The sequence below is a fragment of the Camelus bactrianus genome, chromosome 23 (genome assembly GCF_048773025.1).
Source record: "Camelus bactrianus isolate YW-2024 breed Bactrian camel chromosome 23, ASM4877302v1, whole genome shotgun sequence".
NCBI classification, from domain to species: Eukaryota; Metazoa; Chordata; class Mammalia; order Artiodactyla; family Camelidae; genus Camelus; species Camelus bactrianus.
This window is the reverse complement of record NC_133561.1, coordinates 13454609-13598787: the sequence shown is the minus strand read 5'-3', so window position 1 is coordinate 13598787 and position 144179 is coordinate 13454609. Positions and strand designations below refer to the sequence as shown.

At 40.1% G+C, this 144179-nt stretch overlaps 2 protein-coding genes and 1 long non-coding RNA gene across 5 annotated transcripts; 1 reads left to right on the top strand and 2 right to left on the bottom strand.

The window, feature by feature from the left end:
* Window positions 1-17438: 17438 nt before the first annotated feature.
* Window positions 17439-28355, bottom strand: C23H1orf115 (chromosome 23 C1orf115 homolog). The gene is made up of 2 exons (XM_010973999.3): window positions 27962-28355; window positions 17439-19904 (listed from the first exon to the last, which is right to left on the bottom strand). The coding sequence occupies exons 1-2, from the start codon at window positions 28256-28258 to the stop codon at window positions 19785-19787; spliced, it is 417 nt and encodes a 138-aa protein (XP_010972301.1). The 5' UTR covers window positions 28259-28355; the 3' UTR covers window positions 17439-19784.
* Window positions 28356-40725: 12370 nt separating this feature from the next.
* On the bottom strand, window positions 40726-138009 carry MARK1 (microtubule affinity regulating kinase 1). Of its 3 annotated transcripts, XM_074351639.1 has the most exons (18): window positions 137606-138009; window positions 92697-92900; window positions 91193-91246; window positions 80683-80731; window positions 79383-79448; window positions 75661-75731; window positions 70885-70941; window positions 65675-65911; window positions 65468-65587; window positions 59647-59746; window positions 58492-58604; window positions 55571-55724; window positions 55077-55270; window positions 53380-53480; window positions 52618-52782; window positions 51437-51688; window positions 46474-46518; window positions 40726-42843 (listed from the first exon to the last, which is right to left on the bottom strand). In XM_074351639.1, the coding sequence occupies exons 1-18, from the start codon at window positions 137654-137656 to the stop codon at window positions 42489-42491; spliced, it is 2388 nt and encodes a 795-aa protein (XP_074207740.1). In that variant the 5' UTR covers window positions 137657-138009; the 3' UTR covers window positions 40726-42488. The 3 variants fall into 3 exon arrangements, with proteins under 3 accessions (XP_074207740.1, XP_074207739.1, XP_074207741.1); XM_074351638.1 differs by lacking the exon at window positions 46474-46518 and having other exon boundaries at window positions 137606-137793; XM_074351640.1 differs by lacking the exons at window positions 40726-42843; window positions 46474-46518; window positions 51437-51688; ... (5 more) ...; window positions 59647-59746; window positions 65468-65587 and having other exon boundaries at window positions 65715-65852; window positions 137606-137801.
* On the top strand, window positions 43676-44545 carry LOC123613997 (uncharacterized). Its single transcript, XR_006721452.2, has 3 exons — window positions 43676-43876; window positions 43974-44027; window positions 44293-44545. It is a non-coding gene; the product is annotated as an uncharacterized LOC123613997 (long non-coding RNA).
* Window positions 138010-144179: the final 6170 nt, after the last annotated feature.

The window sequence follows — 144179 nt, the reverse complement described above, 5'->3', positions numbered from 1 at the left end:
CAAAGAGGCATGATCAGACTTGGGTGTCAGAAGGTCACTCTGGCTGCTCTGGGAAGGAATAATGCCAGAGGTGGTTATCTGAGAGGCAAATGTCCTCTAGGTCAAGTGGAAGTAATCCTGAATCAGGGAGAAACAACAATGGAGATGGAGGTCCATTCTTGGCTGTGGATAGGAGAAATAGGAGACAATTAGCAAGAGGTGGTGACAGATGGAACTCTGAGACTAAGGGTGAGACGGAGTTTGTGGTGACTCCCAGCTCTCTGGTGTAGCTATATGGGTAGGTCACAGGTGCCAGTCTCTGAGATAAAGAATTCAGGAGAAGCTGGTCTGGGAAGAAAAATGATGAGCTCTTTTGTGGACAGTGAGTGTGCGTTATTCGTGGGATATCAAAGAAGAAATAATTATTGGACAGGTAACATGCCCTTTCTGTACCTCTGTCTTCTCAACTGTAAAATGATAGAGACAGATCTCTAAGATACCAGTCTAAATTCTGTGTTTCCTAAATCTATGCCGGCTGGCATCAGGCTATTCTGTCCGTTCTCGATAAGAAATATCTCTGCATGGTCGTAAGCTTGTTCAGCAGTGTGACCAACACTTCTTCCCAACAGATACTGAATCCGAACAACCAGCTCACAGGGTCACTTGCGTGTTAGCCAGGCGCCCCCTTCAGGCTGCAAGGAGGAGACGCACCCAGACTACATTAGAGTTGGGGGAACTGGGGGAGTTGGGGTAGGGACACCCAGGGAGGTTAGGCCTCACCTGCCAAACGTGAACCCCAGAACTTGCAGAAGCTGAGGAATCACAAGTCCTGGAGAACCAGCGGCCGATTGTGGTTGGAAGGAAGGCAGCTTTAATTGCAGCCCTGCTGTGCTAGACCCTGGCCGTTAGTCTTTAATGACTGAGAAGTCTCAGATCTCAAGGGGCCAGGAGACAAGGATACACATGAGTAAATAGGCAATTAGGTTACCAGGTGAGAAGAATTAGAGAAGGCGAGGAGGGAGGGCGCTTGGAGCCCACTGGACACCAGGCACCCACTGCCAACACAGAAACTGAGGCCAGACTGCTCAGGAATATTTTGCTAAATGAAGAAAGGGTGACCCAGGGCACAGCGTTTTGAGGAGCTAAACTCAGCACAGTCTGGAAAGCAGAGGACGAAGTCTGGCTGGAGGGAGAGGGCCGGGAAGATAAGCCACCCCGGGTGGTAGAAAGACTTACCCTGTGTGTAGAGGAATGTGGTCTTTAGCCAGAGGATATAAACAATAAGCAACATCATTTACCGACCGAAGGGAAACTGGGTGGCTGGAAACACAGGAGAGATGGAAGCTTTTCACTTGTACACTCATTTCTACTTTTTGCATTTTGAACAATGAAAATTATTACTTTTTCAAAATATTTAGGAATAAAAGCATTTTAAAATACATTTTTCAATTATCTTGCTTGCAGTGAATCTAGCTGTGTACAAGGCCCTGGTGAGCCAAAGTTGCCCCAGTCAGCTTCTAATCTACAAGGTGTTTTGAAAGAGATACAGCCACCTGTGGATAGATTCCCAATGTCCAAGATGTATAAACAAATAATTATAATATAAGCAAAATAATTGTTATAATAGGGTAATAAGCCAGTGAATAGTACCTTTAGGATAATTAATTTTTTCCTAAATAGCTTGGGGGGGGACCTATTGAAAGGAATTTTTTTCTCTTTTGTATTTTTCCTCACAAAATTTTTACTGAAATCTCCTAGTTTCTGCTGGTTAATATAAGAAGTAAAGAAAAAAACTCAGTATAACAAGCAAATATAAATGGGGAACCTCAGAAGCAAATGAATAAGCTTGTTCTTTTTTTCTCTTTGTCAAATATATTTATAGTTATGATTTTCCTATTTTATATAAAATATTTCTATTTTCAAGATTGTTCCTTGTTTATGTGTTGGGATTAAACATTATCAACGGTTTTCATCTTTTCCATAGAAATCAAGGCTTCCTCATGATTTGCAAGCCCAAACTCTCACTGACAGCTTATTCTCTTTGCCTTATACAGTTGGTTTTGGTTTTGTTTTTTTTTCCAATGAAGACGTTTCTAGTTTGTCTTGAAAAGTCAAAATATCTAGTAATGCGTGGTCTATAATCAGCTGGACCTGACTGGAGCCTGTCCCCTGGAGTCACGTGGTGCCCCAGCTCCTACCCTCCCCGAGTTCAACCCCACTCCTCTGGGCCTTTGGATTTGCCCTGGGTCTACGGGGCAATTGCTCCAGATTTCCACCAGAGGGCGCTGGGATCAGCGTTTAGGAGAGAAGGGCGGGGAGGAAGTGCATGGCGCTGGTTCCACGGGTCAGGGAAAGGAAGCCCTCCTTTCCTTCCTGGAGAGTAAGTCCCAAGCACAACTTCCTTTGACCCAACTCGGTGAAGAGTCAGGACCAGGAGCTACTTGCAAGCCAAGAATTTTGAAACAGAAGGTGGAGAAACAAAGCTGCACTTTCTGTTACCCCGGACACTCGTGTACTCCTCTGCAGTCCATGCAGCCGGTCAGAGACAGAAGGTTATTCCGTCTGCACAGTCACGCTGTGTCGGAAACAGGACATGGTATCTACCCTTGGACCCCTGAGACACTCAGAATCCCTTGTCTGCCCTGAGCGAGCCCAGCCAGCGAGAAAGAGGCAGGTCCCCACCATGGTTGTTTGCTCACATGTTCCCTTTGGTGGAGAGACAGAAGCCCTGGGCGGAGACAAGGTACCAAGATTATGCTGCTGGAGGAAGGGAGCAAGGAATGCTCCAGAGAAAGAAGCTGAGAGGTGTCTGTCTCAGCCAGCTTCCTCACATCCTTCCATCGGCTGGGACTGTGTCTACCTGTGTATCCTGGGCACAGCAAAATCTGTTTGTATTTGGTGAATAAATAGATACTCCAAGGAATTCACTGGCCCTCTTCCTCTACAGGAAGGGCACTGAGATCCCACTGATGTCAAAGGCAAAATTGCAGGGTGTTGGCCAATGACCCTGAAGTTCAGGGACCTTCTCTTTTCTGGCAAACCTGGTCCCGTGTATCCCCCAACCTCCTCCAATGACTGGGGCCGCGTGTCTTTGTGGCTTTGATTTTGAGGATGTTATCAGCCAGGATGCAGAATCCTGCTTCCTCACCCAGTTTTCAGTTGCTTTTTCTCTGTGTTTGTTTTCTTTGGCTGCTATAGGGAGAGTTGCTTTTATCTGAGCAGCATGTCGTCTGCTTGGAGTAATGGATATGGAGGTCTGGAAAGGGAAGAAACCCTCCTTGCTTGGACTGTCCTGCCTGAAACACAGCCCCTCTGCAGTACATGCCTGTTGGGGTGTCTCTCCAACCTCCCTTTCTCCCCTTATTCCCCCAAGAAAAAAATATGCAAAGTGCCTCCTCACCTATGGTTAGTCACAAAATAACCTCTATTCTATCCTAGTTACTTATTTATTTTACCTGCCAAAGTCGTGAACATCTTACTAAGTATGACCGGAAAATAATGGCAATACTTGAGTCCTGAGCATTGCCGTGTTAGTTTTTGAAACAGATGCAATTCACACGACATAAAGTCCATCATTTTAAAGTGTGCACTTTGGTAGAAGTTAGGAACCTCACTACATTGGGCAATCATCACCTCGGTCTCATTCCAGACCATTTCTGTCACCACCGAAAGAAACCCCATATGTGTAAGGAGTCAGTTTCAACTCCCTCCTCATCCCCCTGGAAACCACTAATCTGCTTTCTGCCTTCATGGATTTGCCTATACTGGACATTTCATATAAATGGGATCATACAACATGTGGCTTTGTGTGTTTGGTGTCTTTCACGTAATGTAATGTTTTCAGGGTCCATCCATGTTGCAGCGTGTGTTAGCACTTCATTCCTTCTTGTGATTGTGTGTATGTCTGCATCCTTGCTTGTGTGCACCACATTTTGTTTATCTATTAATCAGTTTCCACTTTGGGCTATTATTAATAATGCTGCTATGGCATGGATGGACCTTGAGATTGGCGTACTAAATGAAGAGTCAGACAGAGAAAGACAAGTGTATGATGTCACTTATATGTGGAACCTAAAAAATAGTACAAATAATCTTATTTACGAAACAGAAACAGACTCACAGACATAGAAAACAAATTTATAGTTACCAAGGGAGAGGAGGGGAGGGATAAATTAAGAGTATGGGATTAACAGATACACACTACTAGCTATAAATAGATAAGCAACAAGGATTTATGTATAGCTCAGGGAATTCAGTGTCTTGTAATAACCTATAATGGAAAAGAATCAAAAGAATAGATATACATTTATATGTATAACCAAATCACTTTGCTGTACACCTGAAACTAACACAATATTATAAATTAACAATACTTCAATTTAAATTTCTTTAATAAAATAAAATAATTCTGCTATGACTATTCCTGTACAAGTTTTGTGAGAATGTTTGTTTTCAACTCACTTGTGTCTATGCTGGGGTGGAACTGGGGACTCACACGGTAACTCTATGTTTGAATTTTGGGGGAACTACTAAACAGTTTTCCACCAGGGCTACACCATTTTACATTCCCACCAACAATATATGAATTTCCCTTCCACTTTTTCCCAGTTTTATTGAGATATAATTGGCTGTAACATTGTATAAGTTTAAAATGTACAGCATAATGATTTTTTAAACATTTTTATTGAGTTACAGTTATTTTACAATGTTGTGTAAGCATAATGATTTGACATGTGCATACATTTGCAAAATGATCACTACAGTCCGTTTAGTGAACATCCACCACCTCACATAGTTCTAGTTTTTTTGCTGTTGTTACTTGTGATGAGAACTTCCAAGATCTACTCTCTTAGCAGCTTTCAAAATACAACACAGTCCTGTTAACTAGAGCCGCCGTGCCGCACAGCACACCCCCAGGACTCACTTGTCTTATGACTGAGCTTTGTACTTTCTGACCTTTCAATCTTACCTCTTATCATTCAACATCCCTTTCATTCTTAAGCCAAGCAGTTAAGGGATCATTTAGATGATCTCACGTGAACCTGCGTTGCTAAAGAGGTTAAACAAAGTTGGACACTAGTTGAATGGACAGATTTTAATCAGTAACGGCTGTTACAATGAGGAAAAGAGTCCATCATGAACTGAGTTCAGCTTCGATCGATTGGTAGGAGGTGACTGGGTGTTTTGAGAAGAGGAGGAGACAGTAGGGCAGGGAGTGAGTGGGGCTCAGAAGAGCCAAGGAAGTAACAGCGCACAGAGTGGGAAGGAGGGTAAGGCTCTGGAAACCCCTCCGGGCTGCTAACTGGGGCTTACCGAAGTTAGGTTCTGCCCTCCCACAGAGGCTGGGAGACAGGCCTTATCTTTAGATATTGGCCGGAACAAACGGTCAGTTTTTTTGCAGCCTTGAGTTTCTCAGGCAGGCACTTTAAGCGGAGCCAGGGCCAGCCTAGGTATTCAGCCTTGAGCTGTTGGAATCTATATTAATGTTTCCAGTCTTTTCAGGCCAAGGTGGAGGCCCAGAGGCCAAGGAGAAATCTGGCTAGGGTTTGGTCAAAGACAGAATGAAGAAATGTGAGGAGATCTTTCTTTAGAACTCTCCTCTTTTCATGTTCCCCTCAAAGTATACAATGAAACATAACAGTGATATTGTCAACTAATTCATTAAAACAATATGTCCAATGCATCCTACTATAGAAAATCCATCCCCTCGCTGGAGCTCACACAACAGCACAGCTCACTTACTGAGAAGGAGCCAGAGTTGCATGTTTTAGTGGACATGGGTTGGGAAGACAGAGCTGAATTCTTTATCAGTCCAGAGCAGGAACACTGTGTGTGTGTGTGTGTGTGTGTGTGTGTGTGTGTGTGTGTGTGTGTGAGAGAGAGAGAGAGAGAGAGAGAGAGAGAGAGAGAGTGAGAGAGAGAGAGATGGGGGTAGTGTCAATCTGAGACCATCCTGGAATCTCCAGTGAAACACAGCAGGAAATAAATTTGCCTGAACAATGTGTGAAAACATTTGTTAACATTAACAGAAGGAATCCCAGATGATTTGAGATTAAAACTTCTAACAAAGAAGCTTTGGAGAAAGAATGTTTTTGGGTGGAGAACGCTGCTTTATAACTAAAATCCACAACTGCTACCACTGAAAGAATTTTTCCTGACAAATAAAAAACCAAATAAACTCTTCTTGATTTGAGCAAGAGCCTCTGACAGCTTGAAAATCTCTCCGTCTCTCTTTTTCAGTAATGAGAACGGGGAGCCAGTAGATTTAGTAATGTCTCTCCACCCTGACCCCACCCCATCTCTTTTCGCATGCCCTGGCCCACGGCTGTACTTTCTAAGGAGAAACATCAGAGGCTACACACCATGGGGGAAACAGACATCAGTGAAATAGTCCAGCCTGGTTATGAAGCAAGCAAACAACAACAAGCCAAGAAGGGGGAGTTGCTAAATGTATCATTTTTAAATGTCTAGTTTTGAACACAAAAATTCAGACTTGCCAAAAAAATGGGAAAGTGTGACCTCTACACAGGGAAAAAAAAAGTGGGCAACAGAAATTGCCTTTGAAAGGGTTCTGATGTCAGACTTACCAGATATTAAACATGTGTTCAAAGAACTAAAAGAAAAGATGCTTAAAGAAATAAAGGAAGGTGTGATGACATCATCTCGTTAAATAGAAAACACCAATAATGAGACAGGTTTTTTGCTTTTTTTTATTTTTTTGAAGTATAATTGACCTACAACACTATGTTAGTTCCTGTTACACAATAGTGATTCTATATTTCAATAAGTCTAGTTATGATATGTCACCATACTGAGGTGGGAAGCCCCATGAAAAAGACAGGCAGGATCCCCAGGCAGGGCCACTGCTCTCCTGCCAGCACCATCCAGTTTCCTGGCCTGGTGGCATTATCTTGCTTTTTGCCTCTGAAACAACTTGCTTCTAGGAAAGTGGAACTTACCTCTAAGATTCTATTAGTCCATTTGTAGCACCTCATTTGCATATGGTTGGTCCATTTCTATCACTCCTGATTGGTCCATTTCTATTACTCCTGATTGGCCCAGTTCTACAAAGCTCGTTCCTAATTAGTCAACTTCGTTACACCTTATTTGCATATGATGTTGCAAAGTGTAGGCTGGCAGCCTATAAAAACCTGTGTAAACCTCCAGACGGGGTCTAGGGCTTGGAGTGTTAACTCCTCTGGGCCTGTTGGTGTAATAAACCTGAGTTCTCCAACCCTCCGAGTGCTGCTTGGTCTCTCCTGGATCCACGATGCTGTCACAACTGAGCTGTAACACTGAGCTGTAACACACTTTGCTGAAACAATACAAAGATGCTACACAGTTATTGACTATTTTCCCCACACTGTTCATTTCATACCTATAACTCACTTATTTTACAACCTATAGTTTGTACCTCTTAATGTCCCTTGCCTATTTCTTTCCTTCCCCCTCTTCCCTGGCAATCATCTGTTTGCTCACTGTATCTGTAACTCTGTTTTGTTATGTCTGTTCATTTGTTTTGTTTTGTTTTGTTAGAGTCCACTTGTAAGTGAAATCATGCAGTATTTGTCTTTCTCTGTCTGACTTATTTCACTTAGCATAATACCCTCCAGGTCCATCCATGTTCTCACAGATGGCAAGATATCCCTCTTTTTATGGCTAAATAATATTCCACATATCTTCTTCATCCATTAATTTACTGATGGGCTCTACTGTGACTAAAATATACAGAAGATTAACAATAAATGTTAATAAAACAAAAACCCTTTCAAGAATTTAAATCCTTGAGGATTTAAAACAAATACACAGGTATGTCTGGGTCCAGCACACAGTTATGTCAGGTTTGGCAAAGTTGTTCAGGCAAAAGCCCGCATGGTGGGTTCCCCCAGGGAGATCATCCCTAGAGCCCTGAGGTCCACCCATCCTGATCCACCTAAACCCTACTTTCCACAACTGGTACTCCCCTCTCCTCCTTCGCCTGAGACAACACCGGGGGAATCATCCATCCATTGCATAACAAGGGCAACTAGGCAGGTAGAAAGCACTGCACACCTTTCCCCAGGGAGAGGGGAGTCCACAGAACCCCCCTATTGGTGAGAGCCAATTATTTTGGAAGTCACACAAAGTAGCTTCTGCCCTGAGCTTGGGGGAAACCAACATGGTAACCTGCATACAATCCAATGGGAAGACAGGTGCCTGGGGGTGGTGACACTTACTGTGAAGACCACTTGGACTTCCAGGGTCAGGTATGGGGGGGGTGGGAAGGGGACCAGGGCAGAAAAAGTGGTTCAGTCTCCACCCGGAAGGAGAGCCTGACCAAGTAGGTGGGGTTGGGATTCACGGGACCTGAGCAGCGTCCCGGAGGGCTTGGTGCACTTGTGGGGCCTCTCTGCCTCTGCTTCCTGGTTTAAATAAAGGAGATAAGAATGCCTATGTCATTAAATGACATGTGATATTAAGCACCTGGTAGCACCTGAGTTTCATTGAGGCATGTGTGTTACTTTCCTCCACGCGGCCCTGCCTCCCATGCGTGCACATGTGGCCTTCCTCCCTGGCCCCCAGGGCCTGTCACATCGTGTCTTTAAGCAGACCCTGGTGCCAGCAGAGACCCTCAAGCAGAATGCACAGTAAGTCCCTGGCTGCCCCCGGGAGGCCAAGGTCAGGGACGGGCCAGTCATGGGACTGCCCAGGCTCCAAGGTAAAAATGACAACACTGCGCAGGAAATACCGGGACTGCAGCAGAAGACCTTCGGGCTTGTTTTTGTATATTGTATTTCTGGCCCAGCAGAGAGGCATTGTGCCGATTAAACAAATAAACAGCAGTCTTGGCCTTGGGCTCAAAAGGCTTTTGGCATTCTCCTGTTTCTCCCCGCAGCTGGTGCCGCTCCTGTCGCTCAGGCCAGAAGCCAAGAGAGTTCTTTGATTCCACTCTCTCCTGCATCCCTGCACCCACCTCAGCGTGTCCTGCCACTTCTGTTTTCTGAATCGGCCTCTCAGGAGCTCTCTCCTTCCCACAGCCCTGGCCACAGGCTCTCTCTGCAGAACTACTCAGAAGCCCCTCACGTCGACCCTGTCCACCTGAGCCCACACTGTCCCCAGTGCAGCTAGGACGGTCTTACAAACCGTGGAATGGATTCCACTGCCACCTCCCTCACCCGCTTCACTTACCTCCACTGCTGAGGCCCATGGGGAAGAGGAGGGGTTCAGGCAAGTTCTTCCCCTGCTCTGCTTCAGTCTCCTCTACTTTGAAGTGGGCTGATGACTATCCCTTCTCATAGGACACCATCAGCCCACAAGTCAGGTCCCACCTCCGTCTGTTCAAAGCTAGCAGTAGTGCCTCCTGCTGTGGTCAGTGATTAGGTTCCTGTCTCATAGCAGAAAGAATTCAGAGACAAGACATAGAGGTTAAGGAAGTAAAGTGAGGATTTATTATGTGATAGGATGCTCTCAAGGGGGGAGTGGGCAGACTCAGGTGAGTAGCTGTGCTGAGTTTCTTTGGCCAGCTGGTTACATAGGGCGTAAAAATGCATGGGTGAAATATTCATTGGGGAGGAGGAGGGTTTGGGGTCGTATTCCCTGATTTTCATCCCAGCTCCACCTGCTCGAGGGGAGGAGATGTTTTTGTCCTTATTTAGTCTGGATCAGAAATGTTATGGCATCGGTTCATGATGGGTACTTCTAATCTGCAAGGCTAATTTTATTGTAATGAGTGCATAATGAGCACAAGGTTTCACTGCGATACTGGAGGTCTCTGCCTTTTCCCATCTTTCTTTGCCTGCCTCTAGGACCCTGTCACCCCAAAATGTGTGATCTCTTATCAGTCCCAAGCTTCCTGCTTTCCTCTGTCTGCCCAAGGGACCCTGTTGTTCACATGGGATATGGTTTCCTGCCGTTTGACCTGTGCCCCCGTTTCTCTGCTCATATCTAGCTATCTGCCTGCTTTAACACTGTCACTGAGTAAGAGCCATGTCTTTGCCAGAGCCCACAGGCTCTGTGTGATGTCCCCATCACCAGCTCCATGCCTCCCCAACCCTCACCTCCCTAAACGCATAACCCCACCACACCCCCAACTCCCTCTGAGTGTCCTGCTGCTCCTCAGCCAGGCCAGGCAGCACATGGAACACACTCCACTCCCTTCCAGAGCAGTCCTGGGGCAGCCGCAGGACCAGACCTCTGAACTGAAACTCAGGGTCTCACCCTCCCCCCATCTCATGAACATTTTCCATAAGCTCAGGGTGAGAGGCAGCCAAGGGCAGCCACAGGTTCATTTCAAGTGACCTTTCTAGTGCTGTCAGCAGTTCCACAAGGAAAGCTTAATGACAGCTTGCTTCCTTCTTCCTCAGCCGGGTTATCCGACTGAGGTGGCTGGAGCCCATGGGCCCCGTGCTGATTTTTGTTTTATGTCGCCATAAAACAATAAACAGGGACCAGTTTTGCTCCAGATGCACCACCAAGCCCCCTTATAGAGATCTGTGCTGTTCCCGTCCTTTTCTTCCTTCATTCTCTCCCTCCTTCCCCCTATCCATGGCAAACACTTCTCCAGTACCGACTCTATACAAACTTGAGGCTGGGGACGGCTTGGGGGAATCACCTGTGTTAACGATTTCTAACAGAGAGCAGAATAAAATGGGATGACTTGTGGCTGTGTGCAGAAGAATGGCTTCATTCTAGCCACAGAGATTAGGGAAGGCTTCATGGAGGAGGGGGCCATGAGCTGAACCATGGGAGAGAAGCAGAATTCCAAGGGTGGAACTGGGAGGCAGCTGACAGGAATGGGCAAAGGACAGGGGGTGGCCTCTCCTGGCCAATCCTGGCAGTCCTCCACCCCGGGGAACCTTGGTCTAGAGGGAGCGTGGGCAGAGAGTGTGGTGGGGGCTGGGGAGAACAGCAGTGGTGCCAGAAAAACAACCTGGATGCCTCTCATCGGCAGGGCACGGAGGCTGCTGGGGAAGTGGTTCCCATTGTCTCTGTTTCCTCTGTGGGGGGCACTTTGAGAGGAGGCGGCAGGTCTCTGTTGGTGGCCTTGAGGGCTCTTTAAGATCTCAAGAGTAAGGCAGACCAGGAAACAGCCCCCTTGAAGAAATAAAAGCTAAGCAAGGATCAAACAACGGCAGCCGTGATTTTGTGAGAAGCAGGCTGCGAGAAACTTCCTCAGACTCAGCACACCAGGCAAAGAAGGACTTGTGGGCCATCCACTTCAACCTCATTATTTTACAGAAGAGGATGCTCATGCCCAGGGAGGTGAAGTGGCTGGTTCAAGGCTGCATGGCCCATTGCTTTCCTGACTCCTCGTACAGAGCCCAGATTACTTCCAGGGGCTGAGAGCAAGCGGAAGGGAGGACCCAGGTCCCTACTCCCTCCCTCCTGAGTTAGCAGGGGAGGGTTCCCAGTTCCCAACCAGGCAGGACAGCCCCTGCCCAAGTGTCACAGGGAGGGCCTCAGCACGGCTCCCCGGCAGGGACTGCTGCTCCCCACCCCCTGTACATCAACCTCCTTGGCTCTAAGGCCCAGGATGTCTGCAAGGCCTGGTTCCAGCTCCAGGCAATCAGGAGAGCAAGAGGGGCCGGCCACGCTCACAGCAGAAGGCAGCTCCTCATTTGCCAAGGTCAGTGACACAGACAGGGCTGCTGCCTTCTTCCCACCACCCCCGGCCTTCTCTCACCTCTGGGCCTTTGCACATGCAGATCTCACTGCCTGAAGCCCTTCCGTCCCCCTGTGCCTGGGCAGCTCCTGCTTATCCCGCAGGCCTCCGCTTTGACATCCCTACTTTTTGGGAAGCCTTCCCAAGACGGGGTGAAGGGCCCCTCATATGGGCCCCTGGGTACCCCCACCCCACACACACACACACATACATGCACACATCACACAGGATTGTCTGAAACTACAATTGATTGCAAGTTCCCTCAGGACCAAACCTTACCTTGTTTATCCCAGAAATAATAACACAGTGACACATACTGAGTTCCTCCTGGGGCTTTCAGTGCCTCGAGAACTAACTCACTCTGTCCTCTTGCTAACTCTACGAAGTGAGTAGAGTTATCACCCCCATTTGTCGGACGGGCAAACCCTGGTCCAGAGAGGCCGAGACTCTTGCCCAAGGTCACACAGGCAGTGAGCTGCAGGGACGGATTTCTCCAGGGCAGTGAACACGACCACATGCCGCCCAGGTGTGTCTGTTAGGAGTGCTGTGTGTGGACATCTTTTCTGAGAAGAGCCCTTTCAAGATTGTATCAGCCTCTGAGAGCAGGTTCAGCTAAAGGCACAGCCCTTCCCAGGGCAGCCCACATCCACTGACTGATCAATGTTGGGTATCAAGGCCTGGCCTTCCCCCGACAGGCCGAGTCAAGCCTGCAGGGCTTTTCCAGCATCAGCGCTCCGGTGGGTGGGCTGAGGGCTGGGCTGGGCCTGCACTGCAGCCCAGCTTCTCCCTCTATTCAGTTGTGCCTCCTTCTCCTTGGGGTTTGATCCCAAAGCATCCCAGTAACCACCTGCACACTAATCTCCAACCTCCAACAGTCCGTCTGACACCAGGACACATGGCTGTAACCATCCGTCCTGTTGTCTTCCAGGGGAGCGGCGCCCCCAACCAGCCGGGTGCTGGCAGACAACAGGTGCTCAGAATTTATTTGTGATAAAGAAGAGGTGGTGTATTCACACAATGGAATATTATTCTGCCACAAGAAAGAAGGAATTCCTGCCATTTGTGACATGGATGGAAGCTGATGGCATGATGCTAAGTGAGACAGGTCAGAGGAAGACAGATACTGTATGATCTCACCAGTCTTACAGCGGAATCTAAAAAGGCCAACCTTGTGAAAACCAAGAGCAAAATGATGGTCTGCAGGGCACAGGGATGGGAGAGATGCTGTTTAAGGGCACAGACTTGCAACGAATAGATGAATAAGTCCTGAAGACCCAACCCACAGTACAGTGAATAAAGGCAACAGTATTGTACTGGAATCATCAAGCTTGCTAAGAGACCGGATCTTAATTACTCCCACCAAATGCGCACATAAAAAAGATAATTACCTGACACGCCGGAGGTGCTCACTGGGGCTACAGCGGCAATCACATTACTATACCCAAATGTAGCAGATTAACACATTGTACACCTTACATGTACACAATGTTATATATCAAATATATTTCAATTAAAAATGTTGTTTGAATAAACAAATGAACATAAACAAAGAGACTCCATGGGTGATTCCCTAAAAGTGCATTTTTGCCTTCCTGGTCCTCACTATTGTTAACACCAGGCCAGCAGTTTCCCTGCATGTTTATGGTCAGGGGGATGGAGGCCCCCGCCCACCACTCCTTCCCCATCGATCTCAGGCTGCCTGTTTGTCCTGTGAACACTCTGTGCCCGGGGCGGGGGTCAGTGGGGGGGGGGGCATTGACAGGCTCATTGCAGATAAGGCCGGTCTGGTGTCCAGACACAAGGCCACTGGCACACCAGACCAAAGTCCAGGCTGAAAGTGCAGAGTCCTTCCTCGTGGGTGGTAGAGACTAAAAGCTACAAACAAACCCTTTCCTGCCACCTCGGGCACTGCCTGGGTAGGTTGTCCCCGTCAGCCCCCTGCAGCCCTTGATCCTGTCCCGGCTGCTCACCCCCAGCCCCGCTCCCCGGCAGCGGCGGCTCCGGCTGGGTTTGTCTTCCAGCAAAGGGAAAGGTGGGGCTCTCATCTGACCGTGACCCTGGAAGCCACTCGCAGGGATAAAGGAGAAGTTTAGGGGAAAAGAGGATGGGGAGGCAGGCTGTGTCTTCTTCCCCGCCACCCCCACCCCCAGCTCCCCTCCACTCTGCCGGGTTCCTGCCCTCGCACTCTCCCCCTCACCCCATTCCTCAGGCTTCTTTCCCTTCCTTCCCACAGGTCAGGGCAAATGGAGAGCTGAGCTGGGGCCCCTGGGGAAGGTGAACACTTAATACCCTGCATGCTCCGTCCTGAATACACCCCATATGTCATCTTCCAAATAAGCCTCTGAAGTAGATACAATTTACTCTACTGTTCAAAGAACCCAAACCAAGCCCTGAAATTCAAAGAAGTTGAGGAACTTGTCCGAGGTCACACGGCTGGAGGATTGGAAGCCAGGATGTGGATGCCAGCGCTGATCCAGTCCTCCAGGGTGGCTTCCTGCTAGCCTTGGGGCTTTGGCACATGGCCCTGGGGCCCCTGGGGCGAACAGGGGCGGGCCGGCTCCGGGAGGCACAGTGACCTGTCAGTAGGAATAGTTACTGTGGCAGCAGAAACCACACCAAGGAAGCATGGCAAACTTCAGTAAACTCAGCCTCACGGGCTTGGGGTCCCAGACCCCATCCCCAGCCCTGCCCCACGTCCTCCCTTCTGTGCCTTGACCATGCCAAAGCGGCAGCTAAGAATCTCAGCATTTCAAAAACCAAGAGTGTGCTGAGCAGGTAAGCACCTTGAGTCTTTCTAACTACTTGCATCACAACCTTGGAGCCAGGAGCCCATGTTGAATGTGATTCTCATTTGAAGCATCACCCTTCCTCATGGTCGCTGGTGGTAACAGGAACCTGAGAGGAAAGGAAATGGAGAGGCAGTGGAACTGGCAGAAAAATGGAAGATGTGGGTTCTGGTTTCAGGCCTGTTGGCCAAGGCTTCGGAGCGGAATTCCCTGCCTTCCCTGGGCTTTAGTTTCCTCAGCTACAAAATCCCCAAAATGATAACAATAGTATCTCTCTCGCTGACTTTTTTGATGAGAAAGAGATGAAACTGAGAATTAAATTGATGCCTTTAAGCCACCCAGCACAGTGCCTTGTTGACTGATAGAAAAAGGCAAAACATAAAGGCTGTGAGTTAAGTTTTATTGGGGGATCTCATTGAGGACTGGAGCCCAGCCTCTCAGGTAGCTCCGAGGTGTGCGAGCACAGGAGAAACTGAGCTAGGCCTCTTTGCTATTTTGAGTGATTCCCTGCTACCAGTGGCTTGATCTGAAATTCTTTCACCTAGAGATAATGCATAAGAACTCCTGATTCTCATGTTGCTATTTATGTACATAATTAAAGTCTGAGTTAAAAAACAAACAAAAACTATATGTACTTTTTCTGTGCAGTGGTGGGGGGACGGGACATGTAGTCAAGCATAAAAAATTACCGCTAATCACAAAGAACAGACGTTTCAAGTTAATGACAAGTGCTTTTCTGTGTATGGGCAGGTGCAATGATCTTGGGTCATTGAGATCTTTCCTATATGCATCTTAACAATCTAGGGCCAGTGTATCCAAAGCACCATAGCTCCTTGTTTTCTTCCATCCTGAATTCCCCTCGGGACCCTGGAGGTGGGCGATGGGGGTGTCTGATGGCTTGATCCTTGTAGAACTGGACCCACAGGCAGCATTGTTTTCATCTCAGCCTCATATCTAGGAGATGCCTTGCTGCATCTTGGTTCTCCTCTCCGGTCCTGCTGTGCAGCTGAGTCATGTCTGGGGGAGCAGGGCCAATCAGAGGAATGGCTCACTGACTTACTGAAACGAAAACACTGAAAGACAAACTCAAGTCTGACTTTGTACGGAAACATGATGGTGATAAAGAAAAGTTCATAAATCACTTTTATGCCCTTTTCTCCTCAACTTTGAAGAGCTCAAAATACACAAACCATCACCCACAACATAATCTCTGCTTCCTGGCTCCATGACCTCAGGCGTGATAATACCTAACTCAGGATGCTTTCAATGATTAAAGAAGATAAACATGTAAAGGGTTTTTTCCAATGGGTAAGTCCCCCTGCCTAAAAAAAAAAGAAAGAAAGAAAGAGAAAGAAAAGAAAAAGGTTATGTCACCACTATCTACTTCTACTGCAATTCTAAACATCTGTAGGAAGCAAAATAAAAACAAAAACAAAACAAATGATCTCTCTCCATTTTATAAGAAGAAAGCAAGTTTGGGTGGCAGGTTTTAACTCTGGAATTAAAGGGCAAGTGATGGGAAGTGTGAGCTCTCAGCTCTGTCTTTGAGCACGTCTGCCCTGATTCTTCTGTCTGCTTTGAACCAGATACATCTGCTTAGAGCCTTGTCAACAGATTATGCAAGAGGCATCACCTGAGAAACACCTTTTAAAAAAAGCAGAGCCGGTGCTGGGAGGTGTTGAATTTTGATCCTCATTTCTATCTCTGGACGGAGCTGCAGGATGCAGGGCACTGTGCACTCCTGGGACATCCGGCGAGCAAGCCCCTTTCTCCCCTCCAACCCCCTCCTGTCTCTGCCCACCCCCCAACTCCGTGCCTGTGTGGCTTGTGCAGCCACTGGGCTCCAGCACTGAGCCTTCTAGAAAATCTAAAGAGACCTTCTTTCCCCTTGGCAAGGATGCTCGGTGGAGTGGTTTGGCTCAAAAACAACTTTGCCTGAACAACAACAAAAATTCCATGTATTATGAATTTGTCCCCATTTCCCCATGAACGTGTTGACTGAAAAAAAAAAAAAGGCACAACCTGAAAGTTGAGTTACGTTTTACATTCGCAAATGGTCAAGGGAGTTTGAGATTTTTTTTATTCAGGAACCATCTGGGCTTTTGGCAAAATCACAGAGCCTGTCAAATGCAGCCTGTACAAGGATGCTGACGGCATTAGTTTATTTTTTTGTCCTTAACTTTGTGTAGAATTTGTGTTACAAAATAAGTTTACAGGGAGATCTATAAAGTTTTCACAACATTTCAGGGATGATGGCATCACAAAGTTAAATTCAGTTCATCTCTGCTCCTGCAGGAAGACAGGGGACATCATAGGTGCTGGAAGTGCATTGATGGCTTCCCACTCCCACGACCACTCTCCGCCGAAGGCACTGCCATGCCCGGGAGGACTATTGGTGGGTGCGGGGGGAGGTCTGAGTTCAAGTCCTGCTCCTGGGTGCTTCTTGGTCATGGACACTGGTTGGAAATTCTGTGCAAAGCACAGGTGCTGGGCAGGAGTCGGCAGGGGTGATTCCAAGGTGGCTGAAGACATCAAGGACCTGGCTTCTGCTCTGCTTTAAGCCTAAAGGTATAGGGACACACATGGCCCCAACCCCGCCTGTGTGGCTTATCTGACAGCTGCCCAGCAGCTTTCCTCTCAGTCCCACCTTCCTGACCACCACCCAGACCTTTCCCAATGCTTCCGCAGGGCTCAGTGAGCGGGTGTGCCACGCGGGCTGGCACATGGAGCCCACTGGCCAATGCGACCTGCAGCAGCCCCTGGGGGCCAGCGTTTCCCAGCTCAGGCAGAGCAACAGCTACCTCAGAACCTTCTAGGCTGCTTGTGGAAAATGCAGCTTCCTGGCCCCTGGCTTCTTGTTCTGCTGGGGCTTCTGGAGAATGGCCTCCCTTTGACACCCAAGTGGAGTCCCCAGTGAATCAGGGCCCCTCTCCCGCCCCTTGGTCTCGGGGACAGCGTTGGGTTCCTCCTGGGGGCCTCAGGGAGGGGTCCGCCACTGTATGAGGGGGAGAAAAACTCTTCACACACAGAAACACTAGACAAATTGGGATTTTATTTACATAATAGGGCAAGAAAAAGATATAAAAGAAGCCTCTTGGTCGGGCATTGAAAGGAAAGTTCTAAAACTCAGTTTTTAGGAAGGTGTGGACCCTGATATATATATATATATTTAAAAATTGCAGAGAAAGAAAAGGCAAAAAGGTAATCAACCTGTAGCATGGGTGCCCTGTCTCAGGGGGAAATGACTATTCAGCTGAGCAACAATCAAGGGAAGTGCATTTTCTGTGCACACGAATCTGGCTCCCAGGTTCTGACTTTTGAAATTTCTGGGTTAATTCTTAACCAGAATTCAAAAATGTTAGGGCCACATGTGCTTGGCCTTACAGTTATGTCTCTAATTTGGCGGGGAGGGGTCTTCCTTGGACAGGCCTCAGCCACTCTTGTCCCTCCCAGGTCACTATTCCACGTCCCCCAGGAGACTCAACGGGCCTCTCTGGGGCTGGTCAGTGGCACTGGGCCACCAGGGAGGTGCCCCCCAACCCACCACAGGTCCCCTTCCTCCTGCCTGCCTTTCCCGGGACCAGCAGGCCACACAGGCCTGACTCTGTCCCACTAAACACTTTGCTTTTTCTCCTCTTTTCCCCGACACCCCACGCAGCCAGGCAAGTGACAATTATCTCACGTGTGTGAAAATGCGCCATTATCGACTTGCGTCATTTCAGCTAAAGCAAGGCCATTTGTTTCCTCTTTCCCTCATGAATAAGAATGATGCAGGAACAGGGTCCAAGTTCACCTTCCACACGAGCCTCCAGAACTTGAAGCTCATCTTGCTTCGCGGTTACAACGCTCTCCTCCACTCATTATTCTTTCTGTCTGTCTGTCCATCTGTCTTCCCACCTTCTCCATTTCCCAGCACCATCTGGTTGGATTTGATGGGTCAAGCATGAGCACTGCAGCCTCCTTTGATGGGACCCGGCAACTTCTTGGGGCAACAAAGAGGCATGGCCACCGACCCTGTGGACTGGTCAGCAATAACTATTTTGGATTTCTGGAAACCAGGTCAGAACAGTGGCCTGTCGTGGGGGCTGGCCTCGGGCACCTCCCTATCCAATGGTCCAATGGCAGTCCACAGGTCACCCTCCAGGAGTGTTAGGACAGGATCCTGGCCCACTCTAACTGAACCCAGCTGAGATGATGTCAAGCTGGCCGTACAGAGGGGGCAGGCTGCTATAAAGGCAGCCAGTGTGAGCTCACAGGCCTCCGAGGGTCTGGAAGCATTGACATGGCGCCTCTGGCCTCCCCTGGCCCCACCCAGACCCTAAGGTTTTCCAGCATTGATAACCCAGGCCTGGTTCCTGTACGTCCCCTTCTCTCATCCAACATCCTTCTTCTGCTTCTTCGTACCTGTCTCCTACTTTCCAGTTCCTTCTCTAAATCATGCACTGTCATTTCCAGGTGTAGTGTCTCCCTCTCTCCCAAGCCAGGGCTCCCTTCGTCCAGCTGGGTGTAGAGGATGAGGGAGCTGATGGTACCAGGAAGCTGAGTCATGGGGACCCACAACCCGACCTCAGCCAGTCATCTGCCTGCAGGTGAGTCTGGCTGGACCGGACTGGGCTGGACTGGTCACAGCAGCCCTCAGGAGCGGTCCCTCCCTCAAACAACCTGCCCTTGCTCTTCCTCCTTCTCTCGTCGCCCCCTATATGTTTATGTCAGAGAAGGGTGAGGAAAATGACAAGCCTTCATCTAGTTTCGACAGTCATGACATGTCATCAACAGTTTTCAAAGCATCGTAGCCTTCAAAGAGATTTTTCTTCCTTCCTTCTTCTCAAGGCTGTAATTAAACTCCGGGTGGCAAAGGGGTGCAGGAAGGAGATGACTTCAGAAACAAGCAGTTCCTTTGGTGCCCTCAGAATCGAGGCAGCCGGGGGCTGAGAGCCCTGTCAGCCTGCGAGCTTTCCAGAATAGAGCAAATCATCTCACTCCAGATCAAAAGCCCCCACCCCCTGCCCCATCCCTAATCACCACTCTGCTGCCCACCCAGACTGCTGGCTTCTGTCAAGTGTTTGCCTCCGCACCCCCCACCCCCACCCCGTCACCTTCACGGGAAGCTCCGGTTTTAGCAAATTAATTCTAATCCCAAACCTGATCTCAGCCTAATTCTCTGCGGGATTGTCCATCAGGGCCACCTGTGTCCAAGAGACATGAAGTGCTCAGCAGATGGGCAGGGATGACTCATTCATAACACTCATCCAATTCGACCAAGACGTTTTTCTTCCTCCAGAGTATTTTGTGGGTTCAAGTCTGAAATGTTCCTGGATTCATACTGTTCCCAGAACACAGGCGTCCATTCCTTCCTGTGGGAGCCCAGGCAGCTCCCACTAGCGGACAAAGGACACCACGCTGGTGGCCACTCCGAAAGGGGCGGAGTAGGCGGCGGCGAATCCCTGCAGGCCAATGACGATGTAGCGGCATCCTTTGGTGAGAACCTTCCCAACATTCTATTTTTAGGAACAGAAGAGAAAAGCAACGAGTTAGGAGAGGCAGCTCTGTCATCTTTCATGCACAATGGGGACATACGTAAAGAATCGTTTTGCCTCATTTCCCCAGGGCAAATCAGCAAGTTAGCATTCTCCCACGTCTCTGCTGTCCCACACCCAACCCCTTCTCGAGAACACGCGGGGGCTCAGAACAGACATCAGCGCCTTGAAAAGGGCTTTCAAGCCCCACTTAGTTCCAGATAATCCAGAAATCCTCCTGGAAACATCAGTGAAGCTGCTAGTTCGAAAACCAAACCTGTTTTGTTGTATTGTTTTAATCAAAGTCCACTCTTCTCTGTTCCAGCTAAGCTACTGGATCGTCTGAAGTCTAGGTCAAGTTCTCTTTCATTCACCTGATCTGATCAGTCCTCCCTTTACCTCCAGGGCACTCTCCTGTCTGACCCACATCTGGCTCTTTAAAGTCTCCCGCTGCCCTCTCATTGCTGCATCTGGGGAAGTCTCAGGTTCCAGATACAACTCTAAACTCCTTGAAAGTAAGGGCTGGGCCTCGCTTTCTTGGTATACACTCTTTCTCCTCCTCCTCCTCAAGGTCTGGTGCTAGACTGAGGGCATCCAAAGGATTCAAGTGGAGCCGCCACAGAAAAATTAAGACCACCACCATCGACTAACGTTGACTGTGCTGTTGCCCCTCCCCCTTTCTCTCCCCATCCCCGACTTTGGTCACCATTCTCCATGACGTCAGCATCCATATAGGTGACTGGACCTCATCACACATTTTGTCTCTCTGCCCTCTAACTTTTCCAACTCCAGTTACTACTTAAGACCCCTGATCACGATCACAAACCTCACGCTGACGTCCGACGCTGCCTGGCAAACCTCCCCTGTCGGTCTAGCAGGCTGACTTTCTCTCTCTCCCCCAGACACTATTTCTTACTTTCTCCTTTCTCCACGAGCCTCCCTGCCCCCAGGGCACACAGGCAAACGCACACAGTGTCCATACCTTCATTTGATGATCCCACTTCGTCTTTCACTGAAAGACTCAGAAGTCTGTCTACACCTGCCCCAGCTTCTCCTCCAACCTTGCCCATATTCCAGTGGAGAAAATGGCCTTTCCCCCCCCAAAGTCATTCCCTTGACCCTTGCTGTTGGTACTCTCTCTCACTTTGCCCTCAGATTTCCATTCTCCAACTTCATCATCCTCTTCCACCCCATTGGATCCTTTCCATTAGCTTACACATATGCTCAGGCATCCCCTTGACTCTACATCTTCTCTAGGTCATGACTCAGGTCTCTGCTCTCCTTCATGCCAAACCAAAAGAAAGAGCCATCCACACATTCTGCCTCCACTTCCTCCCTTCTCATCCCCTCTTACTCTGGCTCCTTCCCAAACCCGTCCAGGACTGCTTGGTCATGGACATCCACCACCGCCATGTTGCCTGATCCAGTGGACACTTTTCTGTCTCCCTCCACCCCCTAACCTCTCAGCAGCTTTGGACATACTTCATGAAACAATCATTTGGCCTCTTGGACTCCACATCTCTGGTTTCCCCTACTTCACATGCAGCCCCTCCTCAGCTTTCTTTACTGGAGTATCCCTTCTACCATGCTTTAAAATGTTGGAGTTCTTCAATACCATTCTCTATTTTTCATTTTTTAAAAAAAAATTTGGCTTACAATCTCTCCATAGGTGGTCTCATCCAATTCCAATCACATTATTTCCTGTAGGCTGATAAATCCCAAATTTGTATCTTTGGCTCAGCCTCAAATATTCAGCTCTCTACTTGAGGTCTCTACTTTGTGAAACCTCACGATTCCTCTGGGATACACTCTCCCTTACTGCAACAAACAGATAAACTTGACTTGGACTGGCTACCAGTATGTTCCTGCAGGTCTCTGGCTACCAGGCTTCAACAAGAAAGACACACCAAGGAGTTAAATTTATCCATGATTACACAGCTGGGAAGAGGCAAAGCTGAAGTCCAATCCCAAAGAAATCTCATCTCAGGGCCTGTGTCCTGAATCCCCACACAGACTTCCCCTCTTTAATGAAGGCAGTATGTACCCTCGCAATTGACTGCTTGCAGCCTGGGCTTAAACTCCAGCCCAGTCACTTACTAAACTTTCCTTGGCCTCAGTTTCTTCATCTATAAAATGGGAATATTTAGTTACCACCTGATCAGGTGAAGAGGATTAGATGGGTTTATGCAAGGAAAGCGCTTAGAACTGTGCCTGGCACCCAGTGCAGGTGGTCTAAGTGCCTTCACACGTCAGCTGTCTTAGTTGAAAAATAACCTCATTTTATTCTATAGTAATTTAGGTTGGGGTGGTCATTTTGAAATCTAAGGTATGTTGTTATCTGTTCAGGAAAGTTTCTTAAGACTGTCTTTTCTTATGATTTCTGGCTTACTTACTTCAGCTTTCATAGTCCTCAGAATAATGGAATAAGGTTGTCCTCAGCACTGTATCCCCTGTACCAGAAAGATTTCCTTGGGTTGCTTTCAGGCCAAATGAGGAGTTCTGGGAGAGGAAGGTAACCCTGACTGCTTCTTTACATACTCATGTTTGAGACACTGCCTGGTCTACTTCTCAATGAGACATTAGGGTGTGTGTCAGTGGGTGGGGGCTGGTGTTGCTAAGAGATACATCTCTATAGAAGTGTAATAAAATTCAGTGGGAGAGTTTTACTTGCCTATTTGAAAAAATAACAACAATAAAAATTGTTTTCTGGGAGCCAGTATAAAAATCAAGAGCATCCTTTTTAAGCCATGCCCCTAGCATCATGGATGGCCCTGCATTCAACTTGACATTTTGGGTGTTTGCATATTCATTTTATGCTGCCTGCTATTTTTTTTAAATGTTATTTTATTTATTTATTTCATATTTTGGGGGGTAATTAGGTTTATGTATTTACTTATTTTTAGAGTTGATACTGGGGATTGAACCCAGGACCTCATGCATGCTAAGCACGTGCTCTACCAATTGAGCTGTACCCCCCCCCCCGCTATTTTTAAAAACTGCTTGTCCCTTCATCTTTGCAGTTGAGAAAAAAAACCTACTAAAATAGCTCATTAGGTAGAACACAATCAAAACACAGATTTGAGAAATGTGATGCAAAGAAATGTAAAATATCGACTATTTCAGTGTCATTAGAGGGAGGAGATTTGGAAATCTTTGATCTGAGTAGAGCTTTCAACCCAAATAATCTCTCAGAGCAGCAGAGGGGTCTAGCGGAGCACGGGACAGTGTGGCAGGCTGAATAATGCCCTCACGCCAAGATGCCCATGTCCTAATCCCAGAATCTATGAATCTGTTACCTTATATGGCAAAAGGAACTTTGCAGAAGTGATTTAATTAAGGGTTTTGAAATGGGGAAACTCTCATGGATTATCTGGAGGGGGCCCAATCCTTTTAAGGATTCTTATATCTTTATAAGGAACCCAATAAGGACAACCATCCTTAAAAAAGGGATGCAGGAGGAGTCAGGCAGGAGGCAGTGCACTGACAGAAGCAGAGGGACAGAGAGAAAGAGATTTGCAGATGCTATGCCAGTGGCCTTGCAGATGGAGGAGGGGACCTCTGGAAGCTGGAGCCTCCAGAAGGAACCAGCCTGCTGACTGCAGCTCAGGGAGGCTGACTTTGGACTTACGGCTTCCAGAACTGTAGGAGATTAAATCTGTGTTGTCTTAATCATGATATCCATGTGTAATCTGCGACAGAGGAACTAATGCAGAAAGTGATGCTTTTCTGGGGGGTCCGAGGTATTCCACTAACCCCAAAGATGTCGGGGTTTCCCTGCCCCCTCCACTTTCAAGAATAGAACTAGTTCTTAACAAAGACCCCTGTCCCTGGAGTACAAAATCAAATCTTTAGTTGTGAAATTTGGTCAGGACCCAGGCACAAAGCTGAGGTGGGCGGTCAACTACAGAAGCTGTTTTTTTTTTTTTTTTTCTCTGAGTTAGAGCTCATTAAAAACGAATCAGATGAGATGGGGTACGTTCAGGGAGCTCGTCATACTAAGTAAAGTAAGCCAGACAGAGAAAGACAAATACCATACGATATCACTCACATGTGGAATCTAAAAAAAAATGACAAATATGAACTTATTTACAAAACAGACATAGACTCACAGACATAGAAAACAGACTTACGGTTACCAGTGGGGAAGGGGGGTATGGAGGGATAAAGTGGGAGTTTGGGATTTGCAGATACTGACTACTATATATAAAATAGATAAACAACAAGGTCCCACTGTATAGCACAGGGAACTATATTCAATATCTTGTAATAGCCTACAATGAAAAAGAACATGAAAAAGAATATATATATATAAGGGTATATATTATATATAAACACACACACATAACTGAATCACTATGCTGAACACCAGAAATTAATGAAACATTGTAAACCAACTATACTTCAATTAAAAAAAACTAATTAGAGAAGAAACAGTCATACGGGGCCTCTCTTCCACCCCTTAGATATAAGCCAACAAATTACAGAACCTGCCACGTGCCAGGTGCGTTCTAAGACCTCTATGTGGATTAACTCATTTGCTCCTTACGATAGCCCTAGTAGCATCTCATGTGACAGAGGAGGAAACCGAGGCAGAGAGAGGATAGCACAGCCCAAGGTCACGGCTCAGCCTGGCAGTCTGGCTCCAGGGCCCATGTCCTAACTCCATTCTTGGAAGGTGGGGACATTTTTCTTCCTCTCGAGCTACAGGTTATTCCACACCCTGTATTTCCCCTCCAGCCTCTTCCTAGCTGCCCAATTAACAAAATTTAATAACCTTCCTGACCTGCATCTGTCCCTGTGGCTTTTGAGGCACCCGGGAAAGGCTATCTCTTATAATAAGCTAAGTGTTGGGTTTGGTTCCCTCACCCCAGCTCCTCCCTCCACCCTAACTGCTTCTGACACCTGACTGCGGGCTCTGCTATTCTCTAGCTGTGCAGACTCGAACAAAGAGCTTAACTTCCTGAAACTCCAGTTTCCTTCCCTGCAAAATGGGGGATCCACAGCCTTCCAAGGTCATTGAGAAGATTCAGGGATGCGGCACATCCAATATGTGTCAGAGCTCCCAGCATCTCATAAGAGCAAACGGAAGTCCCTTTCCCGCACCCAGGAACCAGCCCTCTCACAGCCACTAATGCACCATAGGAACATGCCTGTCATGACTCAAAAATCAGCTGGGATCACTGACTGCCAAGAGTCCCAGGTGCCCAGACTGCCAAGCTCTGAGCCTCCAGCCAGAGGCTGGACCAGCGAGCGCAGCCCTGGGTCCACCCTGCTTGGGGCCACGGGGCAGAATGGGAGGGGGAGTCTATCCTAGTACCGTTCACAAAAGCCAAATACTTTCCTGTAAATAGAAGCAGGAAGGGACTTGGTGAAGGATTTGAGCGGCTAAGATAAAAAGGAACTTTAATCACCTTTCCTTGAAGGAAAAACCATTCCTTAATCACGTGGTGCTATTTGCAGGCCACTCCTTATTCTACTGGCCCATGTGAGATAAAATTTCTCCTGGGGACTAAAGCAAGGAAAGTCACTTCCCCACATTCCTAGCCAGGCCATGGCTATTCTCAGGGATTTTCAAAAAAGAGGGGTAGGTCATCTTCTTCTGTGTTGGAGCCTAGCTGGTCACCTCCTCAGGCACCTCCAAGAAACAGCAAGTTGAAGGGCAGGCAGGAAGGGCACGTCCACCTCCTTCCAACATGACAGGGGTCCTCCTGCCTGGCCTGCTGGTCTACTGAACTAGCGTGTGACACTCTAGAGCGTTCACCTGTCTCACCTCTGCTAGTGCTGCTCCCTCCACCTTGGATGCCACCTCTTCTCGATCTGGAGAATTTCTCTCTTTTTTTCTCAGGTGAGGTGAAATTTATATCATGTAAAAATTAACCACTGTAAAGTGAATAACTCCGTGGCACTGAGCACATTCACAGTGTTGTGCAACCACCACTTCTATCTGCTTCCAAAATATGTTCATCATCCCCTAAAGGCAAACCCATCCACATTAAGCAATCTCTCTGCATTTCTCCTTCCCTCCAGTCCCTGGCAACCGCCAATCTGCTTTCCACCTTCTCTGGATTTGCCTATTCTGGATATTTTATATAAATGGAATCATACATATGATATGTGACCTTGTGTGTCTAGCTTCTTTCAATTAGCACTATGTTTTATCCACAAAATAGCATGCACTTCATCCCTTTTTATGGCTGAATAATATTCCATTGTATGTATGGACCACCTGTCATTTATCCATTTATCAACTGATGGACATCTGGGTGGTTTCCACTCTGGCTATTGTGAATAATGCTGCTGTGAACGTGTATACATTATACTTGTTTGAGTCCCTATTTTCAATTCTCTTGGGCATATACCTAGGAGTGAGATTGCTGGATCATATAGTAGTTCAATGTTTATTTTTTTGAGAAACTGCCAAATTGTTTTCCACAGCAGCTGCACCATTTTACATTTCCACCAGCAATTCACAAGAATTCCAATTACTCCACATCCTCAACACTTATTATTTTCTGGATTTTGTTGTTGTTGTTGTTGTTGTAGTTTTAATAATAGCCATGGTAGTGCGTGTGAACTAGTAACCTCGTCATTAACCTGTGCAACCTTGACTCATCCTTCTGCACCAAGGTTTCATGCCACCACTGATTTGAAAACTTCCCTGACTTTATAACCTCACCCCTAAAGATTAACTACCCAGGTTCTGTGGTCATGCCCCGTATGCTGGCATCTCCCTGAGAGGCTGTAAACTCCTCGAGGGCAGGACTGCATCGTATCCATTTTTGTATCTCTAGTCTCAGCACGAGGCCTGGCACACAGTGGGCACCCCAAAAACATCTTCAGCTCAGCCAGCCTCCAAGCTGAGATTTCCACATTAACAGCTCACCAGCTGAGAGGCAAAAGATGGCTTTTTTGTACTCCACTGGGACCAGGAAGAGAGATGATTCTTCCAAGCATGACTCTAAGCCTGAAAGTCCCAACGTCATAGTTTCTATTAATCTATTTTACCACTGCCTGCTTGCGTTCTGCTCCCAAAGCTGCTGACATACCTTTACGGAAGATGATAAACCTGAGTTTCTAGGTATGGAGACTGGTCAGTTTCAGCTATGGTAAGAGGCCACTGGAGGACACAGAAACCGGACACTATATCAGATGGGGCCCCTGGCCTTTGGCCGAGACAGAATTAGTTTTGTGATTTTCTGCTGGGTGGCCTTGTCCAGCCTCAGGGACCAGAGGCAGCAGTAGCTTCAAGTGTTTCTGGGCAGGAGCATCTGGGAACTGCTTTTGGGCCTCCATCTCTGAGGAGGAAACTGCCATTTTATCCCATATTCATACTCCCTCTCTTTCTTCCTCTGTCTGTCTCTCCCCTGCCCCACTCCTCCCCACCCCTCAATGCAAATGACAGTGTTTGCCGGGCCCAGAGCACAAAGATAGCCTCTTGGGAGAAAAGTAGATTCCACAAGTGCATATTTACGGATTGTTGAGCTTCCAGGCCCTGGAGATCACCTTGGGGATATTTGGGGAAATAATTCAAACATTTCTCAGCTAGTGGGATAATGTTGCTCAGAAATAGATAAACTGGGCTTCAATTCCCTATACTTTCCAACTGGGTCACCTTCTACAAGTCACCTATCCACACTAATCCCTCAGTATTCCCATCTGTAAAACAGAGACACTGATTTCCGTCCCACCAACTACACAAGGGAGTAAGACATATCTAGAAGAAGAACCACCTTGATAAGCGACCCTTGGGAAAGTTACTAACCCGCCAGCACCGCGGTAGCAGTTTGGAGCGGCGCGCAGGGAAGCCGATGTAGTTTCTATCACTCCCCGCAACTTACTTTGCCCCCCTTCCCCAGTTGACAGAGTGAACAGTTTCAGGGCTCTCGGAGCGAATGCCACCCGGCGAGGGGGTGGGCGTGGGAGGCCGCAGGGGCGCAGGGCAGCGTGGAGAGACTGAGACAGACCGTGGGGACCCGGCTCCAGGTCCCGGGAGGGCGCCGCGAGTTCCCTGATCCCCAGGGGCAGTGGGGAGCGCCTACCTTGCCGTACTTCTTCAGCTTCTGCCGGTACCTCTTCTTGGGCTTCTCGCCCGGCGCCGACTCCTCCAACGGCTCGTAGCGCTCGGGCAGGACGGCGAGGTGCACCCTCCGCGAGCCCCGGGCCCCCGGGCGCGGAGCCCGCTTCCCGGTCTCCGCCGCCTCCGCCCCGCTCTCCAGATGTTCCAGGATAGCGGTCGCCTCCTCGTCCCCCTCTGTCCGCCCTCGCCCCCGGGCGAGGGGCCCGCAGCGCCGGAGGCTGCTCGCCGCCTGGCTTCGGAGCCTGGCTCCCACCGTCATGACGCCGCGGGCCCTCCGGCTGAGGTCGGTGCGCGGAGAAGCCAACCTTTACTCCCCGCCAGCGCCTCCACCCCCGCCGCCCCTCCAGGCCAGGCCAGGCCAGCCCAGCCCAGCCCAGCCCAGCCCAGCCCAGCCCAGCCCAGCCCAACCCAGACCGGACGGGGCGGGGGACTTGGGGTCGCAGCGCCCAATGGCCGTGGGGCCCTGGAGGGTGGCGGCTCCACCAGGGTCTGGCCTTCGGGCGGCCAGCCCCAGCCGCTGGCATCCCGCTGACCAAAGGGGTGAGGAACACCCTGAAAGCTCAACGCACAATGATCACGCAAAGCACGTTCAACTGCACTCGCGACGAAGTAAGTGAACCCCAAATAGTGAGACTTCATTTGCCCACGTGCAGACTGGCAGAGATGATACCAATGATGATGATGGTGGTGGTGATCGTAAAAGATTATACCCAGTGCTGCTGAGGATATGGTGAGATAATGGTTATAATACAGTGTTCATCGGATGCAGACTGGAGACAAGCTTTTGGATAGGCAATCAGGAAATATTTATCAAAAGTTCTGAAAAACAGCTATAGTTTTCCGTGTGCCTCTGCTGAGGAAACATTCAGAAACACAAAGCAGTGTGTCCACAGTGTTAATCGCAGTCTGACTCCAGGCAGAAAGTGAAGCAAACCAATAGGGGTGGGCAAGCTAAATTCTGGTGCAAGAATATGACATCATATGATGGAAACATTAAAAATCACGATTTTCAAGAATATCGCTCTAGTAGATATGCATTCTCAGATATGTGAATCTCTGTTCAGAATGCCTTGCTTTCTTATGTGACTAAATATCTTTTAAAGTATTAATATGTCCTTAAGTATACTTTAAAGCAGTAATATTATAATAATACTTTAATACTATAAAAATGTGTGATACATTTAAGAATAATTTGGATATATTGCAATAAGTACATAAAATATTCTTAATTTAGCACATTAGAATATCAAAAATTAGTTTTGTGATTCCAACTTAAAGTGTAAAATCAAATAGTAGATTGGGACTTACAAGTTTTACTTGAAAGGGATACAAACTTTAGTCGAATTTACTGTAAGAAGTTCATAGTCTTAGGAGTTTGAAATTTATAGATACTGACAGGTATATACAGAATAGATAAACAAGTTTATACTCTATAGCATAGGGAAATATATAGAAGATCTTGTGGTAGCTCATGTGAAAAAGAATGTGAAAATGAATATATGTATATTCATGTATGACTGAAAAATTGTGCTCTACACCAGAAATTGACACAACATTGTAAACTTATTATAACTCAATAAAATTAAAAAAAAAAAAAGAATTTCACAGTCTTGTACATAGTTGAAGTACTTGAAAAGCAAATCACATAAATTAAATTTATAAAAGTCACTTAAAATGTTTAAGATAATTAAAGTAAGTGAATAATAAAAACCCCTTACAGTGACTGTTAAATTTTATTAGATTTATACATAAAATGAAACAATACTGAATTTAAAAGGTGATGGGGAGCCTGATTTGTGGATTTGTAACTTTACTAAAATAGCAATTAATTTATAAACAAAAGCAGATCCTAACTGTCCCTTTTCTGAGTACAAAACTGACCTCAGAGACCCTCCTCCCCGACTACATATCAAATGGAGACATAGGTGGAATGTTTTGGGATTGAAAGTGTACATTTTTGTCCATAGAAATACTTTTTAAATATCACAACAACATTTGGCTTTACTGTTAAAGACCAAACACTAGAGCAACTGAAAATTGACCCCCCCCCCCCGGTTAAGTCTCTATAAGCAGTGAGCAAGCAGGACTCAAGGAGATGTCATCAGACTCCGTCTGTATGTAGCTCACCATTGTCTCTTTAGAAATTATTCAGGGCAGGGAGTGCTTCCCTTGCTCCTGCGTGAAAACTGAGGCAGTCCTGTCATTTTTGTGATTGCACAGTAGTAATCAAAAATCCCAAAGTTGCAAATATGTTCACAGTCTATATAATTGCAAATCTTACAATGTCCAATTCCTTGTAATACCCAGAGACTTGACCTTAATTTAAAAGTGATCCTTTTTACTCCCACAGAAAAAAAAAGCCAACACCTGCAGGACTGTGCTGACTAGTAGAAGCAACAAAAACAGAAGCATGGCTTCACCCCAGTAGGCCTTTCAAAGCTCTTTGGAGTGCACTCGGTTATAAGCTAACTTGTTAAATTCCCTCCCGGACCCGAGGAACTCTGGAACGAGTTCATCTCCTAACCTCTGCACACCAGAAAGAGAGCAGAAAGGGCTGAATGCCAATCCATAGGACTCTTTCCTTCCTGGTGAGAATTTAGGAACCTGTGCTCCAAAGGAGCACAACACTGGAGGGCTAAGATTCATGAATATCTACCATCAGTTGAGTTAAAAAAAATGCTTAGAGACCTCATAGTCTTAAAAATAATTGCTTATTTGGAATAACTTGCATAAAACAGTTACAGATATTTAATTGAAAGCAAAGTTTGCTTGTAGACATATAAAAGCTTAATATTTTAATCTTTTGTTTTGAAACAAATGTGTGAATTTGGAAAGAAACAAGGAGAGAGGAGGGATCTGTATGGACCTGAAGTTTTATGAATTAAAGTTGCTTAAGATGATTAGTTTATTTGGATAGGCTTAGACACAAGAAGAAACATATTTCTGGAGCTGAAGAGAACTTTATAAACAACAAAACAGACATAACTGGTTTAATTTTCCAAAGACTGCAGCTTAGAGTGAGAGGGGGAACAGTTTTGAATCCAAACTAAGTCTCAGTTTTAGGGCAGCCCCAAAAGGGAGGATGGTCACCACCCCCCACCTCTTCTCACGCTAATAATTTCTTTTTTTAAAAGATTACTTTTAATTTGGGAACTTCGATGTTAAATATCTTTTAGTTCAAAAAGGTGGTCAAAATAGATAGCATAATAGGAGGGGGGAAATTAAACATTTGCATTTAAGTATTTTCTTAAACAATGTATCTGTGGTAGATCTGTGGGAGTCCCATTCATGCAGATGCCAATGAATGCCAAGTTGGGAATTTCAGGCATAGGACATTTTTGTTTCATGTAAGGAGTTGGATTTCTGCAACAAAGATAAGGATCAAAGACTGGAGGTAAATGCAGTGTAAGCCTGGGGCTGCAGTTAAAGGAAATGTGCTACAATTGCAAAATGAGGGTCTTCCAGAAATTGTTTCTCCTGAAATCTAAAGGTTGTTTTTTTTTCTCTTTCCCAGAGAGAGTAAGCATTTTCCTGTCTTGTGTTTACTTCATGGGGCTGACAGTTAGGAGCCCACCGAGAGTCAGCTGAGCAGGAATTAGACCGAGCTCCCCTCTGGGCAGCCCAAACCTCAAACTTCTGGGCCATCACCGTCAAGGGGCCCAAGTGTTTGATCTTGTCAGCACTGGGGCCGGAAGGGAGCTGGAGCACAGAGTCAGCATCCGTTCGCGGCTGGCTTCTACACCAGCAGGGCCCTGGCATCAACCATGCTGGGAAAGTTCCAGAAAGCCTCCATGCTTCCCAGGGCTACCCTTCTGCCGCTTTCTCAGCACAATTCTGGGATAAGGGGGCCATGGTAGGGCCGAATGATTTGTTTATTTTTTATCTGGGGCTCTTCCAGATTCCAGTCTAGCTGCCAGCCTGCACGCCACTAAAAGCTTGGCTCTGTCCTGCTCACCCGCAGGAGTTCCCCTGCACCCAGCTCGGCGCCTGGGCCGGGGAATGCGGGCTGCACGGCTGGCTGCCCACCCATGAGAGGCTCGTCCTTCCCTGGAATTCCCTTCACCAAGGCTTCCCTGCGCCCGCCACCAGTGGATCGATCATGCGACATCAGAAGCAGAATCAGAAGTCTCCTGTGGATCAAGCTTTAAAGTGTAATGTATAACATTCAAAATCATTCTTCGACACTAGAACGGAATTATATCTTACTTGGTTGTATTTATCCAAAAGCAGCTGAAGATTTGGGAAGCAACTGAGCTGTTTGCATCTAATATTGATAATAGAAGAATGTTATGTGTAGAGAAATAAGGTCACAATTATGAGCTTATGAGTTAAAAGAATATTTCTGACAAAATCTGAAAAACCTGCATTGATATGTATTCTCCTTTGCCAACCATAGGCCATTCTAATATGTTCTAATATAATTAAAAAAAAGTCTTTTTCCCTGAAGGTTAAGATGTCTTAATAGCTGGTACTGTGTTTAGAAAACAGCAACATGGAAAATTATCCTGGTTTACATGTACTGTAAAACTAAATAATTATTTAGACCTGTATTTTGATATGACAACAGAATAGAGAAAAGAAATTTTTGAAGCTGATGGGGGGTAGGGGAAAAAGATCATTAAAAAGATCTCATGTTAGGATAGAATTTAGTACAATAAAAATTTAATTGGAGACGTGAAACTGTAGATTCTAAACACATTAAGAGAATTGAATAGGAGAAGTCAGAGTGTGTTTGTCTGGATTTAGCCAGAATGTGCAGACATAAATCTCACACATATAGCTGTGCACGAAGTCATTGTAGGTGAGCCAGACAGCGACTAAATGAAATTCCTGTTCAGTACACAGAAGGTGGAACTGCTGAGGTTTTTCTATTTACTGTCATGATGTGAAACAATGAAACTGACTTATCCTTTTGCCAGTGGCTGAATACAGCCCAAAGTAGAAAGCAGAAACTAAAACAGGAATAACTCAGAACTGTCAAATGCTTACCCCTGTAAACTGAAAATGAATGGAAACATTTGGACAGAACTTCACTAACAGAGAAAGTTACTTCAGAGCTCTCTAGACCAAAGAAATTTCACTCTATATCCTTTGGCTCACTCTAAGGACAAAGGCAAGAACAAACAAACTTGAATTTCATTTAAGAGTTTAATAATTACTATTAACACTGGTATCACTATTTTGGATCTGTTTCTTGTATTGGCAAGTAAAATAAATCAGTGATTCTATTAGCTTTGCATCAAGAGCTTCAGAGTGACAATTGTACGAGTCACTTATGATAAAACAAAAGAAGATACAGTTATAGCTTGAATATAAGATTAAAAATTTAAATATGGTTGTGGGTAATATTAGGACTAAATTGAAAATTACTATGAACTTATTACATATGTGTGTCTATACATATGTGCAGATAGATAGATAAATGGGTAAATAGATATTTTTTTTCCATCTCTATCCACCAAAATGGCCTATAGGTCACATCGTCCTAGGAGCACAAAGTCAAATAAGCACTTCTAGTGCTCACAGTTTGGTCTCTGATATCAATTTCCACTGAAAGGAAATGGGGCTTAGAAAAATGGGCTGATTGCAGATCTGTGATGGGGAAAGTATAAGATGGCCTTTGTTACTAGAAAGCAAATACTTTAAAAAAAATTGTGCATTTAGGCTACATGGACCAGTTAAAGGATTGCTTTGGCTAACAGCATTTTGGCCAAAACATACACATGTGCGCATACACACACACACACACATACACAAAACTAATGACCACAAATAATTGAAACAAATTTAGTCAATGAAAAGCCATTCTAAGAGGAAAAAAAAATGTACAGTATATAAAGAATGTGGTTATAAAAGACTGGCTTTTGGATGTTATTTTTATCTCTCTAGGTTTTTGGCCCTGTTAGATTCACACAGTATGAAAACAATGTTGAATTCCATCAAGCTTCAGAGAACTTATGAAAGCATTACATTTTGATATGAGGGATCCAATGGAATGAAACCGAGGTGCTTTTCTAGCCAGATAAAAAGACATTTAAACAACCTGAGTGAATCAAAAACGTGCAAAATTCAACTGAAGCAGTAAAGGGCGTTAGTCATATCTGTGAGCTCTCAGAAGAAACAAACATGCTCTTAGATAAATCTAGAGAATATGGGCCACGAGACCAAGTGCTTTTCAGGGGCAATGGGGTGTCTGCTTGTATAGACAGGACACAAGTGAATCCTGGACAGGGATTTCTCTGACCCCTAGTGGTTCTCTCTGGTAATAACTGGAACTAACAACAATTTCAATGTGTCAAAAATTTTGAAAAGATCTCAGCTTTTCACTGTTGAGTATAATGTTAGCTGTGGGCTTGTCACACATGGCCTTTATTATGTTGAGGTATGTTCCTTCTATGACTACTTTTTGCAAAGTTCTTACCATAAATGGATGTTGAATTTTGTCAAAAGATTTTTCTCCATCTATTGAGATGATCATGATTTTTATTCTTCAGTTTGTTAATATAGTGTATCATATTGATTGATTTGCAGATATTGAACTATCCTTGTATCCTTGGGTTAAAATCCACTTGATCATGCTGTATGATCATTTTAATATATTGTGGAATTTGGTTTGCTAATATTTTGTTGAGGATTTTTACATCTATGGTCATTAGTGTGACTGGCCTGTAATTTTCCTTTTCTGTGGTGTCTTTGTCTGGTTTTGGTATCAGGCAGATGCTGGCCTCGTAAACTGTATTTGAACATGTTTCTTCCTCTTCAAATTGTTGGAATAGTTTGAGGATAGGTGTTACCTCTTCTTGAAATGTTTGATGGAATTCACCTGTGAAGCTGTCTGGTCCTGGACTTTTTTTGTTTTTTTGGGAAGTTCGTTTGTTTGTTTGTTTGTTTTATTACTAATTCAATTTCATTACTGGTAATTTTATGTTCATATTTTCTATTTCTTCCTGATTTGGTCTTGGGAGATTGTATCTATATAGGATTCTATCCATTCGTTCTAGGTTGCCCACTTTATTGACATATAATTGTTTGTAGTAATCTAATGATCTTTTGTATTTCTGTGCTGTCAGCTTTAACTTCTGCTTCATTTCTGATTTTATTTATTTGGGGCCGCTCTATTTTTCTTTGTGAGTCTGGCGAAAGACTTACCCATTTTGCTTGTCTTTTCAGAGAACTAGCTATTAGCTTCATTGATTTTTTCTATTTTTTAAAAATCTCCATTTCATTCATTTCTGCTCTGATCTTTATTATTTCTTTCCTTCTACTATCTTTGAGTCTTTGTTGTTGTTGTTCATCTTTTTCTAGATCCTTTAGGTGTAAGTTTAGGTTGTTTGAGATTTTTCTTGTTCCCTGAGATAAGTTTGTATTGCCATTAACCTCCCTCTTAAAACTGCTTTTGCTACGTCCCATAGATTTTGGATTTTTTCATTTTTATTTGTCTCCAGTTATTTTTTGATTTCTTCTTTAATTTCTTCAGTGACCCATTTGATTGTCTATTAGCATATTGTTTAGCCTCAGCATATTTGTCTTTTTTGCAGTGTTTTTCTTGTAGCTGATTTCTAGGCCATAGTGTTGTGGTTTGAAAAATGCCTGCTTTCAATTTTTAAAAATTTATTGAGACTTGTTTTCTGGCTTAGTTTGTGATCTGTCCCAGAGAATGTTCCATGTGTACTTGAAAAGAATGTGTTTTCTGCTGCTTTGGGATGGAATGTTCTATATGTGTCATTTAAGGCGTGTTTCCTTGTTGATTTTGTCTGAATGATCTGTTCACTAATGTAAATGGAGTGTTAAAGTTCCTTATTCTTATTGCGTCCCTGTCAATGTCAGGGGGTTTCTGGGCCTGGTCCTGGACCACTGATGTGCATGTCCAGGTTCTGGGGTGGCTGGCTGCATGTCTCTGGAGGTCCAGCACTGCTGCTGGCCTGCTGCTGTGTAAGGTCAGGTCGCAGGACTGGTGTTGACCAGCTGGTGGGTAGGTAAGTCTCCAGGGCTAACAAGCTACAAGGAGGACTCCAGTATGGTGCTTGTCAGCACCACTGTTCTCCTGGTAGAACAAGCTCCCAGGAGTGGTTGCCATCAGTGTCCCTGTCCACAGGGGGAGTTCCAGTTGCCTTCTCTCTAGGAGGCTCTCTAATATCAGCAAGTGGGTTTTACCCAGGCTCCTTTCAAATAACAACTCTGCAACTGGGTCTCAGAGCATGTGAGATTTTTCACGTGCCCTTTAAGAGTGAGGTCTGTTTCCTATAGCCCTTCTCAACACAAGCCCCACTGGCCTTCAAAGCCACACATTCTAGGGGCTCATCTTCCCAGTGCAGGACCCCCAGGCTGGGGAGCCTGTTGTGGGACTTGGACCCTTCACTCCTTGGGAAGAAGCTCTGCTTTGTGATTATCCTTCTGTTTGTGGGTTGCCTACAAGGGGTGTGGGCCTTGCTTATACCACATCTTCGCCCCTCCTATCCATCTCATTTTGGTTCCTTCTTCCTATCTTTAGTTGGGGGAGATCTTTTCTGCTAGTCTCTAGCCTGTTCTCATCAATAGTTGCTCTGTAAATAGTTGTAATTTTGATGTGCCTGTGAGAAGTGCTCAGGCTCTTCCTACTCCACTATCTTAATCACCCTCTCCCCATCACCTCTTCTTTATTCATTCATTCATCAATGGATTCTTAGGTTGTTTCCATGGCTTGGATATTGTGAATAATGCTCCAATGAAAACAAGGGTGCAGATATATTTTCAAGTTAGTGTTTTGTTTCCTTTAGACAAATACCCAGAAGTGAAATTGCTGAATCATATGGTAGTTCTATTTTTTTGAGCAATTTCCATACTGTTCTCCATAGTGGCTGCACCAATTTACATTCCCACCAACGTTGCACAAGTGTTCCCTTTTTCCCACATATTTTTTTTTTTGCCAGCATTTGTTATCTCATCTTTTTGGTAACAGCCATTCTAACTGGTGTTAGGTAGTATCTCACTGTGGTTCAGATGCCCCTTTCCCTGGTGGTTAGTGATGTCAAGTACCTTTTCATGAACTTACTGGCCATCTATGTATGTTCTTTGGTAAGATGTTTATTCAGATCCTTGGTCCATTTTTTAAATTGGATTTTTAAAATTTAAAATTTTCTGCTATTGAGTAGGATGAGTTCTTTATATATTTTACATCTTAATCCCTTATCAGATACATGATTTGTAAATATTTTCTCTAATTCTGTAGGTTGCCCTTTCATTTTGTTAATGGCTTCCTTGGCTGTGCAGCTTTTTAGTTTAGTGTCGTAAATCCACTTGATTGCTTTTGCTTTTGTTGTCTTTGCTTTTGGTGTCAAATGAAAGAAATCATTGCCAAAAGTCAAGGAGCTTACCATCTGTTTTCTTCTAGGACTTCTATCGTCTCAGGTCCTAAAAGTTGGCACGCCAGATGAGAGGGTCAAACTCTTTGCTTCTCAGGTAGCTGGGAGTCAAGTTCCCTCTTGATTAAGATGCTGAGCCGTGGAGTGGGGTTTACTGTCGGGTTGTGTCTTAGCCTCTCCTACCCATTTTGATGTGAGGTTTTGTTTTGTTTTTCCTCAGTCCAATGCGGTTCAAACTATGAGTTGCTAGTTTTTGGATTTCTTTCAGAGGAAACTGTTTCATATGCAGTTGTAGATTCAGTGTATCCATGGAAGTTGGTGAGTTCAGGATCCTTCCACATCACCACCTTGAACAAGAACGAGCTTATCTATAGTTTTAAAAATTTTTGAACATGCATTGTTTCTGACCAAAAAGTCTGCTGTCATTCTTATAATTGTTCCTCCTTCCGTAATGTCTTTTTTTCCTGTGGTTGATTTTAAGTTGCTTTTGTGGTTTTTAATCACTAGTTTTAAAGCAATTAGATGGCTATGTCTTGGTATATTTTCTTCATGTTCCTTGACTCTGTAACTTGCTAAACATTTTGGGTCTGTGGGTTTATAATTTTCAGCAAATTCAGAAAAACTTTGGCCATTACACCTTCAAGTGTTTTTTTCCTCTGCTCTCTTCTTTTCCTCAGACTTTACACATACATTAGGCTGGTTAGGGTTGTCCAAAAGTTCTCTGATGCAGTCCTCTTTTTGCTGTTTCATTTTGGATAGCTTCTATTGCTATGTCTTCAAGTTCACGGCCTTTTTCTTATCTGCTAATCCCATCCAGCATGTTTTTCTTCTCAGAAATTGTAATTTTCATTTCTAGATGTCTGAACTATGTTTTTTTTTAATACCACTCGTGTCTCTACTTAATATATTTGATCTTTTCTCTATCTCTTTAAACAAATAAAATACAGTTACAATTATTTTTAGTGTCCTTGGAACAGTTACAGTAACTTGTAGTGTCCCTGTCTACTAATTCTATCATTTTTATTTCTGGGTCAATGGCAACTGGTTTTTTTCTCCTCACTGTGAGTTGTATTTTCCTACATGTTTGCATGCAGGAAAACTTTTGAGTGGACGCTAAACACAGTGAATATTACCATGTTGGGTGATGCACATTTTGTATTCGTATTAATATTCTTGTGGTCTGTTCTGGAACATATTTAGAAATAGTTATCCTGGATATTACTTATTAAACTCTGCTAAGCAGGACCAATGCAGTATTTAATCTAGGGCTACTTAGTTCCCACCACTGAGGCAGAACTTTTGAGTACTCTACCCACTGACCCAGGAATTATGAGGTTTCCCACTATGGCAGGTGGAAACAGGCACTACTTCTGTATGAGGTTTGATGGTTGTTCCCTCTAATGCTTTTGGGTAGGTCTTTCGCTGGCCTCATGTATTTTTCTCACAAACATGTGCCGATCTCTGCATATCTCTGGAGTTTTGCTATAGCTCTCTTCCCTCCAGACTTTAGCTGTCTTGGTCTCCTGGTCTCTCAGCTCTGACTCCTCAATGAGGATGCACACCAGGTTCCACGTGGGTTCCCCCTCTGTATGTCACAGTGAGACGTTCTCTCAAGGCAGGTGTCTGAGTCAATCACAGGGCTCACTTCACTTGTTTCCTCTTGGGGATCACTGTCCTTCACTGACTGATACCCCGTGCCTCAAAAGTATTTCATGAAAATGAACACACTGTATGAATCTGCTGTTTCACATATTTTGTGCTTTTTTCGTATTTTACGTGGAAGGATAACTCCAGTACTTGTTATCCACGGTAAATGAAAGTGGAAGTCTTCACAAGCAAGCTGAAAACTTGAATCATATGCCAGGAAGCTCTCCCTGCCACCCACTCACGCTTTTTATAGTCCACAACCTACTAGCGATATCTTGTTGATACATCTTTTGCAATCTCTCAAATATACCCCACTTTGATCCTGTGTTAACCAGTTCTATCTAGACTATTTCATACATGTTTTATTGCTAATACTTCTGAAAAGATCTTCGTGGCCCTAGCCTTAGATCATCCCACACGTTTTTATTAGATTCAGATTTTTTTTTTTTTTTACTGTTTTCCGAGAACCTAAAATCTGATGTATACTGGCACTTGCCAGAATTGCTAAATTAGCAAATTGCTCCTCTTTTTACAACCAATCTGTTAAGCATTTCCTGGCCTTGAAGAGCCCTAATTGCTCCCCTCTACCCACAGATCAAGTCCAAGCTGAGGCTGCCAATCAATGCTTTACATAACCTTCTATTCATCAACTTAGGTGAACCCTGTCATTCCCTAGAATAAATGGTTCATTTCTGACGTGTGTCACTCTGCCTTTTAAATTTTATTCATACTCAAACCCCTCAAAAGCCTCTCCTTTCTCATGTTCATACAGAACTCACCCTTCTCTGAACGCCGATAGCATCTCCTGTTTGCGCTTGTTTGAGCACTTTTGCTTTTATCTGGGTGCGGTTTTTTGGGTTTTATGTGTGTTTACATTTTGTCTTCCCAAGTGGACCAAAATCTTGAAGCAGGAACCCTCTTTCACAATTCCTGTACATGTCTTAAGACACAGTAAGTACCTCAATAGATATTTTTTAAATGAAGGCAGATATCTTGATTAATTTACACATGCTGATGGAACCACTTATTTAACACTAAATTGGTGTCTCAGTCATTAAATGTTATTTTTGTTGCCTACACTGTGAAATGATACCATTGGTGAAAATCATTCCACAATAAAGTCTTTTGGGTTTTAAATCAAATCCTACCTTAGAAAATATTATTGGGTCAAGATTCTGGAGTATGTTTCGTCTTATTATTTATCAAAATTTTATTTATCAAATTAAATACTGTGCCCCAGTCTCTACAAAATAATTTAATATTAGGGGTGTTATATCAAATAATACTTAAACAGAAATGAAGGAAATCCTATCACAATAGCCAGTGAACATAAACTGGTATTTATTTATGCAAACATAGTGTAAAATTCCTCTGAATCTTCAAAAAAAAGTTATGTTGTCATATAAAGTGGGGAAATCTAAAGTGAATATCAAGGTTTCATTTTTAGTTCATAAAAAATATTTAAGTAAAATTCCTTGCCACAAACACAGAAGAGTTAACCAGAGTGAGAAGATGTCAAAAAAACGTCAGTTTCTACCTTGGAAAAGACACAGCTATTTTTTAAAAAGTGTTTCAACTGATAGGAATTCCAATAAGAAAGGTTAAATTTTTCTTGTCATAATGACATCTTCAAAGTCTATGTAGCTTCACACCCTGCCAACTAGCTTTAGAACACACAAAATAAACACCCCGTACAGAATACTTCGGCACTAGAAAACAGGTAATTCACATTCTGACAAAGAGCAAAAGACAAGTGCTTTATTATGAGAACTGTTCAAGTAAAATTTCAGTGTGCACCAGTGAAAGTGAATAAAGATTTGCATCGATTTTTTTTTGAATGAACACTAGGTTAAAAAGGGGCTACATAGTTGTTTTTTTTTTTCCTTCCCCAAACACCATCCTTTGCTAAGGCAAAAATACACTTCATTTTAGAACAGAACTGTTACAGAAGAAAGCTACGTCACAGTACAGCACAGATCACCCTAGTCTGGGAGCCACCATGGGATGGCACGTCACCTCCACTTAGAGCTTTCCACTGTAGGCTAGAATTACAGTATTCATCACAGCTTTATTTCTCTGGAAACTGATAAAGTTTGAATACACTTTCTATTTCTCAGGAGTGTGCAGATGGGGCCCATATGTTGATATTACAGCAATTACAACATTAAATAACATTGCACAGTCAACCTCCAAGGCTAATTCAGTATAAAATAACAAGTATGAAAACATACCTTTACTAGTGGTTTTTACATCACATACGTCACTAATTAGGAAAGGAAAGTGGGCAAATGCCCGATTACAACGCTGCACATTGTTGGCATTAACGATGTGGAATAAATACAAGAAATCTGGCAAAATATTAAAAACAAACAGGTTACAGGGAAACAAACTGAATGACCACATAAGCGCAAATCAATAATACACTGCTATAAATAGTATGTTCTGCTCAGAAGTCTCCTAAGCACTTACAGGTATTACTCGGTCGGGGGGGGATGAAGAGGCTGGAGGAACATGAGGCAAACATTCCCAGTGCCAGTTGATTCCTGAGGAGGCATTACTTCCTAGCTGATGCATTGACCAACACTGTCAAGGTGAGTCTGTGCTATGAAACAGTCCCAGTATTACTGTATTTCCGCAATTAACGCCGTGGGATTTGGAAGGCAGCAAACCTAAGTGACAGTTTACGTTATAATAGCAGACGAAGTTTTGATTCTTTTTCATTTTGCTGCTACAATTAGCAGTGGGCCAGAAAATACTTCAACATTCAAAAGAAATCTGATGGAGGTTTAACTTCTTCTTCCCCAGTACTTCTTAGGTAGCTCAAGGCAAAGCTATTATTATTTTCATGTACTTTATTTTAAAAACTCTAAGTGCCAACACTGTAAACATTTTGCATCTTTTCAACTAAACCTTGTCTGATAACAAGGATGAGCGCAGAGATAAGCAGGAATAATTCTGTAGATAATAAAGCTGATCTATTTATCAGCTTCTGGTTTAAATTTAAATATGGTTTAAAAATAATCTTTAAAAGTCCATGCTACAATTGTAAAGACTCTTTCTGCGCACTTGTAATTCTGGACACAATTTTCAAAATTGCATGATGGAGGTAAGAATTTTAAAACCCACCAGAATGTAAATAACAGAAAGAACATTTTCAACTCAAAGCATCAAACGTACATTTACGTGCAGAAATCTAGACAACTATACAAGTTTTTAAGCAATCATCTGTTTTATTATACAACTCTATAAACAGAAAATGAACAGAAATACACAATATACTTACCTGTACATGTGAACCTACTTTTTTAGCTACAGATATTTATTATAGTTCATACTGACTTTAATTTTACAGTTCATAACTATGTATAACCTTATTGCAATAAAGGCCAATTTCTACATGGGGAGATTCACAGGCCAATCACATTAGGCATTACCAGTACATTCAAAAACTGTACCTCATGTACGGATGTATCTTCCCTGATCCTGCAAATTTGAGTTTCTTTACAGCTTAAGCTCATTTGCTATTTTAGATGCAATGTTCTTAAAGGCAATAGATGTCCCAGATATTCGCTTGAAGCGGACCCCATTGAGTGACAGCCGTGGCAACTTGCAGACTTCCATCTCCCACTGCACGAGGCTATCCTGCCTGGCATCTCCATGGACACAGAAAAGCAGAAACCTCTCCTTCTGTTCATAATCACAGTTATTTGCATCTAACACTTTCCGGATTTCTCTCATCATGTCATTGGGGTCCATTGAACTAGTGGTCTTCATACTCCACGTGAACCGCAAAGAACGGGGCTTGGAATCTTTACCTTCCTCCTTGTCTCTTTCTTTTGGTTCCCCTGTTGTACTTCTGGAAGAAGAGGGCAAGGGGGAAAATGGAAACAAAAATTCCATTCAGCAAAGAAATCAAAACACATGTAAAATCTAAGTGGTCATAGTTCAGTGCTAATAAAACTACCCAATTTGCAGACTACCCTCAAATAGAGACAAGGATTTACATCATCTTGCTGTTACAAAAATCAGGCCCCAGGACACCATCTGTTTTGACTCTTATTAATATCTTTGATTTAAAATAGCATATTAAATGTGCTTGTTTGTGGGAATTAAATTTGGTTCTGAAAGTGAAGAACTAAATACTTTTTTTCTCCATACTCTGTTTAAGTTTGCAAATGCAGATCCTCCAATTTCTGTATATTTATACAAAATGGAGACTACTAGCATTCTGCTTATCAATGCACATTTTTGAAATATAAAGAAAAATTTCCTTTTCTCTACTCTTTTTGGGTAGGAGGAGGACTGGGGACAGGGATAGCAGTAAGGGCTACAGATTATTTACACCTGATAATGTTGAGGAATAACACTGTGCTACAACGGAGTAAAGCCACCAGGTCATACCACACATAGGGGTGCAGACCTCAGTTCTTCTAATGATTTCAGCACTTTCCTAAAGACATCCTTAAAACAGTCTACAAGACTCCACATGACAGACACTCCAACTCTTACCTCCTATTATTTCCCTCCTTGCTTACTCCCATCAAGGCACATTGACTTCCAGACTATTCTTTGAGCATACAGGGTATGTTTTTGCTTTAAAGCTTTAACAGAGGCTGTTCCCTCTGCCATGAATGCTTTTCCCTCAGATAGCTGCATGACTTCTTTCAAATTTCTGCTCACTTTCTCCTTGTGATCTACCCTTACCACCCTACTGCACCCCCAACTCCTACCCTGGCAGGGCCAACCTCCTTACCTTGCTCTATTTCCCCTTCTAGAGTGCTCATATTCTTTTGTACTATTTAATTCATTTACTTATGTTTATTATTTATTATCTGTCTCCACCACTAGATTGTAAATTCCAGGAGGACAAGGAGTTCTGTTTTGTTCAGGTATGTCTCACGCATCTAGAACTGTGCTGGGCAAATAGTAGGTGATTAACACATATCTGTTAAGTGAGTCAAGCTTATTGTATTTTCCTTATTGTAGGTCTGCCGTAAATAATACAGAACCAGAAAACCTACTTCAAATAATCAAAGAAAGGTAAAATTCATAAATTATTTATGATTCAGAAGGCCCTATCATTAAATTTGTTGAGTAATTATCCAAACATAGATGCTGCAATTTTAACTTGTTAATCTAGCTCACTTATATGTGATTTGAAGAAATGATACATTTGAAAGTTTGTATTCTACTATATAAATATTTCATATCAATATTATCATATAACGTATATTCATGTATACAGTTATATGTATATATAAATCTTTATGTATACATTTATGCATGTTTTCCTTCTCATTCCTAGATATCTGAGCTGATAAAGTTCTGCCAACCACGCAAGCTTAGAAAATCAGGAAAGGAGTAAGCAGAGAAAATAAATTTCCAAAGACTATTAAATAAGTATGGAGACGCTTTATCTCAGTGTCTCCTCTATCGTTCTCTTTCAGCTCCCTGAATCTGGGCCACAGCATCACAGGCCTCTGGGAGTGCAGATCTGACCAGAGTCATTCACCAGGACCACACGGACAGTGGGGGCTATGGAATTAGCTGCTAGGGTAGGAAGGCACCCAAAGACCCTTTGATGGAACACTCCTTTAAAAACAGAACTGTTGACTAGGGAATTTAAATTGCTTCTCTGAGGTAATCAAGCTAATGAGTTGAAAAGTGAAGACCAGAAATTAGGTGTTTCATTCCAAGTCTAGTTTTTCTTTCATTCCACCAAGGAAGCCCAGTAACCTTAAGACAACAGGCACATACCAAGATATTTTTCTACACGTCTCTCAGGGGCATCACCACTGGGAACACTAACTGTAAAAGAGCCTGGAAATGCTGACAGCAGTAACACTGATGGATTCCTACTAGGTACCAGGAGCGGGTCTAGGTGCCTGACCTGTATCACTCACTCATCTGCCCCTCACAACAACCCTGGGAGGCAGTCAGAAGGAGGAAACAGGGGCACGAGCGTTAGAGTAACCTCCTTAAAGTTACACAGCTAGGTAGGTGGTACAACACAGCTCAGACCCACACGGTCTGGCTCGAAGCCCGTGCTGTTCCCCATCAAGCCCACGCATCTCTCTGAAGTGACAGACCCTCACTAACTGGTTCGGTCCCACTGATGCTCCTTACTGCTCCTTCATCTGTAAAACGGATACTCTTCACTTGGCTGTTATGAGGATTAAATGACCAGCCCATACCTTACAGACAGTAGGTACTCAGTAAGTTTGTTCAAAAGCAAAAAAAGAAAACAAAACAATGACCAAACAAAAGAGACATTTAGTCACACTGAAAAGATAAAGTGCATGCAGATTAATCACACCATCATCAGCCACTTGGGACATTACACACTATTAAATGTCTCAGAGGAAAATCGAGTAGAAAGATAGGATGAGATGCAAGAAGGGGGCTCAAGAGTGATGCCCAGGTGAGGGAGGGGCTAAAACAAAGTCCTACACGTTTATTTAACAGGCAGAAGAGTTAAAATATCTGTCCTGCCTCTCTTTGGCTCCCTACTACGGTGACTCAGATGCCTCATTCAATGAAGAAAATATTTCAGCTGTTATGACTACACACATACCTGGCACGGTCTGTACAAAAGACTACACAGGAATGCTCAATAAAGTTTTTCCCCAGCGCCCTGTGTTTTACACTTCAAATAATTTTAAAAAGGAGAAAATACATGGAGGCTTGTGTTCAGCTGGTCAAATTTAATGCCTGAAATGAAGGCAGGCCTCTGCCTTGCCGAGGAACTGCTTGTCAAGGTTCTGAGATTTATATTGGACTCTTAATGCTGATGTACATTCAAGATAACTGAATGCCTTCAATTCTTAAATTTCCCATTTATAAATACGAACACAAGTACTAACATGTCATTAACGTGGCCCCAGCCCAGAGGCATCAGTGCCACCCACCCCCCGATCACAAACCCTGGGGTGAGGGGCCCAGCCACCTGTTTTATCAATCACCTGGTTCTGACTGTGCTCAAGTTGGAGACCCACTGCTAAAACGAGCACACAGCCAGCATTAATGCCAAAAAACCCATAAAATATGGTGAGGTGAGAGTTTTAAAATGTGGTCGGCCACTGAAGAGCCACCTAAGATACATTACTAATATCAGATCTTCCTGTATCTTTGGATTCCTCCATGTTCTGGGTTATTCGACTAAGTCTAATTTTATTTACATCATTTTAGTGAGAAAAGGATCAGTATATTTTAATCTACTAATTCTTCTGCTAAGATATGTTTTGTAGGACAGAAAGGCTATAAAGCACACAATTCAAAATAATGTTTAGAAAACACAAAAGTTGATTAACTTAAACTTAATAAATGCTCGGCAACATTAGGAAAACCCATACCAATATAAAAATGTTGAATACACATACTATCTAGTTATTAGTTCTAGGCATGTTTATTAAGTGCTGTAAGAATTTCAAGAGGCCGTCTTCATACACAGGGACCTAGCAGCCAAGTATTGATAGTGGCTCCTCACCTTGGGGTGTCGGCTCTGCCACTGGCTTCGCCTTCACTTGGATCCCTCAAAACAAAGTGAAGGTTGAGATTTAATGATAAAAGTGAAAAATATATCAAGAAAACCTACATCTAAAATGATTTTAAAATTAACTTGTTGAGCAAACTTCTAGCATGACAGATTTCTGTTACTTGTCAGTCTAATACTATTTCTTACTGTTTTTCACCATAACCAACACTTAACTATCATTTATTGAGCGTCTACTGGGTATTGCCATAGAGGAGATGCTAGGTGAGAGTTTAGGATTTTTTTTTTTAATGGGATCTTCCAATTCCCAGCCACATTTTTAAAGTCATAATTTATCTTTTGATTTAGTTTAGTTCAATCTAAAGTTAAAACTATTTAATAATTATCAACAGCAAGAATCAACTTCTTATTGGTTATTAAACATAATTCTAGTAGTCGCTCAATTTAGAAAAATATAAATTAACCTTGTAGTTAGAAATGAAGCTCAACACATATATAAGTATTTCCAAAAATAAATACTGATTTTTTAATATACAAGTAATTTACTTCAGATGTTATGCTAATGAGTCATGCACATGATAAAAAAAAATATTACAGCAAACCAAAGCCTTTCCAAGCAGGTGAGTCTAGAAACATGAATTCAACCTTAAACAGAAGCATTGATCTTACCTGGATATCCACCTGTGAAATAAAATCAGGAAAACTCTACTAATTGTTCTTTTGTTGAATGTCATTAATATTTTTAAGTCTACCAAAATTTTCATTATTTGTCATTTTCAAAGGTAATTAAGTATCTACATAGGAGTATCAAGATACAAACCAGTTTAAATATGTTAAGAGATGGCTTGTGATAGCAAAACACTATTAAACAGCTAGGAAAAATATCAACTTGAACCCTTAAGTTAACATTTTCTTAATGTTTTAACTAGTCCAGAAACATTTATATTATTTATGTAAAATGAGTGCAACAGGGAAAAAAATCAGTGCCACCGTCCTCACCTCCCACATTAATAAAACAACTGGTGGTTAAAAATACATGTTTTTCAAGGTCTTTAACCACAGGGCTTCCTTTTGACAAACATATTGTGTAAAAAACATTTTCCTATCTGAATTAAAAAGGATAATAAGGTGTATTTTCACATTCAAATGAGGTTTCTTAAATTTCTGTCTTTAATAACTGACATTTTCATTGGGAAGTATAATAGAAATTCAACGCCATCTATACAAACCTATTTTTATTATAGCACACTGAAATAAATAAAACATTTTCTGAGCAGGCTCAAAGGGAAATGCATATTTCAAGTTACATGTGGATGTACTGAACATGCTGAAGGGCAGCCTATCAACTGGGTAAGAAAGATAATGATGTTGATTCCTTTAGCAGGAAGGGACATGTCTCACCGGACTTTTCTGTACTATTTATACTTTGCCTTTGAATCACTGCTAGCAGACCACAGCCGAACTGTCAGCGTCAGGAATGAAACACCCCTTGGACCCCACTTCCCCTGCTGTAACTATTGAAAGCAACTGATTCGCCACATCCTTTCCCATACCCTGTTCCACAGCCTTCCTGGATGCCACTAGGAAACTGCCTGCAAGAATTTCTGCTATTTGGCAATGATTTCACAGTCTAGTAAGTCAGCTCCAAGTAGCCACAGGGGGATGTGGAACACGCAGCTGGCTGCAGAGCAGCATGGCTCTCCACTGCTCAAAACTTAAAAACAAGCCAAATATATTACACATACTCAGCTGAACGAATCAGGTTATTCCCTATATAAGAAATATGATTAAAAAATCATGAGGTTTGATATGATCTCCAGTTCATACGGTAGATATACAGAACAGATCCAAAGCAAATCATTCTAAATGCTATTTAAAAGACATTTGAAATAGCACATCTACACCCTCCCCTGATAGATGACTCTAGTGTAAATCACTTTCCTGATTACAAAGTTCTTTCCTAAGACCAGAAAGCAACTCTCTCACATGGTCCTTTGGGCATCCAGCTTTCTGACGGCCCAAGCAGAACTACTCAATGGCTTCTCTGTGATAATGGTTTTCAAATTCATGAATAATAGAACTATTCTCCATCTTTTTCTTAAGGCTTACTAACCCAAATTCCTTTACTTTTCCCCCTAAAAATCCCATTTTTCCATCTTTTTAAGCCTTTAGTGGTACAATGACTTTGTTAGTCCCAGAGCCTGCGAGGTGTCCTGGCCCCCGAATTGCGCTCAGGGCCAGGCCTGCCTGGCACACACCCCAGTTGGGTGTGGGCCCCACAGCGGGTGGTCAGAGTGCGGCCCCATTTCTTCAGGCTTCAGGTAGAGTGAAGTGAGGAGGGCAAAGGGAACAGAGGGAAAGGTTGGCCTTGAGCCCACGATGGACTTAAGATGAGGCAAGTGGGAAGGATGATAATCTGAGAGCTGAGCTGAGAAGATTAACTAACAAGGCACTGAGAGGTTCTCCGGGGTATCTCCAAGCCTCCAAGCCTCCCCCAAGTTCAACACGCTGCATGTGCAGAAAGTTCAGCTGCATTGCAGCCTGCCAGCTGCTAAGGAACTCAGCAGGTTCCTTCCTGGTACTGAAACCAACGCCGGCTTGTCCTCCTGCATGAAGTCCTCTGGGGTGTATCCGATGGCCCCTCTTCAAGCTACAAAGGGCTACCGTGAACACAGACAGATCTGCAGAGCCAAAGCTGTTCACATGGTGACAGATGACCTCGGAGCAGAACTGAGAATTGCTTCTCTTCTCTAACCAAATCCAGAATTAATTAAAATATGTTAAAAATCAAAGCGTTAAAAAACCCTACCTAATTTCTGAGAAAGAATAGCAAACAACCTCTCCCCTCCCTTCTTTTCCCTCTGCCCAAAAAAGCCCTTTACTAAATGACACTGCTCAAAATTTAATAAGGGCCCGGTGGAACTTTAGAAGCTTCCATGCTAGCTCCCCTCAGAGGCTGCCTCTAAACACTCTTTTCCCGCAGCTTCTTCTCTATTTCAGGACCTGCTTCCTTCATGGCACTGATCAGAATGTACTATAACCTTGCCTACTTTTTAAATTGTCTTCCACACTATTCATCCACCCAATCGATGAATGTTTACTGGATGCCATACTACATGTCAGACGTGGCACTCACTGTTCGGCAGAAGATTCAACACAAGACAAAGCGAGCAGACAAGCCAGCGACAACCCCCTGCTCTCACGGAGCGGAGCACACCTTCCCCTTGGGAGAGAGAGACGATGAACAAATAAGTAAAGCGAATACATTATTTCAGGTGGTATTCAGTGCTAAGGAGAAAAATAAAGCAGGAAAAGGGAGTGTTGGGAGGAACAGGCTGTGATTTTCAACAGGGGGATGAGGAAGGCCTCGCTGAGGGAGTGACGCTTGAGCAGAGACCTGGAGGAGGTGGAGAAGCCAGCGTGCAGGTCTCAGGGGAGGAGGGTTCCAGGCAGGACGAGCATAGGAAACCCTCACCAGGTGTGCGCAGTGAGCTTGAGGACAGGAGGGCCTGTGTGGCTGGTGGGGAACAAGCAAGAGGGAGGGTCGGAGAAGACGACGTCAGAGCAGGAAGGGGTGGCCAGACCATGGGGTCACTGTGATGGTTCTGAGGTGTCCTCTGAGGAAGATGAAAAGCAAGCTGAGGACTTATATCGTTGGGACAGAACAGGAGGACAAGGGCAGAAGCAAGGAGACCTGAGAGGGGGCTGGAAGATGCAAGTCGTTCAGGCTGGGAAAGCAGTGGTAGGAAAGCTGGAAGCAGTTAAATCCTGGAAATAACGTCAAGGCGGAGCCAGCACAACCACTGGGGGAACTGATGTGTGGTAAGAAGAAAGCAGGGCTCACGGATAATCAAGGCTCCCAGTTCCAACAACCAGAAGGACAGTGCTGCTGTTACTGAAAATGGCAAAGAATGAGGAGGGACAGGTTCGGGAAAGAGAGCTGGGAGCTGAATTTTGGAAGGTTCTGTTGGAGTTTATTGTAACACATCCAAGCGGAGAGGCTCGGCAGACAACTGGATACATGAGCCTGTCCTCCAGAGGAGAGACCCGGGCTAAAGATGCATATCGGGGTCATTAATGTAAGATGGAATTTAATGTCCTGGGCCTGAATGAGGTCACCGAGAGTGAGGATAACCAGAGAAGAGAATGTGTCTTGGGGCCGTCTGATATTTAGAGGTCAGAGGAAGGGCAAGGGGACCTAAAAGAACCAGCAGAGGAGCCTGAGAAGGGGCGGGCAGCCTGAGAGGGAGGAGGAAAACCAGAAGCCAAGTGAGGAAAATGCTAACTATGTGGAATGCTGCAAGACAATAAGCTGTTGCCAGAAGGGGGCTGTGCCATCTCACCGCTATATCAAGAGCTCCTGGTAGAGGGCCCCGCACACAGTAGGTCCTCAAAAAGAGTACAATTTCACTGTTGTACTGGATTACATTACTATACTTGTATTCATTTTGTGGTTACCATATTTTGATGTTAAGATTTTGGGATGTTAAATTACAGAATCTCTGTGACTCCAGTAATAGGCTTTTTACAAGGAAGAATAAAAGGTAAACTATCATTAGTGAGCAATTTAAAGTATTCTTAAGAAATGTTATCCGAAGGAGAAATGGAAAGTCATATTCAATTCCTCTTTCTAACTCCAGGCTTTCAAGCAGGGGATACTCTTTGTTAAAACACACATTTTTGATGTCAGGTTTTGTTTTTTCCGCCCTATTTTTATAGAATTTTTAGATTCTCATTTTGTTCATTTTTTCCCCCTGTCTCTTTCTTAAGGGAAAAGGCTTTACGTCTTCCTTGATTTTTTTTCCTTCAATCTTTTGTAAAAGATCAGCTCTACTGAAATCTCATAAAACCATTCTGGAAAATCACTGCACAGATTAAAGAAAACAACAAAAACAAAAAACAAATATCCGTCATAATTCCTAGAGGAAACGGAACGCCGCAGTACACTGGTACTGACCTGCGAACGAACTTGGACGTTATTTTGCTGATTATGCCGGTGGACGTGCCCCTCCGGGCGTGCGCAAAGGCGCCCGGCTCGTGGGAAGGGGAGGCGGGCGGCCCGTTGTAGGCGGCGCTGCGGCGCTCCCGGAGCTGCTCGCCGTGGAAGGTGCTGCGGCTGGAGCTGCCCCGCGGGAAGCGCGTGCGGTCCGGGGTGGCGGCGCTGATGCTGTGCGCGGACGGGGACGCAGCCGGCACGCGCTGGGTTGTGCTGTTGGGACACGTGGAAACGTGCTCTTCAGAATCAGGACAGAGAAAGCTTTCCCTCTGGCTAAAATCCAGAAGGAAATGAACAGCTACGGCTACTTTTAGTCGACCGTGTTCTGTCGGGACAGTAGAGATGTGGTGCTTGCAGAGGGATACAATTTCAGGTTCAAACTAGATGCCTCTATAAAAATGTAATTACTAGAGATTAAGAAATCCCTGAAACGGGGATACAAAGCTAATACTCTTCAATATCAGCAATGCCTGGCAAGGGGCCCTGCATACAATTTTTTCTTTTTTACTATTTTCTTAAGCCATTCAGTAATGTGGAATATGAATTTTATTATCAAAAAGCCTTTATCTAGGCTTCAGTGACAGTGAATGCTGTAACACCCATATAATCAACAAATCTAACTATCAAACATGTTCCTGAATTTGAGAAGTCTTAACATACAGAAATACCAGAAAAATAGTCATTTAACTTTATACCAGAAAGGGCTCTTCGAGACCATCCGTGTCACTGGTAGGAAAACTAAAAATACAGTTTCATTAAGACTAAGTGATGCTGGAGCCAGGAAGATGACCCAGGTTTCCACCTCCAGTTTCGTGGGGGGTTTTTTGGTTTGTTTTTAAATCATAAAACCTCAGTTACCTAAATGATAAATTAGGCAACAACCCTTCACTTTACAGATGGATTTAATGGAGAATCCACAAAGAAAATTCCCCCAGAAGATGATTTAAGTTATAAGCAACCTTCCCGAAAACAGCTGGGGGATGCAGTGAGCTTATGTAATAATTCAGCTTTACCTCTGCCGCAGACACTGAATCTTTTCATAACAACTCATAATGTGATGGCTATCATGTGTTTTTATACAGTGCTGTATTTTTTTTTAAACTCTTAGCAACAAACAAAATGAAATGCAGCCAGCACGTTACCCGGGCCTGTAAGCTTCGGCGCTGTCTTTAATGGTGGGCAGTGTAACTTTAATAGGGTGACCAGAAGCAGACATGGACTTCTGGTGGCGCGGCCGCGCTGACGGGACGGCAGAAATCACGGCAGGGCCTGCAGAGGATATGCTACTCGCCGACATCTCCGTGAGGCTTGACATGAAACAGTTGAGAAGACCGTGGAAATGTAAAACAGAAGAAAAACTATAGTTTATTAAAATTTAAGACCTCGGTTTTTTCAAAGTCTGAATTGACTGATACCTTTTATGACTGAAACACTTAAATCAACATTAGTGGCATTATTAGTGACTGACAAACCAACATTCTTGTTAAAGTGTACAGGGTGAATTTATCACCACCTTCCATGGAAAAGCCCTCATTATTTAGATATAACGATGACCTGAATTGCGGGGGGTGGCGGGAAGGAAGAAGGTAAAAAGGAAGCAGCAGGTATATATAAGAGTCAGATTCAAATTATGAAGATCAGATTAGGGCAGTACAATAGGCTTTTTGCTAGAGGGAATTAGTTACTATCAGATTTTACTCAGACAATTGCAGGTTAAGAGACTTACCTCCTGCTTCCTCTAAATATTTTCCTATCGTTCCCTTCTGGCACAGAGATGCCTTAGTAAGAATGGTTGCTGCAATCGAACTAGCCATTTTGCGCTTCCTCTCTTGACCCACTCAGCTACGGGAGTTTTACCAAGAGCACTAACGCGAAGCCACGACAAAGGCACTCTGACGTTTTACCTGCTGTCTTTTCCATTCTGCAATGCTGTGTATCGATCTGTGGTCCTCTCACAGACATACGTATTCCTTCTTGCCATGCTACCCCCAGGATACACATTGTTCTTTAAGAAGGAAAAAAAAAATTCTAGCTGCAGTTGTGGAAAGTCAAACAAATGAATTTAAGCTGCAAATAACTCTGAAAGAATACGTGGTAGAATTTTAATTTATCAGAATCTAATATTAACAAGCTCCACCTCCCACCTCTCTCTTGCAAGAATGAAGGGCGAAGCCCAGCAAGGCCCTCACTGTTTCTCAGTTTATTGTCCTACAGCAGCAGCGAGCAGTTGTTTGGAAGCAACAGAAAAGCTGGGTTTTATTCACATCTTTGTAAGCTGGTGATGGGGAGAAGGCCAGGAGTGGTTCAGGAAGCTTGAGGGGTGCTATGCACGAGAGATACCCCCACACTAAACACCATCATGTCCTGAACTCATGTTTGCCTACCACTACAGCGGTCCCTTGGGATCCACTGGGCATTGGTTGCAGGAGCGCCTGCTTCTGTGGACGCTCAAGTCTCTTATATAAAATGACCGAGTACAGTTGGCCCTCAGTGTCTGCGGGTCCCATGCCCACAGATTCAACTAGCTGCGGATCGAAAGGAGGGGCCGACCGTACTGATTTCTTAAATTTCTATCTTCCCTTCCAAGGCATACACTTTTTCCTTTAATTTCTATCCCAATCCTCACTTCCTGGATATTGTCCAGAATTTTGGTTCTAAATTTTCATTACTTTTTTCTTTTTTTTGTATATGTTACCACATACATACTTTACTAAGTTAGTTGATTGTTTTCAACTTCCATATACCTCACAGCAAAATTCTAGATTTATGTCTCTTCCTATAAGAATACGTCCTCAAGCAGGACAGTGTTTTCAAATGGGTCCCTGTATCATGACTCAGACACTCTATTCAGAAGAGTATGTTTGTCACACCTTGACATTTCAATGACAACTTGGTTGGAAATAAAATTCTGGGTTCAATGGGCTTTTCTTTTGATACGTTAAAAAATACATATTTTTATCCATTTATCTTCCTGCATTCATATTACTGCTGAGAAATCTGATGTCAGTCTTTTACTGTTATTATTTCTTCAAATATTTCCTTGCCTTCATTTTGCCCCTTTTCCTTTCTAAACTCCTATTCCCTAAATGTCACCAATTCTGTGTCTCCCCTTTGTATACCTTGGTTTTCTTTTATATTTTCGCTTTACTCTTTCCTGCTGCCTTAAGGGGGATGTCTCTATCTGTCTTCTAGCTCCCATTATGTCATTTCTACAGTTAGCTGTTCTAAGTGAATAATGTGAGCTAACTTTATAAATTATTACTGTAGTCTGCCTTCACTCAAGTTTACTTGTAAACAAAATTAAATGCACTAATATAATGTAATATTAGGTACATATTACAAACATGCAAAATGAGGCAGGAATGTTTAATGTATCATTTGGTGGTAAGGTTAAATGTTATTTTAAGAATTCATATTTTCTGTTCTTAAACTGCACTTATGAGAAGCTTGGCCCCCCATTTTTTTTTTTTTTTGCATGTTCTTTAAATGCATGATTCACTTTAAAATTTTGAAACTGAAAAGATAAAGCTTAAAGCACTTAAAAAAAATTCTGACAACAGATAACTACAGCGTATTGCACTACAGCTGAATGTTGACTCACACTTGGAATGGTTGAAGACTTCTTCCTTTCCGGCCCCACCAGGGGGCTTGCGGTCATCTCGCTTTTTGATCCAACCGTCGTGCTCCCGAGTTTACGCACCACATCTTTGTCCCACTCCTCTTTCTGCTCACTCTCCACGCTGTTGGCCTGAGGCCTTTTGGTGTATGATACGGCAGGCGGAATGGATGGACCGGCTGTAATGTGAAAACAAACATTAGTAGATGAAAAACAACTGACATATTTTCTTCTCACCAACAAAAACTGTATTTGAAATATCTTTATTTGCATATTTTATACGCTGAAGTAAGATTGAACTGATTAGAAAAATTAGGTCAGCCCCTAAAAATAGGATTATAGTTATTATTCAGGAAGATAAATCTGTGATAATTGGCAGTGACACAAGAACATAAAGATGTGAATGTACAGTGCTTAAAAGAAACCCAAGTTTGGGTAGACCCGGTCTGTCTTTCCACTTATTTGGACGTTTCCCCCACCATGATCACTAAAGCGCCGCTGCTTCTGATTGGCTGAGATGCTTCGCTGGACCTTCAGGTGAGCAGGGGACTGCAGAGTGCTGTTGTTCAAGTCACTGCTGGGCCGGGACCGCTGACACAGGCTTCCACTGGACAATGATTCACCACCTTCAAACTATAAGAAGACAGACCACCAAACTTTTAAAACTTTTGGTTTAAAACCAAAAAAGTTCATAGAAACAATATGCACTCTTGATTATCTAATTTATTCCAAGTCATATAAGGAGTAATCAGAACTTAAAAAAAAAAAGTTTGGAGACAGAACTGCAAGTTGGCAAACAGGAGGGGAGAGAACTGGATAGAACATCCTTCCACAAGTAGGTGCCATCTTCTGTTCCCTTGTACAAATGGCTTTGGGTCCTTAGTCAAAACACCAAGTAACAACTACCAATTATTAGATGGTTATTATTAAATACCAGGTGCTATGCATGCTAAACTCTATATATATGTTACTCTCTTTAACCATTACAACAAACCTGTGATCTACCAACCTACACCTTATAGATGGAAAAAACTGCAGCTAAGAGATTCAAGAGACATCTCTGGGATTCAAACTCAGGCCCAGCTGGGATTCAAACTCAGGCCCAGCTGGGATTCAAATTGTGGAGAAAGTCTAAAATTTTAACTTTATACACACACAGACACACACATTTTTTGTTTTGATTTGCTTTCTCCACCACATTTACAGAACAAAATTTGATTTCTTGGCCCTGCTCAACAACTTGCATCAACTTAGAACTAAGCGTGGTAAACTGGGGACTGGTACCCTGTCCCTCTCTCTGTCACACAACAGTTGTTTGCGGCCAGCAATCTTCGGACTGAATCACTGGCATTCCAACGGGGAATCGAATCTGTGTGTAAAGCCGCTAATGACAAAGAGCGGAGTCATACTGATGATGAGCATTTTAACAGATAAGAGCTAACACAGGGCACCGAGTAATGTGCCTGCAACTGTTCTGAAGACTGGAGAGGTATTAATTCATTTAAGTCCTCTCAATGACCTTGAGAGGTAGCTACTATTATCACCCTCATTTTATAGAACAGGACACTGAGGCAAAGAGAGAATAAGTAAATTGCATAACTTAAGTACATATAACTGCATCATAATTAAGTTAAGTCACAGAGCTGAGGAGTGGCTGTGCTGGGGTGGGGATTTACACCCAGCGAGCCTGGCTCTGAAGTTCAGGCTCTTCCTACTTAACAGTAGTCTCGTTAGTTTATAATACAATCCAAACTTCATTTTAATTTATGCATGGGCTAAGTTGTGTGCCTGCTAAATTAGTGCTTCCTTTATATTTAAATTAACAGAAAAACTAAAGATCTTAGGAATGAAATTTGAAATCAAAGTAGAAACAGTTGGAAGACTTTAGAAATAACCATTTGTACTATTTCTCACTTCTTAAAATTCTCTTGGCTTGGCTTCTTTTGACACCACTTTCCCAGCTCTTAGTGTCTCTACTGAAGATCCTCTCCCCACTATAATAACAGTACCTACCTGGCAGGGATGCTGAGAGGACTAGATGAATTAATACACTGAAAGTCCCTATGTTCCTGGCACATTACTGTGCACCCCTCTGATGACGACTCTCAAATCTATTAATACTATTCAGCTGTTCCCCTTCAGCTCCAGATCTTATATTCAAATGTCTACTCAATGGCTCCATCCAACAGGAATCTCAAATTCAACCACCCCAAACTGAACAAACCTCCTATCTTCCCCCTGATATTCACTCTTTTCCTACCTTGGCAAATACATCTTACAAAACCAGCCACCTATGCTAGAAATTTGAGTCTCTTATGCCTCATTTCCAACAGGTTATCAAATACTGTTAATTCTACCTGTTACATGTCTTGGCCTGCTGTGGGCGCCTGTCCTCTTCTATGTCCCAGAGTGTCCTGTACATCCCCCTAATCAGAGCATAGACCACACTGTGGATGGCTTCTCTCCCCTCCAGAGTGAGGGCTCCTTGAGACTACAGACCTTCTAATCTTTCTACTCACAGTACTTAGCATAGTTTCTGGTACAGAGTAGGTTCAGTAAATGCCAGCTGAGTGTACTGCTTCACTAACAGTTACTATCTAATTATAAATAATTTCAGCCGATTCTATAAAATGCCTCCCACAGATGTCTAATTTTCAACCAACTGTCAATGCTCTGGGATGTTCTTAACTCTCAATTTCTACCTTTATATCTGCTGTCCTAAAGGATCATTTGCTTTTCATTGTTCAATCACCACTGACTTCCTGACTCTCTCCTATTACAGACTGCACACGGCTTTGAGAATCCCCAACTAAAAGTATCAAAACACTTGACACTCTATAAGGCAGAATATCAGCAAACAACCTTTTCCTGGGTTCCCATATTTTGTTTTAAATGCTGTCACTTCCTTTTGTTTCACAGTTACTATCTTTTCTGCACAACTAGAATAACCATACTACCTTTGGCAGGGCTGTTGCATTTGGATGCTCAAGTCTGGGGGATGCCATTATCAAAGACCTGACTGTGAATGACGCCTCTTAGAGCTAAGCAAGGCACGAGGCCTGTTCTTTCATAACAGAACCTCTTTTGCTATTTGGAAATAAGATCGGTTCATAACTCAGCATCTTGTGGAAGGGGACGATGTAGTTCAGTGGTAGAACATGAGCTTAGCACACATGAGGTCCTGGGTTCAATCCCTAGTACCTCCATTAAAAAATAATAATAATAAAAATTTTTTTTAATTCTTAGTATCTCGAATTTTGAATTCTAATAAATAAGAATGTTTGGGTCTTTATATTATTTTTGATATCATATAGAATGTATTTACTGATATTATACCTATAATTAGCTGTCACTTAGCTCAATAATTAATTCACAATAATCTGAAAAGGTGAAAACTTACTTCAGGTGGTTTTCTACCTAGAAGAATGTAAGTAGCCATGACTTCATCGTATTTCTGATTTATTAAGGCGTCATTTATCTCATCTCGTGCAAAACCCATGGTGATCATGATGTCTAGAAATAAAAAACAAAAAAATGCAAATTTTCTGAAAATGGATTTTAGTAAACAAAGCAACAAAAATAGGCAAGTCTGTCAACATTCAGTATACAAACTAAATTCTGAAATTTTAAAGTGTAATTTTAATTACAAAAACTTCTGGATTATTAATATACACTGTATATTCACAGACACTGTATACCCATCCACAGTTTTTCATGCAGAAATTACCTGTATCATGAGTTAATACATTCATGGGCCTACCCCACTGCCTTGCACATTCTTGAGCTGAGCTCCTCTGTCCAGGTAGACACAGGCTCTGTCTGTCCGTGACACACACGAAATGCACAACACACCTCTCTCTTTCAACACACCCTCAGCTACTCATGGAGTGGTTTCTCTTCTCTCTTAACAAGTTCCACTTTCTGATCTGAAGGCAGGTTGATCCTTCTTTGGAAGGCCTGCATTCCAGAGTTCTTCTGATCAGATTCCTAACACCCTAGAACGCTCCTCCTTCGCCACTCTGCCCTCAAGCCAGAGAGAAGCACAGCTGAGATGACTCAGCTGTGAGTTTCTGACGGCTTTGGGGACGAAAAGAGAAGCAAGCAAAGAGCACAGGTTGGAAGGAGAGCGCTGACTGGGCAGGGGAGGAGGGACCCCGCTGAGAGGGTGGGGAACAAAGCGGGAGGTGGAGTGTCTCTCTTCTCACTCAGCACACATGCCTCTACATTTCTGGTTAAGACACATGCTGTGTTTTGCTGGTATTTATAGTCTGATCAGTGCTGATACTTAAATTCAGTCATTCCTCCTGTTAGGGATTGCTGAAAGAAAAGAATGAGGTTTGTCTACATTATTTTAATTTTTATATCACTGTTGACAACAACTGAATTAGAAGATAATATATGAGAACAAAATAAGGAACTTGAATTTTGTAATTGTAGTGTATATCTGGGAAAGAAAAGATAATGCAAGTATTTTTCAAATAAAAATTGCTCCCTATTTGGACTGAAGGACTCTGACTTTTAGCCTAGGGACAGCGCCTCTCATTTAAATACTCACCTATTCTCTTTGTGTCATTGAAATCTGGTTCAGGCTCAGCATATGGCTTTAGTTCTTCTTCTTCATGACCAACATTCATCCACCGATCTTTCATTATTTGCTAGGAAATAAACTCTACATTATGTTTGGCCAATCAGGACATTCAACCACTTATATCAGCTCTACTTTACTCAGTGTGAAATTCATTGGTTCAGTCAACAAGGAATCATGTGACACTTTCCAATAAAGCCACTGTTCCTACTTTGATTAGCAGGCCAACAGGAGATGTAAGTAAGACCTTGGGCCATATTCTGTATCTTAGGACAACTACAACTGTCATCCCACACACTCACCAAATGAATCGATTCAAAACATGCTACCTGCTGCCAATGCTCCTCTAGAAGAAGTATTTTCACATTTGAAAATTTTAACACAAAAACCTACTGATTTTAACCTCTGCTTCATACTTTTACATTTAAGATTATTGAAGAGATCTTTTTCTGGTCTTCTACCAAATATTTACCTGTGTCTTAATATCATCACTTAACTAACACATTAGGAAAGAAGAAGAGATCATAGAAACGGAAATCAGGGTTATCAGTGAAGACAGCTCAGAGCACATGGGAAAAGAAAATGGTCAAGAGTTAAGCCCACAATTAGGAATCAGTAAGAATCAGGGTGAAAACAGGGGATGGTGTGCATTACCAGAGTAAAGTTTAAGCTGAGGCTGTGAAACAACAGTCAGTCCTGGGCTGTTAAAAGGCCACCTAGAGGGGGCAGCCTATGGAATGAGGAAAATATCTGCAAACCATGTATCAGACAAGGGTTTATATCCAGAACATATAAAGAGCTCCTATGACTCAACAACAACAAAAACTGTCTGATTAAAAAATTGACAAAGGACTTGAATAGATATTTCTCCAAGGAATATATACAAATAGCCAATAAGTATATGATAAGATGCTCAGACTCACTAATCATAAGGGAAATCAAAACCACCGTGAGATACCACCTCCTATCTGTCAGGAGGGGCCACTGTCGAAAAAAATGAAAGTGACAAGTGTTGGTGAGAATGTGAAGAAACTGGACCTCTTGTGCACTGCTGGTATGACTATAAAATGGTGTTGCTGCTGCGGTAAACAGTATGAAGGTTCCTCAATAAAGTAAAAAGAGGACTACTATATGATCTGGCAATTCCACTTCTGGGTATATATCCAAAAGAACTGAAAACAGGATCTTGGAAAAAAAAAAAAAAGCTCTTTAGACGAGGATAAAGGCTGAGGGAAAGGAGTCAGTAGAAAGGAGCTGTGGATGGTACAGAAGAGAAAGCTTTACTGAAGGAGGAAGGTACTGAGAAAGCACATTTATGCTAAATCCAGCACAGGAAGGAATGGCGAAGTCTTGGACAAGAAAAAAGACACCTCTCCACTGCGACAGGGACGTACGGAGCTGGCTGGGGTTCAGACAGTAACATTACGAGTATGGTAGTAGTGGGGGGGAAGAACTCATGAATAGAAACCAGTGGGTTTCTATTTTCTCAGCAGAGCAAAAGATACGGACACTTCCCTAGAATGGTTTTCTCTATTTTCTCTACCTAAGTTCCCTTTTATCTGTTTTACAACTTCCACACAAAATCTGGGCTGCTTCTGTTACTCTTTCATGGTACTCTGACCTCTGCCTACAATTTAATGCAACTTGTCATTTTGTAATTATTCTGTGCTTACCAGTTAATTGTCTCTGCTATTAGACCATCAATCCAAATAAAGAATGACCCGTGTCTGATCTGCTCAGTATTGCATATCTAGCACTTAAATGTACCCGGCACTTAAATGCTCAAAGCATCATTTGTAGACTGAAAGAGTACAACCTCCTATCTGCGTTACTCATCTGCTCTTCCTCTGTGTTCCCGTGAACTCTGTTTACATCCTACAGTGGCAGTTATATCACATCCTACTTTATATTACAGCTCATGGTGTGTAGGTCCGTCTCCTTCACTATATTTAAAGTCCTTGAGGATAAAGACTGGGCCTTATACTGTCTTTCTCGGCACAAATGCTTGTTTGCTGCTTTTAAACAGGGCAGTGGTTTAAAATAAGGCTGGACAGAAGCCTTGGGTAAGATTAAATGCAGAGAAGAGATCAGCAACAAGACAGTTTAGGAAGCTGTTAAAATGCCCAGGAGAGAGACAACAGAGAACTGAGCTGAACATGAGGAAACAGAAGAAGGAAAACCTACAGAGGTACAATCTATAGTACGTGATGACAAAATTCATTTTGGGAATGAGGGAAGGATGAAATCCGAGAGGGTTCTGAGGATTTTAACTGAGGGGCCTGGTGGAACAAAGCAGCCATGAATTAAGTAAGAAATACAAGAGCAGGAAGAGATTTGGTAGTTGGAAGATAAACAATTAAAAGCAAAATAACAATAATCCAAAATTTCTGATATTTCTCAGTTCAACTGTGTTTATTTGGTGCTCATTTCATAACCATTATTATCTGTCCACATCATGGACAAACATGTATGTGGACAAAACCAATTTTTTCTGGAAAAAAAAAAAAAAAAGATCAAAGACGACAGAGAAAGGACAATAAGGAGCTTCGCTTGAGGCTCAGATTTTGAAAGGTAATAGTCTATCTTGGTTAAGGACTGGAAAATGAAAGCATATACAAAGAGGGGATAGCAGAAAAAATGTTTAGTTTCTTTCTAAAAAAAAAAATCCAGACACACCAAAATGCCAATAAATAGGAAAAAAAAACCCAGCATACAACATAAAACACAAATCCTTTCAACATTATATGTGATAGCGTCCTTTCCATTATGAGTGCAATTAGGAAGAGTTGACAGCATCCATAAACACAACCTGAAAAAACTGTACAACTGTTTAGATCTAGAAACAACTACAGGTCAGGTAAGTAGAATGTGAAATTAATTTCATTAATTTTATCTTCATGGAGGATGAGGTACATAACTTATAAGACCTTATGAAATACTTTAATGAAGTACACAGTCATATGTGAGAAGCAACAGGAAGATGTGTCAGTTAAATAAGTTTAATGAGACAATAAGCAGCAGATTACTTAAATCAAGATTCCTTATATCAAATTTCAATATTAGTGAATTAGATACTCAACTAACATGGAAAAAATACATTAAGTTCCATTTTTTTAAAATATGGGAATTAACAGGGAACTATTTCGTATCAAAATGTACAAAGCTAATACAAGTCTATGAGGCTGATTAACCAGACTCCTTTAGACAAGCAGTTAAGGAACACAGAGAGCTTAGACATGAAGAAGCACACAACCTATTCATTAAAAATATTGAGCATTATCTCTGATGAAAGAAATACAAATCAAAGCAATTATGACAGACTGTATTACTACCATAAGGGCATCAAATACTAGAAATTATTCTATCCAATAATACTCGAAACAAGCTGCGGAGAATAGGTACCTTCAAATGCCTTAGGTCACATACTATCTTTTGGCAATGACACATAGGACCTAGCAGACTATTTATACTGTTTGACCCCATAATTATGGTCTGGAGAATTTATCTCAGCACATATCCCAAAGTGCAAAAGTATATCTCATCATTTTTAGCAAAAACTACTCATATGTGCAACAAGCAGAGAAGAATTTAATAAACTTTTATTCATAATTCAAGGAGAACAATATTGCTACTGACAGGGAAGGTCACTCACGATAAAGCAAAAAGTATGTACTAAAAACATTTAAGTTAAAAAAAAAAAGAGAATGCGATATGACACGAAAGCATTTTTACTATATAAAAATTTGTTTATACTCTGAAAATTGGTGTTTTGAAAATAGTTGTTTTTATAGTCTATGGTTTTTTTGTTGTAAAGTTGATAATAAAGTTGGTATGAATAAATAAAAGTGAAGACTAGTAAATTTCATCATCGCTATTTCAAGGGGAGTTTCTTAAGATACGGTTTAAGAAATCTTTTTCTTTTTTCAGGAGCGTCAGGTTTCTCTGGAAAGTCATTTCTGGGACTCTGAAGCAAACCAGCTTTTGTATGGTAGTATCTGCAATATTATGATTGTATTTCCAATGGGGACTCATGGTTCTGTGGCTGGAAAACTTAGTTTTGACAAGCTGGAACAATAGATTCCAGACTATATTCGAATACATCAGGTTTAGCTTCTGATGAGCAAATGTTTTAATAATAATTTGGCTTTTAAATTCAACTCAGAGAATTCTAATACTTTGATCTTTCATATCTTAATGCTAAGGATAAAAGACTTAAATATTTGGCTACTATAAATTAATCATCATTAAGATACCAAGTACATCTTATCAATTGTCCATAGAGACTTGTAGCATCCATTCCTCCAAAATATCTTTTGAATGGTCTTTTTGTTCTGCTCGTTAGCTGGGCCAATGCCCCAAGTCTGAACATTTTATTAAGTGACAATCAGGTAAACTGGGCTCCAATGATAAAAGTGGGTCATAAAGCAGGATTAAGAGAGCCTCATGTTCCAATAAAATTTTAGAACTGATATGACAGTCAACAATTTTGACTTTTTAAATATTTCACATAATGTTCTACTAAAATGGTTGAAAGTGAATTTACAAAAGTAATAATATGAAAGCGGGCTTTTTTACTGCACAAGTTTCTCTGTTAAAACATTATTAACATATCCTCTTACCCTCAAAGGAAAAAAAATACCACAAAAATCATAGGAAGGAACTAATCACATTTAAACAAATAATAAAGTAAAAAAACCTGATAACTTATTCACCGATATAAAGCACTGAAAATATTTCCCAGTGGAAGTCACCATCCCTTAACTTCCATCAACACATATGGTATCTTTTAGTGAAAAGTACTTTGGAAATAAAATTACAAAGCCCAGACTAACCTGAGAGCTCTGTACACAGGGATGGCTCACTATAAGGCTGCCTCCTAACCAGCATGGAGTCCGTGCCAGAAGGCCCCATTGCTACACTAAAAAAGTACAGTTTAAATGAGGTTAATTCTCTGAATTTTCTACCCTCTCTATTAAGGCAAATAAATGAAGACAAAAAAGTATTAGCGAACAATACATGCTGAATCTCTGAAATTATCTTAGCACAGGCTAAAATATTCTTGAGAACAGATGGGCAAAATACTTAAGAAATAAGTTGTCCTGATTGCAGTGTCAGAAGGAAAAAAAGTTAGACATTTTGGTTATGTGAACCTCTGATGTTACAGGCTGTAACATACTTAACACTTTTATAATAGTGTCTGTCACTGTAAATAATCTCACACATGGAATGTATGTAGGCAACACAACAGTGTGTTCAGAAATGAAATACCTGTTTCCAATGTGTTCAACTTAAACATCTACAAGTTTTCTGTAACTCATGTTGAAAGGGTTCTATTAAGTTTTTTTACTATCAGATACTAATTTCAGATACAGACAGGAAGTACTCACTGGATTAGAATTTTCACTATCTTCTCTTATCCTTGAAATATTTGTACTTACTAAATACAAGGTTTCTGTATTGGACCAAGCAATTTCTGACACAAGCCAAGTTTTCCTCCTTCAGCTAAGTCAAATTTAACCCTATTTTGATGATGTTTTTAAATTTAACTGTAGGACAAAGAAGAAATAAGTCTTTAGAGAAATCTACTGTACAATTTTGAGTAGTGAAAGCATCACGACACTTTCTCTCGCTCTAAACAAAAGGCAAATTAGATGATTTGGCAATTTTCCTAAAAAAAAAAAACAAAAAAAACAAAAAACAACCCTGGGAAAAAAATTACTGAAAATGCTCTTCAGTTCCTCGAATGTTTTAATTGTTAAACTTTAGATCTGGAGTAGAAAGAATTACTTACTTCCAAGCTGCCTCTCTTTATTGGATTCAGCACTAATAACTTCTTCAGAAGGTTTTCACAGTCGGTGGACATATAGAAGGGAATACGGTACTTCCCTCGTAAGACCCGCTCCCGCAGTTCCTTACAAAGAAAAAGGAAGCGCTTACAACCGGCTTTGGAAATCATCGGGCTTGGGGAGAGGACATTCATCCGAAATTTGGCTGATACCTTTAAGTTCTGGCCATCGAAAGGCAACGAGCCACTGACTAGCGTGTAGAGGATGACGCCGAGGCTCCACACGTCCACTTCGGGCCCGTCGTACTTCTTGCCTTGGAAAAGCTCGGGAGCGGCATAGGGGGGGCTTCCGCAAAACGTGTCCAACTTGTTCCCGACTGTAAATTCATTACTAAAACCAAAGTCAGCAATTTTAATATTCATATCACCATCAAGGAGAAGGTTTTCAGCCTAAGAGGAAAATAATAAAAAGGACAATGTAAAGAGCCTACATAAAATAAAACGTTCATTGTAATTGCTTCAGATCTCAAACACGTATTTCTTGTCTCTCATTTTTAAGTCTAACACCAAATTCAGAAGCCCAGGAGAGTACTTCAGTGCACAGATGTTCAGAATTACATCTATATAAGACCGAATTTTAACACCATATAGGAAAGCTCTCATATGTGTGCATGTATATAACTGTTAAAGAAAGGTTATTTAAAAACAGTTTTCTTCCATAGGTTATTTTAAACTTTTTTTTTCCTCCATGTTGTAAGAAACATCCTGGAATTGACCTATTTTAAAGAATGTAAGTCAACATAACACTAATCCATCTTGGGCTTAAAGCAACAAATTTACCCAAATGTGCTCTGGTTTAACAGAGTATCATTGGTTGATGCAAGACTTGAGCGTACATCTAAACCAACTGCCAGTCAAGTTCTGTGACCACTGAATTCATCCTTCAAGCTCTCTTGAAGAATGCTTCCTCAACAAAGTTCTGTTCTTTCAGTAAAACAAAACACCACCATACAGCTTCCATTAGATCTTATCTGGTTTAAGCCACCTTTCAGTTTTCTAAAACTAGATTCTCTTCTGGAGGTTTATTATGGTAGAAAGAAGTGATTCCCCCTCCATGTTTTGAAATGCTGGTTTTCTAAAATCTTCCTAAATCAGAATGATTCAATGAAAAACTTTAAATGTACCTTTTAAAATGCAAGGAATTCAGTAAAGGCTTTGCTTTTGAATGTGTTTTGTTTCAAACTCTATATTGCAACTGATAGACTAACAGAGTTACAGCTTACTTCATAGGTGCGTTTTATCAGGTTACAAAAAGGCGTAAAATTTGACTAAGATGAAAATCAGAGTTCTTTAAATCACTGGAAGGTCCAACAGTCAGCAGAGCCAGGTACTCTGTCCATCATACATATCCCCGCCGCCCCCCTCTTCTTTCTTTCTTTTTTTTTTTTTAAGGTATACTGGGTTGGAATATTTGTTTTCATCTTGTTTTAGAAAATGGATACATCTAACACCCATAAATATGCAAAAAATATGGTATCACTTATGACATAAATATAACACCACATACATTTGGGAGATTCGTATTAGATCGTAATATTATGGACTGTGTGGGAAAAAACAGGTTATTTTGATGTTCTGATGTAAGGACCCGGTCACTGTAAATTTCTGAGGCTATCTGGGAGCAAGCAGACTTTTCCCAGTCTCTGAAGATGTCTGGATGGGTGGCAAAGTACCCAGGCTGCCTGAGAAGAGGAGACCGGAGAGGATTTTGAGGTCTCCTTCCCTCCACTGGACTGGAGGGAAAACACAGGGTACTGAACATGATTTTTTGCAGATTTTTTTCATATAAGAAATGAGATGAAAAACTGGGAGTCAAGCATACAGGCAGGTAAATAGTCCTCTTCTTTTTCTTTGTGGCAGTGATTTCCCTTAAAATAGCTGAGGGAGGAAACTGAGAAATGGAGATATTTGGAGCAGCAGAAAATCCATAGCTCAGAAAAATGGAGCCAAAACATGGGATTACTGAACAATTGTTCTAAAACAATTGTTTAGGACAGTATATTCATATTTAACAGAAACCAGAGCTAGTAACTGACAGGGGCAAGGGAAAACAAGTTAAAAAAAAAAAAAGACTCCTAGGTAAGAACATACAAGTTAAATTTGGAAAAATAGAGAAAAAGGAAAAAAAACCTTTTTTACACAAGGACCTTCCTACCTTCATTTAAAAAAAAAAAATCAACCTGGCCCCAAACATTTTTTTTTAAAAAAAAATTGTTATTTTTAAATAACAAATGTATATATTCATGGTATATAACATGATAATTTGATACATATATGTATACACATAATGAAATAATTACTTAAGTCAAAATAATTGTCATAGTTCCTCAGTTACCTTTTTTTTTTTTGGCATGTGTGATAAGAACACTTGAAATCTACTCTCTTAGCAAATTTCCAGCATTCAAAACAGTATATTAATTTTTTGGATTAGACATCAAAAGCTCAGGCAACAAAAGCAAACATAAACAAGTGAGACTACATCAAATAAAGAAACTTCTGCACAGCAAAGAAAGCCATCAACAAAATGACAAGACAACCCATAGAATGGGAGACAATATTTGCCAACCATATCTGATAAGGGGTTAATATCCAAAACATGCAAGGAACACATATAACTCAATAATAAAACAAAAAATACCCAAATAGATTAAAAAATAGGCAAAACATCTGAACAGACATTTTTCCAAAGAAGATATACAGAGATCAACGCGTATCTAAAAAGTTCCTCAACGTCACTAGTCATTAGGGAAATGCAAATCAAAACCACACTGAGATATTATCTCACACCTGTCAGGATCAAAAAAAATAAAAGATAAGAAGTGTCGCCAAGAACATAGGGAAATTGGAACCATTGTGCACTGTTGGGACGACTGCAAATTGGTACAGCCATTCTGAAAAAGAGTACGAGGTTCCTCAAAAACTGAAAATAGAACTACCACATGATCCAACAGCCCCTCTTCTGGGTATACCCGGAGGAAATGAAATCATTTCCTCTGAGAGGTATTTGTGCTCCCATGTTCATTGTCACAGCCATTTCTTGACTATTACACACTTCTTATTCCAAAGTATGCTAGGTTATACTACTTGCATGCATTTGATTTTCACAAAAACATTTAAAACTTCCCTTATTTTCTTTGAACCTTAACATGAGAATGAGCACTGGCTCTTACATCAGACAAACCTGAATCTGTGCCCTGACCTTATTTCTGACTGAATGGGGCCTCAGGCATTTTTAATTAAGGACAAAGTCCTACATTTCCGTATTAAAACAATAATAATGGAAACAAATCTTCTAGCTTTTAATGCTAGATAACTTCATGTGCATATTTCCTTCATTTGCTCAGTGAAAACATTGCCTTTTAAGAAAATATAGCTATAATTTATGTCAGAGAATGCTTTTTCTCTGTTCTCTTCTAGGACTTTTATGGTGTCATGCCTTATATTTAGGTCTTTAAACCATTTTGAGTTTATTTTTGTGTATGGTGTAAGGCAGTGGTCTAATTTTGTTGATTTACATGCGGCTGTTCAGCTTTCTCAACACCACTTGCTGAAGAGACTGTCTTATCTCCATTGCCTATTCTTGCCTCCTTTGTCACTGATTGATTGAGCACAGATTTGTGGGTTTATTTCTGGGCTCTCATCTGTTCCACTGATTTATATATATCTGTTTTTGTGCCAATACAATGCTGTTTGATTACTGTAGCTTTGTAGTATTGTCTGAAGTTTGGGAGGGTTATGCCTTCAGCTTTGTGTTTTCTCTCAGGATTGCTCTGGCAATTCTAGGTCTTTTGTGATTTCATACAAATTTTAGAATTATTTGTTCTAGTTCTGTGAAAAATGTCATTGGTTTTTGATAGAGATCACATTAAATCTATAGATTGCTTTAAGTAGTACGATCATCTTTAACAATATTAATTCTTTCAATCCAAGAGCATGGGATATCTTTCCATTTCTTTGAATCATCTTCAATTTCCTTTATCGATGTTTTATAGTTTTCAGTGTATAGGTCTTTCAGATCCTTGGTTAAGTTTATTCCCCAAGGCGAAAGAAATAAAAGAAAAAATAAACAAATGGGATTGAATTAAACTTATAAGCTTTTGCACAGCAAAGGAAACCATCAACAAAATAAAAGGACAATCAAAGAAATGGGAGAAAATATTTGCAACCGATGTGACCGACAAGGGGTTAACATCCAAAATATACAAACAGCTCATACAATTCAATAGAAAACAAACCAAAACAAAACAAAACAAAAATAGCCCAATAAAAAAATAGGCAGAAGACCTAAACAGACATTCCTCCAAAGAAGACAAACAGATGGCCAACAGGCACATGAAAGGATGCTCAACATATCTAATTATTAGAGAAATGATAATTAAAACCACAATGACGTATCACCTCACACTGGTCAGAATGACCATCACCAAAAAGTCTACAAATAATAAATGCTAGAGAGGGTGTGGATAAAAGGGAACCCTCCTACACTGTTGGTGGGAATGTAAATTGGTGTAGCCACTATGGAAAAGAGTATGGAGGTTCTTGAAAAATTAAAGATAGAGCTATTATATGATCCAGCAATCCAACTCCTAGGCATATATCTGGAAAATATAAAAACTCTAATTCAAAAAGATACATGCACCCCACTGTTCACAGCAGCACTATTTATAATAGCCAAGACATGGAAACAACCCAAGTGCCCACCAACAGATGACTGGCTTAAGATCTGGGGTGTGTGTCTGTGTGGAATAATATTCAGTCATAAAAAGAATGAAATACTGCCATTTGCAGCAGCATGGATGAACCTACATAATATCATACTAAGTGAAGTAAGTCAGACAGAGGAAGAAAAATATTATGCGGTATCACTTATGTGTGGAATCTAAAGAATAATACAATGAATCTATATACAAAACAGAAACAGACTCACAGACATTGAAAACAAACTTATGGCCACCGAAGGGGAAAGGGAGGTGGGGAGGGATAAATTAGGATTATGAAATTAACAAATACAAACTACTACACAGAAAACAGATAAGCAACAGGATTTACTCTATAGCACAGAAAACTATATCCAGTATCTTGTAATAACCTATAATGGAAAATAATCTAAAAAAATATACATATATAACTAAATCACTTCACTGTACACCTGAAACTAACACAATATTGTAAATCAACTATACTTCAATTTTTTTTTAAAAGAAAAGAAATACTGCCTTTTATAAAAAGTTGCTATGAGAATTAAATGAAAACTAAGTACCCTGCATACTGCCTGGCAGAATTAGGCAATCAGAAAGATAGCTCTAATAGTACAAATATCTGTTAATAATTAAGAAATTTTTGTTATAAAATCAATGGCTTACCTTAAGATCACGGTGAACAATGCACTTCTGATGACAATACTGTACAGCAGACACAATCTGAAATAAATATTTGAATAGATTCAAAATCATTTTATGGTTAAAAAAATCTCAATTTTTCCCCAATTATAATTCCAATTTTGAGAAATTACTAACTTAGATTTCAAAGTTACATTTAGTAATTTTACTGTTTCTTTAGTTCAGAAAACTATACAGAGTGATGAAACTTCGACTTTTAAATTGGATAATGTGGAAAAGTAGTATTCTCTTGCTTAAATACACTAAAATATTTGTCAGAGTCCATGAAGATTTTGTATGCGCTGTTATATTTTTCTGTTTACATGATCAAATGTGTACAATTTATAAGTTTTGGTCAAATGGTTTATTCCAGTGTTGGAATAAGAGTTTTTTGGCACACATGGATCAGTATTCTAAGCTAGATGGCTCAAGTTCAAAATGCAAAACTCTCTTTTAGGAATTATATTAAATGTGTTCAAGGCATGCTGCTTTCAGGAAGCCAAGTGACTAAGAACTTATCAACAGGGTATTTAGCAACATACTATTTTTGTCTGTTGATATATAAAGAAATGAGAAAAATTTTGAGCCTTAAAAGGAAACGTACTTATCAAAAGAAAAGAGATAAAAATGAAATTCAATCTTAAAGCTGCTGCTAATTCAACTGGGCAAAGTAGTCTATCCTCATAACTAGATTTTGTGTGCAGTCTTAATTTTTAACTATTATCTAGGGCTTTTGGTGACAAGGGTGAAACAGGAAGGAATTTAATAATTTAAGGGCCCAAAATACAAATGAGAAATAGGTTATAAACAATCCTATGACAGTTATGTACTTTATTACATAAAATACAGGAAAAGAATGAATCAGATAGCAGTCAAGCAGGAGCTCTTTTATACATATATCTGATACATAGGATGGCCATTTTAATGCACAGCAGAACATTCAATTCTGTGGATTCAGTTAAATGCAAACACAGTTTGAATGTTGAATATTGGTTAGGCATTTACAAATGGGGATAGAAATGAGATTTTTTAAAAGTCTAAAGGAGATGCAAAGTATGACCATGCTAATAGGATACTGGTTAGGAAAAAAAAAAGCTTCAAAGTAGTACAAGTGAAAGCAATATTTCAGTATTATAAAATTATTCTAATGTATATTAAAATGGTTCAAAGACAGAGAAGACATGAATTCAAAACAAAATCAACACACAATGAGTAAGATGCAATTCAATTAAATTCATTTTGATTCAACAGTCAGTTTATTGAGTACCTGCTATGTGCAAGAAAATGTGCTGGTTGCTAAGGGAATATAACAAATGAACACTACACATGAACCCTGCCTTTAAGGAGCTTATAGACTGATTAGGAGGAAAGGAGGGAAAAATAGGTATATGAGTAACTACATATAATACAGATAGTATCATAGAAGAAGAGGTACAAAGAAGTGAAGGAATAATAAAAAATGAAGAATAATTTCAGTTAGTAGGTGATGTTTGATCTGAGCCATCCATGAAGGACAGTGGTGATTTGGGGATGGGGAGGCAGAGGGTGAGGTGGTGAAATGCACTGATGTTGAGGCAATACAACATATTTGAAAAACAGGTGGGAAAATGGTAATACTGGGAGTTAAACCTTGATAGGCAGGTTGGTAAAAAAAAAAAAAAAAAAAAAGCCTCTGAATTCCAAAGTAGGCAGGTACTACGGAACCATAAAATGTTTTTGAGCAGAGCAATTGCAAGTAATCATAATCAATGAAGTGTGTCCCCCCAGATAAAGCAGAATCCTACAATGAATTTATGTAGTGTTAGTTTTCTTAAGCAACATGCTTCTAAATTCCAATCTCCAATTTTCACTAAAATATGTTCATTAATTAAGAGATACACATTTGTATGTAAACATTAATACACCTTATTGAACATACTATATAGGCTACAGTGTGTTCATACTTAGGGCTGTTTTTGTATCATGGATGACAGAAATGTGCTGATAACAGTATCATTCTTTTCAAGTCACCGTCTCTTGGTACAGTGAAGGCATGCTATAGATAACGACTTGGTTACCATGAACAAGCATCTCACATCAGACAGAATGGTCCCTACGAAAGCAACTCTATAGGCACTTCTGGAATAAAAATCTCCCAAATTTTCAGGCCTTATGAAGGGGAAGATAATTAAAGACAATGCTCTGAATTAGGTATTCCTTCCCCCCAAACTCTATGACCTCTGACCTCTAGCAGACAAACACGGTAGTTCATAATATTACCACTCTTATCTTCTAGGGTTCACTGTCTTCTGGGAAAGAGAAGTTCTGGCTTCTGATTCACTGACATCCACAAGCCCAAGTTTTACTGCATTATTCTATGGCCGGACCCTCCCATCTCAAAACTTTCTGTACATCCATTAATTGGATATAGGAACTTCCCTATGATCCTTTTGTTATGAATCTTGAAAAATGATTGACAATCAGGCCTGCAGTGACCCTAAGACCAGACATGTCAATGTTTTTTCACGAAGAGCAATTGTGGGGGCTGATTTGCAATTATTTTTAAGTGGGTCAGGAATTCCTAAATTTTTAGTAGTAGTCTTGATATTGGAAAAGCTAAATCAATATTATGCTTTTCTTGTAGGCCTTGAAATCTTAAGGAATGCAGAGCATGATATGGGCTAAATTGGTCTTAAACTATCCTAGTGTCTGATACATTTAGTAGTAGGGTCAAGGATACATATATATACACATATATATATATATGTATATATATATATATCCTTACCAATACAGTACATTCTCCTTCACTGTTAAACTTTTTAAAAGTAATTTTATGAAATAAAGAGCAAATAAAAATAAAAGTAAATATACATTTATTAGAGTTTTAGTTAAACCTATAAAGAAACATAAACTTATCAAAAATAAATTTAAAAACAAATGTAACTTTTTGCCAAATAATTATAAAACAATATGTGAGTGTATCTCTGGTTTTTAAAAATGTGAATTCATTATCTATTTAATTTGAGGGGAACACATAAAGATAGCAAATACATTTAATATTTATAATAAATACATAATTATTTTAAAATTTCCATTGTTTTACATCTTAAATAGCATTCAACACTCAACTTTTGATTTCAAAGTAACTCAGACTTAATTTTTAAAAAGAGCTAATTAGGAATTATTTGGATCTTTATGAAAATATCTGCGTCCCAGCCTCCCCTCCTGCTGGGCAAAGATGAGCAACCTCTTTAAAACAGCAGCTGTTTTCACCTTCTCTGATTTCATATGGTACCTAGTACAATTTTTGAACACAAGATGTTTCCAATAAATAAATAAAACCAACTGACTAAAAAGAATAAGAGTGAGTAGTAACAGTCTCCTTAAAAAATATATTAAGATCCCAATGGGAAGACTGAATGTTAACTGGAATTTTCCTCCTAGTTGGCTACTAACTAACATTAGGGTGACTGAGGTGGAAAGAACAAGGTTATCCAAGGTGATGACTATACCGCTTTACTTAAGTAAGTGTGGATTTTCAATACAGGATAGAAAAGAATTTAACCTTATGTGGCTGAACACCATCCAGTTTCTCAGTGTTGCTTCCTCATTACCAGTTGTCTTTAGATTCAGCTATTTTAAGATGAATGTTGCTAGGAATCTATCCTAAATATAAGGACTATGCACATTTTTGGTTTAAAGAATTTCATATACTGTATTCCAAAAAGTAATGATTCTGTGAGATATTAATCACAGAGGTTTCACAAAATAAACTCACTCCACGATCAGTTAGGAGAACGCTATGTCAAAAAAAAACCAAACCAAAAACCAAAAAACACCGAACAGGTTTTTTTCCTCCTCTCTTCTTTAGGACTTCTCCAATTGTTTATATGTCAACATAGATGCAAAATCTCTCAGAGGAAGATCTCATATCAGTAGTCAGTGTTTCCCAATCGTACTGATTACAGCATCCCTTTAATTGCAGAATTAGGTGTACAAAAGACATACTGGACTATTTTTTAATGAAATATTTTAAATTCACCTAGGTAAAGTTTGGGGTATAGTAAGTTGTCTGCTAAAACTTTACTTCAGTAAATTTTATAAACAATTTACAATTCATTGATTTGTCATTTCTACAGTATGTATACTAATTTTAATTATATCACTCCTCAGAATTAAAAACAAAATCCTAGATGAACTTAAAGTATTTTTCCTTATTTTAACATTTCTGTAACGAATCATATTCAAGTTGACCTGGCAATATAAATATCTTACCATATTCTTCTCCGCACTGGCCAGGTTCCTTGCCTACTTGACTAAATAAAATTGATTGGAGTCTTTAAATCCACAAAAATACGAGTTCTAACACCAAGAAATTTAAAATTATTTTTAAAAATATAATAACCTCTTTAAACACCACACATTTATACTGTATAAAGCTAATTATACTTGATAATATTATTGGATAAAGGATTAAGTATTTTCTTCTATCTCAAGTCTAGTTTGTATTTCTAAGACTATCAGAGTTACTAATAAGATGAGTCTCACCTATAAACATTTTGCTATTTATATGATCTAAAAACAACCAACTGCAACTATTTTAAATTTAAATTCAGGAAGAACAGATTTCTTTTTCAGTTTTTCCATTCTTAAAAAGTGTAAGAAAGTAGGAATTTTTCTTTTTAAAGTACCATGTACTCTGAATCGCGGTTTGTGACAGTGTCCACTGTACATCACTAAAAATATCAACAAAACAAAGTTGAAAACTACTTTCCATACCTGCCTAAATTTTGCACGGGCCTCTTTTTCTTTCATTCTTCCATGGGCAACTAAGTAATCAAATACTTCACCTGAATCAGAAAAGTAAAGCAGGCAGTAAAATATACATAGATTTTCAATGAACAATATATGCAATGTCAAGTTTTTGCCTTGTTTTTAAAAACGCTTTTGCCCACACTTTTCTGACAGCTCAATATAAATTGCAAACTATAACATAAATAGAAAAAAAAAGAAAAAATACATATAAAATTGAGTATCTGTAGCAGCTTATGATTTAGCAAAACTATTAAAAACATAAGAAAACTTTCTTTCTGCTTTCAAGTATTATGTAAAAATACAGTCAACTCTTTATTATCCATTCTAATAAAGGGAAGCCCCGGCGTGGGCAATCAAAAATTACGTATGACTTTGTATTTGGGGCATATATTTTGAGTAACAAAGTTGTATTATGTTGGCTGTCTCCCTCTCTTAAAGTCATACAGTCTTGGTCAAATTCCATCTCACTCCTTCCATCCACATTGATTTCTTTCTTCTAAGGTCTATACCAATATGCTCATTCTCACTGTACTCATTTCATCCGTTTTGTTACTTAACTATTTATTATACAGAATTAAGTCATCCTCGTGTGCATCTCCTATTACCCCAAGTGAACTGCAGACTCCTTGAACATTGTCATCATATCCATATTTTATTTGTATTCCCCAACCCCATGACAGAACACAAAGTGGACAGACAATACATATTGAAATAATTTAAAGATAACTAGATACTATAAACATTCTCTAATAGATCATTTACATGTCTGTTTTTCATTTTTCTCTAGTCAATAATATTTTTAAAAACCCCACAAACCAATGTTTACTTATATTATTAAAAATAAAATATCCTAGTGTAAGGGGTAAAATTTTTGTATTCTTATAATGTGAACCATATAGAGACACATGTGTATTAAAGACTCAAAGCCACTTAAAGAGTTCTTCTAAAGTACAGTGAAGTGGTTAAAAACTCAGGTTTTAGAATCAGACCAATGTTGGTATGAGTCCTAATTTAGCCCTAAGTAGCTACTGGGAGACATCAGAAAGATTTCTTAACTTTATCAGGACCCAGTTTCTCCCTGTTACCTGTCTCACGTGGCTACTGTGAAGATTAAATGAAATAATGCATGTGCTTATTTAGCACAGTGACTGGCATATAGTAAGCACTCAATAAATTATATATTTGTATCTAGGTATATGTAATGATGTATGTCAGATGAAACTAAGACATCTACAATGTTAGACAGCATATTATATCAAGCATACATAAATGATTAAATGGGATGATGAAAACAGAGAAATGAATAAATGCTCTATTGACCCATCATAGTAGTTAATTCTAGATATGTGAACTTAGGCTGGGAAAGACATGGTGAGTTCAAAAATCTGGACTACTCTCCAGTTCTGCGTGGGACACTCATACCCTGGATGTTTACATGACTCAGTCCTTTACTCATTACATATTATTTGTTTATGATTTGCTTCCCCAACTAGAATGTAATCTTTCTGAGGGCAGAGACTTCATCTTTGCATATCCATGTGTTCCTAGCACCTAGAATATCACTAAATACATAGTAAACATTTAATAAATATTGTATGCATGAACAAAAGAAGGAATAAACACACCATTCCAGAGTAGCCCTGATATCTATTTTTAATAGACTCCTTTGAATGAAACATGGTTCAAAATCATAAAGGAGTTCCCCACCCTTCTAATCACTGAAGATCTTCTGCCCCATTAGTGACCCAGAATCAACAGATCTACTCCTGGCAAAGAGGCAGTTGTCTGACTCAACTAACCCTTGTTCAGCTTAGGATTCTAGTGTGCATGTCAGGTTCAATCCTAAATTATCTAGAAATTTCAAAGTGTTCTATTTTCCAGAGTCCCCTTGACATTTATAGATTAAAAAGGCAAGAAGATGATTCTAGATATACTGCTACAGAACCATGATGGTTTTGTTACAGGATCACTGACTGGCGAGAGCCAAAGAAAACCTACCAGGAGGAATCAGAATTGAGTAAGGGACCACCTGGTTTTGGCCGAGCTGCAGTGCACATCTCTCTACACTACACCCCACTGCCCTTCCCAGGCCACTGAAGGAGAGCACTGATGGCCCCATGTGCTGTCTATGACTCCAGCCATTGCTCCCCTTCATAAGCACCAATAGAGAGTTGACTGTACTTACCATTAATCGTTAAAGCAGTATACATATTAACACAGCCTTTGGTGGACCTTCATAAAAATAGAACAGTGTCCACAGACCTTTAGCAGTCTATAATTTCTCACATAAGTATGTCTAGCCCCATTCTCTAGACTTCAGATCACGAAAAGGAAAAAAGTCAACTGAACTAAACACTCAGGGTTCCCACACTGATGAACTGTTATTTAAATGTAACTAAAGGATAGAAAAACAGAGAAATAGTCCATTATGTGGTATTTGTAGGTTCATTAATTTTATTATAGACTGATATTCTATGCAAATTTGCACGGCTGTATTAATATTTTTTAAAATCCTATAATAACAAACATTAATGACATAGGTTTTGGGGTTAAAAATCTACATTGCAATATTTTAAGTATGAAAAAAAGCTCTGTAAAAAACCAAATCTATTAAAACTTTCAATTTGCACAAAAATCTGAAAAAAGCAACTAAAATGTCTAATATTTGTAGTAAATTTTTTTAGAAATCTAAGAGCCATTATAAAAATACACAGCATAGATGATATAGACTAAAATTAATCATCTTTATTCTAGTTACAGAAAATCTGAATCACCATAAAAATCTACACACTTTATTACCTAAAAAGATTCAAAACTAAATTCAATATTATTTTTTTCTACTGATTAGCAAAAAAGTTAATTAGCCAAAGTGGCTGAAATAATTTCTACTGCCCTCCTGCTTCTTCAATTGCTTAAATTCTCTAAGCCCTTAAAACCTTCAAGTATTCTCATTTTATTTATGAAATGATTTAACTCCATAAACTTTAAACTTGTTTCTGAGGAAGTTAAGGCTTATGCCTAAAAGAACAGTGATTCTCATTTGAAGGAAAGTGCAGGAGATGAAAATGACTTATATTTCAGTGTTTAAAAATCATTCCTATTTTTGACACTATATAGTCAAAATATACTTTATATTCTAACAGAAATGTATCTTACTATTTCCCTGTCAACTCAGTCTTCTAACTTATAAAATATATAGATCAATATTTGTTTAAATTAAAAGATTTTATGGATTATCTTGAAAATGTATGTATATTGAGAATCTGTCCTTTATAAACAATTAGTGAAATAAAACATTAGACCTAGAACATACTTTTACTATAAACTTTATTAAATATATTCTGAATCTGAGACTTTCTGCTTATAGTCAACAGCTTCTAATAATAACATCATGATATATTATAATATTTAGATAAGAGAATTGAAACATTCACAGATAATGCAAATTTAGAGTTTTGAAAAATGTGCCTAAGTAACTTTCAAATAAGCCAAAATCCAACTTTTAAATGTAGGATCAATAGGTCTTGAAGGCAAATACTGAATTTTCAATTTAGAGATATCATTTAAAGGCATTTTACTAAAACTATAGATTTACTAACAATGAGAACACGAAGGTTATCATGAACATTTAGATGTTAACAATCTGTATGTCTCATAAAGGTAACTTTCATTCCCCTCATCCTTACCCCCACTCGCGTATTCCATGACTAAATAGAGGGTCTTCTCTGTTTCTATAACTTCAAACAATTTTACTGAAAAAAAGAAATTAGAGATAAAATGCTATAATTGTTAGCACATATTGGATATGTGTTAAGAAAATTAAGGTAACACTAAACCAGTGGAAAATTTGAGTATTTACTAAAAATTATTAATTACCACTTAAAATTTCTCTCAAGTTATTACTAGCATGGAAGAAAATCATTTACCATGAAGTGATTTGGAATCAACTGCTCGGTCAAAAGACAGTTACGTTTCTGGGATTAAAAAATCAATCCTTAAAAAAAAAATTCTTTTTCTAATTAGAGTAAGGTAATAAAAAGGAAAAATTTAAAATCACAATAATAAAATTTTAATTATAGCTTAAAAAGGTACTATTATTATAATGAGCCTATCAGAAAATGTTAAATGGGGGTGGGAGTACAGGTCAGAGGTAGGGTAAATGCTTAGCACGCATGAGGTCCTGGGTTCAATCTCCAGTACTTCTGTTAAAAAAATAAATAAATACACCTAATTACCCCCTCCCCCTCAAAAAAATCAAAAAATAAAAAACGTTAAATAATCTTTGGTACAGAAACAAAAAAAATTTATAATTATGTGATATTTTTAAGTTTCTGTTTAAAAAACTACTAAATTATCATACTTGTGTGGCTAAAATTATAAACCACAAGTAATTGCATTAGTATCTCTAATAAACAAAGGATTTTTTAATGTGGAAAAAACATGAGTTTCAAAAATAAATAGATCAAGAGAAGAATTGCTTTTTAACTTCTTAAAAGCCAATGACTTTGTATAATACATGCAATCAATAAACTTATTTGTAAATATGGGGGAAAAACAGAACTTAAGAAAAAAATTCACTAAAGTTGAAATCAACTATTTTCTTTAAAAGCCAAATTACTTATTTTGCTTATAAACTATGATCAAACCCAAATGCATATTATCAAGTTATCTAGAATTATTTTTTATAAATACCTAGAGAAATTTAGAGATCTCTCTTTAGAGAACTTTAGTAAGAAGATACAAAAGCCATTTGTATGCATTAACTCCAAGTCACATATGTTATTTTAGTGGAGAGCAGAAGGTAGCAAGGCAGTAGAAAACAGCAATGTGTAGCCTTCAGTTTAACTTCTTTATAATCTGTTTTCACCCAAAGTATCACTTTCTCAGGTTATCACTTTTCTTCTTTTTATTTAAAACTGTATCTTTTCAAATTGTCTCAAATTAAGGAAAATACTTCATCATTAATTGTATGTATAAATTTCATACCTATGTTAGGGTGATTTAATATCTTCATTATTCGTACTTCTCGAAACAACTGTTGAAGAAAACAAGTAAACATATTTCTGTTAAAAGTTACACTCAAGCAGAGAACAATCAAAACATCTATTTGAAGAAATTCATTTGCTTACAAGCCACTACAGGATCCTGGTCAAGTAAGAGGTTTATTTCACAGTCCCAACTCTAACCTTGCTGAGACTTGGGTTCCAGGACAACTTTAACTAGATAAACTCAAATGGTTGTGTGTGTGTGTGAATATATCATATATAATAAAATAAAACATTTATTCAAATATTCTTCATTACTAGGAATAAAAGAAAAATACTGTGGAAATGAAACTAAATGATTAATCACATGATTTTTATCCAAAAACATCCATCCCTGGGGGGTCTGACTCTTTAGTCATCTCTACTGGTTGATCAGACATTTTATAAAAGATTAAATGATCTAAATCTACATTTAAATAAAACCAGACAAAAGAAACAAACTACCTTTAGTAGCATTTTTTAGGGAGACTTGTATAATAATATTAAAAATAATAAAAATATATTTACCACTTTCTATAAAACCAAAATAAAATAAGTTACTTGAAATATAAATGTTAAAATTTCCCTTCCTTTTATTTTACCTTTTATAAACAATGTATGACCCATTTTTCAAAAGCACCTACTTTTCAAAAGCATTCCTACCAGCAATGAGAGTTTCTGTTGCTCCACATCCCTGCCAGCACTTGGTGTTGTCTGTGTTTGGGATTTTCACCATTCTAATAGGTGTGTAGTGGTATCTCATTGTCGTTTTAATTTGCAACTCCTAACAATGTATGGTGCTGATCTTTTTATATGCCTCTTTGCCATCTATATATTTTCTTGGATGAGTTGTCTGTTCAGACCATTTGACCATTTCTTAATCAGCTGTTCATTTTCTAAACTCTTGCCAGTTCTCAACAATACCAGACGCCAGTGGACAGTAGGAAGCATGGACTACTCATCAGATACCACGCAGATTCTAATCTGTAACACCAGAGGATGAGTCTTTCCCATGAGCAGCCCTGGAGGTCCTGGGCAGAGGGAGCCAGGAGTCACATACCCTTACTTCCTCCTCACAGGTCTCACAGGGGTGAAGGCGTTGGTCTGAGCTGGGTGGACTCAGATTAGCAGAGGGCACAGTGGAACCTGGGTGGGATAACAAGAGGGAGGATTGAGGGGACCTATTACCCCAAGATGGGAGATGCTGCCCCTGCCCAGGGCTTCTCAGGACTGGTAGCAGGGACAGAGCTCTGCAGGGTCTCCTGTGTTCCTGGGAGAGAGCGGTAGTCCACTCAGAACACACGCAGTGTTTTTATCTGGGCTCCTGACACCACCTGGGCCTCCTTACTCTGCTCACCTGGTGCTCCCCCTCAGAGTAAGGCCCTCACCTCCTTGAGAACCCTAAAGAGGAAGTAAGGGAGGCAGCTCATCCGATGACCACTGCCCAGGGAGTCCTTGGGCTGTAGGCAGTGCTAGGGCTCTGTGGCTTAGATTTTCAGAGGCTCTGTACTTCTGGTTTCAACTTTTTTTTTCTTATTATAACACATTAGCGGATACAATTCACATATGACATGGGCAGAGTAAATTCACATATAACTATAAAATCACAACTCACAAATTTGATGATCCTCCATTTTACTGTAAGCAGAGTTTTTCCTCCAGAAAAACAAGTCAAATATCATGCCTGCTCTTGATTTTTGAATGGCTTTCATAAGCCCATTTTATAAGCACTGAGTAATAAAATCACCCATTTAAACATCTGAAATATAATTTTATAAGGAAACATACCTATTTGTAACTAAAGTAATTTTTTAGATAGTAACATTTTCTTTTTAAAAAAATTGCCTTTTCCCCCGAACTTCCACCCACAAAGCAAGAATGTATTATAAAAAATAAATACAAATAGTCCCTATTTGGTTTTGCTATACTATACAGATTTTAAAGTTTTTGGACTTGTTAATAATATGAGTAGCATTGTTGTAAGTTACATTTGCATTCATCCATGTTATCACTATTGTGTGCTTCTAATAATGTCCCTGATACCAATGCTGTTCTCTTACACTTACATGTAAGTAAATAATCTGTTTTCTTCATCTATTCTTGCTTTCTTATTTAAACTTTATTCATCTATTAAGTTGTTAGGTACAGCTGTACATTTTTGTGCTTTTGTAACTGGCCTCCACAAAACCAAGTGTTCCTCAGTCTCTCCTCTGCAAAACCTGCTGAGTGACGCCTGTGCACCCTCAGTGCTGCTCCAGGTGCTCCCTGCACCCTATGATCCACAGTTAAGCAGCAAGCTTACCAAAGGTTATGGAGGCTTCAGACACATCTGTCAGTTAGAGTTGTTACTGCAAATAGATAATTTAACTAATATATTAGTTTTCTATTGCTGAATAACAAATTACCACTCCCTAGCAGCTTCTAACAACACACATTTATCATCTCATAGTTTGTGTGTGTCAGTCATGGTGCATCAGGGTCACAGATGAACTGGGTCCTCTGCTCAGGGTCTCGCAAGGCTGCCATCCAGGTGTTCTCCAGGCTGCGCTCTCATCTAGAGGTGTGACTTGGGAAGAACCGTCCACTTCCAAGCTAACCCTGCTAATTCTGTGGGCAGAATTCATTTCCTTACAGCCAGAGGGCTGAAGACCTGGCTCCGTCTCCATGCTGGCTCTCCAATGGAGGCTGCTCTTGCCTCCGAGAGACTGCTCATTGGTCTTGCCAAGCAAGCTTCTCCAACGTGACCCTTTACTTTAAGAAGCTAGCCAGGATACTCTCCAGAGCAAGTAGGCTGGCGAGACAGTCTTACATAACATAATGTAGTCATGGGAGGGAAAACCCATCCCCTCTTCCTAATTCTATTGGTTAGAACAACTCACAGGTCCTGCTCATGCTCAAGGGGAAGGGACTATTTGAAGGTGTGAACACCAGAAGGCAGTGATCTCTGGGGGCTGCCTTAAGGTCAGTCCAACAGGATTAAATTTTACATAAACCAATGAATTATAAATTTCCTGCTTAACAAAACAAAGCAAATTGAACACCTTGTAAATACTAGATAAGAGTTGTTAAAGAATTTTAAAAATTCTATCTGTATCCCTGCAGCAGTTTGCTGGTCTAGTAACATGAAGTGTGGGTGCTGCTTTCCCCTGCAGGTGATGCTCAGTTCCAAGGGACTGTCAGGACCCTGTTTAGACTTTCTCAGAGATGTTAGGCATTGAGGGATTTCATATATATGATATGCCTATGTTAACAAAACCCTACAGATTAAACTTTCAGCTTTTTACTTTCCAGGATCATCATTTTGCTCTTTTTAGCTTCCAGACATCTGAATGGAACATTAAATATTTTACAAAGTTATTGCTAGTAGCAGTGTAACAACTTAGGCTGACTTCTTAAGTTCTTCCCAAGAAATAGTAGTTCAGAAAAATCTGAATACAATAAGTATATATTACATGATTCCTAACTTTAAAAAAAGATTGTTTAGTATTACTTCCCAAACTGGACAACTTATAGTCAATTCACTGCTAAATAATAGAAGGGAATATGCTGATAATCTGTGCCACCTTGTCAAAATTTTATCTTCCTAAATAAATGATAAGACTCTTATTTTTTTATGAACTAGTACCAATTTTATATTGCTAATGTCTTTCCCAAGGCCTTGTACAATGTTGGGCTCAAGTTGGTGCTAAGTAAATACAGTTGTTTGAGGTATCAAGTCAAATCATTTTAGAGAGAAGGTACTAAGTATAAAATAGATTAAGCTTGAAAAGATGTCCAACCTCACTAGATAAAAATCATGGAAATTAAAACTAGATACATTTTGCTTCTATAAGGTTGGCAAAAATTAAGAAATCCGATAATCTAAAGTGCTGACAAAAATGTGGAGCAACAGCAAACTTCATACAATATTAGCTGAAGTAGAAATTGGTACAACCATTTTGAAGAACAATTTGACATTATTTAGTAAAGCTGAGGATATGCAAGCCCTTCAACCTTGCAATCCTACTTGGAGAGCTATGCCATTCTACACATCTTTACAAAAAGGTATACACAATAATCATCATTGCAGCATTGTCTTTAATAGCAAAAACAAAAAGCTAACTAGAAAAAGAAACATTAAAACCATAGGTACAATCTAAATATAAACCAACAGAAAAATAGACAAACTGTAGTATTTATCTATTGATAAGAGAATGAGTAAACCCTGGCTTATTCATACAATGGCATACAATAACAGTGAAAATAAATGAACTAAACTATATAGACTAACATAAATAAAACTGTTAAGACTACAGTAAATAAAAAAACAAGCTGCAGAACAATAGGAAGTTTAAAAAATAAATAATATATAGCATTTTATGTACAGAAACACACACGTGGAAATTTTTTTTTAAAAATTAAATGGGAATAAGAAAGACCAAATGCAGGACAGTAGTTATTTTTAAGTAGAAAAAGACAGGACTAGAACCAAGAAATGACATACAGGGTTTCAACTGTATCTGTAATGTTCTATCTAGTAAAAAAAAAAAAAGATTAGAAACATTTTATTCTAATAAACATTTTATTCCAATAAATAAATAGCATGAGAAAGCGACTTTTTTTTAATGGGAAAGATGTTTTGAAGTCTCCATCTAAAAATTAAAAATAGACTAGTATACAATGTCAACAAACTGCCCAACTTAGAAAAAAATAGGAGTATGACTCCTATTATTAAACTATTAAATAACTAAATGAGAATATGATTTTTAAAACAGCCAGAGAGTAACTCTAAATTTCATAAGTGATTTAAAGATTCCTAGCTTCCTCCATTTCCAAGAGAAAATTCTTCCATATCTGTTTCAGTAACTATGACATAATTTCCTGAGAACATAGAAATAGATGTATGCTTGGCAAATAAAGGCCAAGCAATTAAAACAGAGATCTTAAGAGTCAGAGGCAGAAAACAAACATCAAAAACAAAATCCAAACAGAACCACTACCAAAATCAAAGCAAACACTAAAGAGATTGTTTACGATGAATAATTCTTGGTTACGAGTGTTTAATTTTAAGAAGGGCAGGTGGACTTAACAGTGTTGTGGAGACAGGAAGAGTTTCCCTGAAGAAATGACTCTAAGGCTGAAATGTGAGAAATGAGTAAGAGTTGACTAAGTGAAGAGGGGGTGATAAAGGCTTACACACAGGGTGGGGTGAAAAGCTACAAAGACCTGGTGACTTGAATAAAGAGTATGAATAGGAGCAGATGAAAAAGAGTCACTGAAGTCAGGGGAGCAGGGGATGAGGAGAGCGGGGAGAAGCTTGGGGTGTTGGGGGACCATGAGGTGAAAAAGAAGGTAGGGCCTTGTATACCATATTAATGAATTTGATGTCTATACTACCAAAAATGGAATGCCATCTAAAAGTTTAAATAGAAGGATGACATAATTAGACATACTTTGCATTCTTGATGACTTTTTAAAGTGTATGCGTGTGTGTGTGTGTGTGTGTGTGTGTGTGTGTGTGTGTAGGATGCAAAATGAATGCATAAAGACTGGTTAGAAGGCTCCTAGGGTAGTCCAAGGGAGAGAGAATGGTAGCTTTGTCTGGAGGGTTGTGCCGGAAAAAAAGACAAAAGCAGACATTCTCAAAAGATATGTAAGCAATAAAAGAAGCACAACTCAAGGATGAATTAGATGGTGAGAATGAGGAAGAGGCAGGAGTCAAGGACAGTTCTGAGGTTGCTGGCTTGCACAACCTGGAGACAGTGTCATTCACTGAGAAAGGACGCTGAAGAGCACCCGGTGGGCAAGGTATCGAGCAGGTGGGGCAGAAATCATGAGTTCACTTTCAGACATGACGAGTTTGGCCTAACTTTGAGGGATTACAAGCAAATGTAATATACAGATTTGTGAGTTTGCTTACAGGTGATAATTTAAACCAGTTACCTTTGAGACAGCCTACAAAGAACACAGGGAGAGAAGTCTTAGGACCATGCCTTGTAAAGCTCCAACATTGAGTGGCGAACAAAAAGGACAATGACTCCATTTAAAGGAAACAGAAAAGGAGGAGCCAAAAATGCAGAAGAAAACATAAGGAGAAATATAACCTTCTTTCAATAAATATTTGGTAGATTAAGAATTAATTAATGAACACATGTATTTGGTTCAATGACATACAGCTTGAACCATAAGACAGTTTCCATTTCTAGCTTTACTTTTTTTTTTTAACTTTTTATTTCTTCTAAATTTAAAAAAAACTTAAGTCACAATCACAGATTGATTGGAGAAAAAAACAAAGCATTGGGTAATGTGTCAGACATTCAGATTAATTACCAGATCCAACCTTATAAAAGCATTTCTCCGAGAAGACTGCACACAGCTCTCAGAAGAGATTCTAGGCTGCTGATTTAATCACACTCAAAAGCTTGAAGACTGGAAGTTTCAATTTGAGGGATAATAGCAAATGGATTCTTAATATGCTCTTTGCGTGCACTTGCTCTGGAAGGCATTCTGCATATCTGCATAATAGTATGTCACTGAACTCTTTGTCTAATAACTAAGAGGGCCCTTTTTTAACCAGGTTTAGAAAAGTCAGATTTTTGGTCAGTGAACTGCTTGAAATACAGTTTGGTGTTTACAGAAAATCTGGTTATCTTATCTTCAACATGTAAACCATTGATATTTCAGCTAGACATTAACATTACTGATATCACCTTTTAAAAGAAAATTGTTTGTACACCTTCTCCTTCAAATCCATTGTATTTCAGTGTGAAAGATATACTTCCTACCAATTCTTCACACTGTTTGCTAGAGACATCTTTCAATAGCCAAGATTTGATGATAGTCTCTGTTTTCAGTATCCCTTTAAAACCAAATCAAGATCAGATGTATGTTAGTGACCAGAAATTTCATGGACTATGAAGCAATGAATGACTGGGCATTAGGTATGATCTTACTTATTCAGGTAGAAGTATCATTCCTTGCAGTATATATAAAAAAAAATCAGTAATGATTCAAAGACAACTTTTGCAGTCAAAACCCAGCTTACTAAATGCTAACTCTTATCATTTAGGTTTTCATCGACCCACAAAAGAACTTGTCAAAACTCTTCCTTCAAATGATCCACACACATGAAAAGAACTGTATGGAAGAAGTACTTAGCACAGAGTGGTTTTGTGCAGCTACAAAGTGAAATGTGCTACACAGCATGCGTATGTGAGAGTAACTACTATTTCAATCTGTGTCCAACAGAGATTTGTTAGAATATTATTACCAAGGATCTTCTGCTGTGTCCTTGATCAAAAATCTTTGTCAATAATTTCATGATTGCTTTTACAGATTTGGTTTCTTGGTAATTTGCTAAAAGAAATGTAATTCTGAAATGCTTCCATGGTTGTGTCCTCCTCTCTACCTTTAGTGACTAGATTCATCAAAATGCTGAACATTATTTTGCAGATGTTCTGGACAACTTAACTAGCGTACCAGAGAGGTCTCTGGAGTTTATCTGAAAACTCACTGCAGTATAAGTGGCTTAGGGCACCACCTGCAGCGTTTTACACAAGTAGCACACTAGACACTAGCTGCAAGTGGACTATTCATTGAATAAGTCTGATTTCCAGATGTCAGTTGTTGACATTTTTTCACCCTTGCCCTGCTTATGCAGAGTCACTGCCCTGGCACAGAGATGCCCGATCCAGACACCCAGGACGCAGCCCTCCTCTGAATTATTTAATAAGTTGTAAGAGTCCTGTTTCCACTTTCATTGCAGGTTTTACTACTCAGCAAATCACTTCTGAACCACTGAGCTATTTTTGTGACTTTGAAATATAATGCAACATAGTAAGACAACAGAAAATGCAAATTAACAAGCAACACACAGAAGACAGATAAACTGCACTCTGGTGACACGCTAACACGAACTTTGTCATTGGTGTATAAACTAATGTGTCCAAGTTTCAAAACATAGTGGAATTTCAGAGGAAATGGTAACTAATCTTACACTTCAAGTATGTGAATTATGAATAAAGCTGCTTCATTGTTCGGCTTTTCCCCCAGCATTAGCAGGCTGCTTACAAGATCCCCAGGAATCACCAGTGTAGTTCATAGGTCCTACTCTAAAAAAACACTAATATGTCAGGTGGGACTCATGCTCCAAAGAGGAAGAAGTAAATATAGCATCTATGTCAAACGGTTTTTAAATGATGAAAATTTATTAATTTGGATTCCATTAATTTAAAATATGTAATACAAATAACATGACAAATTACATAACATATTATGTAAACAGTGTAGAAGCCAGAGATGCTTAACAATTCCAAAGACCAAACTGTCTTTAAGAACTTTATGTTTTAGAAGTTTGGAACAGTTTGGGTATCGAATTTAGATTACTTTTATCTATCACTGACGTTGGAAAGGAAGTAATATTTCCTATAAATATCTTATACACAAAAGAGAATCAAGGAGGAGAACCAGATGAAATTCAGATCACGTCCAGGATAAGACTTAACTGAACACTTTTGGAGAAGAGATTAAAATGAATCATTGAAAATAAATGTGCTGTCATTATTTGCCTTTTAACAAGCACGCCTAAGACACGGAGAACCATTTTGCTATTTTTTTACCTACAGGACTTGACTGTCAATGCTAAGGGGAAAAACTGATTATTTTTAATTCCATTTTTTATTTCTTAGGTATGAGTGACTGGAAGATGCTCCCAGCATTCAATGGGTAAGACAAATGCTGAATATTCTACAGGACATGAAAACTAAGCAAGCCTTGATCTGCTTTTTTCTCCAAAACTTGTAACAGAAAGTAAATCTATGAACATAAAAGAAATTATTTTGAAAACAACAAAATACACATACTATACTGGCTACACTTAGTAAATTTCAATCTTTCTTTGTTTCTATTTTCACAGATTGAAGAAAATAAAATTGCCATCATTCTTTATATGCCTGTTTGGAAAAACAACACTTTATCAGCAAGATTAGCAGAATTTGTAATAGAAATTCATAGCAGAAATTATATGAACAAGTACATTTTTTATCCGAGTAACAGTCCTTCTTTATGTTTGCATTTCTGCATGTTTCAACAAGCATGACTTTGGTTATACAACCTTCTCTGGGCCCCCCTGGGAAAAACAAAGTGGGGGTCACATTACCGTTCATCCAACTAACACAACAGGCCTAGACTAGTTCTAAACGTCACTTAAAGTCACTTAACTTACTAGAGTAACCCACATATTAATCCAGGAAAAGTAAAAAGGCTAGGTGGGCAATGGACAGGGCCACTGGGCACAGTAATGCAGTCTGTGCATTTTAAAAGGGTTCCCAGTAGAAGGGTGGGCAAAAATTTGCCCCACTATGGCTCTAGCCTGGAAAAAAAGAAAAAACAAAAAAACAGCATCTTAGGATAATTTGTCTGCTCAGGGAAGATGCCTTTTTGTAACTCATAAAACTAAATCATGATTAGCTGAAAGGTGGGTGCCAGACGTTCCTGCCAAAAGACTTCCAGTAAGGTGCATTATCTTACATTCACAGGGGAGAAAATCCAGCAAAACTTTCATGTTCTAACAGATGAGAAATACCAGTGCTGTGAAAAGTTATATTGGCTGTCAAGTTTGAAAGGAATCTCAGTAAGCAGAAACAGCTCTCCAAGTAGAAATACATAAAACAAGCTGAGTTATCTGGCACGGACATAAGTGGAGAGTCTTAATATCACAGACCCAAAATTTTAATTTAATGTTAGAATCACAGCAGGTGTAGGTAAACACACCATACTAAAATTTTCTTATCAAATTCTGCCTTAGGAACCCAAAGTTATTTACATCACACTTACATGTGTGACCATGACCCCATTATATTCTAATAAAAATCATAATGTACAGTGTCTCACTGTATATAAACATGTATGGCATAAATGTTAAAACATCTGCTTCACTGTTGAAGTGCTAAAATGTGTATCTGACGAAGTTTTCTCACATGAGTGACTAATGATGCAACATGGAACAGCTTTACCAGGTCAGTTTCCACCCTAACTACTTCTTTTTCTCCTCTTGCTGCTTTATATTTTCACTCTTCGAAGAAATGTTCATATTTTTTACTGTAAGTTAGCTGAAAGGCTAGTTTCGTAGGGAAGAAGGAAGAAAAGCAAGTGAAGCAAAAAAAGGACTCACCAATGGACAGTATTACCTCACAAGCTGATTTTTAACAAAGCAGAATCCTAACTACTTCAAAATATTTGATACAAAGTTTTATTCTACTGAATTAAAAGATGTAAGTTCCTTTCATATGGTAGATATTTTTCAAATAACCACCTGACAAATATTATTTAAATACTGAACAAATATTATGTTTTGTATCAAGTTTTTTCTTCATATATTGATGAAATGTCATATTGTACCTAACAGGAAGTTTAGGATAACTGACTTTACAGAATACCATATATTAATTAGTGAACTTGCATTCTAATTACTTACTACTAAAATAATTAAATACCTTTTGTAGACTGGTAGGATTTAGCTGAGTTTTGTCTATTATTTTCACAGCAACCTAAAAAAGAGAATTATTAAACTATATTTGAGAATACATATTTTAATGAATAAAACTTATAAAGAAAACAGCTTTTGTTTCATTTCTAACTAGGTATAAATTTGGTGTTCATATAACTAGATGGCAAAGTTCTGATAATGGGGCAGCCCTGTAATATAATCTGTTGACCCAAGTCTTTAACCAATTTGATTCCAAGTTAATGAAATTACACCTTTGTTATTTCTTCCAAGTCTCCTCTTTTAAAGTAAAAATCATCTGTATCTTAATCTTTTACTCATGATCTTGATGATAAATTACAATCATCCGAGGGGAAAGGCTTATAAACTTTCAGTACGTTATGTGTTATGTGGGTAGAGCGATCATACACTCAGACTTATTAATAGCAAACTAACAAAACGGACTTCAGTGTCCTCTAAGTCTCTAATACAGCCTATGTCCCGACAGTTCCAGGGGTCAGAATGGACGGAGAGGACTACATTCATCTATTAGTGACAATAATATGTACAGAGCAAAATGGAAGCTTAACAAAAATATTTTTTTTCGTACGAGGCCCCAGGACTCTATTTCTGGGAAGCTCCCAGGTGATACCACTGGTCCTCGGAACACACTTTGACTTGCAAGGTTATAAGCCTCTGTTCTCCCACCTTCTTTCCAAAGGGCTCTGGTGAAAATGGAGAGAGCCCTGAGGGGTTCATCCTTCACCAACAAATATATTTTTTGGCAGATTTTCATAATGTCCTAATCGGATCCAAATAAACATTACGTAATGTAGAATGTTAGATGTTTAACTATTTTTAGTCTTTAATATATAGATTAGTAAATACATTAGTAATTATTCTTTTAAAAATATAAATTTTGCTATATAAATACACACAATTTAAAATACATGGGATTTTAGAAACCCAATTCTCTTATTATCTGAGAAAAACATCTGTGTAACACTTGCTCAATGTGGTCTCTAAATAGATAAAAATTAGTGGGCGACTTTCTAACACATTTACACCTAATTTACCTTAAGCAGTAATCTTATAAATTTATCTTTTATTGAGTTAACATTGTCTTATAACATTATGTAAGTTTCCTATCTACAACCTTATATTTCTACCTCTGTATACCCTACAGTTTAAGGAGTAATTAATAATAAGTTACCCTAGCTCTGCTCCTGGGATGGGTAGCAAAGGTAATCAGAAACGTCTACAGAAACCATATAATGAAAGACAGAAGTCTGAGAAAATCTCATGTGCAGCACACTGATTCGCAAGAGATGCTAACACGTAGGCACGATTCTTCTGTGCCACGTACAGCTCTGTCTACGTATGCTCCGTTACACATATGCCAGTGGTTATCATGTTGCAACTGTCACTTACTCCCAGAGTTCGCTATAGGAAAGCTTTTAAATAAGGCTCTGGAGAGGTCCAAGTAAACACTGAAAGGCATCATGAAAACTTACCTCTCTACCAGTTAGAACATGTCTTGCCAGTTTCACTTTGGCAAAATTTCCCTTCCCTATTGTTTTTTGTAAACGATAATTTCCAATGTGAGGCTGCTCATCTGCTGCTGACGTAATGGAGTTTCTGCACCGAGGGATGTTCTGTCTGCTGCTTGACTTGGGAGGCTGGATATGTGGTTCAGTATATCCATCCACAGATGTATGCTAAGAGAAAGGTTACAAGATTTCATTGTTAATTAAACTGTATTACAAAAGGACAGTTAAAAACAACAAACAGTTTTCATGACTAATTCATCTCCAGTGAAAACAGATTATACTACAGATTGTAAAGTTTGAGCATTCTGTTTATAACTTCTGCTTGACTTTAGCTCCCTTTGCCAGGGGGAATATGACTCCTTAAAGAGACATGTTTTGCATAGCTTTAGGTACATGCTTTGGATTAAAAAAATACATGAATGGTTAGATAGCCAGGAGCCCTACAGACCATTACTCCTCTAAGGGTGTTACCCTGTAGGCTGAGATGACAACACAATCCCAGATCGCTTCATGAAAATGGCAGAAGGTCTTGCGAATGCCAAGATGACCTCATGAGCACAGTCCCGTCTCTCCAAACGAGTCCAGTTACTTGTCATGTTCACTCTTTCATTTGCTGGGAACATAACTCAGCCAAACTGACCAAGCAGCTTCTCACTACAGACATCCCTCTAATCAACTCCTGTCCAGTCCCCTACTCAGCTTACCACGCCCAAGCACGAGCTATCAAGAGCTCGGACCCGTGACCATTAATAGCATCTGCTCATCCCTCTTCAGTGCCGTTCTCAGGGCAAGGATGTCACTTAGCCTCACGCCAGCCCACAACGGCGGCGAGCAGCTGACTCTGTTCACCTGCAGAACTCAGAGCCTCGAGTCCAGGTAAAGCTGCCTCACCAACTTTGTTTCATCAGCTCTGACTGTCTCTGCTCTTGTCTAGTTTTGTCTGCATTCAGACATAAATACAATTTCTAGCAGTTTTTTGTGAAAAGACAGAATCATGGATGATAAACATACATCTTTATATAATTGGCATCTTAAGTACAGCTGAAGATGGGTAGAACACATTAGCACAAGAAGGGGATATCTCTTACATTCGCAAAGTAACTAATTCAGACTTATGTTGTCCTACCTACACCACCAAAAGCTTGTCGAAAAAACTGTCATCAGAAATTTCTTAAAGGCAACTTTAAATACAACTCCATTTACCAATCTCATGCAAAGCGTGACTCAAGTCATTTTTCTATTTGTTATTAGTTTCTGACATTTTTTTTTCTTTTAACTCAGCTCAGGATTAAAGGATTTTCTGTGCGTCTAACACACACTGGCAGCCTCTGGCCTCAATCTGGGTTAGTGCCCCTCTGGTGTATTTGCACAGCAAACTCTACCTGCATGGACCTCAGCATCCATTCCAGTGCACTGTCATTATACACTCACTTTTCAGTCTCTGCCACCCCACCATGGGCAATGTGAGGGCAGGGATGTTTTCTTCCCACCTTTATATACTCACCACACTGCAGAGTGCCAGCTACTTGGGAAAGACTCAACAAATCAATAGTTCCCAGTGTTGTCCCTGGACCAGGACCATCAGCGTCATCTGGGCACATGTTAGAAATGCAAATTCTCTGACCCTGTTCCAGAACTACTAATTAAGAAACTCTGGGGGTGGAACCCAGCAATCTGTCTTTTAACAAGTCCTCCAGGTGATTCTGAAGCAGGTCAAAGTTTGAAAACTACTGCAATAAATTATGTAAGAAGGTGGTAAATACAAAGTTATTCACTAGCTCTCAGAGACTTCTCTATTATCTGAGCATAAATAAGAGATTTTAATTATAACCAATTTCTAGGAATTAACCAATTGCTATAACATTTCCTACAAATAGGAACTTGTTCTGTCGGAAATGTGGACTTGTCCATCCTTCAAGATTTAATTTTCTCTCCTCCTCAGTAAAGCTTTTTACATCTTTTCGCAAAGCACAGTTGATTATCCCTCTCTTCTGTTGCTATCTTTATATCCAGTAAAAACTTCTTCTATTGAACTATTACACTATCTTCTAAGTATCTGTCTATGGTCTGTTTTCACTGTTAGACTGAAAGCTCCTTAAGCCCCATAAGTTAACATGGCGTTAGGCAAAAAAAAGACACTAAATATACATTAGCTAAATTAAAGAAATTTAGGGTCCTTGTGCTCCTGACGCCTATACTCAGAATGACTTAATGCGGAATGATTCCTTGTTGTCTAGATCTTTGATGTATAAAACAGCAGGATGAGTTTAAATATTTGAGTTGTAACCCAGCTCCCAGGGCTGGTTGCAGGGTATATCTTGGCCCTAAACCAAACTATGACAGACTGAATTAGTAGCTCCAAATTTTCACACCTTTTGCCACGTAGCTTTCCAAAGTCTTCCCACTGAGGGTAGAGCATTTAGTCCTGGGCATTCAGTCCTATGGTTTGCTTTGGCCAAGAGAATGAGCTGAAAGTGATGGTATATGACAGTCCCACACTAGTAATCAAGAGGCCGCGCTGTGTTTCAGCTTACTCTCCAACTTCTGCCATTACCATGAGAAGGACCTGCCCAGGCTGATACCAGAAGGAAGATGAGAAATACAGAGCAGAACCACTCCCAGCTGAGGTCAGATTCAATCAGCTGATCCCCCAGATGACCCCTGACTCATGAGAATATATGCTTGTTAGTTTAAGCCACTGAGTGTTGGGATGATTTGTTACATAGCAATGTCAGCTGATACACAAAAGCTATCACTGTTTTGTAATTAAGAGGTAAACATAAGGGAAAATGAATTTGAACATGTTCTTACCAGACACGTAGAAATTCTAGCTGAGATGCAAACGACAAAAGAGAGGGCTCTATAATCAATTCCTTAAGGAGAATGAGAATCTCTTTTATCAGGTAACCTCTATAGGGCCAGCGTCCTTGACTATTCTGTATCCCCAAGAGGGCGGTCAGCAACTTTTCTGTAAAAAGCTAGATAGTAGATATTTTAGGCTTTGTGGACTGTATATTATCCTTGATGGACATTCATTTTTCCAGAAACTTTTTTAGCTCAGGGCCATACAAAAACACACCAAAAGGCTGTATTTCACCTATAGGATGCAGCTGGCTGACCCCCAAGGTCACACATCCTATTTTGGAACGTGGGACTAAATTGTTTCTGGCTGATCCTACCAACAGAGTGGGGAGACTCTAGGAAAAGCACAGGAATGGCTGTGTCTGCACTTGGAGAGCAGAGGAGAGGACAGACGGCTCTTACAAAAACACTATTCCTTCTTGCCACCCCCACCAGAATTGGGAAGGGTAGTATATGCCCCCAGATCCTTTTAAGAAATAACTTTCTTTTATTTATTTTAAAAATAACCTCCTAACTTTCAACTTTAGGAGAATGTTGAAACTTACACAGAATGCATTTATGTTAGTCTTAAGTTAGAAATCAAAATAGAATATATAGCACATTTTATATTATATAATTCTAATTATAAATTATAACGCACCTAAACAAATACTCCTGCCCCTTACCCCAAATCTTTCTTAGGATTGCCACAGCACCACTCAGGAGCAGAATCTTTCCTTGAAGAAACTTAAAAAAAAACTTTAATTTTTAGAGTTAATGTTTGTTTGTTTGTTTGTTTTCAACAGAGGTACTGGGGCCTGAACCCGGCTTTACCACTGAGCTATTTCCCCACCCCACCCCACAACCGCTGCCTCGAAGAAACTTTTTGAAAAATCATTTGGGATAACTGATGTCACTCCATCCTGATCAAAAGGTTAACACTCAAATGAGAAACCTGGAAAAAATATGAATTCAGCTCATGCTGGATTAAACTGTGAGTTTAAGTCAGAACTATTTCAGCCCTATGGCTGACAGATAGAAGAATTTATGTTCACTCAATTATATAATGTCTGTAAGTCTTAGTCCCTATGTTAAACTGAAAATACAAATTCAGATCTTGTCATTTTCTTTCTTCAAGCTGTCCACTCAATCCAGCAGACAATGAATTCCTTCATTTTTCTGCAGCAGTGGCAACATGACCCTAAAGCTTGCCCTGAGTATGTTACGTATTCAAAGTAATTACTGGTAATAGTTTCATTAGCTCTTCAAAGCTGCATCCCGTGGTTACCAAACTTCAATTTCTGAGTAATAACAGAATTTTCCCTGCCTTCAGTACCAACGGAATGAAATTTTTCTACTAACTATGCATCCTTGGGCAAGTTGTTCAACCTTTATGTGCCTGTTTTCTTATCTGTAAAATGGAACTAATAAAAAAGCCTACATCATAGTCATTCTGAGAATTAGGTAATTTCTGTAAAGGTGCTTAGAATAGTACACAATAAGAACTATTTAAGTGTTTGTTAATTGAAACTACACTAACAAATAAAGAAACAAAAATTACCCATCTCTTACACCAGAAAACCAATCCCAAATTTCTGCCATTTTCCTGAGTGTCTGTTGCCTGCAACCACTTCTGGCACCAATTTCTGCATCAGTTAGGTTTCTTGTCTGTAAGCAACAGAAACCAACTCAGGCTAAATCAAGTAGCAAAGGAATTTTTTGAAGTCTACTGGTAGCCTGAAAAAATCCTGAAGGATGAAACTTGTACTCTAGTGAAAGAAGACAAAAATATGCAAATAGCCAAAATTAAATAAGATAATTATACTTGGTTGATCATAGCGGGTAAAAAGGAAATAAAATGAGGTGATGTGACAAGAGAGACTGGGGGCGGGAGAGTTGGGGTGGGTGCTACTTTGGATAGAATGGATGGAGTAACTGACGTCTGAGCTGGACCTAAAGGATCACAAGGAGCTAGACAACTAGGGGAAGAGAAGCCCAGGCCATGAAATGAATAAACAGAAAAATCCCAAGGTGAGGTCATACTTTGTAAATTCAAAGGAAAAAGCTACCTAAGAAAATGGTACATTAAATAGGATATCTTCTTCAAAGGCCTACATCTTGAAAATTCAGTTGTCCAAAAGGGAAAACTACAACTTTATACCATTAGAACTCAAACACAAGTTATGGATATAAAGCCCTGTACATTTGACCATACTGAGTCAGATGTGAAAGACAAAAGAAGGTGCAGCTCGGCTAACTAATAGGTAATAAATGAATAAATGAATGCACGAATGACTGAATAACAAACAAATGATACAGAAAAAAAAAAATCTATTAAAGATAAGCCACAACTCTGTCTCACAATCTAATTTCATCCTAAGAATTCTTCTCTTTTGCCGGAAACAAATTTTTAAATCAGAAGAAAACCTGGCTGGGACCAGGATTTCTGTTTTCATAATATTTTACTAAATGAGAATTGCAATTATCTTTGTTATCTAGAGGGAAAATGGTAAAAAAAAAAAAAAAGCTGTCTATTAGTGAAGGTTACTGCGTGCTAGGAGCTGTCTTAGATGCTTTATATGCACTACCTATTCTAATCTTCATAACAACTCTGTCAAGAAGCGTAACATGACGCCCACTGTTTTACAGATATGAAAAGTAACAGCTCAGAGAGGATATGTACCATTAGACTCTGACCTTCCTAGTGTTAATGCTAGGTTCTACACAAATATCAATTAAAGTGCATATGTGTGTATGTTGGGGTGGACCGTGATCCTTATGGAACTTACATCTCCATGTCCTTCTCTCTGGATATGAGTGTCAAAAACTTTTAAACAGCAGAAAGAGAATACTTAATGAAAATGGAAGGCCATTGGAGTCTCTTCCTTTGTGTTCCTACGGCACTTGGTAGGCATACCCCGGAGATCTTATGGGTTTGGGTCCAGCCAACTACAATAAAGCGAATATTGCAATGAAGCAAGTGACTGTCCTCTGAGCTTTCAGTGAACTGTAATATTTTTGCTGGCGGAGGGCTTGAAATATTTCAAAAATTATCAAAATACGACAGAGACAAGACGTGAGCAAATTCTGTTGGAAAAATTAGCCTTGCTTGACTCAGGGTCGCCATAAACCTTCAATTTGTAAAAAATGTATTATCTGTGAAGAACAATAAAGCAAAGTGCAATCAGAAAAAGAGGTATGCCTGTACCTTCTTTGATACAACAATTAATATTGTATGATACAATTGCCTTTTCTTTGTAAACTATCTCCTACTAAATTGTGAGCTTCAAAGTTGCCAAGCACTGTGTCTTTTACATTTCTTATCATTCAAATAGAGGGTGCTGCATGAATGGACCCAGTGAATATGTTATCTTTTGTTATCATTACTCCACCTAAATTACAATTTTAAAGAATCAATTTTATCTTATATATTAAAGTTTCTCTCAGTGAGGTGCCAATAGGTCTGACCAGTCATATACCAATTCCTAGAAAGATAAACCACAAAAAAATGAAGTCAAACAATGAAGACCAGAAAGTTATTAACATAAATGACCACCAAAACCTTCCAACAGCTACCAAACCATGCACAGCATAAATCGAAGCGGCAAAGCCTCTCAATGCAGTGATCCTGCCTGTCTGTAGTAAGTAACTGCGTAATTTTACAAATATATTATAAGTGATCTTTGATCTGATCTGTTTTTAGGAGCCAGAATGGGTTTGATTTTAGTAACTAAAAAGTATGATACTAATGAAAAAAACGTGGCCAATACAGTTTGCAGGCATACCTTGTTTTATTGCACTCTGCAGATACTGCTTTTTTTCCTTTTCTTTCTTTTTTTTTTTTTTAAACAAATTGAAGGTCTGTGGCAACCTTGAATTGAGCAAGTCTATTGGCACCATATTTTTCCAAAGTATTCGCTTATATTGTGTCTCTATGTCACTCTTTGGTAATTCTAACAATATTTCAAATACTTTTTCATTATTACTAGATTGGTTACAGAGCTCTGTGACCTGTGATCATTCATGTTGCTATCGCAAGACAATGACGACTCACTGGAGGTTCAGATGACAATTAGTGTAATTTAGCAACAAAGCATTTTTAAATTAAAATATGTACTTTGTTTTTTAGACATAAGGTCCATTGCACAATTTATAATAGACTACAGTGTCATGTAAATGTAACTTTCTATGCGCTGGGAAACCAAAACTTCACATGGTTCACTTTATTGCTATGCTCGCTTTATTGCAGTGGTCTGGAACCAAACCTGCAATATCTCCGAGGTATCCCTGTACTAACAGAGATCCAAGAAACCTAAAGAAAATCCTCATCAAATCACTCAACAACATATTAAAGAATTATCATTACAATTATTTAGGTATATGACCTAAGGAGGCAAAAGTTAACTCTATACAAGAAGAATATTACAATTTATCACTTCAATTTGAAAAACATGGAGTAGCACTGAGTGATAAACTGTAACAACAGAAACAAGATGAGAATATCCCATTGAACACTCTCATTCAACATTACAGTGGTGCTAGATAGACCAGCAATGCTTTTTAAGAAGAAAAATACACCGGGGAAAGACTTATTTGTATCATCTTTCTACTGCTGACCTGAACATAAACCTAGAAAAAGCAAGTGAATTAATAAAATAATCTTTTGGAAGTACTACTTGAGTTTGACAAAGTTACAAGAGGGATGAAACATCCTTAAAAATCAATTATATTCTGAGAGAATCATTGGTGAAGTCTTAACACATCCTTTCATATTCAGCTTAGACTCTGGGTCCCAGGAAAAACCATACATCATATCAGAGCTTCTATTCCCCCATCACTAAGCTGGCTTCCATGCCCATTTTTGGTCTCTCTATTGTTATTTCTAGCAGTGCACTGCCCCAAATTTTAAAATTAATTTTTATTAAAATGATATACGCAATGGTCAAAAATGCCAACTAACTCTAATAGGCTGCTAACAAAAAAACACCAGTCCCCTGTACCACCCTTCCAGACATCGAGCCTGCTCCCCAGAGCAGTTTCCTTTAGCTTTTTCTTCTAATATTGGCTTAAATGTTTTGAAACAAAATGCTTTTATTGCTAATTCTTAGTTTATCAGTCTCAGACATTCTCTCAATTTCCTACTACTGCCAATTAGGATTAAGATCTTTTAGCTTCCCCTTCTCCTCCTCTCAACTCCCTAATGTAATATAATTAAATTTTCAATTAAAAAGTATTGTGTTTACATGATTATGACTTGTAAATACTTACTCACTGGAAGCCAAATAGCATATCATGATGCTTCTACTAAGCTTTCTTTATGTCAGCTTCATTGTGAAATAAATAACATAATGAAATTCACCAAATTTAAGTATACAATATAAGCTGTGACAAACATATAAAGTCACCATACACGACAACGATGAACATATAAAACATTTCATCACGCCAAAAAGCTCCCGGTGCCCCGTTGCCGTCAATGCCCTCCTCTCACTGATCTGCTTTCTGACACTATACTCTTACCTTTTCCAGAATGTTAGATAAATAGGTAACATCACACAGAATTTAACCTGTTTCGTTCATAGTAATTACTGACATGTTTGGGCTTATTTCTGCATTTTGTTTAGTGTTTTACTTTAAGTGTTTTCTCTTTTCTTTATTTTCCCCTATATTCACTGGATTTTCTTCGTTTCTTTTTTTCTCCTCTAGTGATTTGGAAGCTCTACCTCCTGTGTCTATTCTACTCATTATTTTTTAAAAATTTAAGGGTGAAAGTCAAGGTGCAGTGGGCTGGGAGAAAGTCAAAAATGAGGAAACGGAGGCTGCTAGGGCAGAAGAGGACCCTGAGAATTCTGACGGTGAAGAAGAGGCGGAATGTGACAGCTGGGGAAGTAACAGGGGTGTGGAATTGAGGGCGGTTATTGTTCATTGGCTTGTTTTAAGATAGAGGAGACCTGAGGATGCTTAAATCCCCAGGGAAGGATCTGGTAGAGCAGGAGACACTGATGAGACAGGAGAAGGAAGAGATAAGTGAAGTTCCTGGGAAGGTGGACAGTGAGAAGATTCAGAGCACAGATGGAGGGACTGCCCTCATGCAGGAAGAAAGACACCTCTTATCCTGTAACCAGCAGAAAGGAAGAGAAATTAGGTCTAGATGTAGAAAGGGGGATACATTTGATAGGAGGAAGCTGAGGGGGTTCCGATCTGATGGCTCTCACTGTCTCTGGGTGGTTGGAGGTAAGGTCACCCGCTGACAGTGAAGAGAGGCCACAGAGGTTTGCAGAGAGTAAAAAAGATTTCAAACAATCTCTTTAGAAAAAGGAAAAATTAGTTAACCAAAGAAACCTCGCAACGCTGAGAAACCCAGTAGGGCTGCTGGGCAGGGCTGACGGTCTAGCTGAGATGGGTGGCCACAAATTTATTACAGCCCTAATCTGTCCAGTTGGGTCATTTTTCCCAGTAATACTCAAATGCCCACAGATTACTGAGGAAGCAGATATATGAGTTCACCGCGGCCCGGAGATTGTCAAGCAGGTACCACCAAAGAGGAAGCGGCAAGACAAGTTAGGTTAATTGTAAAGGAGTTTGGCAATATCTATCAAAGAAATTCCTACCATTATTAGACTAGAAATTTTCTAGTAATTTATTCTATAGACATAATCACAAATGAGCTAAAAAGATGAATGCATACAAAGAAATGTATTGCAGCACTTTTTGTGATAGCAAAAGGTAAAGCAAGCATAAACGTCCGTCAATAGGGAACTGGTTACGTGTGTGTGGTAGGTACGCTCTTTGTAAACGCTTGTGTGTGCCCGCGTACAAGCATCCCCGAGCTTCGATCAGCAGAGGGCATCTCCAGAAGATTACACAGGAGACAGAAGCGTAAGTAGTTCTCTCCTGGGAGGGGATCTAGGGGACTGGGAATCAGGGAAACAGGAATAGAGGGAACACTTTCTTTTTCTAATGTATCTTTTAACTGTTTGGAATGTTGTTCTATCCATTTAACTATTCAGTATAATGAAACAAGTGATTTTTTAAAAATTTACCTAAGAGAACAGGCAAGGGAAGAGGGAACAAGCGTTTATGGAATGTCCACCATGTACCATATGTTATGAGTATTTTACCCAAATTCAGTCCAATAATTAGTCCCATTATTGGAATTCAAACTCAGATGTTTCTTGCTATAAATATAGCTGGAGATATTTTTAAAAGTTAAAATTTGAAGTAGGGCTCCTGGGGGCAAATGGCAGGTGACAGCACATCCGCACAACTCCTCCTGACTAACCCACCAACATCAGGAACGCAGGAAAGGAACAAGTCATAGTGTCATAGTAAGGCAGCCACAAGCCCTTCAGCTTAAATAAGAAATGGTGAGTGAAGAGTTTCAGAGGGGCCTTGCTTCAGCCCCGCCCAGGAGGGATGAGGACCACAGGCTAGCTGATACCTGAGAAGAACCATGCGATAAAGTCATCTTAACTTTCTCCAGCTCAACTTCCTAACTAGGAGAAAGGATTGTAATCTGCTCATTCTGGAAAGATCAAAATCAAAGGAGTGTTCCCCTCTGGGTTTGATGTGACTCCAAAAACCTTAAAATTCAGTGAAACTTTGTTCTAAGAAAATACGACTTACATGAGGTTACCTGATCCCTTCTGCCTGACCTCCACCACAATCTGGATCCCCTTACCACTCACCACTTCCCCCAAGCTCCTGGAGAGCTGAAAAGAGGCTGTGAACCTAGGTACACCCAAACCCAGCAGTCAGCTCAAGTTCTGTTTCCCCTACATGGGGAAGTAAATCAAGGAGAATCCATCTACATTATTCTTGAAGCAAATAGCAAGTCTAGATAAAATTCCTCACTCAGAGGATGAACTGTCTGTAAAAGATTCCCACACTGGACCTCTGCACAGACCCTGGATGGTGGAGGGAGGGAGGACTGTGATGAAATCATGAAGAATCACTCCAGGAAACAGAAGAGAAAAAATCCCAACACTTTAGATAAACCTTCTCTACAACATATACACACATTTGCTAAAACCTGCAAAAGAACACTAGGATAAACTGAAAACTAATGAAAATGGTTCCCTATAGGGGAGGGAGGGAACAAGAATGAGGGACAGGGAGGGAAGTAAGGCTTCGCTGAATATACCTTCAATTTAGAAACTATGTAAATGCTTTAAACATTCAAAAAAAATTTCAAAACTAAAAGTAAAAAGTAATCTCGAAATACTTAAAACAAATGGAATTAACTCGATGTCAAATTGGTAAAACAACCAAAAAGAAAAAAGTTATTTTAAATGACTTTACAACTGTGTTTTGACTATATATCCTTAGTGAAATACTTTCAGACAAAGAGCCTGTCGTACATCACTCAGTAGTCTAATAGTGGTATTATTTGGAGACTACATTTTATATGTAAATAAACATATATAATAAGATAAAGCAAATAAGTAATTATGTGTTCATGTTATTTACAATCTTCAGTACAAAATCAAAGTAAAATCACATAATATTAAATGTGAGGTACTAATGTCAGCATCAACTCATGCTTTTTCATTGTAACAAAATGCCTACTTCCTGATTCTGTCCAAAAAAAAAAAAAGGCCTAGAAACACAGACAACCCAGTTACAATGGCAGCCTCATTAGAAAAATGGCTGATTCCCGGTCTGGGGCAGGGGGCAGGGGGAGGGCAGGACATTTACAAGATAAACCTGGGATCACTCATGCCATAGGCAGGAAAGCTGGCAATTACTGATGAAGATGTGTCAAAAGGACATAGGAGCCAGTCTGACAGGGCTCCAGGGTCACTCAGCTAGCTGTCTGTTAAATAGCAGAGCTGGGACTGAAACCCAGGGAGTGTGCCCCCAGAAGTCAGCCTACTAACTGCTATTCTAGACCACCTCTCAGACAAGAGAGATTCAATTAAGAAGAGGAAAAGAAATGAAAACCAGAGACCAGGATAGGGGGAAAATATCTTATTTGACTTACAAGCATCTCTTAAAATAGTTGGTCCCTTCCTCCTCCCTTGAATACTTTCTTTACTTGGCTCTTACATTTCCCTCCTGCCTGACTGTACCTTCTCAGACCTTGTCGTCAGCTTCCCTTCTGCCCTGCTTCCTGCTACTGAAGGGCCCCAGGAATTCAGACCTTGGCATTCGTGCCTTCTCTGGCTGCACTATACTAACCCCCCCTGGGGACCCCATCTAGACCCACAGCTTTAAATAACATGTATACCCAGACAACTCCAAAATTTCTATCCCCAGACACTCTCCCAAACTCCAGACTGCTACCTTGACATGTCCATTTACATGTCTGTTGGTATCCCAACCTCGGCTCGTCCCAACCCAATCTCCATCCCTGAATCCTGCAAAACCTGCCCCACCATAGCTTTCTCCATCTCAGCTGATGACAAATCCATCTTTCCAGGTGCTCAGACCAAAAACTCTGGGGTCATCCTTACCTTGCACCCTTTCAATCCTCCCTCCCTCCCTCCCTCCCTCTCTTTCTCTCATCCCATGTGCAATCTGTCAGGAAATCCTATTGGCTCTACCTTCAAATACACCCAGAATCCTGCTACTCACCTTCCCTACGTCTGCCACTCAAGTCTGAGCTGCCTGGATTGTTGCAGTAGCCTCCTAATAGCCTAATGACATGCCACCCTATTTCTAACCCTGCCCCATTCCAGTCAGAGTAAAAATCGAAGTCCTTATAATGGCCCAACAAATTCTGCCCCCCTCTTACCTCTCTGACTTCATTTGTACCACTCCGCCTCTCACTCACCTTGCTCCAGCCAACATGGTCTCCTCGCTGTTCTTCAAGGATGGCCGGCACAGCCGTGTAACAGGACCTCTGACCTAGCTATTCCCTTTGCCTGGAACATTCTGCTCTCAGACATCTGCTTGGCCCACTCCCTCAGCAATCCAAGTCTTTCCTCAAATCTCACCCTCTCAGTGAGGCTTATTCTGTCCTACTTGATAGCACATTTCCCCTTGCCCTACTTATTTATGAATATATTAGCTTTCTTTTTCCTCCCCCACTCTGATAAGAACAGAGGTAGTTGTCTATTTCGTTGACTGCTGTATCTAAAGTGCCTGAGAAAGTGTAAACACCAAGAAGCACTAAAAAGGTCCAAATAAAATAATTTAACAAAACTAAATCAATCTATCATTTTATGGAGCATAAGTAGGTTACTTAAAATAAACTTCAGTTTTAAAAATTTCCAGTTTTTTAAAGCAAAAAATGGCTGGGATTCAATAAAACATTTCCACTGTAACATGATTTGATTATTCACTCTAGCACAGTGAATAAGAGAAATGGGTCTGGAGTGGGGCAGCCAGGGTTGAATCCTGGCACTGCGATTTAACAGCTGTGCGACCCTGGGCAAGTCACTTGACCTGGGAAATAGTGTGATAACAGGACCAACTTCAAAGAGCTCCGTTCAGTGTCTCCCACCTGCACAAAGGGCCGTCTCTCAGCACCATTTCCATTTCTAAGAGCACCCCCCACCGCCAGTTTCTCTCCATTCTTTAACTCTCCTTATTATCTTCGTATCACTTACTACTATCTAAAACCATGTTATTTTTAAAATTACATGTTTTCATATGACTTCCCCTGTACAAGTAATAATCTTACTTACTTCTCTATCCTTAGTGCCCAGAAGCAGTGCCTGATACACACAGGCAGGAACTTGCTAAATACTTGTTGAGTAAAGGGATGAGTAACACACAGCACAGGGAGAGGTACTCTATAAGTACTCAATAAATGTTAGCCATTATTATCCAGGTAATTCATTCAGGGAAATAATTCAGGCTTTTGTGTTGTATCTTTAAATAATTTTCCTCATTGTCTTTGCAGGTTTTATTTACTACTCACCCAAATCAAGAATTACATTAATTCACGGCTTGAAAAAAATTTCCTTCCGCTGTTAGGAGTCCCAGTGGAATAGATTATTTCAACTTAAGTGCATCTCAGACATGTCCTCCTGAGCACCACACTATGAACCACATTCTGTAGATACAGTGATGAAAGACAGTCCCAGTCAGCCAAGAGGTCTGCGTCTTAGTTTAGTGCCTGCCTCTGCCCAAGCAGTCTACATAAATGCAGTGTGAAGGGGATGAGGACACGTTCAGAATGGGCATGAGTTGGGGGAGCTGAGAGCTTGTAAAGGTCCTGACCATTTAGTGGAAATCTTCACATGGTTTTACATGGAACTTCAAATTCCTTAACTTGTTATGGTGAAAATTCTACCTTAGTTTTTGTTTTTGCTGATAATTGTATCACCAAAAGACAAACTAGGTTACTGTAAATTAGGTGTTTCTGAAACATTCTACAATAGATGGAAGTTTACATAGATCCTCAGCCAACTAAGGACAATGTATCTGTGTCTAGGTTAACGTACGTACATACATTAGTATGAGACTGCCGAGGACCATTCTTTATTTTGAGGTTGTGTACTTTCACTCATCTGGTGTTAAGCTGGCCTTTCTTTCAAGCAATTATGCTGAAAAACTCATGGTGAGCTTCTCTCCACTTATTCGACAAAAAGATTCTTATTTTTGTTTATTTATTTTTTAAAAATTTTATCAGTGAAATTCTGAAATCTAAACAGAACACAATTAATAGCTACCTGGCCAAATTCCAAATGCAGAATACTGGATCTTTTATTCATTAACACACTGTCTCTTCATTCGCCCAAGACCAGTTTTCTTTGACCTTTTGTCTATAACCATTGTCTACACTATTTGAGCGGATCTAAATTCTAACACAGGCAATATTAACACACTTTTTCTCATCATGTGTTTGAGAATGGAATGGTACGGACCTCAGAAAGTACTTAAATCTTGTCATGCACTGATATAATAAACACTATCATCAAACTATACTCCTGACTCTAACTTGACTTTGCATATATTCTGAGTAAGTCGTACCATAGAGATGTTGAGAGCATTTAGAGCACGATTTGATGCAATTAGCTCCAGTCCCCAGAATATTTAAATATCTTGCACTGGAATATTCAAAGCTTTCCTCAACCTCAAAACCTCTGATCCACTGACCCTTCCCCATCCACCACTATTCATCCGTGTCATGTCTTCACGTATCTCCTTGTCCAGGTGATATGCCATGATCCTTTACTGTAACTGCTTCTTTACAAAATTCCTTAACTTCCCTACTTTGCAGTCCCTCTTTCACATTTGCTTGGCAAACCCTCACCACTGTGAATTCCAGTCATGCTGCAGCTTCACACCTCCTGTACCTGAACAGCTCAACATCCTTAGAGACACAAGTGGGCTACCTGATTTCACTTAGATTTTTGGTCACAAATCCCAAATGAGGACCCAGCACCACCTGACAACCCTTTATACTTTGAACTCACTTTACTCTTCTTTAAAACTTCTATTTCATGCCTTCTCCTTCCTCCTCTTCTATCCCCACTTGCCAAATGATGTTTTGCTTTCTAGTTCATTAATAATACAGAAACAGTTAGAGAGCCAGTCAGTGTTTGATCCACATCAAGACTACAGCCTATCCACAACCTTCATGAAACGTCCTTGCTGTCATCAAAAACTAAAATCACCTCCCATGCTAGGGATCCCGTTAGTCTCACCTTTACAAGAGCTCAGTTCCTTTACTGACTCTTGCTCACCTTAGTTATCAATTACTTCCTCTCAAATAGACTTAGTTGAATACTATATAAACATGTCCTTGTATCTCATCTTGAAAGAGAAAATTCTCCTGTGACCGTTAAGTCCCCTTCCAACTCTGCGGACTTAACATAAAAATTCTCAAAAGAAGCTTTTGTGGTTGTCTCTAAATTGCTGCTGTCACTTCTCAATCTTTGCTTCAACCCACTCCAACCAGATTTGTCTCCACCACTCCACTGGGACTAGTCTTCTCAAGGTCACCAGTTACTTCCATGTTGAAAAATCCAACAGTCGCATTTGACCCAGCTGACCACTCCTTCTTTATCCTCTTGGCTCTGCAACACAATGTCTCCAGATTTTCCCCCTGACCTACCAACAGTTACTTCAGTGCCCTTTGCTCCTCTCCCATGTACCATGTCCCTGTCCCTAAATACCGTTTCTATTTTATTTATCTTTTCCAAGAACCAACTTTTGGTGTCACTGATGTCTCTCATTTTTTTCTTTGTTTTTTGATTTCCTTATTGTCTCCTTTGATTTTCATTATTTCCTCTCTTCTGCTCTCCTTATGATTCACCTGTTCAGTTTAAGTTACTAAGCTCTCCTAAACTGATTCGTTTCCCTAATACTAGCTAAGTAATTCTCAGTCCCTTATTTTCTAGTATGTGTATTCAGAGTAACAAATTTTCATCTTGGTTGTACTTTAGTTGAAATATACTATATATATATATATTCAAAAGGAGTATATTCTATTTTGAGAATACATTCTATACATGTCTACTGAATAAAACTTATTTTGCTTACTCAAATTTTATTTATTCTTACTAATTTTATTTCTGTTTATCTCATCTAGAGGTTTTTTTTAACTATTTGTCAATTTCTTTAAAAGAACAAATTTTTTGTTTTATGTATTTGGGAGCTATGTTCTTGTATACTTAGATTCAGTAATACAGTAATATTATAGGATATAATTATTTCTACTCTACACACAGCATAGAGCTGGGAATTTTTATTTCTTTAGAGCAACTTTTTCCTCCTTCAACTTAAGGCCTTAGGTGGATGGCAGGCTTTCTTATCAACTCCCCCAAAAGGAAGAGTTTTTCTTAATTTTCTTTGCATGAAGCTATAGCTACCTAGGCCTTGAGCTTCATACAGGAGGCCCCTCTGCTGTTCCCCTAGCAAAGGTGGAGTTGATACCACATCTCCTGTCCCTATGTGGGGGCTGGGACCCCACTGTACAATGCTTACACTGGATCCTAAAACCTTGAGGACTGTCATGCTGTCAGTTTGAACTTACCTTCCTAGCTTTGATTTCTCTTCATTTACTGCCTCCCTTAAAGCTCAGTCATGTAGTTCACACTTTAAAAACTATATTTAAGCCTACCTATGTCTTTGTAGCAAGAAGGAAGAAACCATGTCAATTCCATCCACCATGGTACTGGTCCTCCCCTCTTTTTTCTAGTATACATTTTCCTTGGGTAAAATTACTCAGTCATGTGACTTTCAATATTATTTATACCACACGACTCCCAAAACTTTATCTCCAACAGTGACTTTTCCTTGAATTTTAGACTTATTTTCTGACAAAGAACATCTAGCCAGAATATATTTTTTTAAAAAACTCCTGCAAATCAAGGACAAAAAGACAACTGATCCAATTTTTAAAACAGGCAACGGACTTGTACATACACATCACAAAAGAATATATACAAATGGCCAATGAGGACACTAAAAAAGTGTGTATCATCATTAGTCAGTAAAGGAAATGTAAACTGAAAATCACAGTGAGATACCACTATATGCCCACTAGAAGGCCTAAAACAAAAAAGACTGACAACACCAAATGTTGGTGAAAAACAGAACTCTCATACATTGCTGGGAGGAGTGTAAATGATACAATCACTTTGGAAAATATTTTGTCAGTTTCTTAAAAAGTTAAAAACATGCCATTGCTACAACCCAACAATTCCACTCCTATGCATTTCCCCAAAAGAAATGAATATATAAGTTTAAAAAAAAAAAAAAAGGCCTGTGCAAGAATGTCTGTAACAGCCTTTGTTCTTAATGGCCCCAAACTGGAAACAACCCAAATGTTCATTCAACAGGTGAATGGATGCACGAATTTTGGTATATTCATACAAAAGAATGCTATTCTGCAATGAAAATGAGTAACTTGATATATACAACATGGATGAATCTCACATACAAGTAAAAGAAGTAAGGAAAATGCACTGCTTGATCCATTTCCACCAAGTTCTGGAACAAGAAAACCCAATTTAGAGTAATAGAAATAAAAGGGCAGCGTGCTGATTAGAAAAAGGCCGAAGTAAAATTTCCGGGATAATGGGAATGTTCCTGGTCTTGACTGGGTTGGTATAATCTTCCATCAAAACTCACTGAATTGTAACCAAAAAAATCTGAGCATTTCCCTGTATGTAAATGTTACCTTAATTTAAAACAACCACCCAACAAACTTTTACTTAACTCTAGCTTAAAGGCCTGGTTTTCCCATGATCATTTCCTTACCAAGAACAGCTAAAACACACCACAAAGTTCAGTGCTGAATACACCCTCTAAATATACGTGACCTAAAAGATCTAGATTTTCAACTATTTTTTTAGGAGGGGGGAGATGTTTTCAGAAGCAATTTGTTTGCCAAAGCTACTGTTCTGAATCCTGTTCAAATTTATTTAGGAAAACATCTCTTACGTGTTTTCCAAACAAACTATATCCTATCACTTCCTTACAAGGGTAGTTGTCAAAAGCCACAACCTGTCAAAAACCATCACCAATTACCATTCTGATCAAAAAGAGCTCAAATCATCAGAAGCCAGGAATATCCTTATTGTACGTTGGTCACACATTGCCTATTCTGTATATTTATTCTAAACCCACACCTGTGGCCTCATGGGGCGTTTCCTATGACCAGCCGACAGAGGAAGAATTTCTCCCAAGCCTAGTTTACACTCGATTCTGCACAATATGCTGGCACCACCTGAAAGCAGATGGCTGTAGCTCCACAGCCCCACTCTGGGGCGGCATGAAGGAAGAGAAGCAAAAAGAAAACTTCCCACGGGTGGAACTTGAAGTAGTGCACCTGGTTGTTTATTTTGCCTAGAAAGAGAGGGTGTGAATTACGGATCCGCAAAGATTCACAGACTGGTGCTAGTGGCTTGGCTGAGTGATCAAGGACTTAGAAGGAACATGATTTGAAAATTAATGACAAGGGAGAAGTATGTTAATAGTTCTCCCTGAATGAGCACAGCATGTGGAGAGAGCTGTCCCGGGTGAGAGCTCACCGAGGATGACTCATGCTGTAGACATCAGTCAGCCTCTTTCTCCAGCCACCCGCCTGCCTGGCCACACGGACTAAATTCACCAAGGCCATTCTGCCTACTGCAGAGAAGGATGCTGGGCTCCCCCAAGTGACACCTCAGTTCCCAGTAGGAGGGGGTGAGGTCAGCCTGATGACCGGTTGACTACATCGGACTACTTTCATCATAGAAGGGGCAGTACTTTGCTCTCACTGGAATAAATACTTGCTGTAGATATGAATTTGCCTTCCCTGGGCAGAATGCTTCTGCCAAAACCTCCATGGGTAGGCTTACAGGATACATTTTTCACCACCATGACCTTCCACACAGCATTGCCTCTAAGCAAGGAACTGATTTTACAGTAAATGAAGGCAATGGGCTTGTGCTTGAAGAATCCACTGGTCTTATTATGTTCCCCAACACCCTGAAGCAGCTGGCTTGATCAACCTGTGGAATGGCCTTTTCAAACATTCTGTTACAATGCCAGATGGGTGTAACATCTTCCAAGATGCGACGTGTACTCTGAATCGTGACTAATATATGGTGCTATTCCCTCCATAGCCAGAATTCACAGGTCCAGGAATCAAGAGCTAGAAATGGGAGTAGCTCCTCTCACTATTATCCTTACTGAACCACCTGTGAAGTTTTTATCTTTCTAGTCTCGGCAACTTTGGGTTCTGCCAGCATAGAAGCCTTAGTACCTAAGGGAGAAATGCTTCCACCTGACGTCATAGTAATGGTCCATTAAATTGCAAGGTGAGATTGCTTCGTGGCAGTGAATCAAGAGGTAAAGAAGGGGGTTATTATACCAGCGAGGGTGACTGGTCCCGACTATCAAGGGGAAACTGGGCTGCTATTACATAATGGCTTAAGGAGGAGTGTATCTACATGCAGGAGATCCTCTGGGGCAACTCTGATTACTCCCATGTCCTGAGATGAGTCAATGGAAAATTACAATAACCCAACACAGGCAAGACTTCTGATGACCCAGACTCTCCAGGAATGAAGGCGTGGGTTACCTCACTAGGCAAGGAATTATAATCAACTGAAGTGTCTACTGAGGGCAAGGGGAATGTGGAATTAGTAGTAGAAGAAGGTAATTACAAACACCACCCCTCACCCTGTAACTAGTTGCAGAAACAAGGGCTATAATACTTGTGAATATTTCTTCCTTATTTTGTTATAAATATATTTGCATATGTATCAGCCAATTATTTCTTCCTTTTTGTTCCCCTTCCCAATTTCCCTATCTCCCAATATTAAAGTGTTAACATTAGCTAACTTTTTATGTTAATACTGAAGTTACACGGTATAAAAAGGAGAGTGTGACTCAGGAGACAAATGACAATCACTCGAAGATGGATAAAGGAACTTCACAGCTGTCTTCTTTAAGGGAGAAGATTGGCATGTTTCTGGTACACCTAGGAAATCTGCATCATATTAGGCCAAAGCATAATTTGCTATTATCTTTATCTGGAAGTTAAGTATGGCTGGGAGAAGTGTGCTCACATCCCATACTGAAGAGGGATGGCCAAGGTGACATGCATGGTAGAGGCTGTGGTGGCTTCTCGTAGGTTAACTTAGCTGAGCTGGAACTATATTCCTCAGAATTCCCTTCCCTCTATGGCCCTGGGTTAGTAAAGGCCCAAGAGAAAGTTACACAAGATTTGGACGGCAGAACTGAGATGGGGCCATCTATGCTCTGGAGGTCAGTGCAGGGCCAGACACAGCTGCGGTCCCCGCCTGACATGATGATCTGTCTGTGCGTCCTGTGGGCGTGGAGCAGCAGCCAGGCCTCTGCAGCTCCTTCTGCTCCCACGGGATCACCTGCTTCAGCTGCTCTGAGTCCTGGTCCAGGTGTCCATACCACAATGAAGGGCATCAGCTTATCCTGCAGGTCACCCACCTTAGAGGCTAGAAAGCAGTGGGAGAGGGACACGTGCTCCAGTTTGTCCTCAGAGATGCCAGCGTGTCTTGTTCTCCACCACTTCACACTCATCTTTCCTTCCCCACTGGAGGGCCCCGCGATTTCAGCCTCTTAGCAGCAGACTCCAAGGCAGTAACCGTACAGAGGGCCCAACCAGTTCCCACAACTGTGTGACTTTAATCCCACAGTAAAAGCCTTAATCTATATTGCTTATAGGATTCTGCTTCCCTGATTGAACTCAGATGTAATAATACAGCTAGAATTGCAATGTACTTACTTTCAAAAAGTTGAACATGGGACTGTCTTTCTAATTTAAGTCACTATTATGTAAACTTCCCTAAAGTGAAATTAATTCCTCTGAATAAAAAAATACCTTTGAAGCATTATTTTTAGAAAGATGAAGAGAAATGTTTTTCCTTAAAAGAGGAGGAATACAAATACAGAATTAGAAAAACTTCTCAGAACTCCACCAAAACCTTGCTCATCGAGCCATTACCTATAATTCCTAGGGGGCAAAAATATAAGCATTACAATTCAAAAAAGACAATGAAGAATATTATATCCAGCAGACACGATGGCACTATCAAAATTATCTTCAACTTGTAAGTGCTTGACTTAAAACCTACCTTTAAATTTGGGGTCAGTAAAATCAATGCTGTCTCAAGAGAGAGATTCCATCAGCATGTTTAAAGCAGTAATCGATGAGAGTATATTTGTACTCAGTCTGAAGAATGAGTGTATTGACATGAAGAAGATGGTAAGCATGGGGAAAAGGGAAGCCCAAAGAACACGAGTTTAGTTGTGTATCTTTAACACCGTGGAGCAGGAGAAAAAATATCTCCTGATGAGCAACAGAGAAACTTCCTGTCACTTTGGTTTTGATTCTCCATCTTTGGTACCATTACTGAACACCTAACTATTGCCAAGTATGTAATATACATTTAATAACTTAAAACCCACAATGCATCCAGCCCGGTATGTATTTTACTCATTTTACATTTAAGGAAACATGCTTAATTTTATACACCTTAGAAATGACTAAGGGGGGAATAACTAAATCCAGGGATGTCTTTTCTACAAAATTTGTACTCTTAAGCATGACACATCCCACAGGTATGTCCAATGTCACTAAGAACACTGATGTCACCGCAAAACTATCCTCCTCTGAATCCTGCTCTGGTTCCTGCTCACCAAGCCACCTGTGGATAGTCTGGACTCCTACTTGGCTTTCTGACACTTCATAGAAGCATTCCGATAAGCCAGGAAGTTATACTTCACACTGTAAATTTAATACAATTTTTGTATCAAAATGTAATACAATTATTACAGTTTTTTTATATAAAAGGGAATATAAAACCATGACTTAAAATACAGAAAGTCTTAAAAATTAAAATCATGTGTAATCCAGTACCCCTAAAGTAAGTACTTAAAACTCAGGCATATTTACTTCCTTTATCTAAATGCAATAATAATAACAACAACAACAACAACAACAATAATAGCTAACAGTCACATAGCTTCTACTAGGTACCCAGCACTGTGCCGAGGGCATTGTATGTGTTCCATCATTTAAACCTCACAACAACCGGATAAGGTAGGCACTATTGTTATTCCACTTTACAGATAAAGGACCTGAAGCCTCAAGAAATTAAGTGGCTTCCCAAGGTCACAGAGCTAGTAAATGGTGGAGCTTGGACTTGAACTCACAGTCTGACTTTAGAGCTTGTGTCCTTAACCAAGCAGTTACATTGCTTCTGTATCTGAGCTGGAGTATACGAAGGGTGATTAGACTTCTCCAGGAGGTGGACAGGGAGCGAATGAGCCTGTGCTTTACTGCTGGAGGAACTTCTCCCTAAGATACTCCCCTCTACCCCGAAACACTCCTCCGGGAGGTCTGCCACCACAGCTTGCCAAGAAGGCATTACAAGCGAACACAACTGAGTCCCCAAGGGATACAAGAAAACATCTGCCTAAATTATATCTAAAAATATGGTATTATGTTGTTTTAGAAACTTCCTAGTTCTTTCACTCCCACAAGTACAAAAACCTTACAGCAAACTCATGCCAGAAATTACAATAGATGTTTGTTCTTTAAATCATTAGATTTGATTTAACACTCCAGGAGTCAAAGCCTCCAGTTTAGATGTATTTAGTAAATCTAACAAAATCCAGTAATTATTCCTGAATATTAAGCTGATAATCATATCAACTTAAATGTCAATACACTTCCTGAATAAATTTTTTTTAAGTATAATAAAATTTTAACTGATGACAAACTTATGAACATGAATATGAGAGGTAGTGGGAAATCTCTCTCCAAGACACCTCAGGAGTTAATCTTTTAAAAAGTGACCAGAATTTTAAAAGTAGATATTATATCTACAGAGCACTACCTCAGATTCCTAAAGTACTTCAAAATTTTCCAGGGAATGAGTGACTCTTAATTGTATATATTTACTAGACACCCATCAAGGAGCATGTGCACAGGACTGTGCTGAAGGACTTTCGGGGGAGGAGTGTATTTTACTGGCACATCCTTGCTGTTTCTAATATGACACGGCCGGCAATTCTGAAAGCTTCTGAAGGCCAGTTATACCGGCATCCCTGCTTGATTGATTTGGGAATCAGTAACAGGGTTCTTGGTCTCAAGGAGTCTGCAGCATTACATGTGGGACAGGCTTAAGAAAAATCACAGTACAGTGTGAAAGTACTGTCACAAAGGGTGTACAAGGCAGAAGAAACAGCGGGATAAATATTCCATCCTGGCAGGACAGAGAGGAGAGTCTCCTCTTTGAAATACTCCTCCCTCACCTCGGTTTTTCTCCCCTCCTGGAGAGGAGGGGAAGGTAGAAGGAAGAGGTGGAAGTATTCAACCAAGCTGGGACCACTTTTTCTATTCAAGGCTTTTCTCCTTAGCATGTTCTTTGGCCACTATTGTTAAGAACTTACTAGAAAGTCAATTCCCCAGGTTTAAACAAGTAGCCACTGCTACAGAATTTATTTCCCTCTAGTTTTTGGTATTTAAGCAGTAAACAGAACTAGAGAGACCAGAAGGACCGAGGGCATAATTTAGTAGTGCTATTCAGTCAACAGATAATCCCTATAGGAAAAAGTAGGTAAGACAATTTATAGGTAAGTACCAACATGAGGTGTACCAATAATGCCAGAAGGAAGGGTCAATGACTTACCCAAGATGGACCAGCCAGTGACTCACTAGCAGCTAAATAATCTTCCCCGTTAGGTCAACAGTATTCAGCACTGACAAAAATCACAAGGACAGAATGCCATGAAAAGATAATGAATTACCAATCCCAGCATTTGCTAGACCTTGTCCAAGCCCCTTTATATCACCCTAGTTTTCTGCCCTAAGTCTGGAGAGGCTCGACTTTCCAGTCTACTAATATTTTTATGTACCAGGGGCTTCTCTAACCTGACTCCCAATACGCACTACCACAGTGAAATGTGCATGGGATTTCATAATGAAACGTGAGTCCTTCCTTAACTGGTGTCAAAGAAATAATTATTCTGATACTTGTTAAAACAGTAGGAAGACTTTATTCAAGATTATTGCCACAGGGGTACTACAATAGGGGAGAGAGATCGACTCTGGATGCAGCAGAGACATCTGGGGATTTACAGCCGAGGAGCAAAGGGAGGGAGTCAGTGGATGGAAAATTACTAAGAGGAGACATCGGGGTAGGGGGATTCTTGCTAAACTGGCCTAACTAGATTTTTGCTGAAAAAGCAGGTCAAGAACTCAGACATAAAAGGCAGCGGAGGAGGAAGAACTTGATTAGATACCCAGGGTGGTCAGATATCAAGTGTGGAGGATTCTCACTCAACTGACTTAGCAGAATTCTCTGCGAAGACTGAACTGTGCAGGCGCTGCAAGAACAGGGCAGCCAGGAAGGCCAAGGTCAAAGCCTGTCGAAAAGAAGGCTCAGAAGAGCCTAACTGAACTCTGTTCAAGGTGAGAGTCTTTGTCACGAGCACTGGCATCTCCTCTTTACCAAGCTTTCCTCCCAATACGCCAAATAAATACTTTTATAAATATTAAAAGTTCTTTCATGGACCATGAGAAAGCAGGCCACTAAATTTAAAAAGTAGCACGTTCCTAAAACGTGCCAACATACACAGAATACAAATCTAATTATGTTGCCCCTTTACTTAAATCACCCAAGGGCCACCACTGCCCGCAGGATGGCTCTCACTGAGGCCTGCCTGTTCTCCAGCCTGGTCCTCTCACTGGCTACTGCCCTCCCCTCGCCTACTGTCCCCTCCTCCCAACTTCACACCCAGGGCCTCCTTCTGCCCAATATTCTCTTCCTCCCACCACCTCAGTTTCCCACAGAGCCGCTTGGGGAAGGGCTAACTTATCTTTCAGGCCTTGGTTCAAAGGCTGTGAACTTTTCTTGAGCAATCCCTCCCGCCTCCCTTCCGTCTTTATTCTGTGTTCTGATCGCTCAGATGACAAGGAACGGTAACCTTCTACTGCACTTGCCTCTAAGGCTGACTCCCTCTCCGGGCTCGGAGTCCCTCCAGAGCAGGGAACAGGTTTCACCTGCCTTTGTTTCCCTGTCATCTCCAGTCGAGATGAAACAAACAGAAAAGGAAATAAATGCAAACCTTCTTTTGAAATTGTGAAAGCAGCACTGCTGATCCCCAAAGGAAAGGTAGTCATGCTTTAAAGATTCAAAAGAATCCTGTTACTATATCCCTTACAGGTAGCTCATGAAGACTTTGCACTGTTTCTCAGCTTCTAATTTGTTTACAACCTGAACTAAACTGATGCAGTGGTCAAAACAATACTACATAATACTTTCTCCGAGGAAAGATTCAGCCTATAACCAAAGGCACTGCACAGCGAACGCCTCTATTCTGTCGGCACTTCAAACAGAGTTAACCACGCGAAGCTAGGAGGAAGAGAACACGAGATTCCTCATTATCTCCTTCTTCGATCTTCCGCCTACAAACGCCACACACGTACCTTATTATCTCCAAGCCACACAAGCCCGTTATTTTCTACCGCTGTCACCACCTACTGCAAGGACTGATTCATCATTTCTCCCATCCCACCTTCTATAATAACCATCGACCATTATCTTTCTTTTCATTTTAATCAAAAGATGAGATTTATTACAATATCATCATCATCATCACCATCACATAACAGTGTTTTTTACAAACTCATGTCAGTATCAGAATTACCTAGGCCCTAGAGAAACTGAGTAAGAACATGGAGTGGGAGGGAGTAGGGGTCGGGGAATATGAATTTGAAATGATCTCCCCAGCTGGTTCATAAACTCTCTGTATTTGAGAATAAAAAACCTTGATTTATTAAAATGCTGAGTGTCAAAAAATAAGCCAAATACTATGGTAGGTAACACAGGATACAGAGAAGTAATATTGGAAGTAATTGCTGACCTCAAAGTATTCTCAACTGAGTTAGACAAATAAAATTTGCACACAGAAGAATTACAGAACAATGTTAACCTCTATGATACAGAATGGTCTTCAAACTTTAGGTCAACCACCCAGTCTTCAAAATCTTTAAATATGGACCACTTTAGGAATACTGACTTATAAATTACATATGTATTTCTTTGCTAACAGATTATGTACATTAAAAAAGATAAGAGTTCTTGGAAATAAATTAATCTTTCGTAAACTTACAGTGATTAATAAAACATTACTAATATTATGCAATAAAAATGTTTCTTGATTTTTTAAATCTTGATTTAACAACTGGTGATACAGAGCTTTGAAGAACTGATGAGAAGTTAAGCTTACGTCAATACTTGATTTCAATGACTGTCATGGCTACAGAAAGTAGCTCATGCAAATAAAAGCGGTGCATCTTCAGTTACATTTATTAAACTATGATGTCCACATTTCATCCTATCCACCAACTATGTGAAAATTGTTTATGAAAGCAATGTTGGTAGACACTGTGATGACAATTAGCTGTTCATGAAAAGTAATCATTTTAAGAATTGTAACAAATGGCTTCCAAAATCTACTAGGAGTTTTGATCAGGAAGATTTATAAACGGGTTAGAAAACTGTCCACATTTTAAAGTATACAGGTATGAGAATTTCAGAAATGATGCATAGTTTAGGGTAATAAAATAATATAAGTATGGAAAACACCCATTTTCAGAAAGCTTATCCCAGCCTTTCTGTAGCACAGTAGGCAAGCTATTGTGAAGGGTCCTCCAAGATATAACACTTTCTTTTAATGCACTGCTCTGTAGGGGAAATCATCCTCAATTTGGACTCCCAAGTTTCATACAGATAAAAATCAGGGAAGTGTGAGTTCATCAGCAAAGACAGAAAGAAAGAACCTACAGTGAATGACAATAAGTAGACAATAAGTAGACACAAACAAGAGAACTAAATCCTCAGAGATTTCAGGTAACGGAATTTCCAGAGTATAAATAATTATATATTAAATATTTAAGAAAGTGAAATCACAAAAGTATGCAAAGATCAAGAGAATATTAAAAAAAAAAAAAGCCAGACTGACCTAAAACAAAAACCTTAGAACTTTTAGAAATGAAAAACAGAATTAACAAAATTAAAAATTCAACAGATGGGGAAAGAGAAGAGTGGAGCATGCATCCAACATTCTGGCTTTTCAGGGAACTGCCCAAGGGACTGGTTTCTGTCCAGCTCTACTCAGGGTGCTTTGGGAACTGGCATATGCTAGATGCCTGGGGGCTGCTGAGAACAAAAAGCTATTTGGTGTGCTGCTGCTTCAGAGGAACCATGGTACAGCACACAAACACCAGAGGGAGCAAGAGATACAAGCACACCGCCCTCCCCACCACCCCAAAAAAGGAAACCTAAAATCCCTCCAAACAGGAATCCACCCAGACAAGTCGAGAAGACACAGCTACAGAAAAGGTCTGAGAGCCCTGAGAATCACCAATTGAACTAAATGACAAAAACCTTTCCATGTATCAAGTCAGTACAGAAAGATTAGGAGATGCAGCCATTTTTCAAAATGTGTGGATACTAACCAAGATACAAGGAACATTAAAAAAAAAAAAAAAAAAAAAAGAGGGGTAGGCAAAATGACCCAATCAGAGAAATAAAATGGCCAGAAATCAAGCCTAAGGAAACAGAGATATATGTACTACCTAATAAAGAATTCAAAATAACTGACGTAAAGATGCTTAAAGAGCTTATGAAAATGATGCAGGAACAAAACAGAATTTCAACAAAGAGACAGAAAATATACAAAGAACCAAACAGCAATTCTGGGGCTGAAGAATGGAGTAACTAAACTGAAAAGTTCACTAGAGCGGTTCAACCACAGACTTAATCAAGTAGAAGAAAGAGTCAGCAAACTTGAAGACAGGTCCTCCAAGATGAAGGAAAGAAAAATTTTCAAAGATAAACAAAAGCTGAGAATTCATCACCACTAGACCAGACTTACAAGAAATGCTAAAGGGAGTCATTCAAATTGAAACAAAAAGACACTAAACAGCAACAGGAAAGCATATGAAAATATTAAGTCCACTGGTAAAGGAAAATACATAGACAAATACAGAGTACTTTAATACTGCAATGATGGTGCATAAATCATTTTAATTCTGGTACATTAGTTAAAAGATAAGAATTTTTAAAACTATAACTACAAATGTATGTCAATGGTACATAATATAAAAAGATGTAATTTGTGCAATCAATGATATAAAGTATTGAGGAGGAAGAAATAGAAGTGAAGAATTTTTGTATGAAATTGAGGTTTAAAAGTTGTTATCAGTTTAAAACAGTTATAACTATACAAATGCTTAGGTGAGTCCCATGGTAACCACAAAGAAAATACCTACAGAAGACACACAAAAGAAAATGAGAAAGGAATCAAAGCCTGTCACTATAAAAAAAAAAATCAACAAAACACATTAAGACTATAAAAGATGTTGGGAAACAAACAAACAAACAAAAAGACAGAAAACAATTAACAAACTAGAAAAGTAAATATTTTTTTTATCAATAGCCACTTTAAATATAAATGGATTGAACTCTGTGATCAAGACACAGTGGCTGAATGGATTAAAAATAACAATAACAACACCACCACCAGAATCCCAACTAGATGCTGTCTAAAAGAAACTCACTTTAGATTTAATGACACACATATGCAGAAGGTAAAAGCATGGAAGAAGATATCCATGCAAAGGGCAACCAAAAGAGGGCAAGAGTGGCCAGTTATATATCAGACAAAATAGTCTTTAAGTCAAAAACTCACAAGAAACAAAGAAGACATTATATAATAATGAAAGGGGCAATTCACTAGGAAGATATAAGAACTATGAATATTTATAGACCCAACATCAGGACACTTAACCTATATGAGGCAAACACTGATAGAGATGATGAGAGAAATAAATAGCCACACCATGACAGTAGATTTTACCACCTCACTTTCAGTAGTGGATAGAACTCTTCACAGATGATCAAGAAGGAAACAGAGGACTTGAATAACACTAGACTAAATGGACCTAACAAAAATATACAGAACATTTCACTCAATAGCAACAGAATACATTCTTCTCAAATGTACATGGAACATTTTCCAGGATAGATCACATTAGGTTATAAAACAAGTCTTAACAAATTTATGAAGACTGAAATCATATCAAATATCTTACCCAAACTGATAGTATAAAATTAGAAATCATTAACAGGAAGAAAAAATGGAAAATTCACATGTATGTCGATATTAATATACTCTCGAACAACCAATGGTTCAAGAGATAAGTCAAAAAAGAAATTAGAAACATATCTTAAGACAAATGAAAACACAACACACAAAAATGTATGGGACACAGCAAAAGCAGTATTTAAGAGGCAAGTTTATAACAATAAATGCCTACATTAAAAAAAAATCTCAAATAATCTAACTCTACACCTCAAAGAACTAGGTAAAAGAAAAACATAAGCCCAAAACTAGCAGAAGGAAGGAAATTATAATTCAATCATAGCAGAAATAAATGAAATAGAAAACAGGAAAAAGTCAACAAAGAGTTGATTTTTGCAAAGATTAACAAGTGACTTTTTTTTGGCTAGAATAAAAAAGATAGACAACTCAAAGTCAGACATGAAAAGGACATCTTTCAACTGATGCCATAGAAATAAAAAGGGCCATAAGAGACTACGAATAATTATATGCCAACAATAACCTAGAAGAAATGGAGAAATTCCTACAAACACAATCAACCAAGACTGAACCATAAAGAAACAGAAAATTTGGAGAGAAATATAACTAGTAAGGAGATTGAATCAGTAATCAAAAACCTTCCAACAAAGAAAAGCCCAGAACCAGATGGCTTTACAGGTGAATTCCACCAAACATTAACAGCAGTCCTCAAACTCTTCCAAACTTGAAGAGAGGGAAATATCTCCTAACTCATTGCACAGGGCCAGCATTACACTAATACCAAAGCCAGAAAAAGACACTACAATAAAAGAAAACTAAAGGCCAATAACTCTGATGAATATAGATGCAAAAATCCTAAACAAAATGTTAGCAGACCAAATTTAACAGCATATTAAAGGATCATACACCATGACCAAGTTGGATTTATCCCTAGTATACAAAGATGAGTCAACATATGATAATCAATGTATTAAACCACATTAAATAAAATAAAGGATAAAAAAAATCACATGGTCATCTTTATTGATACAGAAAAGGCATTTGACAAAATTCAATGCCCTTTCATGAGAAAAGCTCTCAACGCTCTAGGAATAAAAGAATTCCTTCAACATAATAAAAGCCACATATGAAAAGCCCACAGCTAATATCATACTCAACAGTGAAAAATTGAAAGCTTTCTCTCTAAGATCAGGAGGAAGGCAAGGATACCCACTCTTGCCTCTTCTATTCAACACAGTATACCCATCCCTTGGTATCCTCAGAGGATTGGTTCCAGGACCCTCCTCCCCCCAATGAATACCAAAATCCACAGATGCTCAAGTCCTTTATACAATATAGCAGAATATTTACATATAATCTACACACATCCTTCCATATAATTTAAATCATCTCTAGATTATTATAAGTAATATAATAATATAATACAATGTAAAGTCTATATAAATAGTTCTTAGTGCACAGCAAATTCAAGTTTTGCTTTATGGAACTTTCTGTAATTTTATTTTCAAAATATTTCTGGTCTGCAATTGGTTGAATCCATAGGTGAGGAGCTTGCAGATATAGAAGATCAACTGTACTGAAAGTCCTAGCCAAAACATTAGGCAAGAAAAATAAAGGACATCCAAACTGGAAAGAAAAAAATAAAAATATTTCTTTGCAGATGACATGAACGTATATGTAGAAAGCCCTACAGATTACACACACAAACTGTTAGAACTGTAAACCAATTCATAACAGTTTCAGTACCAAGTCAACAAACAGAAACCAGTTATGTTTCTATATAGTAACAACAAATGAAGCAAAAAGAAAATTAAGAAAACAATCCTATTAATAGCATCAAAAGCAATAAAATGCTTAGGAATAAACTTAACCAAGGAGGCAAAATACTTGTACACTGAAAATACAAAACATTGCTAAAAGAAATTAAATAAGACACAAATAAACAGAAAGGTCTCCTAAGTTCATAGATTGGAAGATTTAATACTGATAAAATGTCCATACTACCCAAAGAAATCTACAGATTCAATACAATGCCTATAAAAACCCAATAGCATTTTTTATAAAAATAGAGAAAACAATCCTAAAGCCCATGTGGAATCACAAGGACCCTGAATAGACAAAACAATCCTAAGAAAGAAGAACAAAGCTGAAGGTCTCACACAGTTTGGCTTCAAAACATATTATAAAGCTACAAGTAATAAAACAGTATGGTACTGATATAAAGACAGACATAAACCACTGGAACAGAATCAAGAGCCCAGAAATAAATCTATATACGGTTAAATAATCTCTGACAAGAGTGCCAAGAATATACTAGGGGAAAAAGATAGTCTGTTTCAACAAATGGTGCTGGGAAAACTAGATATCCACATGTAAAAGAATGAAAACGGACCTCTCTTTTAAATAATATAAAGTCCAACTCAAGGTGGGTTAAAGACTTAAACATATGGCCTGAAACTATAAAACTAAAAGAAAACACAGGGGGAAAGCTTCACTATGTTGGTCTTGGTGATAATTTCATGGATATGACACCAAAAGCACAAGCAACCAAAGCGAAAATAGTAGGTGGGACTACATCAAACTAAAAAGCTTATGTACAGCAAAGAAAACAATCAACAGAGTGAAAAGGCAACCAATGGAATCAAAGAAAAGATTTACAAGCCATATATCTGAAAGGGGTTAACATCCAAAATATGTAAGAAACTCCTGCAATTCAACAGCAGAATAAGAACAACAACAACAAAATAATAATAATTTTTTTAAATGGGCAAAGGACTTAAATAGATATTTCTCCAAAAATGTGTAAGTGGCCAACAGGTATAAGAAAAGATGCTCAACATCACTAATCATCAGGGGAAGGCAAATGAAAACCGCAATGAGGTATCACTTCAAACCTGTTAGAATGCATTATCAAAAAACAAAACAAACCAGAAAATAGCAAATGCTGACAAGGGTATGGAGAAACTGGAACACTTATGCAATGTTAGCAGACATGTAAAATGATGCAGCCCCTGTGTAAAACAGTATGGAGGGTCCTGAAAAAGTTAAAAATAGAACTATCATATGACCCAGCAATCCCACTTATAGGTATTTATTTAAAAGAAATAAAATCAGGATCACAAAGAGATATTTGCACTCCCACATTCAATGCAGCATTATTCACAATAGCCAACATATGAAAACAACCCAAATGCCCATAAATAGCTAAATGGATAAACAAAATGTGCGATACATATTCAATGGAATATTTTTTCCACCATAAAAAGCAAGGAAATTCTATCATATGCTACAACATGAATGAACCTTGAGAACACTATTCTAAGTGAAATTAATGTTGCATAAGTCCAGTTGGGCCAAGATGGTGGATAGATGGGCCCTGAGCTCACCTCCTCTCAAGAATATATCAAAATCCCAATCATCTGCAGAACGACTGTCGATGAAAAAGGCAAGACTCTACCAGAAAAGATCTTCTATAACTAAAGACATAAAGAAGGAACCACAATGAGACAGGTATAAGGGGTAGACTGGGCAGGTGACCCACAAACTGGAGAATAATTACATTGTGAAGGTTCTCCCACAGGAATGAGAACTCTGTGTCCCACATCAGGCTCCCCAGCCCCAGGGTCTTACACTGGGAAGGTGTGTCCCCAGAGCATTTCGCTTTAAAGGCCAGTGGGGCATAATTCTGGGAGCCTTGCAGGACTGGGGGAAACTCTTAAAAGGTGCAAACAAAATCTCACGTGTTCTGGGACCACAAAAAAAGCAGTAATTTGATAGGACCCTGGACCAGATCTACCTGCTGATCTTGGAGAGTCTCCCAGAGAGGCGGGGGGCCACTGTGGCTCACACTGGGGATCCCTTCTACCACACAGATGCTGGGGCTGGAGGGATCCTCTCTCTAGTTCATAAGCATCAAGACCTGGCCCCATCCAACAGTCTGTAGGCGCCAGTGCTGGGACAACTCAGACCATGCAACTAAATGGCAGGGACAAAACCTCACCCATCAGCAGGCAGACCGCCTAATGGCCTCCTGAGCCCACAGACCCCTCTAGAAATGGCCCTGTCCACCAGAAGACCCAGGACTCAGTTCCCCCAACCAATGGGCAGGAACCAGCTTCAGAGGGGTCTACGGCCCCGAGACTCCCACCCTCCAGGAAGCCTGCTCTCACAGGCTGACCAGCCTCACCCACCAGGCGGCAGACACCATACTCAAGAACACCACAATCCTACAGCCTGCAGACCCAGTATGCGCACTAGCAAGCCAACACAAGCTTCAAGACACCGAAGATCCTATATCTAACTGTATCAGAAAGCAGCCCCTGCCACCAGCCACCTGATCAGCGCTCTGGGATCCCTAGGTCCTGCAACCTGAATCCAGTGCCTGGCATTGTCTGCCAGGAGTCTGGTACAAATTCCAAAACCTGGCTTCACATATCAGTGGCAGGCAACAGCCCCTGAGTTTTCTGAACCCTGATTCCACCCACCAGTGAGCCAGCATAAGCCCTGGGGACTCTGGGGGTTCCACAGACAGCCGCTTTGTGACCCGGTCCTGTTAACCAGCAGCCAGCAGCCTCCACACAAGGTGGGGCCTGGCAACCAACTGCACCAGGGGCCAACCAAGCCCACCAGACTGCTCACATAGTTAGCCCACCACAAGAGAGGGGTCCATGCAGCCCTCATGGGGGAACCTCTAGAACATACAGCTTGGGTGATGAGCTGAGTGTGTTGCTGGGATGCATAGGAGGTCTCCTACAAAAGGCCACTTCCCCAAGGTTGGGAAATGTATAACCAACCTACCAAATACATAAAAATAAAAACAGCAGTAGGTAAAATGAGGCGCCAGAGGAACATGTTCCAGACAAAGGAACAAGACAAAACCCCAGAAGAAGAACTAAGTGAAGTGGAGATATGCAGTCTAGCCAAGAAGAACTTCATGGTAGTGGCCATAAAGATGATCAAAGAACTCAGGAGAAGAATGGACGCACAGAGTGAGAAATTAGAAGTTTTTAATAAAGAGTTAGAAAATATAGAGAACAATCAGAGATGAGAAATACAATACCTGAAAGGAAAAATTCTCTAAAAAGAATCAACAGTAGACTAAACGATACAGAGGAATGGATCAGCAAGTTATAAAACAAAGTAGCAGAAATCACTGATGCTGAACAGAAAAAAAGAGAAAAGAATGAAAAGAAATGAGAACACTTTAAGAGATCTCTGGGACAACATCGAACACACTAATATTCGCATTATAGGGGTCCCAGAAGGAGAACAAAGAGAGGAAGCAGCAGAGAACACATTTGAGAACATAACAGCTAAAAACTTCCCTAATCCTGGAAAAGAAACAGACATCCAAGTCCAGGAGGCAAGAGTCCCATACAGGATTATCCCAAAGAGGAACACACCAAAACACATTGTAATTAAAATGGCAAAAATTAGAAACAAAGAGAGAACATCAAAAGTAGCAAGGGAAAAGCAACAAATAATACATATGGAAACTTCCATAAGACTATCAGCTGACTTCTCAGCAGAAACCCTGCAGTCCAGAAGGGAGTGGCACAATATATTTAAAGTGATGAAAGGGGAAAACCTACAACCAAGAATACCTAGGAAGGCTCTTGTTCATATCTGACATAGAGATAAAAAGGTTTACAGACAAGCAAAAGCTGCAAGAGTTCAGCACCACTAAACCAGCTTTACAACAAATGTTAAAGGAACTTCTCTCAATGAAAAAGAAAAGGGCACAACTAGAAACGTGAACATTACAAAATGAAAAACGCATCACTAAAGGCAAACATACAATAAAGGTAGGAAACCATCCACATACAAAGCTAGTAAGAAGGTTAAAAGGCAAAAGCTGCAAAATCACCTATATCCACAATAAGCAGTTAAGGGATACACAAAACAATTAGATGTAAAATACAGTATCAAAAACAGTAATAGTGAGGGGAGGAAAATGCAAATACAAGGCTGTAAAAATGCATTTGAAATTATGAGACCAGCAACTTAAAACAATCATGTATATATAAAGACTGCTAGAAAAAAAATTCATGGTAACTACAAACAAAAAAAAAACTATAATAGATATACATACACACACAAAAGGGATCTAAACCTAACACTGAAGACAGTCATCAAATCACAAGAGAAGAGAATGAAAGAAGGGGGGGGGAAACAACCTATAAAAACAACCCCAAAAGACGTAACAATAGCAATAAGAACACACATATTAATAATTACCTGAAGTGTAAATGGACTAAATGCTCCAATCAAAAGACATAGAGTGGCTAAATCGATATAAAAACAAGATCCTTATATATAGTACATACAAGAGACTCACTTCAGATCTAAAGACACACAGAGACCGAAGGTGAGGGGATAGAAAAAGTATTCCATGCAAATGGAAACCAAAAGAAAGCTGGAACAACAGTACTTATATCACCCAAAATAGTCATTAAAATAAAGACTGTTACAAGAGACAAAGAAGGACACTACATAATAATCAAAGGACCAGTCCAAGAAGAAGCTATAACAATCGTAAATACGTATTCACCCAACATAGGAGCACCTAAATACGTAAAGCAAACATTAAGAGACATAAAGGGAGAAATCAGCAGTAACACGATAATGGTAGGGAACTTTAAAACCCCACTTACATCAATGGACAGAACATCCAAATAGAAAATTAGTAAGGAAACGCTGTCCTTAAATGACACAGCAGACCAGTTGGGGTTAATGGATATATAGAGAGCATTCCATCCAAAAGCAGCAAAATGCACATTCTTTTCAGTGTGCACGGAACATTCTCCAGGACAGATCACATCTTAGGTCACAAAACAAACCTCAGTAAATTTAAGGGAACTGAAATATCAAGCATCTTTTCCAGCCACCACACTGAGACTAGATATCAGCTACAAGAAAAAACTGCAAAAAAACAGAAACACATGGAGGCTAAACAACATACTACTAAACAATAAATCGATCACTGAAGAAATCAAAGAGGAAATCCAAAAATACCTAGAGACAAATGAAAATGAGAACACAACGATCCAAAACCTGTGGGATGCAGCAAAAGCAGTTCTAAGAGAGAAGTTTATAATGGTATAAGCATCTCAGGAAACAAGAAAAATCTCAAATAAACCACCTAACCTTACACCTAAAGGAACTAGAGAAAGAAGAACAAACAAAACACAGTTAGTAGAAAAAAAGAAATCATAAAGAACAGAGAAAAATAAAATAGACTATGAAAAATAGAAAAGACCAATGAAAATAAAAGATAAACAAAAATGATAAACCTTTAGCCAGACTTACAAATCAATAAAATCAGAAAAGAAAAAGGAGATGTTACAATTGACACCCCAGAAATACAAAGAACATAAGAAACTACTATGAACAACTATATGCCAATAAATTGGACAACCTAGAAGAAATGGACAAAGTCTTAAAAAGCTATAATTTCCCAAGGCTAAATTAGGAAGAAATAGAAAATTTGAACAGGCCAATTAACAGTAAAGAATTGAATCAGTAATTTTAAAACTCCCAGCAAACAAAAGTCCAGGACCAAATGGCTTCGGGGGGGAATTCTACCAAACATTTAGAGAAGAGTTAACATCTATTCTTATCAAACTAGTCCAAAAAATTGTGGGGTTTTTAACAGGAAGGAACACTCTTGAACTTATTCTATGAAGCCATCATCATACTGATACCAAAACCAAACAAAGATATTACAAAAAAAGAAAATTACAAGCCAGTATCACTGATGAACATAGTGCAAAAATCCTCAACAAAATATTAGCAAACCAAATCCAACAATACATTAAAAGGCTTATATACCATGATCAAATAGGATTTATCCCAAAGATGCAAACATTTTTCAATATCCATGAATCAATCAATGTGATATAGCACATTAATTGAAAAATGAAAAACATATGATCATCCCAATAGATACAGAAAAAGCTTTTGACAAAATTCAATATCCATTTATGATTAGAAACTCTCTAGAAAATGGGCATGAAGGGAACATACCGCAACATAATAAAGGTTGTATTATGACAAACCCACAGCTAACATCACACTAACAGTGAAAAGGTGAAAGAAAGCACTTCCTTTACGATCAGGAATGAGACAGTGATGTCCAGTCTCACCACTTTCATTCAACATAGTTTTGGAAGTCCTAGACATAGCACTGAGAGAAGAAAAATAAATAAAAGGGAATCCAGATTAGAAAGGAAGAAGTAAAACTGTCACAGTTTGCAGAATACATAATACTATACATAGAAAATCCTAAAGACAGCACCAGAAAACTACTAGAGTTCATCAGTTCAGTAAAACTGCAGATTATAAAATTAATATACAGAAATCTGTTGCATTTCTATATACTAACAATGAACTATCAGAAAGGGAAATTAAGGAGACAATCCCATTTACCATCATATCAGAGAGAATAAGATACTGAGGAATAAACCTACCTAAGGAGGTAGAAGACCTGTACTCAGAAAATGATATGGCACTGATAAAAGAAGTTGAAAAAGATGCAAACAGATGAAAAGATATACTGTGTTCTTGGATTTGAAGAATTAGTATTGTTAAAATGACCATACTACCCAAGGTAATCTACATGTATAATATAATCCCTATCAAATACCAATATTATTTTCCACAGGACTGAAATAATTTTAAAATTTGTATGGAAATACAAAGACCCCAAAGAGGCAAAACAATCTTGAAAAAGAATAACAGAGCTGGAGGAATCACATTCCCTGACTTCAAAGCTTTAATGATCAAAACAGTATGGTACTTGCACAAAAAGAGGCACACAGATCTACAGAACAGTGAACCCAGAAATAAACCTAAGCACTTACAGTCAATTAATCTATGACAGAAGAGGCAAGAGTATACAATGGAGGAAAAAACAGTCTCTTCAATAAGTGGTGCTAGGAAAACTGGACAGCTACATGTAAAAAAAAAAAAAAAAGAGAGAGAGAGAGAGAGATCAGAACACTGCCTCTTACCCTATATAAAAATAAACTCAAAATGGAATTAGAGTCCTAAATGTAAGACCAGATACCATAAACCTCCTGAAGATAACATAGGCAGAACACTCTTCGACACAAATCGTAGCAATATTTTTTTGGATCTGTCTCCTAAACCAAAGGAACTAAAAGCAAAAATAAACAAATGGGACTGATTTAAACTTAAAAGCTTTTGCACAGCAAAGGAAACCACTGACAAAATGAAAAGACAAACTGCTGAATGGGAGAAAATATTTGAAATTGATATGGCCAATAAGGGGTTAATATCCAAGCTATGTAAACAGTTCATACAACTCAACATAAAAAAAAAAAAATCTGATTAAAAAATGGGCAGAAGACCTGAACAGACATTTTTCTAAAGAGGATATGCAGATAGCCAACAGGCACATGAAAAGATGCTCAACATTGCTAATCATCAGGGAAATGCAAATCAAAACCACAATGAGATATCACCTCACACCTGTCAGAATGGCTATCGGCAAAAAACACAGATAACAAATGTTGGCAAGGATGCGGAGAAATGGGAACACTCCTAAACGGTTGGGGGGGATGTAGATTGGTACAAACACTGTGGAAAACAGTAAGGAGATTTCACAAAAAAACTAGAAATAGAACTACGATAAGATGTAGCCATTCCACTCCTGGGTATATATTCTAAAAAAACAAAAACATTAATTTGAAAAGATATATGCACCCCAATGTTCACAGCAGCATTATTTACAACTGCCAAGATATGGAAGCAACTTAAGTGTCCATCAACAGATGAATGGATAAAGAAGACGTGGTGTATATATATGCAATGGAATACTACTCAGCCATAAAAAAGAATGAAATCTTGCCATTTGCAGCAACATGATGGACTTGGAAGGTATGATGATAAGTAAAATAAGTCAGACAGAGAAAAATAAATACTTTACAATATCACTAATATGTAGAATTTAAACAATAAAACAAACTAGTGAATATAACAAAAAAGAAAAAGACTCACAGATACAGAGAACAAACTAGTGGTTACCACTGGAGAAAGGAAGAGAGGAGTGCAATATAGGGCAGGGGAATATATGATACAAACTATCTTAAATGAGGTACCCAAATCAATCAAACTTACAGAAGCAAGAAAGCAGACTAGTGGTGGCCAGGGGATGGGGAGAGAGGAAAACGGGAGTTGATCAATGAGTATAAAGTTTCAGTCATGCAAGATGAAATGGTTCTACAGATTTGCTGTACAGCATTGTGTCTCAGTTAACAGTACTATACTGTACATTTAGAAATTAGTTAAAAAGGCAGATCTCATGTTACGTGCTTTTCTTTTTAACCACTGTTAAAAACAAATCCAACAGAAGGGTTAACAGTGATTTAAATACAGCTATAGAGATTTAACTAACTGGAAGAGAGATCTAAACATGTCACATACTGTAATTGTACAGCAGATTGTAGTATAGATTGTAGCACAGGGAAACAATGAAATAGGAAAAGAAAGGAATGAGAGTTTAAGACATACATAGGGCAGAATGAGAAATTTTAGCATATCTCATCAGAACATCAGAAACAGAAAGCAGAGGTGAGGCTACATTCAAAGAGATAATGGTTGCTGCATTTCCAAAATGTATGAGAAAGATAATTCCACAGAGTTTAGATCTAAACAAATTATACAGCTTGTAGTTCAGAGAGACAATGAACTCATGGGAAAAAAAGAATCAATTAAGTTGAGGCATATGGAAGAGTTAAGATCTAACATAATCTAATCAGAGTCCCAAAATAAAATTCTAAATAGACCAGAAGCAAGGCAATATTCAGAAAGCTAATAGTTGATAAATATCCAGAACTAATAAGAATATATGAATTAAAATACATGAGAAGCAGATAGGAAGAAAAGAAATTCATACTTAAACACACTGTAGTGAAAGGATAACACCTAGGAAAAAGAGATAATCTTAAAAAAGAGACAGACAGAAAAGACACCTACCTACTGGCAGATGACTTCTCAATGGAAACAATGGAAATAAGTAGACAATGGAATATTGACTTAAGAACTGGAGATGGAGCAAAGCTATCTTTCAAGAAAATGGGCAAAATACATTCTCATATTTTAAAAAGAAAGTTTATGACTGACAGTCCTTCATCAAAGAATTTCAAAGATCTTGATCAGGAAAATGGAAAATGACTTCCAAAGGGAAGTTTGAGATGGAAAAAGGAATGGTAAAAAAAATAATAATAATAACATAAAAATATAGGGCTGATTCTAAACAGTCTAAGCTTAAAAAAAGAAGAAGAAGAGCTAATAATAGCACTGAGGTCAGAAGAAAAATGATATACGGCAAAGACTTTTTTTTTCCCTCACAACACACTGTCCTGTGTGCCTACTTTGGAGACCAATGGTGCGGGCCACCCATACACAGATGGTCAGCTACAGGAGACGGCAATGCTGACTGCAATCACTTCAGAAGTCCCTTAAAAACATGGGCTATGCCATAAAGGATGTGTGAGTTTGGGATAAGGGGGACACAGCAGGGCACTCCAGCCAGGGAAAACAGTGTAGGTTCAGAGATAAGATGAGTGCAGCAGACTCTGTTCTTCCCTTCATGAAGTACTCATATCGTTTTGCAGGTTCTTTTAAAATCTCTAAGACAAAAACCGAGCAAACCAAAAACCACCTCTAGAAGGAACAGCATGAGTATTGACTGCAACAGTGGAGTACATGAGAGACTCATCATGACCTTGGGCAGGCCACTTCACTCTCTGAAGGCTCTGTAGTATGTAACATCTACCTTTCTCAGTGTCACTAATATATTTGGATGACAAATGAAAAAATTCCAAAGGGGAATATTACAGCACTGATCTCACATATCACCACTAGTCATCGTGCTGGCACTGGGGACACAGAATGAAGGAGACGAAGTAAATCAGCAATTAGAAGGCAATGTGACAGGTACCTACACTTGAGGTACGCGCAGGGTACTTAGAAAACCCGACAGCAGGGCAAACATGTGCTTCCCTCTTGCCTTTTCATGTTATTAGCAAAGATTCCCATTAGGGAAACTACTGATGTCCACCTTACTGCTTGTTACAGTCAACACAGTGAATTTCAGATCCATGAGAAGTACCACTATCAAGAGTCCTGTTACTAGAGGTGTCAAAATGAATTTAACCAAAGTCAATTTTAAAACATCCCAAGAAGGAGTCAAATCAATTTCCTTCATACTGATCAAAATTTCATCACAGAAAGCTAGTCAGGACTCTTTGGATCCATAAAAATTAGCACAATGAGAGTTTTTCTAAAACATGAAAAAAATTCTTGTTTCACTTGAAAATATGTAAGAATAATGATAATATATTATCTATATCTATGCTGGAATTATTCAAGTATAATCTAACAAAAGCAAAAAAAAAATTCAAATACCCATTCTTTTCCTGGATTTACTCTTTAAACCTAAAATCAAACATGTTTTATATAAGCTAATTCTATGACCTACAACATATCTTTTCTACTTCACTGTAAAGTGTTTACTGCCTTTAAAGTTAATCACTGGTTGTTCTGTTGTATTTAGCCAATTGAGGCCTATTAACAATGCACACACAAATCCTTTATCTAAGAAAATACTCCTAAAAAAATACACACAAACCGTTCTCAAAGAAAAGTATCTCTTTCTCACTCTACTATATACAGTAGTAGTAAAGAGAATATTTACTACTAATGTTACAGTGCTGTAACGTTATTCTGAACTTTTTAATTTATCGTCAATATATTAGTGACATGGGGAAGGGTAGATGTTACATATTCCCAAGGAGACCAAATCCATTCACGTACATCTAAAATGTTTATAACTGCAAAAGACAGTAAAATACAAAGATTTTTTAATTACCTTATTTGTTTTAATTAAAATTAAAATATTTTAGCAGTAATTAAACGTTTTTAGTTATGCCCTTAGTATTCCAAAGGGCTTAGAAGCATTTTATGGTCAATACAAATGTAAATTTTCACATCCAGTTTTAGAAATACGTCAATTTAACTGAAAACAACCACAAACAAATGTTCATTTTGATTACCACACTGGAATTAATGTATTAGCTTACAAGCAGATTTGTTCTTTTATTCTACTGATAAGAGGTAAGTAAAAATGGGTAATGACATTTACTACCAACCAGAGAATAGAGAGAGACACCAATGATGATTTACTAGCCATCACTGGTGATCCCTTTGATAAACACCTACAGCACCTACAAACCAATTTAGCTCTATCTGCACACGGCTTTCTACTGTAAACTATCTGTTTGGGATTACATTTACCTTTCTTGTTAAGTTCCTTGAGGGGGGAGGCCTTGTCTTAAATACTACTTCCATATTCCTTTCAGCTCTAATAAAACTCAGTACATACTTACTGATAAATTAACAGCCATGGTGTAATAGATACTTTCCATGGCAATTAGGAAAAAATCAGGATGTGGGTAAAGTTAGCTAAATGCAGATATAGTTATAAACAAGATCATAAAAGTGATTCTGAAATAACATGTTCAGAAACAGAGCAAATGTGTTTACATAGCATAATCATTTTCAGTAGGTACAACCAAATTTACCACTGCTATTGTTTGGCTTAAAAAATCTTTTTGTCTTACATGTGATGCTGCATTTTGTCCTATTCCCTGATGCATATTTCTATAATGCTATCTCATGTCTGTATAAGACACCTTACTCACACAACTATGGAAAGAGCTATACTATTTAAAATCCAAAAGAAAATAAAAACAATGTATTTTGCCACCTTTCCTAGGTTAAAAACACACAGTGTTTTGCTAACAAAAACAGAAGTTATATTCTGTGTTACTTTTCACTCAGATTGAATGACAGGAATTTTTTTTTAAGATTTTCTGTTAAAAAAAATTCTGTACCACCTTGGCTTTATAATCAACCTTCACCAAATCTTTCATCTTTTTCTGTCACCTTCTTCAATCTCTCAATCAAAATTATATATCAATTACATTTTTTAAAACAACTATGATTTTTAAAAAACAGTTATGATGTAATTAAGATATAATTTATGATACCAGCAGCCTTTACCTTTATCATTTTAAATGCAGGACAAAAGCATACTCTGAAATATCTTCCTGGGTCTTCTGCAATAGTTTCTCATTAGAATTTCTTCCCCCTTCATGTAAGTATATGAAGTTTCTGTGCTCCCCTACTCTCCAAGATTAAATAATCTGTTTACACCTCCCTCCAGCACTTCAGGGGTGAGGTTGTATCTTTTCTCCTTACTACCTTTTGTCTGAGAACGCCAAAGTCCTTCATTATTTTATTTTACCAACCCTATGAAGGCAGTGGTACACCAAGCTTTGGAGAGTCAATGAGTTAACCAAACAAACCAGAGACTGGACAGTCAACCCAAACTTAGTAAGCCTCTAGCTCCTTAAAATCGGAAGAAATCAGTCAAGGCCCTATTTACAGGTCATAAGGACTCAAAAAAAAAAAAATTAAAAACAAAAAACAAGAAACAAAAAAACCTTTCCCACAAAAGGACTCTCACACACACACGCACTAATGTATATTTCAGAACGTGGAACTACAACTGATCTTGTTCTTTTGGCTCTCAAGAGTTTAAACACCAGGGACATCTGCATCTAGATAAAAACTCCTGAGGGCAATCTGATCAAAGACACAGAAAATCCTTCCTTCAAAGAAATGCACCTTGTGACACTCCAAGGAGGAGGAGAGGCATTTAAAGTAAAACCTGCCCTGAATTATTACCACCGACTTGAGGAAGAGAATCAAAAGCCGTTGGCTTCCTCTAGCTTTTAAACGTTTTGCTGTAACACCAGGGCCACAGAGGCTGGTGGTGAAATTCTTCTACTCATCGCTACAGGAGAGTATCACGGCAGTATAAACTCATACACATCAACACACATCCGTCTCTACTCCCATTCTCGTCCCTCCCATTCCCGACCTTCCTTGCCCCTTTGGTGCCCACAACCCAAATGTGGACATAATATTACAAAAAGCAAAGTCATGGGGCAATGCAGGGGGGTGGGGGTGCAAAGGACCGAAAGAGCCAGAAAAAGCAAGGGGAGAAGAGGTAGTCAGCTGGCTCCTCTGTGATCAGAAAGCAAACATTCGGGTGGGGATACGGAATGCCGGGTGGAAATAAAGCCATCCGGGATGCACGCTCTGCCTTCTCCTCCTGCCTCCCTGCCCTCCATCACCCCATCCTCTCCCGGAGGACCACCTCCGAGGGGAGGGCGCCAATCACAGTGCCCCCACCCTCACCCTTCAGGCGAAAGCGGCGAAATGGGGCTGGAAGGGAGAGTGGGGGCTGAGCTGGGGGCGAGGGTCACGCCGGGCTCCAGGTGGAGACCCCGCGGCGGGTGGCGGCTCTGGGGCCCCGGGGCGGCCCACGCGGAAGGTGGCGCGGGGATCCGGGGAGGGTCTGGACCCCGCCGCTCCCGGAGGAGGCTCCGGCTACTCACGTTCTCCGTGTCCCGCTCGTTCACCGTCGGCAATGGCGTCCGGGCCGACATTTTGTGCGGACGGCGGGGTCGGGCCGGGGTCTCGCCGGCCGGGCTGGGCTGCGGGCCCCGAGGGCGAGCGGCAGGGGCTGCGGCCGCGGGCGCGAGGCCGGGCCCGGGCGAGCGGCTCCCGCAGGCCGCGGGCGGTGCAACAAGCGGCCCCGGCGGGGCAGCGGGGGAAGAGGACGCGGAGGAAGGGGAGGGGGAGCCTCTGCCCGCCGCGGCGCCGCCGGGGGACGCGGGCCGGGGCGAGGGAGGGCTCCGGCTGAGGGCGGTTGCCCGGCGCGGGCCGGGCGGCGAGGCGGGCGGGATGCGGCGCCGAGGCTGGGAGGCGGGGCGGGAACCGGGGGGGCGGCGTCCGGGCCCCGCTAGGCTCTCGGGGCCATGGCCGAAGGTGAAGCGGCGCCGCAAATCACTGCCGGGCTCGTCCCGCCGAGCGCGCCTCAGAGCCGGGAGCCGCGGCCCTGACAGCGCCGCCCGCGCCGCGCCCCGTGCCCCGCCTCAGGTGAGCGGCGCCGCCCGGCCGAGCCTCAGCCACGCGCCCGGGGCCCAGCGCGGCGGCGCCCCCGCTCCCGGCGCCCGCGGCGCACCCGTCCCGGCTCGGTCCGCTCGGTCCCCGCCGCCGCCGCCGCCGCCGCCGCCGCCGCGCCTGAGCCGGGAGGAGCGGCCGGAGCCGGCTGCGCGAGGAGCTGCGGGCGCGGCACGCAGCGCCCAGAGGCACTTGGCGGCCGCCGCCGGGTGGGCGGGCGCCAGCCGAGGGGGCCTCTCCATTCATTCCCTCATTAGGGATGCGGGGCCGCCTCCTCCTCCTCCTCCCGCGCTCCCTCGCCTGCTGAGCCCCGTGTTTATTTTTGTTTCTCGCCGCACCCGCGGAGTACGGTTGTCTCGGAGCCCCTGGTGGTTTTTATTTTGATTCGTGTTTGGGTTTTGCCGGGTGGAGGTGGGAGGGCGCCTATGCAATTAAGTGGTCCTTTTTGTCGGTTTCATTGGGGAAGAATGGGTACGATCCTACCCTGGATCCGACACTGCCTATCTCCAACCTCGGGACTTTTCCCATTCTTAAATTCATCTCCTCCTCCCCCGTCTCCCAGCTTTCTCAGTTTCTGCCCATCCCCCCCACCCAGCCCTCTCTCGGTCCCCTTCTCCAAGGAGCCATTGGGCTCAGGGTCACCCTAATAGTTGGGCAGAGGGCACAAAAGCCCCGAGAAGCGCCAGCAGTCTCGGAGGCGCTGCTCCCATCCTGTACACGGGGCTCGGGTCAGGCAGCTCGCCGAGGTGCCGGGGACGGCGCGGCCTCCTGGGGAACCGGGCCGGCGGAAGAGGTCGCCCAGCGCCCACCGCAGCACCCCCAGGATGGCTGAGACCCGGGAGTCACAACATATACACTGGCTGATCGTCACTTCCTGGGACGCAAGGAAGTGTCACTTAGGCGAGCTTGTTTAGGGAGGGAGGAGAGCTGTCTCTGATCTGGCCCTGTCCCACCTCCTCCAGGTGGCTTCCTCACCCTTCCACTCACCTGCCACTTCTTGCATCCTGCAGACGTCCCTATGTAATGCGTTATCCAGGGCCCATTAGACCCTTAAAAAGCAATATTGCTTCTTTCTGTCCTATTTGAGAGCTTACATTTTGCACAGTCAGCCTCTAGGACAAAAACCTTACCATCTCTATACCTTGTCTTTCCCATATTTCTTTTTCAATTTCTTTCATGACTGGGCAGGAAGATAAAAGAAGCCATAGATAGAAGGGGATAAATCCAATTTTGGAGCTACTTCCTTAAGCCTCCAATGGGAATCTTAAGATGATGGGAAATTCCTCCTGTCTCCTGAAGTTCATCCATTTGAAGGAGGAATCCTTGCACCAGATGGATTTTATTCAGACTCATTAAAGGTTGTTTCTGCAAAATTAACACTTGACCCTTAAAACATGTTCCAAAAGACCTAAAAATAGCAGATACAAAGATCCTCAGAGGAAAAAAAAATCTCACCCAATGTGTCTATTCAGTTCTAGAACATCATCTAGGTATTTATTTCGTTAGCATTTTATCTTGTAGACACTTACCAATGTCACAAAGCAACAACAACAACAACAACAAAAAAAATCACAAGATCCCTTGGGTGTTCAACAACAAGCATTTATAAAGTACCACTCTACCACACTCCTCAAACAGAATTCAAGCTTCAGAACTGCAAGGCTGCTTTCCAAATTATGATGTGCAACTGGGAATGCTAATGTTACAGTCCCTCTGCAGAGATCCTGAATCACCAAGATGTACTGAAGTTGCCAGAGTGGAAGCTTGTACTTTTCTGATCAACTATGGCCACTGCTGCCAATCAGTGGTGCAGCCACTCAAGAGTACCTTGTGTTACAATAGTACCCTGTTAACATGGGAGGAAACGAGCATCTGTGAAAGGGTGTTCAAACCCATTGGAAGGTGAATCATTCCTTCACCTGGTAGCTTGGATTTTGCTTTTTGGTGTCCACTCATATATCATCCTGTATCTTTACTCTTGTACCCATCCAGACAGACATATTTATTTCCATTTTGCAGATGTCTACTCAGCCATATATTCAAGGTCACCAGCAATGCACCAGGTTACTAGTGTATAGAAAAAAAGATAACTGGAATATATGGTACTGTTCAGCCTCCCACTGGCCACAAGATCTACTGGTCTACCCCTGCAAGTTCATCATACCTCTGAGGTAGGATGGCTTATTAGACACGGAGCTCAAAGGAGACCCCAAGACTCTAGTATAAGGGCTTCCAAGACTTTAAAGTGTACATTAAAAGTCATGGACAAATCCCTTAGTTGTATTGGCTACACTGTGCTCACATGTTGAAATTTACTGAATACTACATAATAATAGTAAGGGATAGTTTTTTTTTTTTTTTACATCAACCCATAAAGATGGCTTTATAACAGTGGAGCTACATCCAGAGGGAGTTGTTACTAGGTAGATAACTCAAATCCATAATTCTGGTTAACAAAATAGACTAGAAACAACTGTATCCAAAAAAAAGGCTTGATATGTAAATTTCACTTTGCACGTTTTAGAAAAAAGTCATTGTGTTCTTTTAAAAGGAGTTACTGAGCAGGTACCCCTATAGGAGTTCTCCCCTTAAAATGGCATGAAGCAGTATTGTGATTGAATGAAAATTGTTTAGCCATAGTCCTTAATAATGAGAATGCTCGTGAGCAAAATCTTTTGTGTTACTATATGTAGCTTCTTGGGTCAGTGACTGTGAAGAAATGACAAAAGGAATATTTTAAGTCTCTGAGTAATTTTCTTTAGGATAATTAACTACGTGGGGCATGTTTAATTTAGAGTTTTCTAAGCTATAAGGTGTTAGGGTATTAAAGGTTTCAGGGGTAAAAATGGTACTGAGAAGACAAAACAAAACAGATCTACAAGTTGCTAAACCCACACTGAAATGTGCTAAAAGAGCACTGCCTACCAGTAGCTCTATGGAGCAAAATTCTCTGGAACTATGCCGTCCTATAGAGTAGGTACTAACAACATGTGGCTAATGAGCACCTGACATGTCGCTTGTGCAGCTGAGGAACTGAATTTTTCATTTGATATCATTTAAGATAATTTGAAAACTGACGTTTGATTCAGTAGTTGGAAAATGTTTAATTATATTGGGAAAAACTTGGGTACATCAATCTACCTTTTCAACGATAAATATTCTGAAATCTAAATACAGACATGTAGAAATCTAAATACAAATGTAGGAAGTGTATCATCTGAATTGAGATGTGCTGTAAGTATAAAATACATGCCGATTTTTAAAGACTTAGTAGGGAAAAAAAGAGTGTAAGGTATCACTTTAATAAATTTTATATTGATTAAATAGTGAAGTGCTAATATTTTGACATGAGTCAAATAAAATGTTGTTAAGCTTAATTTCAACTGTCTCTTTTTACTTTTCCAAATGTGGACACTGAAAAAATAAAATTCTGTATGTGACTTAAAGCATAATGGACAGCACTTCTCCATAAGGTAAAAATTGAGAATAAAGAGGTTTATCTCTTTGACTCAACAAGCATTTATAAAGTACCACTCTACCACATGCCAGTTACTGTGCTGCTCAAAGACAATATTCTTCACCTAATGCTTACCAGCAGTTAGCATTATAATATTCTTTTTACAGAGAGAAATGTTTTAAAAACATGGTGAATTCATAGAAATGAGTGTTAACAGCAGTTATTTATAAACAAATAATTTATCAAATGGGGCAGATTCAGCAGAGTTCATAATAAACTCATAAAACCATGCATTTGTTATCATGTGCTTTCAATGTATCCAAAGTCTGATAGACTTGGCCAGTCAGTCAATAACAGTTTGTTGAGAGCATACTTTGTTTCACTACTAGACAAAGCTATCTCCAATCTCTCATTTAACCCACACAAGGAAAGGACAAGGTGGGCAGTTCTTTTAGGTAACAAAGCGTTGTCCCAGCTAAAGAGAAACCTGGTTAATGTCCATCAGGAGAGGAACAATCAGTTCTTTTCATAAAATAAACCAGGTCCTCATTGCTCTCCTATCGTTCACAAGGTAAATTTTTTATTCCATGTTAACAGTCACCACTTAAAATGGTGAGTCACTGAAATAGAAAAGGGCCTCAAGAAAAAAGATATTTTACCTTAAAAACTGTATAAAGTTTGTTGTTTAGGCTGGACCACTCTCCACGTCACAAAGTCAATCTAGGAAGTGACATTTAATCTCCTTCCATTCCCCAGAAGAACTCCAACCTCAGCAACGTCGCACTGTGTGGAATTCCCCAGACACGCCATCCTGCTTGGCTTCTCTGCTCCTTTTGTGTCCTCTGTTTTCTCTTTCTGGAATGTCCTCCCCTCTTTTAAACTGCCTGATGAACTCAAAGTTGATCTTTAAAAATCTTCTTTTGGAAGGCTTCCCTGGCATCCTTAGTCCTCCCCACACTCGCAGAGTTAATTAGTCCCTCCCTCTGCACTGTCTCTGCCTTGCCCATCCTTCTGCTGTTACTTTCCTTGTATTGTGTACCTGGTTGGCCCGCCACCCAACAGTGAGCTGGATCAAGAAAGGAATATGCCTTATTTAACCCTTTTTGCCCCGGGCCTAGAATATTGCCTAGCAATCAGAATTCAATTTCCTAAATGACCTTTATTGACTTGTCCCATGCTATAAATTTTCCTGTACTTCCACATTCTTTTGTATTTCTAAGAGGCATCAAATGGGAATTGAAAAGATACTATAGGAGAACCATGGACGTTTACAACCAGGGACGATGGGATTAGATAAGCGTTCACATAGTATACAAAACATCTTCCTGATAAATTCTACTGACTGTAGCAAAAAGACTGTTCTGTCTCCTACAGAGTAGTAGCTTGACACAGTGCTGCTGACTACTACTCTGTGATTTTCCTGTAATCATTCATTTTTATCCATACATTGGAGTTGCTGATCACTGATATTTCAACTCGTCCTTTAAATGAGTATGTACATAAACCAAGGTGTACTGACAGCAAGGACTTAGAAGGAAGCACTTCAAAGGGAGTTTTAAAAATTAAAAGTGGAATAACATGATGACGGAGTGCAAAAAGCAATAAAACTGGAAGATGAACTCCAGGGAGAAGTCATCAGCAATTAGGTGGCTATTCACAAGCAAAAGCCTTTCAGCAGACTGAGAGCATCCCAGCATCACTTGGTAGTGCAAAGTGGAGCAGCAAAATGAAGGAGAAGATACATGAGTGACTGTTGGTGGGAGTTGCATGCTGGTCTTTAGCAATATCAAAAAAATACAGATGAAAATCAGCATTAACAGCATCATCTTCAAATAAAGGGATATTGGTTATGTATAGACTCGTATAAGTATGGATATACCCACATCGTTGTACTTTTCAAGCTGTAGTTTTGTAATGTCATAGGAAGCAAAGCAATCCTTTGAAAATCTTATGGTAGCCACTTCAAAGAGTCTGGTTCTCCTTCACTTGGCATTTGCAACTACAAACTGAACATAATGTAATTCAACACCCAGGAAAACAACCTTGTAATTTGATTATCGCACTTCATGGACAACATACTGGGTGAATGTTTCCCTTAAATTTATGTACTTATGTTATTATTATAAAAATACCAGTTTTATGGCTTCTTTCTACAAACTCAATTTATTCAATCCCTCTAAATTTTTTTTATGTTAAATTACTTACATTTTGATGATTTTCTTTCTTTCCTATATAAATATTGACACTATTTGTTACTTTGCTTTTCATTCATTCATTCATTCATTTAAAGAAACTGAGCCCTGCTAATGTCAGATACTATACTAACTCTTTAGAAGGAGCAGTAGACAACATAGACAAAAATCCCCATCCATATGAATTTAACATTTGGATAGGCACTTTCCGTGTCTAGACAGTTCAAAAGCAGAGGCTCCCATAAATCAAATAACATTTTATGCTATGCATTGGTTATTTTGCTCTTTTAATGTACGTAAGTACCCAGGTCTAATTTATTTTTTTAAGCAATGAATTGCAGTAGTTAGATCTTTTCT

What these genes read in the sequence shown, in the direction of transcription:
- MARK1 (XM_074351639.1), bottom strand. Translation starts at nt 137,656, where the DNA reads ATGTCGGCCCGGACGCCATTGCCGACGGTGAACGAGCGGGACACGGAG. An exon ending in CATGGAATACGCGAGTGGGG is followed by an intron (nt 75,732 to 79,382) that starts GTAAGGATGAGG and finishes TTTCTGATTCAG; the next exon opens with GTGAAGTATTTGATTACTTA. An exon ending in CCCGTGCAAAATTTAGGCAG is followed by an intron (nt 70,942 to 75,660) that starts GTATGGAAAGTA and finishes TATTTATTTCAG; the next exon opens with ATTGTGTCTGCTGTACAGTA.
- C23H1orf115 (XM_010973999.3), bottom strand. Translation starts at nt 28,258, where the DNA reads ATGACGGTGGGAGCCAGGCTCCGAAGCCAGGCGGCGAGCAGCCTCCGG. An exon ending in AGCTGAAGAAGTACGGCAAG is followed by an intron (nt 19,905 to 27,961) that starts GTAGGCGCTCCC and finishes TCCTAAAAATAG; the next exon opens with AATGTTGGGAAGGTTCTCAC.